At 43.6% G+C, this 124545-nt stretch overlaps 1 pseudogene; it reads right to left on the bottom strand.

Moving 5' to 3' along the window:
* Nucleotides 1-23604: 23604 nt before the first annotated feature.
* On the bottom strand, nucleotides 23605-121460 carry LOC140453228 (aldo-keto reductase family 1 member B1-like; annotated as a pseudogene).
* Nucleotides 121461-124545: the final 3085 nt, after the last annotated feature.

The following is a 124545-nucleotide window of genomic DNA, read 5'->3' as shown; positions in this document are numbered from 1 at the left end:
ACTGGAAGGACAAATTATTTCCAAAGGTTAGAGATTCTAGAACTAGGGGACATAATCTAAAAATTAGGCCCGGAATGTTCAGGAGAGATGCTAGGAAACATTTCTACACACAAGTGTGGTAGAGGTTTGGAATTCTCTTCCACAAGTGGATGCTGGATCAGTTGTTAATTTTAAATCTGAAATAGATAAATTATTGTTAAGCAAAAGTATTAGGGAATATGGGCCAAAGGCATATGGAGTTAGGCCATAGACCAGCCATGATCTCATCAAGGGGCTGAATGGTCTACTCCTGTTTCTATCTTCCTTGCTGTTTGTGGTATGTATAAATGATTTAGACTTGAATGTTGGAAGGTTGATCAATAAGTTTGTAAATGATCCATAAATTGGTTGGTGGTCACTGGTGAGGATGATGGCCCTGGATTGCAGTAGAAAATAGATGGGCTGATCAGTAACAAAAGGAATTCAATCCAGATAAGTGTGAGATGGTGCACTTGCACAGAACAATCAAGGGAAGGGTATACATGATAGGTGATAGGACCCTGTGAAGTACCAGGATCAGAGTGACCTTGGAATGCATGTCCTAGAGTTCCTTAAAATAGTGGGATAGGTGCATAAAATGGTTAAGAAAGCATATGGTATACTTGCCTTTATTAGCCTTTATTAAGGGCAGGGAGATGATATTGGAACTGTATAAACCATTGGTTATGCAACAGCTAGAGTACAGTGTGCAGTTCTGAATCCACATGATAGATGGTGATAGTGAGGATCTAAAATTGAATTTAGGCTGTTGTTAGAAGCAACAAATATGTAGATTTTTATTAACCACAAAATGGCTTTTCAATTTAAACTAGCACAACAAAATAGCTGAGAGTAATGATTTGACTCTGTGAATTTGTGCTGTTACTTTGCTGAATTACACTAAATACAATGGATTTTTCATAATATGAATTATAAGACAGTGATGTGGTATTTGAACTAACCTTGACCTAGCAAACATAGGGTAATTTTGTGCATATAACAATCTTTTTCCTAGGAAATATCACCGGATTATCCTGTTGTCAATCATGTTACCTTATTATATGTGATTGCTCTTTTCTTGTAATTAAGGCTGTACTATCTCTTAAAAAACATATAAAGAATGGGTAGTTTTCAAATGTAATTGCGCCATTTCTCCATGGAACACAGAAGCTTTTAATCTCCGTGTTGCTGGACAAATCTGTGCCAGGCTGCCTTAATGTATTAAACTGGTAACCTTGCTTTAAACAGACCGTACTCCTAGGGAATCTTTTGACCGATCTCGAACCAAGGCGCCCCTCTGGAGGAGTCCATATCTTCAATAGCACTGGAGAGGGTGCAGAGGAGACTTACCAGGATGTTCCTGGGCTGGAGAGTTTAGTTATGAAGAGCAGTTAGACAGATTGGTTGCTTTCCATGAAGCAGAGGAAGCTGAGGAAGGTGGTGGGATGTTGGGGGGGAGATATGACTGAAATGCATAAACTTATGACAGGCATTGACAGATAGGATTGACAGGAAGAGATTTTCCCCCTTGATAGTGGGACCAATAGTAGAAACCTTACAGTGTGGAAAGAGGTCTTTCAGCCAATCGGGTCTGCACTGACTCTCCAGAACATTCCAACCAGACCCAACCTAAACCCATAACCCACCTAGCCTGCACATCTTTGGCCTGACCAGGATGTATAGATTTATGGTGTGGTAGGTGGTTTAGAGGAATGTGAAGAAATCTTCTTCATCTAGAGGTTGATGAGAATCTGGAACTGAGGTAAAAACCCTCATAACACTCAATAAGTTGCACTTATGATGCTAGGTTTTCTGCTGCAACACCGCTACATTTAAACTAAGTAGCGGGGGGGAGGGGACAAGCTGGATGTTTAAAAAGGAAATTGAAGGGGTAGTTAGAACAAGAGAAGTCAAGAAAGACAACTGTATCAAGGAGGCAGAAAACTGGAAAAGGCATCATGCTGTAAAGTTGAGTGAAATAAGGGTTGAGGGGAAGGGTGAGAGCAGTAACAAATTAAAAATTCTATATATGAATGCACGAAGCATTAGACACAAGGTGGATGAGCTTGAGGCTCTTTTGGAAATTGGCAGATACGATATTGTGGGGATAACTGAGACGTGGCTTCATGGGGACAGGGCCTGGGAAATGAATATTCAAGGCTACACGTGTTATCGTAAGGATAGACTGACGGGCAGAGGGGGTGGGGTGGCCTTGTTGGTAAGGGAGGATATTCAGTCCCTTGCGCGGGCGGACCTAGAGTCAGGGGATGTAGAGTCAGTGTGGATAGAGCTTCGAAACACTAAGGGTAAAAAGACCCTCATGGGAGTCATCTACAGGCCCCCAAACAGTAGTCTGGATGTTGGAGGTAAGTTGAATCAGGAGCTGAAATTGGCTTGTCGCAAAGATGTTACTACAGTTGTTATGGGGGATTTTAACATGCAGGTAGACTGGGTGAATCAGGATGGTATCGGGCCTCAAGAAAGAGACTTTGTGGAGTGCCTCAGAGATGGATTTTTAGAGCAGCTGGTGCTGGAGCCGACCAGGGATAAGGCGATTCTGGATCTGGTATTGTGTAATGAACCAGGATTGGTCAGTGACCTCGAAGTGAAGGAGCCATTGGGAAGTAGTGACCATAATACAATAAGCTTCAATCTGCAATTTGAGAGGGAGTGGGTACAATCTGAAGTGACAATATTTCAGTTGAATAAAGGGAAATATGGAGCTATGAGGGAGCAACTGGCCAAAGTTCAATGGTTTAATACCTTAACAGGGAAGACCGTGGAGGAACAATGGCGGATATTTCTGTGTATAATGCAAAAGATGCAGGATCAGTTCATTCCTAAAAGGAAGAAAGATCCCAGGAGGAGACATGGGCGGCCGTGGCTGACAAGGGAAGTAAAGAAACATATAAGGTTAAAAGAGAAAAAGTATAACTTAGCGAAGATAAGCGGGAAAACGGAGGACTGGGAAGCTTTTAAAGAACAACAGAGGATTAGTAAGAAGGAAATACGCAGAGAAAAAATGAGGTACGAAGGTAAACTGGCCAAAAATATAAAGGAGGATAGTAAAAGCTTTTTTAGGTATGTCCAAGGCAAAAAAATGGTTAGGACAAAAATTGGGCCCTTGAAGACAGAAGCAAGGGAATATATTACTGGGAACGAAGAAATGGCAGAGGAATTAAATGGGTACTTCAGATCTGTGTTCACTGGGGAAGACACAAGCAATCTCCCTGAGGTAACAGTGGCTGAAGGACCTGAACTTAAGGGAATTTCTATTTGCCAGGATTTGGTGTTGGAGAGACTGTTAGGTCTGAAGGTTGATAAGTCTCCGGGACCTGATGGCCTGCATCCCAGGGTACTGAAGGAGGTGGCTCGGGAAATCGTGGATGCGCTGGTGATTATTTTCCAGAGTTCAATAGAATCGGGGTCGGTTCCTGAGGATTGGAGGGCGGCTAATGTTGTGCCACTTTTTAAGAAGGGTGGGCGGGAGAAAGCAGGAAATTATAGACCAGTTAGTCTGACCTCAGTGGTGGGAAAGATGCTGGAATCTATTATAAAGGATGAAATTACGGCACATCTGGATAATAGTAACAGGATAGGACAGAGTCAGCATGGATTTATGAAGGGGAAATCATGCTTGACTAATCTTCTTGAATTTTTTGAGGATGTAACTCGGAAGATGGACGAGGGAGATCGAGTGGATGTACTGTACCTGGACTTTCAGAAAGCTTTTGATAAAGTCCCACACAAGAGGTTAGTGAGTAAAATTAGGGCGCACGGGATTGGGGGCAAAGTACTAGATTGGATAGAGAATTGGTTGGCTAATAGGAAACAAAGGGTAGTGATTAACGGCTCCATTTCGAAATGGCAGGCAGTGACCAGTGGGGTACCGCAGGGATCCGTGCTGGGACCGCAGCTTTTTACAATATATGTAAATGATATAGAAGATGGTATCAGCAATAACATTAGCAAATTTGCTGATGACACAAAGCTAGGTGGTAGGGTGAAATGTGATGAGGATGTTAGGGGATTACAGGGTGACCTGGACAAGTTAGGTGAGTGGGCAGATGCATGGCAGATGCAGTTTAATGTGGATAAATGTCTGGTTATCCACTTTGGTGGCAAGAACAGGAAGGCAGATTACTACCTCAATGGTATCAAATTAGGTAAAGGGGCTGTTCAGAGAGATCTGGGTGTTCTTGTCCACCAGTCAATGAAGGCAAGCATGCAGGTACAGCAGGTCGTGAAGAAGGCTAATAGCATGCTGGCCTTCATAACAAGAGGGATTGAGTATAGAAGCAAAGAGGTGCTTCTGCAGCTGTACAGGGCCCTGGTGAGACCACACCTGGAGTACTGTGTACAGTTCTGGTCTCCAAATTTGAGGAAAGACATTCTGGCTATTGAGGGAGTGCAGCGTAGGTTCACGAGGTCAATTCCTGGAATGGCAGGATTGCCTTACACGGAAAGACTGAAGTAACTGGGCTTGTATACCCTTGAGTTTAGAAGACTGAGAGGGGATCTGATTGAAACGTATAGGATTATGAAAGGACTGGACACTCTGGCAGGAGGGAACATATTTCCGTTGATGGGGGAGTGCCGAACCAGAGGACACAACTTAAAAATACGGGGTAGACCATTTAGGACAGAGATGAGGAGAAACTACTTCACCCAGAGAGTGGTGGCTGTGTGGAATGCTCTGCCCCAGAGGGCAGTGGAGGCCCAGTCTCTGGATTCTTTTAAGAAAGAATTGGATAGAGCTCTTAAAGATAGTGGAGTCAAGGGGTATGGAGATAAGGCTGGAACAGGATACTAATTAGGAATGATCAGCCATGATCATATTGAATGGCGGTGCAGGCTCGAAGGGCAGAATGGCCTACTCCTGCATCTATTGTCTATTGTCTATTGTCTATTGTCTAAAACATGCAAAGCTATGGGCCAAGTGGTGAAAAACAGGATTGGAATATTTAGGTGGTTGTTTTTGACTTATAGAGTCATAGAGTCATAGAGATGTACAGCATGGAAACAGACCCTTCGGTCCAACCCGTCCATGCCAACCAGATATCCTACCCAATCTAGTCCTGCCTGCCAGCACCCGGCCAATATCTCTCCAAATCCTTCCTATTCATATACCCATCCAAATGCCTCTTAAATGTTGCAATTGTACCAGCCTCCACCACATCCTCTGGCAGCTCATTCCATACACGTACCACCCTCTGTGTGAAAAAGTTGCCCCTTAGGTCTCTTTTATATCTTTCCCCTCTCACCCTAAACCTATGTCCTCTAGTTCTGGATTCCCCAACCCAAGGGAAAAGATTTTACCTATTTATCCTATCCATGCCCCTCATAATTTTGTAAACCTCTATAAGGTCACCCCTCAGCATCCGACGCTGCAGGGTAAACAGCCCCAGCCTGTTCAGCCTTTCCCTGTAGCTCAGATCCTCCAACCCTGGCAACATCCTTGTAAATCTTTTCTGAACCCTTTCAAGTTTCACAGCATCTTTCCAATAGGAAGGAGACCAGAATTGCACACAATATTCCAACAGTGGCCTAACCAATGTGCTGTACATCCGCAACATGACCTCCCAACTCCTGTACTCAATACTCTGACCAATAAAGGAAAGCATATCAAACGGCTTCTTCACTATCCTATCTACCTGCAACTCCACTTTCAAGGACCTATGAACCTGCACTCCAAGGTCTCTTTGTCCAGCAGCAGTCCCTAGCACCTTGCCATTACGTGTATAAGTCCCGCTAAGATTTGCTTTCCCAAAATGCAGCACCCCGCATTTATCTGAATTTAACTCCATCTGCCACTTCTCAGCCTATTGGCCCATCTGGTCCAGATCCTGTTGTAATCTGAGGTAACCCTCTTCGCTGTCTACTACACCTCCAATTTTGGTGTCATCTGCAAACTTACTAACTGTACCTCTTATGCTCGCATCCAAATCAATTATGTAAATGACAAAAAGTAGAGGGCCCAGCAACGATCCTTGTGGCACTCCACTGGTCACAGACCTCCAGTTTGAAAAACAACCCTCCACCACCACCCTCTGTCTTCTACCTTTGAGCCAGTTCTGTATCCAAATGGCTAGTTCTCCCTGTATTCCATGAGATCTAACCTTGCTAATCAGTCACCCATGGGGAACATCGTCCAACACCTTACTGACGTCCATATGGATCACATCTACTACTCTGCCCTCATCAATCTTCTTTGTTACTTCATCAAAAAACTCAATCAAGTTTAAACATAGAACATAGAACATAGAACATAGAACAATACAGCACAGAACAGGCCCTTCGGCCCACGATGTTGTGCCGAACTTCTATCCTAGATTAAGCACCCATCCGTGTACCTATCCAAATGCCGCTTAAAGGTCGCCAATGATTCTGACTCTACCACTCCCACAGGCAGCGCATTCCATGCCCCCACCACTCTCTGGGTAAAGGACCCACCCCTGACATCTCCCCTATACCTTCCACCCTTCACCTTAAATTTATGTGCCCTTGTAACACTCGGGGAAAATGTTTCTGACTGTCTACTCTATCTATTCCCCTGATCATCTTATAAACCTCTATCAAGTCACCCCTCATCCTTCGCCGTTCCAACGAGAAAAGGCCGAGAACTCTCAACCTATCCTCGTACGACCTATTCCCCATTCCAGGCAACATCCTAGTAAATCTTCTCTGCACCCTCTCCAAAGCTTCCACATCTTTCCTAAAGTGAGGCGACCAGAACTGCACACAGTACTCCAAATGTGGCCTAACCAAAGTCCTGTACAGCTGCAACATCACTTCACGATTCTTGAATTCAATCCCTCTGCTAATGAACGATAATACACAATAGGCCTTCTTACAAACTCTATCCACCTGAGTGGCAACTTTCAAAGATCTATGTACACAGAGCCCAAGATCCCTCTGTTCGTCCACCTGACTAAGAACCCTACCATTAACCCTGTATTGTGAGACATAATTTCCCACGCACAAAGCCATGTTGACTATCCTGAATCAGTCCTGCAGACTTGATGGGCTAAAGGGCCTTACTCTGTGCTGCAGAGCCAAATGGCTGTTTTCTGTGCTGTACCAAGACCATATTTTATTTTCTTTATTTTGGAATGTGGACTAACATGGGCAAAGAACTGCTATAAACCAAAGGTTGTGGATGGAGACCTGTTGCACTTTTTAAACTAACTGGATCCCACTGGGAATTAACACTGTCGCATTATTTGAGCAATGGGGGGAGAAGGTATTTGAGACTGAAAAGCACTGTGCGCATGTGTTCAGTTTCATCAGAAGAAGATTATTGATTGGTTTTTCAATTAGGACCAGTTGTTGAGGGCGAGTCTTTTGCTTGACAATAACACTGATTGGCATATGGGCAGGTGGACAGAAATAACCAAGAACCAAAAGACAGCTAATCTCTCCCGCCATTTTATACATTACCTTTGATTATATTTCCTTATTCATATTCCATTTTTTATAGTTTGTGGCTTTGTTATGGATTTTGCTTGTGAGATTCTTTTCAGGAAGTCTTTGTTTTAAATATCCTCTTTTAAGTTACATTTTGGTGAAAATTTTATTTTTTCAACATCGTCATTTAAAATGTCATTCTTTGTTTTAACATCCCTTACTTCCTGACCATGTTTTGTATCATTATGCCTCTTTTATCATTCCATGAGTTGCATCATCAGCATGTCCCATGACTGAGTAACTCGATTTCCCCATTGTGTCTTGCAGTCAAAGATCATTTTTTTAAAAAAACTGTCCTCTACTCAGGAACTGAAGTCAATTTGTTCTTATTGCTGGTTTTAAAATTATATCTGCTCTTTGCTCCTGTACTAGTAGAACTGCTGTCGACTTTCAGAGTTCGCTACTGTACTGTATATGTAGATGTGCAAGAAATGTCTTTAAAAGCTCTCTGCAAGCAAGAGACCTGCTTTCTTTTCTAAAGATTTCCTTGCTTTGCTTTGCAAGTTAAATGCTGAAAATGTGTTGCTGGAAAAGCGCAGCAGATCAGGCAGCATCCAAGGAGCAGGAGAATCGACGTTTCGGGCATGAGCCCTTCTTCAGGAATGAGGAAAGTGTGCCAAGCAGGCTAAGGTAAAAGGTAGGGAGGAGGGACTTGGGGGAGGAGCGTTAGAAATATGATAGGTGGAAGGAGGTTAAGGTGAGGGTGATAGGCTGGAGTGGGGTGGGGGCGGAGAGGTCAGGAAGAAGATTGCAGGTTAGGAAGGTCGTGCTGAGTTCGAGGGTTGGGACTGAGACAAGGTGGGGGGAGGGGAAATGAGGAAACTGGAGAAATCGGAGTTCATCCCTTGTGGGTGGAGGGTTCCTAGGCGGAAGATGAGGCGCTCTTCCTCCAACCATCGTGTTGCTATGGTCTGGCGATGGAGGAGTCCAAGGGCCTGCATGTCCTTGGTGGAGTGGGAGGGGGATTTGAAGTGTTGAGCCACGGGCTGGTTGGTCCGGGTGTCTCCCCAATATAGAGGAGGCCGCATCGGATGCAGCGGATGCTGTAAATGATGTGTATGGAGGTGCAGGTGAATTTGTGGCACATATGAAAGGATCCCTTTGGGCCTTGGAGGGAGGTGTGGGCGCAAGTTTTGCATTTCTTGTGGTTGCAGGGGAAGGTGCCGGGGGTGGAGGTTGGGTTGGTGAGGGGTGTGGACCTGACAAGGGAGTCACGGAGGGAGTGGTCTTTTCAGAATGCTGTTAGGGGAGGGTAGGGAAATATATCCCTGGTAGCAAGTTAAATAGCTACAAATGCACAGTGCTGCACATATGCTTGCCTTCATTATTCAGACCACTTTGTACAGGAGGTGGGATGTCACGTTGTGGTTGTACAAGACATTGGTAAGGTCACTCTTGGAGTATTGTATACAGTTCAGCTTGCCCTGGAGGAAGAATATTATTAAATTGGAGAGGGTTCAAAAAAGATTTACAAAAATGTTGCCAGGACTGGAGGCTGTGAGTTATAAGGAGAGGCTGGTAGGCTGGGACATTTTATATTGAAATGTAGGATGTTGAGGGGTGACCTTATAAAATTATTAATGATAATTACTAAAGAAATTGTATCTCTTGTTAAGTGGAAGAGGGGGACTTATGTGACATTGAGGCGAGATGGTTCAGATGAGGCGATGGAGACTTACAGATCAGCTAGGAAGGATTTAAAGAGAGAGTTAAGAAGAGCAAAGGGAGGATACGAGCAGTCTTTAGCAAATGGAATAAAGGAGAACCCTAAAGGTATGTGAGGAATAAAAGGATGATTAGGGTAGGAATAGGGCCAGTCAAAGACAGAAGTGGGAAGTTGAGTGTGGACCCTGTGGAGATCGGAGAGGTGCTAAATGAACATTTCTCATCTGTGTTCACTCAGGAAAAGGAGAAATTTGTAGAGGAGAAGAATGAGGTATGAGATATTAGACTAGAAAAGATCGAGGTTAGTTACGCATATATGTTATCAATTCTAGATGGAGTGAAAGTAGACAAGTCCCCTGGGCCGGATGGGATTTATCTGAAGATTCTCTGGGAAGCTAAGGAGGAGATAAGCAGAGCCTTTGGCTTTGATATTTGAGTCGTCATTGTCTACAGGTTTGGTACCTGAGGACTGGAGGATTGCAAAAGTTGTGCCCTTGTTCAAGAAGGGCAGTAGAGATTACCCAAGTTATTATAGACCAGTGAGCCTAACTTCTGTTGTAGGAAAAGTTTTGGAAAGGATTATAAAAGATAGGATTTACAATCATCTAGCAAGCAACAATTTGATTTCAGATAGTCAACATGGTTTTGTCAAGGGCAGGTTGTGTCTCACAAACCTCATTGAGCTTTTTGAGAAGGTGACCAAGCATGTAGATGAGGGTAGGGCAGTTGACGAGGTATACATGGACTTCAGTAAAGCCTTAGATAAGGTTCCACATGGTAGGTTGATGGAGAAAATACAGAGGCATGGAATTGAGGGTGATTTAGCAGTTTGGATTAGAAACTGGATTTCTGAAAGAAGGCAGCGAGTGGTGGTTGATGGAAAATATTCAGCCTGGAGTCCGGTTACTAGTGGTTTGCCACAAGGATCTGTTTTGGGACCACTGCTGTTTGTCATTTTTATAAATGACTTAGACGCAGGCATAGGTGGATGGATGAGTAAATCTGCAGATGACACTAAAGTCAGTGGAGTAGTGGACAGTTTGGAAGAATGTTACAGGTTGTAGGGGGACTTGGATAAACTGCAGAATTGGGTTGAGAGGTGACAAATGGAGTTCAATGCAGCTAAATGTGAGGTGATGCACTTTGGGAAGAATAACAGGAAGGCAGAGTACTGGGTCAATGGAAAGATTGTTGGTAGTGTGGATGTGCAGAGGGATCTTGGAGTCCATGTGCATAGATCCCTGAAAGTTGCCACCCAGGTGGCTAGTGCTGTTAAGGAGGCATTTGGTGTGTTAGATTAGTAGATGGATTGAGTTCCGGAACCACAATATCATGCTGCAACTATACAAAACGCTAGTGCAGCCACACTTGGAATATTGTGTACAGTTCTGGTCGCCCCATTACAGGAAGGATGTGGAAGCATTGGAAAAGGTGCAGAGGAGATTTACCGAGATGTTGCCTGGTCTGGAGAAAAGATCATATGAGGAAAGGCTAAGGGACTTGGGTCTGTTCTCATTGGAAAGAAGAAGGCTAAGGGGGGATTTGATAGAGACATACAAGATGATCAGAGGATTAGATAGGGTAGACAGTGAAAGACTTTTTCCTAGGATGCTGACGTCAGCGTGTATGAGGGAGCATAACTACAAATTGAGGGGTGATAGATTTAAGACAGATGTCAGAGGCAGGTTCTTTACACAGAGAGTGGTAAGGGCGTGGAATGCCCTACCTTCTAATGTTTTCAACTCAGCCACATTAGGGAGATTTAAACAATCCTTAGATAAGCAGATGGATGATTTTGGGATAGTGTAGGGGGACAAGCTGAGAATAGTTCACAGGTCAGTGCAACATTGAGGGCTGACGGGCCTGTTCTGTGCTGTATTGTTCTATGTTCTATGTGAACAGCATAGGTCTTTTCCCTAGGGTGGGCAAATTCAAAATTAGAGGACATAGGTTTAAGGTGAGAGGAGAAAGATTTAAAAGGGACTTGAGGGGCAACATTTTCACACAGACAGTTGCTTGTAAGTGGAATGAACTGCCAGAGGAAGCGGTATATGCAGGTACAGTTACAATGTTTAAACGACTTTGGATAGTTTCACGAATAGGAAAGGTCTATAGGGATATGGGCCAAACACAGGCAAGTGAACTAGTTTACTTTGGGAAACTTGGTTGGCAGAGATGAGTTGAACCGAAGGGTCTGTTTCCCTACTGTATGACTCTATTTGCCATGAGCTGTTGCCTCTGATCTGTGACTACATGTCAGAGAAATTTACCCAATAAATTAGAGATCACAAAGCACAGTTTGAAGTGAAATTGACAAACAGTTTATTAGTACAGCGATACTACGGAAGAGAAATTGACTAAGCTGAAACAGTACAGACAGTCTGCCCAGGCAGTCAAGAATTTCTCTTCCCCGAGCTGAGGAAGGAAGCCAGTTTTTATAATAATCCTGTACAATGATGCTAGTTAGAAATGGGGAAAATACAATGTATTTGGAAATGGATAATCTAGTTACAATGATGCTAATCACACAACAGTTATCGAAGGAATGTCTTAATTCTCTACACAAAGCAGCATTCTGACAGTATCGATGGATCCAGAGCTTCCATTCGTCTTCGCACATAGGTGGTGAGGTGCTTCCATTGCCTTGTTCTGGGAGCAATGCTCTTGCTGGTGCCTCTCTGTCTGACCTGTCCTTTGCGTGGCTTTGGTATTACTGCGTTGTGAAACTGCCCTCGCAGCTTTGGGATAGCTGTGGTGCTCTGTCATTGTTAGTGGGAGCTTGAAGTGTATTCCCTTGTTTGCGAGTACTGTCCAGTTTCGCTTGTTAGCCTGCTTGGCCCCTACTGAGGTATTCTGAGTATTTTAGTACATTTTGGCCAATTTTGCTGTTGTGGGCTTATTACGGGTTGGCAGGGTGGCAGATCTTTTCTCACACTACAGGACTGAATAATCAATGTGGCAAAAGTGAGGACTGCAGATGCTGGAAACCAGAGTTTAGATCAGAGTGGTGCTGAAAAAAGCACAGCAGGTCAGGCAGCATCCGAGGAACAGGAAAATTGACGTTTTGGGCAAAAGCCCTTCATCAGGTTTCTCCAGTATTTTCCCTCCAGCCATAGCAACAACGTTTGCCTGTGTCTATCTGCATGTGGGTAGGGAATTAGGAAGGGGATAGACCTTAAGTTGGCTGAGTTATAATTTGATAGTTCAGTTTTCTTTTGCTTATGATTCAAACTGATCTACTGCAATAAATCAGTAGTTTCTTAAGTACAAAAACCTTGCCAATGTTTTCTATTAAGTTGAGTTCATCAATTAGGTAAAATATGGGACAACTTTGATGCAGATTGGCAAAGACCAAGGCTTTTGGGACCTACGAGTATGCATGACAGTCTGAATATTAATTGTATATTATGTATAATAAAACATTTACTTAACACCAAATGAATAAATGTAAAGAATTTAACAATGTAAACACTCAACATCTTTAACGAAATGAAACATTCCAATGTGCTTTACAGGACTGTTATCAAACAAAATGTGATGCCAAATCAGGAAGATGAGAATGGCTGTGAATTTCATGTCGGTAATGCAATTTCCAATGGTGCAGTGAAGATTGAGCACTCTGTTGTTGGTGAGCAATCTCCAATGGTGCAGTGGAGATTGAGCAATCTGTTGTTGGTGAGCAATTTCCAATGGTGCAGTGAAGATTGAGCACTCTGTTGTTGGTGAGCAATCTCCAATTGTGCAGTGAAGATTGAGCACTCTCTTGTTGGTGAGCAATTTCCAATGGTGCAGTGAAGATTGAGCACTCTGTTGTTGGTGAGCAATCTCCGATGGTGCAGTGAAGATTGAGCACTCTGTTGTTGGTGAGCAATTTCCAATGGTGCAGTGAAGATTGAGCACTCTGTTGTTGGTGAGCAATTTCCAATGGTGCAGTGGAGATTGAGCACTCTGTTGTTGGTGAGCAATTTCCAATTGTGCAGTGGAGATTGAGCACTCTCTTGTTGGTGAGCAATCTCCAATTGTGCAGTGAAGATTGAGCACTCTGTTGTTGGTGAGCAATCTCCAATGGTGCAGTGAAGATTGAGCACTCTGTTGTTGGTGAGCAATCTCCAATGGTGCAGTGGAGATTGAGCACTCTGTTGTTGGTGAGCAATCTCCAATGGTGCAGTGGAAATTGAGCACTCTGTTGTTGGTGAGCAATCTTCAATGGTGCAGTGGAGATTGAGCACTCCGTTGTTGGTGAGCAATCTCCAATGGTGCAGTGAAGATTGAGCACTCTGTTGTTGGTGAGCAATCTCCAATGGTGCAGTGAAGATTGAGCACTCTCTTGTTGGTGAGCAATCTCCAATGGTGCAGTGAAGATTGAGCACTCTGTTGTTGGTGAGCAATTTCCAATGGTGCAGTGAAGATTGAGCACTCTGTTGTTGGTGAGCAATTTCCAATGGTGCAGTGGAGATTGAGCACTCTGTTGTTGGTGAGCAATCTCCAATGGTGCAGTGGAGATTGAGCACTCTGTTGTTGGTGAGCAATCTCCAATGGTGCAGTGGAGATTGAGCACTCTGTTGTTGGTGAGCAATCTCCAATCGTGCAGTGGAGATTGAGCACTCTGTTGTTGGTGAGCAATCTCCAATGGTGCAGTGGAGATTGAGCACTCTGTTGTTGGTGAGCAATCTCCAATGGTGCAGTGGAGATTGAGCACTCTGTTGTTGGTGAGCAATCTCCAATGGTGCAGTGGAGATTGAGCACTCTGTTGTTGGTGAGCAATTTCCAATGGTGCAGTGAAGATTGAGCACTCTGTTGTTGGTGAGCAATCTCCAATGGTGCAGTGAAGATTGAGCACTCTGTTGTTGGTGAGCAATCTCCAATGGTGCAGTGAAGATTGAGCACTCTGTTGTTGGTGAGCAATCTCCAATGGTGCAGTGAAGATTGAGCACTCTGTTGTTGGTGAGCAATCTCCAATTGTGCAGTAAAGGTTGAGCACTCTCTTGTTGGTGAACAATTTCCAATGGTGCAGTGAAGATTGAGCACTCTGTTGTTGGTGAGCAATCTCCAATGGTGCAGTGAAGATTGAGCACTCCGTTGTTGGTGAGTAATTTCCAATGGTGCAGTGAAGATTGAGCACTCTCTTGTTGGTGAGCAATCTCCAATGGTGCAGTGAAGATTGAGCACTCTGTTATTGGTGAGCAATCTCCAATGGTGCAGTGAAGATTGAGCACTCTGTTGTTGGTGAGCAATCTCCAATGGTGCAGTGAAGATTGAGCACTCTGTTGTTGGTGAGCAATTTCCAATGATGCAGTGGAGATTGAGCACTCTCTTGTTGGTGAGCAATTTCCAATGGTGCAGTGAAGATTGAGCACTCTGTTGTTGGTGAGCAATCTCCAATGGTGCAGTGAAGATTGAGCACTCTCTTGTTGGTGAACAATTTCCAATGGTGCAGTGAAGATTGAGCACTCTGTTGTTGGTGAGCAATCTCCAATGGTGCAGTGAAGATTGAGCACTCCGTTGTTGGTGAGCAATTTCCAATGGTGCAGTGAAGATTGAGAGCTCTGTTGTTGGTGAGCAATCTCCAATGGTGCAGTGAAGATTGAGCACTCTGTTGTTGGTGAGCAATCTCCAATGGTGCAGTGAAGATTGAGCACTCTGTTGTTGGTGAGCAATCTCCAATGGTGCAGTGAAGATTGAGCACTCTGTTGTTGGTGAGCAATTTCCAATGATGCAGTGGAGATTGAGCACTCTGTTGTTGGTGAGCAATTTCCAATGGTGCAGTGAAGATTGAGCACTCTGTTGTTGGTGAGCAATCTCCAATGGTGCAGTGAAGATTGAGCACTCTGTTGTTGGTGAGCAATCTCCAATGGTGCAGTGAAGATTGAGCACTCTGTTGTTGGTGAGCAATCTCCAATGGTGCAGTGAAGATTGAGCACTCTGTTGTTGGTGAGCAATCTCCAATGGTGCAGTGAAGATTGAGCACTCTGTTGTTGGTGAGCAATCTCCAATGGTGCAGTGAAGATTGAGCACTCTCTTGTTGGTGAGCAATTTCCAATGATGCAGTGGAGATTGAGCACTCTCTTGTTGGTGAGCAATTTCCAATGGTGCAGTGAAGATTGAGCACTCTGTTGTTGGTGAGCAATCTCCAATGGTGCAGTGAAGATTGAGCACTCTGTTGTTGGTGAGCAATTTCCAATGGTGCAGTGAAGATTGAGCACTCTGTTGTTGGTGAGCAATCTCCAATGGTGCAGTGAAGATTGAGCACTCTGTTGTTGGTGAGCAATCTCCAATGGTGCAGTGAAGATTGAGCACTCTATTGTTGGTGAGTAATTTCCAATGGTGCAGTGAAGATTGAGCACTCTGTTGTTGGTGAGCAATTTCCAATGGTGCAGTGAAGATTGAGCACTCTGTTGTTGGTGAGCAATCTCCAATGGTGCAGTGAAGATTGAGCACTCTGTTGTTGGTGAGCAATCTCCAATGGTGCAGTGAAGATTGAGCACTCTGTTGTTGGTGAGCAATCTCCAATGGTGCAGTGGAGATTGAGCACTCTGTTGTTGGTGAGCAATCTCCAATGGTGCAGTGGAAATTGAGCACTCTGTTGTTGGTGAGCAATCTTCAATGGTGCAGTGGAGATTGAGCACTCCGTTGTTGGTGAGCAATCTCCAATGGTGCAGTGAAGATTGAGCACTCTGTTGTTGGTGAGCAATCTCCAATGGTGCAGTGAAGATTGAGCACTCTCTTGTTGGTGAGCAATCTCCAATGGTGCAGTGAAGATTGAACACTCTGTTGTTGGTGAGCAATTTCCAATGGTGCAGTGAAGATTGAGCACTCTGTTGTTGGTGAGCAATTTCCAATGGTGCAGTGGAGATTGAGCACTCTGTTGTTGGTGAGCAATCTCCAATGGTGCAGTGGAGATTGAGCACTCTGTTGTTGGTGAGCAATCTCCAATGGTGCAGTGGAGATTGAGCACACTGTTGTTGGTGAGCAATCTCCAATGGTGCAGTGGAGATTGAGCACTCTGTTGTTGGTGAGCAATCTCCAATGGTGCAGTGAAGATTGAGCACTCTGTTGTTGGTGAGCAATTTCCAATGGTGCAGTGAAGATTGAGCACTCTGTTGTTGGTGAGCAATCTCCAATGGTGCAGTGAAGATTGAGCACTCTGTTGTTGGTGAGCAATCTCCAATGGTGCAGTGAAGATTGAGCACTCTGTTGTTGGTGAGCAATCTCCAATGGTGCAGTGAAGATTGAGCACTCTGTTGTTGGTGAGCAATCTCCAATTGTGCAGTAAAGGTTGAGCACTCTCTTGTTGGTGAACAATTTCCAATGGTGCAGTGAAGATTGAGCACTCTGTTGTTGGTGAGCAATTTCCAATGGTGCAGTGAAGATTGAGCACTCCGTTGTTGGTGAGTAATTTCCAATGGTGCAGTGAAGATTGAGCACTCTCTTGTTGGTGAGCAATCTCCAATGGTGCAGTGAAGATTGAGCACTCTGTTGTTGGTGAGCAATCTCCAATGGTGCAGTGAAGATTGAGCACTCTGTTGTTGGTGAGCAATCTCCAATGGTGCAGTGAAGATTGAGCACTCTGTTGTTGGTGAGCAATTTCCAATGATGCAGCGGAGATTGAGCACTCTCTTGTTGGTGAGCAATTTCCAATGGTGCAGTGAAGATTGAGCACTCTGTTGTTGGTGAGCAATCTCCAATGGTGCAGTGAAGATTGAGCACTCTCTTGTTGGTGAACAATTTCCAATGGTGCAGTGAAGATTGAGCACTCTGTTGTTGGTGAGCAATCTCCAATGGTGCAGTGAAGATTGAGCACTCCGTTGTTGGTGAGCAATCTCCAATGGTGCAGTGAAGATTGAGCACTCTGTTGTTGGTGAGCAATCTCCAATGGTGCAGTGAAGATTGAGCACTCTGTTGTTGGTGAGCAATCTCCAATGGTGCAGTGAAGATTGAGCACTCTCTTGTTGGTGAGCAATTTCCAATGATGCAGTGGAGATTGAGCACTCTCTTGTTGTTGAGAAATTTCCAATGGTGCAGTGAAGATTGAGCACTCTGTTGTTGGTGAGCAATCTCCAATGGTGCAGTGAAGATTGAGCACTCTGTTGTTGGTGAGCAATCTCCAATGGTGCAGTGAAGAATGAGCACTCTGTTGTTGGTGAGCAATCTCCAATTGTGCAGTGGAGATTGAGCACTCTGTTGTTGGTGAGCAATTTCCAATGGTGCCGTGAAGATTGAGCACTCTGTTGTTGGTGAGCAATCTCCAATGGTGCAGTGAAGATTGAGCACTCTGTTGTTGGTGAGCAATCTCCAATGGTGCAGTGAAGATTGAGCACTCTCTTGTTGGTGAGTAATTTCCAATGGTGCAGTGAAGATTGAGCACTCTGTTGTTGGTGAGCAATTTCCAATGGTGCAGTGAAGATTGAGCACTCTCTTGTTGGTGAGTAATTTCCAATGGTGCAGTGAAGATTGAGCACTCTCTTGTTGGTGAGCAATCTCCAATGGTGCAGTGAAGATTGAGCACTCTGTTTTTGGTGAGCAATCTCCAATGGTGCAGTGAAGATTGAGCACTCTCTTGTTGGTGAGTAATTTCCAATGGTGCAGTGAAGATTGAGCACTCTGTTGTTGGTGAGCAATTTCCAATGGTGCAGTGAAGATTGAGCACTCTGTTGTTGGTGAGCAATCTCCAATGGTGCAGTGAAGATTGAGCACTCTGTTGTTGGTGAGCAATTTCCAATGGTGCAGTGAAGATTGAGCACTCTGTTGTTGGTGAGCAATCTCCAATGGTGCAGTGAAGATTGAGCACTCTGTTGTTGGTGAGCAATCTCCAATGGTGCAGTGAAGATTGAGCACTCTATTGTTGGTGAGTAATTTCCAATGGTGCAGTGAAGATTGAGCACTCTGTTGTTGGTGAGCAATTTCCAATGGTGCAGTGAAGATTGAGCACTCTGTTGTTGGTGAGCAATCTCCAATGGTGCAGTGAAGATTGAGCACTCTGTTGTTGGTGAGCAATCTCCAATGGTGCAGTGAAGATTGAGCACTCTGTTGTTGGTGAGCAATCTCCAATGGTGCAGTGGAGATTGAGCACTCTGTTGTTGGTGAGCAATCTCCAATGGTGCAGTGGAAATTGAGCACTCTGTTGTTGGTGAGCAATCTTCAATGGTGCAGTGGAGATTGAGCACTCCGTTGTTGGTGAGCAATCTCCAATGGTGCAGTGAAGATTGAGCACTCTGTTGTTGGTGAGCAATCTCCAATGGTGCAGTGAAGATTGAGCACTCTCTTGTTGGTGAGCAATCTCCAATGGTGCAGTGAAGATTGAACACTCTGTTGTTGGTGAGCAATTTCCAATGGTGCAGTGAAGATTGAGCACTCTGTTGTTGGTGAGCAATTTCCAATGGTGCAGTGGAGATTGAGCACTCTGTTGTTGGTGAGCAATCTCCAATGGTGCAGTGGAGATTGAGCACTCTGTTGTTGGTGAGCAATCTCCAATGGTGCAGTGGAGATTGAGCACACTGTTGTTGGTGAGCAATCTCCAATGGTGCAGTGGAGATTGAGCACTCTGTTGTTGGTGAGCAATCTCCAATGGTGCAGTGAAGATTGAGCACTCTGTTGTTGGTGAGCAATTTCCAATGGTGCAGTGAAGATTGAGCACTCTGTTGTTGGTGAGCAATCTCCAATGGTGCAGTGAAGATTGAGCACTCTGTTGTTGGTGAGCAATCTCCAATGGTGCAGTGAAGATTGAGCACTCTGTTGTTGGTGAGCAATCTCCAATGGTGCAGTGAAGATTGAGCACTCTGTTGTTGGTGAGCAATCTCCAATTGTGCAGTAAAGGTTGAGCACTCTCTTGTTGGTGAACAATTTCCAATGGTGCAGTGAAGATTGAGCACTCTGTTGTTGGTGAGCAATTTCCAATGGTGCAGTGAAGATTGAGCACTCCGTTGTTGGTGAGTAATTTCCAATGGTGCAGTGAAGATTGAGCACTCTCTTGTTGGTGAGCAATCTCCAATGGTGCAGTGAAGATTGAGCACTCTGTTGTTGGTGAGCAATCTCCAATGGTGCAGTGAAGATTGAGCACTCTGTTGTTGGTGAGCAATCTCCAATGGTGCAGTGAAGATTGAGCACTCTGTTGTTGGTGAGCAATTTCCAATGATGCAGCGGAGATTGAGCACTCTCTTGTTGGTGAGCAATTTCCAATGGTGCAGTGAAGATTGAGCACTCTGTTGTTGGTGAGCAATCTCCAATGGTGCAGTGAAGATTGAGCACTCTCTTGTTGGTGAACAATTTCCAATGGTGCAGTGAAGATTGAGCACTCTGTTGTTGGTGAGCAATCTCCAATGGTGCAGTGAAGATTGAGCACTCCGTTGTTGGTGAGCAATCTCCAATGGTGCAGTGAAGATTGAGCACTCTGTTGTTGGTGAGCAATCTCCAATGGTGCAGTGAAGATTGAGCACTCTGTTGTTGGTGAGCAATCTCCAATGGTGCAGTGAAGATTGAGCACTCTCTTGTTGGTGAGCAATTTCCAATGATGCAGTGGAGATTGAGCACTCTCTTGTTGTTGAGAAATTTCCAATGGTGCAGTGAAGATTGAGCACTCTGTTGTTGGTGAGCAATCTCCAATGGTGCAGTGAAGATTGAGCACTCTGTTGTTGGTGAGCAATCTCCAATGGTGCAGTGAAGAATGAGCACTCTGTTGTTGGTGAGCAATCTCCAATTGTGCAGTGGAGATTGAGCACTCTGTTGTTGGTGAGCAATTTCCAATGGTGCCGTGAAGATTGAGCACTCTGTTGTTGGTGAGCAATCTCCAATGGTGCAGTGAAGATTGAGCACTCTGTTGTTGGTGAGCAATCTCCAATGGTGCAGTGAAGATTGAGCACTCTCTTGTTGGTGAGTAATTTCCAATGGTGCAGTGAAGATTGAGCACTCTGTTGTTGGTGAGCAATTTCCAATGGTGCAGTGAAGATTGAGCACTCTCTTGTTGGTGAGTAATTTCCAATGGTGCAGTGAAGATTGAGCACTCTCTTGTTGGTGAGCAATCTCCAATGGTGCAGTGAAGATTGAGCACTCTGTTTTTGGTGAGCAATCTCCAATGGTGCAGTGAAGATTGAGCACTCTCTTGTTGGTGAGTAATTTCCAATGGTGCAGTGAAGATTGAGCACTCTGTTGTTGGTGAGCAATTTCCAATGGTGCAGTGAAGATTGAGCACTCTGTTGTTGGTGAGCAATCTCCAATGGTGCAGTGAAGATTGAGCACTCTGTTGTTGGTGAGTAATTTCCAATGGTGCAGTGAAGATTGAGCACTCTGTTGTTGGTGAGCAATCTCCAATGGTGCAGTGAAGATTGAGGACTCTCTTGTTGGTGAGCAATTTCCAATGGTGCAGTGAAGATTGAGCACTCTCTTGTTGGTGAGCAATTTCCAATGGTGCAGTGAAGAATGAGCACTCTGTTGTTGGTGAGCAATCTCCAATGGTGCAGTGAAGATTGAGCACTCTGTTGTTGGTGAGCAATCTCCAATGGTGCAGTGAAGATTGAGCACTCTCTTGTTGGTGAGTAATTTCCAATGGTGCAGTGAAGATTGAGCACTCTGTTGTTGGTGAGCAATTTCCAATGGTGCAGTGAAGATTGAGCACTCTGTTGTTGGTGAGCAATCTCCAATGGTGCAGTGAAGATTGAGCACTCTGTTGTTGGTGAGTAATTTCCAATGGTGCAGTGAAGATTGAGCACTCTCTTGTTGGTGAGCAATCTCCAATGGTGCAGTGAAGATTGAGCACTCTGTTTTTGGTGAGCAATTTCCAATGGTGCAGTGAAGATTGAGCACTCTGTTGTTGGTGAGCAATCTCCAATGGTGCAGTGAAGATTGAGCACTCTGTTGTTGGTGAGCAATCTCCAATGGTGCAGTGAAGATTGAGCACTCTGTTGTTGGTGAGCAATCTCCAATGGTGCAGTGAAGATTGAGCACTCTGTTGTTGGTGAGCAATCTCCAATGGTGCAGTGAAGATTGAGCACTCTGTTGTTGGTGAGCAATCTCCAATGGTGCAGTGAAGATTGAGCACTCTCTTGTTGGTGAGCAATTTCCAATGATGCAGTGGAGATTGAGCACTCTCTTGTTGGTGAGCAAGTTCCAATGGTGCAGTGAAGAATGAGCACTCTGTTGTTGGTGAGCAATCTCCAATGGTGCAGTGAAGATTGAGCACTCTGTTGTTGGTGAGCAATCTCCAATGGTGCAGTGAAGATTGAGCACTCTGTTGTTGGTGAGCAATCTCCAATGGTGCAGTGGAGATTGAGCACTCTGTTGTTGGTGAGCAATTTCCAATGGTGCAGTGAAGATTGAGCACTCTGTTGTTGGTGAGCAATCTCCAATGGTACAGTGAAGATTGAGCACTCTGTTGTTGGTGAGCAATCTCCAATGGTGCAGTGAAGATTGAGCACTCTCTTGTTGGTGAGTAATTTCCAATGGTGCAGTGAAGATTGAGCACTCTGTTGTTGGTGAGCAATTTCCAATGGTGCAGTGAAGATTGAGCACTCTGTTGTTGGTGAGCAATCTCCAATGGTGCAGTGAAGATTGAGCACTCTCTTGTTGGTGAGTAATTTCCAATGGTGCAGTGAAGATTGAGCACTCTGTTGTTGGTGAGCAATTTCCAATGGTGCAGTGAAGATTGAGCACTCTGTTGTTGGTGAGCAATCTCCAATGGTGCAGTGAAGATTGAGCACTCGGTTGTTTGTGAGTAATTTCCAATGGTGCAGTGAAGATTGAGCACTCTGTTGTTGGTGAGCAATCTCCAATGGTGCAGTGAAGATTGAGGACTTTCTTGTTGGTGAGCAATTTCCAATGGTGCAGTGAAGATTGAGCACTCTCTTGTTGGTGAGCAATTTCCAATGGTGCAGTGAAGAATGAGCACTCTGTTGTTGGTGAGCAATCTCCAATGGTGCAGTGAAGATTGAGCACTCTGTTGTTGGTGAGCAATCTCCAATGGTGCAGTGAAGATTGAGCACTCTCTTGTTGGTGAGTAATTTCCAATGGTGCAGTGAAGATTGAGCACTCTGTTGTTGGTGAGCAATTTCCAATGGTGCAGTGAAGATTGAGCACTCTGTTGTTGGTGAGCAATCTCCAATGGTGCAGTGAAGATTGAGCACTCTGTTGTTGGTGAGTAATTTCCAATGGTGCAGTGAAGATTGAGCACTCTCTTGTTGGTGAGCAATCTCCAATGGTGCAGTGAAGATTGAGCACTCTGTTTTTGGTGAGCAATTTCCAATGGTGCAGTGAAGATTGAGCACTCTGTTGTTGGTGAGCAATCTCCAATGGTGCAGTGAAGATTGAGCACTCTGTTGTTGGTGAGCAATCTCCAATGGTGCAGTGAAGATTGAGCACTCTGTTGTTGGTGAGCAATCTCCAATGGTGCAGTGAAGATTGAGCACTCTGTTGTTGGTGAGCAATCTCCAATGGTGCAGTGAAGATTGAGCACTCTGTTGTTGGTGAGCAATCTCCAATGGTGCAGTGAAGATTGAGCACTCTCTTGTTGGTGAGCAATTTCCAATGATGCAGTGGAGATTGAGCACTCTCTTGTTGGTGAGCAATTTCCAATGGTGCAGTGAAGAATGAGCACTCTGTTGTTGGTGAGCAATCTCCAATGGTGCAGTGAAGATTGAGCACTCTGTTGTTGGTGAGCAATCTCCAATGGTGCAGTGAAGATTGAGCACTCTGTTGTTGGTGAGCAATCTCCAATGGTGCAGTGGAGATTGAGCACTCTGTTGTTGGTGAGCAATTTCCAATGGTGCAGTGAAGATTGAGCACTCTGTTGTTGGTGAGCAATTTCCAATGGTACAGTGAAGATTGAGCACTCTGTTGTTGGTGAGCAATCTCCAATGGTGCAGTGAAGATTGAGCACTCTCTTGTTGGTGAGTAATTTCCAATGGTGCAGTGAAGATTGAGCACTCTGTTGTTGGTGAGCAATTTCCAATGGTGCAGTGAAGATTGAGCACTCTGTTGTTGGTGAGCAATCTCCAATGGTGCAGTGAAGATTGAGCACTCTGTTGTTGGTGAGTAATTTCCAATGGTGCAGTGAAGATTGAGCACTCTCTTGTTGGTGAGCAATCTCCAATGGTGCAGTGAAGATTGAGCACTCTGTTTTTGGTGAGCAATTTCCAATGGTGCAGTAGAGATTGAGCACTCTGTTGATGGTGAGCAGAGTTTCCCTTTGTACATTTCCAACATGCGTCAGAAGCCCCAGATGACATGCTTTTGTGATGTCACACAGGTCTATGAATTGATGTGAGGCCAGACTACCCATTTAAAGAACAAAGATCCAGACAATGAATCTGTGTATCACTTTACAAATAGAAGATGATGAGCTTCAACATGGTCAGAATCTTTTTGCAGAGTTGAAATGTCTAATACCAGGAGGCAAACTCTGACTTTGTATAAAAGGTAGTATTTGCGGGTGCTCAGGTCTCCATGGAATACTTGCAGTTTGACCAATCAGGGATCTTTAAATGGGTAAAACCGACGATCCTGTAACCTGGAGGAATCAAGTAAAATATAAGAATAAGTTATAGAAACATAGAAAAAATACACACAGTACAGGCCCTTTGGCACTCGATGTTGCGCTGATCCAAGCCCACCTAACCTACATTAGCCCACTATCCTCCATATGCCTATCCAATGCCCGTTTATATGCCCATAGAGGGAGAGTCCACCACTGCTACTGGCAGGGCATTCCGTGAACTCACGACTTGCTGAGTAAAGAATCTACCCCTAACATCTGTCCTATACCTACCACCCCTTAATTTAAAGCTATGCCCCCTCGTAATAGGTGACTCCATACGTGAAAAAAGGTTCTCATGGTCAACCCTATCTAAACCCCTAATCATCTTGTCCACCTCTATCAAGTCACCCCTAAACCTTCTTTTCTCCAATGAAAACAGCCCCAAGTGCCTCAGCCTTTCCTCATACAATCTTCCTACCATACCAGGCAACATCCTGGTAAACCTCCTCTGCACCCGTTCCAGTGCCTCCACATCCTTCCTATAGTATGGCGACCAAAACTGCACACAATACTCCAGATGCGGCCGCACCAGAGTCTTATACAACTGGAACATGACCTCAGGACTCCGGAACTCAATTCCTCTACCAATAAAAGCCAGTACACCAAATGCCTTGTTCACCGCACTATTTACCTGGGTGGCAACTTTCAGAGATCTGTGTACATGGACACCAAGATCCCTCGGCTCATCCACACTACCAAGTATCCGACCATTAGCCCAGTACCCCATCTTTTTGTTACTCATACCAAAGTGAATCACCACACACTTACCCACATTGAACTCCATTTGCCACCTTTCTGCCCAACTCTGCAGCTTATCTATATCCCGCTGTAACCTGACACATCCTTCCTCACTGTCAACAACTTCTCCGATTTTTGTATCATCCGCAAACTTGCTCACCCAACCTTCTAGCCCCTCCTCCAGGTCATTTATAAAAATGACAAACAGCAATGGTCCCAAAACAGATCCTTGTGGAACACCGCTAGTAACTGCACTCCAAGATGAATCTTTACCATCAACTACTACCCTCTGTCTTCTTCCAGCCAGCCAATTCCTAATCCAAACCTCCAACTCACCCTCAATGCCATACCTCCGTATTTTTTGCAGTAGCCTACCATGGGGAACCTTATCAAATGCCTTACTAAAATCCATATACACCACAATTTTATCTCATTTGCCAGAATTTATTTTTATATTAAGAGAAGGAAACTAATTCATATACCTTGTTGAGCAGAAATCCATCCAAACCCAGAGGAACATCATCTTGTCCCACTCTCCTGATCAGTCTCCAAACCTTTTTTAATCCCAACAGATATAATGTGACTCACCCTCACTCCTGTATCATTTAATAGTGCATTCAATCTAATCTAATTCCCTTGGTCACTACTGCAATCTTCCATATCCTCCCTAATTTAATCCCATTTTCCTGCTTACTCCCAATTTCTTTAATACTTTGCCCAGTCGAATACCATTTTCCCCATTGTTTTCCATAGTCTAATATCTCATTTAGTCCAATTTCAGTCTCCTGCTCACTCCCCTTACCATTTAAATTCCCAACCCATCTTATCCTACACTCTGCCCCCTATCTGCTTCACTCAGAGAAGGTAAATTCACCTGCCATCAACTTACACAGTTAACTGACAAACTCTCCAGTTCTTGTTTAATGTAAGCAGTGATTGAAGGTCCTCATCGTCATCTCAAAGTCAAAACTCTGCATCAAAAACAAGTCAAAGTCAAAATGGAACTTCACAGTCTCTGAGCCAGGAGACTGACTAATCCCCAGAAGATACCCCACATCTACACCAGCTGTAACAACTGCTGCCAGTGTCTTCTACCCTCTCCTGAAGACAAGGCTTTACATCAAAGCCCCATAGAAATAAACGAACATTTAGTGCCATTGATAACTGGAATGCCCCAAAGGAAAGCCCCTCAGCTCCTGACCTCATTACAGCCTTGGTCTAAATATGGACAAAACAGCTGAATTTTAGACATGAGATGAGAATGATAGCCTTTGGCATCCAGGCTGCATTTAACTGAGTGTGACATCAAAGAGCTCTCACAAAATTTGAGTCAATGAAAAACAGGGGGAAACTCTCCCCTGATAGAGCCATACATGATGCAAAGCTCATGGTTTTCAGAGGTTAATCAGCAGAGTATCAAAATATTACTGCAGGTGTTTCTCAAGATGATGTCCCAGCCCCAAACATCTTTAGCAGCTTCATCGATGATCAGGTGGTCATTAGAGGTCAGAAGTGGGGATGGTCACTGATAATTGCACAATGCTCAGAACTATTTGCAAATTTTCAGGTCCTGATGTTGCCTATGTCCATTGTAACAACACCTGAACAATCTGCAGGGCTCACAAGTGCTAAGCAATGACCAACTCCAACAAAAGAAAAACTGCTGAATCCCTCACTATCATTTTTAAACAAAAATTCTTGGAATGTGGATGGCTGTTGTTGCCCAGCACTTACTGGGAGAAAGTGAGGATTGCAGATGCTGGAGATCAGAGTCAAAAAGTGTGGTCAGTGTGGACTTGTTGGGCTGAAGGGCCTGTTTCCACACAGTAGGGAATCTAATCTAAAAGAATCTGAGGAGCAGGAGAGTTGATGTTTCCAGCGTAAGTTCTCCATCAGGATTTACAGCCCATTCTAAATGTCAGAGGTCAGTTACGGGTCAACTACATTGCTGCAATCTAGAATCACATGTAGGATAGACCATGTAAGCAAAGCAGATTTGCTTCTGTAAATATGGGTTTGAATGGCAAGTAAGAATTGTTACATGATCTCCAGGAGGAAAACTCTTTAATCCAGATTTTATCGAATTCAAATTAAACCATCTGCCACAGTGGGACTCAATTCCACATTCCCAGAACATTGGCTGTTCCTTCAGTGTCGCTGCATCAAAATCCTAGAATTCCCTCCTTAATAGTACTGGGGATAAATTTACTCTCTAAAACCTGCAAAGGTCACCTATAACCTTCTTGTGGGCAAACAGAGATGGCGTCCGCAAGTTTTGAGAAGATTTGAGAAGATGGTATCCTTCATTCGCCTGGACAGGGCCTAGGTTTAATGTCTCATCTGAAAGACAGACTGAGGGTAAAAGTAAGGATGGGTGGGGGACAGAAGATGACAGGGTCCAACCGATCTTGCTTAGGATAAAGATGACTGGAGTTTTCCAAAATCAAGCTTTGCTTCATTATTTTTGATGGCCAAAATTGTTCATTCCCCAGACACTAGGAACAATGATTTTGTCATATTTTAAAGTCAGAATCTATGGGCATAATAAAGATACAAATATACAAAATAGGAGAAGTTCAGGCCTTCAAGCCTGCTCCACCATTCAATAAAATAATGGCTGACCATTTTGTGTTGCAAATTCCACATTCCCATCTACCCAATAATCTTTAATTCTCTTCTGAACAAGAATTGATTCACCTCTGCTAAAAAAAATTCAATCACCCCTCCCCTCCCCTCCCCTCCCCCAACCTCAAAGTTCCAAAATCACAGAAAAGAGTTCTCATGTCTATCTTGAAAGGGCAATCCCCTCAATTTTAAAACAGTGCTTCCTGGACTCACCAACAAAAAAAAAATCATCCTTTTCACACCCACTTTGTTGAGACCATTCAGGATCTTATACACTTCAATCAAGACATCCCTCATTCTTCTAAAATCTACTGGAAAAAAAACTTCTTCTGTCCAATCTATCTTCGTAAGACAACCTACTCATTCCAGGAATTAGCATGAATTAGAATTAGGTTTTATTGTCATGTATGCTCAAGTACACAAATGCATGAGTACAGTGAAAAGTATACAAAGCTGCTATTCCTGGTGCTATCTTAGGTACAAAGATACCTAGGTACAAAATCTTAAGTTAAAAAATAAAAAAATTTAAAGAAATAAGTTAAAAAGTTCAACATTATTGTCCTTCTTAAACCAGAAGCCTGCAGATGGTCCAAACTGGGCTTTCCCCACGAATGAAGGGCTTTTGCCCGAAACGTCGATTTCGAAGCTCCTCGGATGCTGCCTGAACTGCTGTGCTCTTCTAGCACCACTAATCCAGAATCTGGTTTCTAGCATCTGCAGTCATTGTTTTTACCTCATTGACTTTTTCCCCACTCTTCCCCATGAAGGCACACTTTCACCCGCACTGGGCTAAATGCCCCCCACCCAGGACTAACTGGCTAATTTAGTGCAATTTACATGTGACAAAATTTTGAACTTTGCCCTGGAGATACAATAACTCTCATGTAGTACACAATTAGATAATGGACCTCAAAGTGTATTATCTACATTGTGTTTTGGTGCAAAAACATAACTTTCAGAAATGAAAACTGTGTTTGACAAATTTATCGGAATTCTTTGAGCATGTAACTACACAGGGTTAGCTAGGTTGGGTGGATGGCTGGTTTTGTGACAGTGTGACCTCAGTTAAGTTCCCACACTGAGATTATCATGAACTCAGAGGTGTGGTGACCCTTCGGTTAAACTCACCATTGCTGATTCTTTCTCATGAGAAAGCAGCTCTATGGTCCTCTGAAACAATGGTGATTTTACCTTTACTCCACAAGATAAAAACTCATAATGTTGGGGTTATAAGACCATAAGACATAGGAGCAGAAATTAGACTATTCAGCCCATTGAGTTTACTCCGTCATTCAATCATGAGGTTTCTCAACCTCATTCTCCCACTTTCTTCCCATAACCCTTGATCTCTTTGATACTCAAGAACCTATCTATCTCAGTCTTAAATATACTCAATGACCCGGCCTCCACAGCTTTCTGTGGCAGTGAATTCCATAGATTCACCATCTTCTGGCTGAAGAAGTTTTTCCTTAGCTCCGTTCTAAACGGTCTTGAGTCCTGATGAAGGGCTTTTGCCCGAAACGTTGATTTCGCTGCTCGTTGGATGCTGCCTGAACTGCTGTGCTCTTCCAGCACTACTAATCCAGTATTTGATTTTCAGCATCTGCAGTCATTGTTTTTACCTTGTTGAGTTTAATGTAGACAGAGGTATGGCTAGCTAAAAGGAAAGAGAGTCACAATAAATGGGAAACTTCCAGGATAGTAAACTGCAACCAGTGGAGTGTCACAGAGATCAATGCTGGGACCTCAAATTTTTATAATTTCTATTAAGGACTTAGCGAAGGGACAGACTTGCTGATATGAAGATGGAAAGGAAAGCAAGTTGTGAGAAGGATGTAAAGATTTTGCAAGGAGATTAGATACATAAGTAGCAAAAATTGGCAGATGAATGTAATGTCACCCAGTTTGGCAGTACAGTAGAATTAAACAGAATATCATTCAAATGGAGAAAGACTGCAGAATGCTGCAGTTCAGGATGATCAGGGGATTCATGTACATGAACCAAAGAAGATCAGCACAAAGGTACAGCTCGTAATTAGGAAGGTAAATGGATTATTGACTTTTATTGCAAGGGGATCAGAATATAAAAGGAGAGAAAGCGCAGGATAAATTCAACAGGTCTGGTAGCATCTGTTCAGAGAAAAACTGTGGTTAGTACTGCTGCCTCACAGCGCTAGAGACCCGGGTTCAATTCCCGCCTCAGGCAACTGACTGTGTGGAATTTGCATATTCTCCCGTGTCTGCATGGGTTTCCTCCGGGTGCTCCGGTTTCCTCCCACAGTCCAAAAATGTGCAAGTTAGGAGAATTGGCCATGCTAAATTGTCCGTAGTGTTAGGTGCAAGGGTAAATGTAGGGGAATGGATGCGCTTCAGTGGGTCGGTGTGGACTTGTTGGGCCGAAGGGCCTGTTTCCACACTGTAAGTAATCTAATCTAAAAACAGAATTAATGGTCCAAGCCCGCCAGTCCTGTATGAATTGAATGAATGGGGGAAGAGAGTGAGTGTGTGAGAAAGAGAGAGAGAGTCAGCTAGACTCTGATGAAGAGTCATGTCGACTTGAAACATTTGTTTGCTCTCTCTCCAAAGATAATGTCTGACCAACCGTGTTGGGTCATTGATTACATTCAAAGCTGGGTTATTTGGAGTTGAGGTATGAAAGACACAATCAGATCATGATGTTTTTATTTGGCAAAGCGTGATCGAGGGGCTGTTCCCATTTGCAATGATCTGTTCTTCAGTCCTTAATAAATAGAAAATGGTAACACTTTCTAAATCAAAACAAAGTTGAATTATAAAAATATTGCCTCTTTACTATTTGTGTTATCATCTGATAGGTCTAGGTTTCTTATCTCTAAGAGATTCCACACTTGTTTGCTCCATTCCCAGAGACCATTCCCCATCCAGAAATCCCAATCACCACAAAAGTTGTTGTTATTATTTATTCTCTCTCCCTGGGTGATCAGCTAGGCTACTCTTATTGACTGAGCAACTGAGTGACCAACTGGGCAGTCTGCAAGAAATGTTACCTCAGCATTCTCCTGGATCCTTGCAGGTGTCACACGCTTTGAAATAGTTGCTATGACATGAAAACGCAACAAGACCTAGGTATGACAAAGACAATTAATTCTGACTGTGAGACATTTGATGCACACAGAGAATGACTGTGTGAAAGAATTGATCCTAGGACTAGATTTGAATCTTGTTCAGTCATAGGGTGCTTCCTGGAGCACTGTGCATAAAAACAGAGAAAATTAAGTAAGTTTGGCCTACAGCTACAAAGAATGTGAAGAACTCCATGATGGCATGGACAGGTGAACAGACATATTGTATTATGGAGAACAAAGAACAAAGAAAATTTACAGCCCAGGAACAGGCCCTTCGGCCCTCCAAGCCTGAGCCGATCCAAATGTACTGTCTAAACCTGTTGCTCAATTCCTAAGCATCTGTATCCCTCTGCTCCCCACCTACTCATGCATCTGTCCAGACGCATCTCAAATGAATCTACCGTGCCTGCCTCTACCACCTCTGCTGGCAACATGTTCCAGACACCCACCACCCTCTGTGTGAAGTACTTGCCGCGTGTATCCCACTTAAACTTTTCACCTCTCACCTTGAACACGTGACCTCTTGTTATTGAATCCCTCACCCTAGGAAAAAGCTTATCTCTATCCACCCTATTCACACCCTTCATGATTTTGTAAACCTAAATCAGGTTCCCCCTCAATCTCCTTTTTTCTAATGAAAACAAACCTGACCTACTCAACCTCTCTTCATAGCTAGCACCTTCCATACCAGGCACCATCCTCGTAAAACTTCTCTGCACCCTCTCCAAAATGTCCACATCCTTTTGGTAATGTGGCGACCAGAACTGTACACAGTATTCTAAGTGCGGCTGAACCAATGTCTTGTACAATTTTAACATGACATGCCAGCTCTTATACTCAATACCCTGTCCAATGAAGGCAAGCAAACCATATGCCTTCTTGACTACTCTATCCACCCGTGCAACAACCTTCAGGGTTCAATGGACCTGAACTCCCAGAGCTCTTCCATTCATTGTATGATTCGCTCTAGAATCATATGGATCACCTCACATTTGTCTGGATTAAACTCCATCTGCCACTTTTCATGTATATGACATCAACAGCTCTTCCTTCATCTATCAACTTGGTCACTTCCTCAAAGAACTCTATTAAATTGGTAAGGCATAATCTTCCCCACACAAAACCATGTTGCCTATCACTGATAAGCCCATTCTTTTCTAAATATAAATAGATCCTATCCCTCAGTACCTTCTTCAGTAACTTACCCACCACTGACGTCAGGCTCACTGCTCTGTGGTTACCTGGAATATCCCTACTACCCTCCTTGTTCAGGGGGACAACATGAGCAACCTTCCAGTCCTCCGGTAACTCACCTTGTGTTTAAGGATGCCACAAAGATATTCCTCTCACCTCCTTCAGCAACCTGGGATAGATCCCATCCGGTCCTGGAGATTTGTCCACCTTAATAACCTCTAGCCTACCCAACACATCTTCCCTACTTATGTCAATGTAATCCAGACTAATCAAACTTCTATCTCTAATCTCAACATTCATCATGTTCCTCTCCTCAGTGAACACTGATGCAAAGTAATCATTCAGAATCTCACCCATTCTCTCAGGTTCGACACACAGCCTTCCTTCATTATCCTTTAGTGGACCAATCCTTTTTTTAGTTACCCGCTTGCTTCTCATATAAGAATAAAATGCTTTGGGATTCTCCTTAATTCTGCTCGCTAAAGCAATTTCATGACCCCTTTTAGCCCGCTTGATTCCTCGTTTAGGACTGGTCCTACTCTTCCGATATTCCTCCAGGGCCCATTCTGTTCTTAGCTGCCTGGACCTTATGTACGCTTCACTTTTCCTCTTGGCTAGTCATACGATTTCTCATGTCATTCACTGTTCACTAATCTTGCCTTTCCTATCCCTTGCCTTCAACGGGACATGCCTATCCTGCACTATCTTTGAAAACCTCCCACATCTCAAATGTGGACTTCCCTTCAAATAGCTGTGTCCAATCCATATTTCCCAGCTCCTGCCTAATTTTGATATAATTGGCCTTGGCTCAGTTTAGTACTCTTCCCTTAGGATCACTCTCATCTTTGTCTACAAGTATTCTACAACTTACAGGGTTAGGGTTAGAAGTGCCAGGTCATAGATTTTGAGACAGAAAAGAATGAAAATGAATGTCCAAAAGAAATGCACAAGTACAGTGGAGGGGCTAACTCCTGGAACAAAATGAGAATGTCCTGAAATGGGAGTACAGGATGGAGAAAAGTCATGGAAAGGCCAAGGCAATTTAGCTGTTGGACAGGGAGTACGAAAATAAAGTGGTGCTGAAGGCACTGTTAGAGGTTATTTACGTTATCATAGAAGAACACTGAAATCAGGGTGAGGAGAAATTGCTTTTCAGAAAAGGGATGTTTAAGGATGGAATATATTTACACATGGAGTACTTGACGCAGGAATTTTATTTAAACAAATGGGATAATTATTTGAGACACTAAATTCAAGCAAATAGTAGTTCAATGGGGATGATGCAGGTATTGGAATGAGTGAGATTAGTTTAGAATGGATAGACAGTGAAACAGTATCTGTTTCTCAGTCCATTGTTTGTGAATAAGCTTCGTATTAAAAATCTTACATCCATCGCACCTGGGCTGGGCTCTTCTTGTGTTTCTTCGCTATTTGTTTTAGCACTGGATCTTTGAGAAGGTCTTTTGGATCTGCGGGATCATTCAATCTGTAACAGGAAATTGTTCATAAATTTATCATTTTCCTCATAATTGGAACCTCCATACCCTGTAGATTGTTCTAAACTCCTAACTGATTATGTGGGACCAGATGTTACTTTTGCTTCCAGCATTATGGTGCTCACATCTCAAACACATAAAAAGGGCAGTACAGCAACTTGACAAATCTCTCTTCTTCAAAATTGAAGGGGGCTGAAAATGTGGTGTGGATAGAAGGTTGGAAGAGCAAATGGAACAAGATAGTAACTATGGAGAAAAGTTATGGAAAGGCGAAAATACTTTAGCTGTTGCAAATATGGGCGGGGTGTACAAAAATATAAAGGTACTGAGGCAAAGATGCTCCAGCCAAAGAGCCAAATGTCAGCAGAGAGTAGTCATAAATTAAGTATGAAATTTGCTGCAAGTGATAAGGAGACACTGCTTTTGGACTCCAATTTTGCGTTAGCATTTACAAGTAATATGTAATTTGATAAAGTCATATAGCATGGAAACAAACCCTTTGGTTCATGCTGACCAATTTCAAACAGGATAACTACTCAGTTAAAAGACTAAATACTATATTCTAATTTGATTGAATACATCATGTAAACTAATTAAAAGCAAACTTTTACAGGATAAAATGGAAAGTAATGTTCCGTAACCATAGCATATGGGATCTTCTGCCAACATTTTTTTTCCAGTGTCCACTTGCCTTGGTAAACACAACATAAGGCATGGTGGCACAGTGGTTAGCACTGCTGCCTCACAGCGCCAGAGACCCGGGTTCAATTCCTGCCTCAGGCAACTCACTGTAAAGTTGGCGCATCTCCCTGTGTCTGCGTGGGTTTCCTCCGGGTGCTCTGGTTTCCTCCCACAGTCCAAAAATGTGCAGGTTAGGTGAATTGGCCATGCTAAATTGCCCCTAGTGTTAGGTGTAGGGGAATGGGTCTGGGTGTATTGTGAGTCGGTGTGGACTTGTTGGGCCGAAGGGCCTGTTTCCCCACTGTAAGTAATCTAATCTAATTAAAACAGAACAATGTTATGATCCCAATTGATGTTATTACTGGACAAGTCAGATAATGGACTGAAATCTGGCTTGACAGATCAGACTTAGTTGTTTTTGGAAGTAGCAAGGTTGTCTTTCACTGAAACACTGCCTACAATGCTGCAAATTCAGATTTAATAACAAACAGAAATTTACATCGTGAAATAAGTGGAGATCAAATAGAAAAAAAACAGTTCAATTTATATATAACACAAATTTAAAGATTTCAAAACGCATAGTAAAATACAATACTCCTTTATAGCACTCACATCAGTTAGAATTTCCTGCTCCTTCACATCCAAAGGATTTAATTTAACTGTGGTTTCGATTCCCCGCTTTGAGAATCTAATAGTCTGTTCATGGAGACTTCATACAATTGAGCTTAGACTTTCTCAGCTGCAAATAACCCCACTGTGGTTTAACCAACTGCTTCAGGTCATGCCAATACATTACCGCCTCCATAATGAGCTTTTAGTTTCTGAAATGCAGTATTACCCATTTAGGTCAACATCTCTGGGCGCATGCAAACTTTGCCAACAGAACAGGCTGTTTCTAATCCAAGATGGTGGTAGATGATATGGTATCTACATTTTAATATGGTTAAATGGGGGATATGTGAAGCCACAAAGTTGCAGGCTGTGCTGGAGTAGAATACTGCTGCTGTTGTTGGCTCACAGCACCTCATGAATGCTCAGTCTTCAGTTGCTACACCTCTTCAAAGTCTGTCCCATTTAGCCTTGTGATATTGTCACACAATATGATGGAGAATATTCTCAAGGTGAAGGCAGGACTTCATCTTCAGAACTGTATGGGCGTCACTCTGACTGATATGGTCATGGACAGATACATCTGCAGCTGGCAGATTGGTAAGGATGAGATTATGTATGCTTTTCCATCTTATTGATTCCCTCAACACCTGCCACAGACCCAGACTAGCAGCTATATCCATTAGGGGACAATCAGTAGTGCTACTGCCATGATACTCCTGGCAGTTGATGTTGAAATCTCCCATCCAGACTACTTTTTTCACCATTGCCATTTTCAGTGGTACCTCCAAAACTTATATAACATGGAGGAGAACTGATTCATGAGCTGAGGGAGGACTGTACGTGGTCATCAGCAGATTTCCTTGCTCATGTTTAACCTGAAGCCAAGAGACTTCAAGATGTGCAGAGTGAATGGTGAGAACTCCCAAGGTAATTCCTTTCCTCTCACTATGCCTGTCTTGCTGGTGAGAGAAAACATAGAACATAGAACAATACAGCGCAGAACAGGCCTGTCAGACCTCGATGTTGCGCTGACCTGTGAACTATTCTCAGCTCGTCCCCCTACACTATTCCATCATCATCCATGTGCTTATCCAAGGATTGTTTAAATCTCCCTAATGTGGCTGAATTAACTACATTGGTAGGTAGGGCATTCCACGTCCTTACCACTCTCTGAGTAAAGATCCCACCTCTAAAATCTGTTTTAAATCTATTGCCCCTCAATTTGTAGCTATGTCCCCTCATACAAGCTGACATCATCAACATAGGAAAAAGACTTTCACTGTCTACCCTATCTAATCCTCTAATCATCTTGTATGTCTCTATCAAATCCCCTCTTATCCTTCTTCTTGCCAATGAGAACAAACCCAAGTCCCTCAGCCTTTTCTCATAAGACCTTCCCTCCAGACCAGGCAACATCCAGGTAAATCTCCTCTGCACCTTTTCCAATGCTTCCACATCCTTCCTGTAATGGGGCGACCAGACCTATACACAATATTCCAAGTGTGGCTGCACCAACGTTTTGTATAGTTGCAGCATGATATTGCAGCCCCAGAACACAATCCCTCTACCAATGAAACCTAACACACCGTATATCTTCTTAACAGCACTATCCACCTGGGTGGCAACTTTCAGGGATCTATGTACATGGACTCCAAGACCCCTCAGCACATCCACACTCCCAAGAATCTTTCCATTGACTCAGTACTCTGCCTTCCTGTTATTCTTCCCAAAGTGCTTCACCTCACATTTAGCTGCATCGAACTCCATTTACCACCTCTCAGCCCAATTCTGCAGTTTATCCAAGTCCCCCTGCAACCTGTAACATTCTTCAAAAATGTCCACTACTCCACCGACTTTAGTGTCATCTGCAAATTTACTAATCCATCCACCTATACCTGTGTCTAAGCCATTTATAAAAATGACAAACAGCGGTGGTCCCAAAACAGACCCTTGTGGCACACCACGAGTAACTGGACTCCAGGCTGAATATTTTCCATCAACCACCACTCGCTGTCTTCTTTCAGAAAGCCAGTTTCTAATCCAAACTGCTAAATCACCCTTAATCCCATCCCTCTCATTTTCTCCAACAGCCTACCATGTGGAACCTTATCGAAGGCTTTACTGAAGTTCATGTATACCTCGTCAACTGCCCTACCCTCATCTACATGCTTGGTCAACTCCTCAAAAAGCTCAATGAGGTTTGTGAGACATGACCTGCCCTTGACAAAACCATGTTGACTATCTGAAATCAAATTGTTGCTTGCTAGATGATTATAAATCTTATCTCTTATAATCCTTTCCAAAACCTTTCCTACAACAGAAGTAAGGCTCACTGGTTTATAATTACCTGGGTCATCTCTACTGCCCTTCTTGAACAAGGGCAGAACATTTGCAATCCTCCAGTCCTCTGGTACTAAACTATAGATAATAACAACTCAAATATCAAAGCCAAAGATTCTGCTATCTCCTCCCTAGCTTCCCAAAGAATCCTCGAATAAATCCCATCCGGCCCAGGGGACTTGTCTATTTTCACTCCTTCTCGAATTGATAACACCTCTTCGTAACCAACCTCGATCCTTTCTAGTCTAATATCTGGGGATATACGGGGATGGTGATGTCCTGGACATCATCTGGAAGTGCAATTCTGTAAATATGACAGTGGCCAAGCAATGGCCTGACATTCTGTGAGACAGCTGTCCCAGATGCATATGGGAAGGTCTTTGCAGGTTCCACAGTGCTGGTTCAGCCATTGTCCTTTCCAGTACAGAGGATAATTCTGGGTGTTCTGTCCAGTTTCATTTCTTTGCTGAGTATATCCAGTGATTTGTAGAAAAAGCTGGGAAGTATAGACCAGTCAGCCTAACAATTGTGGTAGGTAAGTTACTTGAGAAGAATCTGAGAGGTTAGATATCACAGAACATAGAACAATACAGCACAGAACAGCGCCCTTATATTGCGCCAACCTGTGAACTAATTGAAGCCCATCCCCCTACACTATCCCATCATCATCCATTTGCCTATCCAAGGATTGCTTAAATCTCCCTAATGTGGCTGAGTTAACTATATTGGCAGGCAAAGCATTCCATGCCCTTACCACTCTCTGAGTAAAGAACCTGCCTCTGACATCTGCCTTAAATCTATCACCCCTCAATTTGTAGCCATGCCCCCTCGAACAAGCTGACATCATCATCCTAGGAAAAAGACTTTCACTGTCTACCCTATCTAATCCTCTGATCATCTTGTATGTCTCTATCAAACCCCCTCTTAGCCTTCTTCTCTCAATGAGAACAGACACAAGTCTCTCAGCCTTTCCTCATAAGACCTTCCCTCCAGACCAGACAACATCCTGGAATACCTTCTCTGCACCTTTTTCAATACTTCCACATCCTTCCTGTAATGAGGCAACCAGAACTGTACACAACTTTCCAAGTGCAGCCGCACTAGCGTTTTGTAGAGTTGCAGCATGACATTATGGCTCCGGAACTTAATCCCTCTACCAACAAAACCTAACAAATTGTATGCCTTCTTAGTAGCACTATCAATCCGGGTGGCAACTTTCAGGGATCTATGTACATAGACTTTAAGATCCCTCTGCACATCCACGCTACCAAGAATCTTTCCATTGACCCAGTATTCTGCCTTCCCGTCATTCTTACCAAAGTGAATGGGTCTGGGTGGGTTACTCTTCAGAGGGTCGGTGTGGACTTGTTGGGCCGAAGGGACTGTTTTCACACTGTAGGTAATCTAATCTAACCATACCTGTGCCATAATGTGTAGACTGATTTTAATCTAAAAAATGAATTAACAGAATCTTACACTGATTCATGCATTTTTGAGCAAAGTACAATGTAACTCTGCAAGTACAAATTCACTCTACAAACGTATATGTGTATGTGTGCATGTGGGTTTTTGTGTGTGTGTGTGGGGGGGGGGTGGGGGGAGCTGTGAGTGATTTTGAGAGGTGCTTGCATGTGAGTGTAAAGGGGTCTAAGTCTGTGAGAGGGTGTATGTGTGAGTATGGGAGTGTTTGTGTCTGTAGGAGTGTGTGTGTGTGCGTGTATAGGAGTGTCTGTGTGCATGTAGGAGTGTCTGTGTGCGTGTATAGTGCAATGGTAGTCACCTGTAGTGTGACATGAACCCAAGGTCCTGGTTGATGCCCTCTCTATGGGTACCGAACTTAGCTATCAGCCTCTGCTTGGCCTGTTCGTTGCTGCTTGGCCCGAAGTCTGCCTTGGAGGATGGTCACCTGAAGGTCCGAGGTTGAATGTCCTGGACCGCTGAAGTGTTCCCCAACTGGGAGGGAACACACCTGACTGGGCACACATACACACACACACATACAAACACTCCTATGCACAGACACACAGACTCACACATGCACCCTCTCACAGACTTAGACCCCTTTACACTGACACACACACATATACACACTCTCTCTCACAGAAACTCACAAGGCCCCACCCCCCACCCCACACACACACACAACACACACACATACACAGACATACATAAACATTTGTGGGGTGAATTTGTACTTGCAGAGTTACATAGTACTTTGTTCAAAAACTGCACAATCCATGTTAATCTAATTTTTTAGATTGGAATCAGTCTAAACGTTATGGCACACACAGGGGGCTAACACCTTCAACATATTATCTGCGCTGACACTAATTGTTAAAGTTAACCTGAGAATGCAACTTTTTAAAAAAAAATTGCGATTTACATATGAAAGAAGTGAAACTAGCATGGTCATTCTAACAGATAAGAAACTTAACAAACAATCCAGGTCTTTTTCAATATATAATTTCAGTTAAATCACACTGTAAACGTTTGGTCTAAGTTCTGTATCTTATGTTCTTATACTCCACAACCACCTGATAAAGGAGCAGCACTCAAAAAGCTAATGCTTCCAATTAAACCTATTGGACTATAACCTGGTGTTGTGTGATTTTTAACTTTGTATACCCCAGTCCAACACTGGCATCTCCAAATAAATGCTAACACACAGTACACAGTACACAGTGGGAGACTGTGTATTGAGTCGGAAGAGATAGGAGAGGTCTTGAACAAGTACTTCTCTTCAGTATTTACGAACGAGAGGGACTGTATTGTTGAAGAGGAGAGTGTGAAACGGACTGATAAGCTAGAAGAGATATCTGTTAGGAAGGAAGATGTGTTGGACATTTTGAACAACTTGAGGATAGACAAGTCCCCCGGGCCTGACGGGATATATCCTAGGATTATGTGGGAAGCAAGAGAGGAAATTGCAGTACCGTTGGCAATGATCTTCTCGTCTTCACTGGCAACGGGGGTGGTACCAGGGGACTGGAGAGTAGCGAATGTTGTGCCCCTGTTCAAAAAAGGGAATAGGGATAACCCCGGGAATTACAGGCCAGTTAGTCTTACTTCTGTGGTAGGCAAAGTAATGGAAAGGGTACTGAGGGATAGGATTTACGAGTATCTGGAACGGCACTGCTTGATTAGGGACAGCCAGCACGGATTTGTGAAGGGTAGGTCTTGCCTTACAAGTCTTATTGAATTCTTCGAGGAGGTGACCAAGCATGTGGATGAGGGTAGAGCAGTGGATGTAGTGTACATGGATTTTAGTAAGGCATTTGATAAGGTTCCCCATGGTAGGCTTATGCGGAAAGTCAGGAGGCATGGGATAGAGGGAAATTTGGCCAATTGGATAGAAAACTGGCTAACCGGTCGAAGTCAGAGAGTGGTAGTAGATGGTAAATATTCAGCATGGAGTCCAGTTACAAGTGGAGTTCCGCAGGGATCAGTTCTGGGTCCTCTGCTGTTTGTAATTTTTATTAATGACTTAGATGAGGGAGTCGAAGGGTGGGTCAGTAAATTTGCAGATGATACAAAGATAGGTGGAGTTGTGGACAGTGAGGAGGGCTGTTGTCGGCTGCAGAGGGACTTAGATAGGATGCAGAGCTGGGCTGAGGAGTGGCAGATGGAGTTCAACCCTGCCAAGTGTGAAGTTGTCCATTTTGGAAGAACAAATAAGAATGCGGAATACAGGGTTAATGGTAGGGTTCTTGGTCAGGTGGAGGAACAGAGGGATCTTGGGGTCTATGTACATAGATCTTTGAAGGTTGCCACTCAGGTGGATAGAGTTTGTAAGAAGGCCTATGGAGTATTATCGTTCATTAGCAGAGGGATTGAATTCAAGAGTCGTGAGGTGATGTTGCAGCTGTACAGGACTTTGGTTAGGCCACATTTGGAGTACTGTGTGCAGTTCTGGTCGCCTCACTTTAGGAAAGATGTGGAAGCTTTGGAGAGGGTGCAGAGAAGATTTACCAGGATGTTGCCTGGAATGGAGAGTAGGTCGTACGAGGATAGGTTGAGAGTTCTCGGCCTTTTCTCGTTGGAACGGCGAAGGATGAGGGGTGACTTGATAGAGGTTTATAAGATGATCAGAGGAATAGATAGAGTAGACAGTCAGAAACTTTTTCCCCGGGTACAACCGAGTGTTACAAGGGGACATAAATTTAAGGTGAAGGGTGGAAGGTATAGGGGAGATGTCAGGGGTGGGTTCTTCACCCAGAGAGTGGTGGGGGCATGGAATGCGCTGCCCGTGGGAGTGGTACAGTCAGATTCATTGGCGACCTTTAAGCGGCATTTGGATAGGTACATGGATGGGTGCTTAATCTAGGATAGAAGTTCGGCACAACATCGTGGGCCGAAGGGCCTGTTCTGTGCTGTATTGTTCTATGTTCTATGTTCTATGTTCTTAACAATCCTATCACCCTGCGTGACAACTCTCAGGGATCTATGCACATGGACACAGATCTCCCTGCTCATTCTACACTATCAAGAATCTTACCATTAGCCCAGTACTTTTTATTCCTGTTACTCCTTCCAAATTGAATCACCTCACACTTTTCTGCATTAAACTCCATTTTCCACCTCTCAGCCCAGCTCTGCAGCTTATCTATGTCCCTTAGTAACCTGCAACATCCTTTCGCACTATCCACACTAAACTCCACTGACTTTAGTGTCATCCTCAAATTTTCTAACCCATCCTGTACGCCCTCATCCAGGTCATTTATAAAAATGACAAACAGCAGTGGCCCCAAAATAGACCACTAGTAACTGAACTCCAGGATGAACATTTCCCATCAACTACCACCCTCTGTCTTCTTTCAGCTAGCCAATTTCTGATACAAGCCAGTAAATCACCCTCAATTCCATGCCTCCGTATTTTCTGCAATAACTTACTGTGGGAAACCTTATCAAATGCTTTACTACAATCCATATACACCACATCAACCATTTTACCCTCATCTGCCTGTTTGGTCACCATCTCAAAGAACTCAATAAGGTTTGTGAGGCATGATCTACCCTTCACAAAACTGTGCTGACTGTCCCTAATCAAATTATTCCTTTCTTGATGATTATAATTCTTATCTCTTATAATCATTTCCAACACTTTACCCACAACCAAAATAAGGCTCACTGGTCTATAATTACCAGGATTGTCTCTACTCCCCTTCTTGAACAAGGGAACAACATTTGCTATCCTTCAGTCTTCTGGCTCTATTCCTGTCGACAATGACAACATAAAGGTCAAAGCCAAAGGTCTGCAATCTCCTCTCTAACTTCCCAGAGAATCCAAGGATAAATCTCATCCGGTTCAGTGGATTTAGCTATTTTCACGCTTTCTAAAATTGCTAACACGTCCTTCTTATGAACCTCAATCCTGTTTAGTCCAATAGCCTGTATCTCAGTATTCTCCTCGACAACATTGCCTTTTTCCAGTGTGAATGCTGACGGAAAATATTCATTAAGTGTTTCTCCAATCTCTTCAGACTCCATGCACAACTTCCCACTACAGTCCTTGACTGACCCTAATCTTACTCTAGTCATTTGTTTATTCCTGACATACCTATAGAAAGCTTTCGGGTTTTCCTTGATCCTAACTGCGAAAGACTTCTCATGTCCCCTCCTGGCACTTCTTAGCTGTTCCTTTTGGTCTTTCATGGCTAACTTGTAACTCTCAAGCGCCCTAACTGAGCCTTCATGCCTCATGCTAACATAAGTCTCCTTCCTCTTGACAAGAGATTCAACTTCTTTAGTAAACCACAGCTTCCTCGCTCAACCACTTCCTCCCTGCCTGACAGATACATACTTATCAAAGACACGCAGTAGCTGTTCCTTGAACAAGCTCCACATTTCAGTTATGCAATTATTCAAATGGAGAAAAGGTTTGTTGCAGAGGGATTCTGGTATCCTTGTGCATGAATTGCAGAAAACTGGTGTGCAGGTACAGTGGGTAATAAGGAAGGCAGATGTAATTTTACGAGAAGAATAGTGTATAAAAGGGGGTAAGTGTTGATGCAGCTGTACAAGGCATTAGTGAGACCGCACATATTATACTGCACAATTTTGGTCCCCTTACTGAGGGAGAATGTAGTTGCAGTAGAGGCAGCTCAGAAATTATTCACGAGATTGATTCCAAAGAGAGATTGAGTAGTTTAGACCTACACTCTCTACAGTTTAGAATAATAAGGGGAGATGTAATTGAGCTCTACAAGATGATCAGGAAACTGATGAAGATGTAAAGAGTATGCTTCCTCATGGAGGGCAATCTTGAACGAGAGTACATTGCTTTAAGATAAGGGGTAGCAGATTTAAAACAAAGATGAGGAAAAATTACTTCTTTCAACAAAGTCAGAGAGTTGTATAGCATGGAAATAGACCCTTCACTCCAACTTGTCCATGCCGACCAGATATCCTAAACTAGGATATCTGGTCGGCAGGGGACTAGCAGGGGGATGGGAACCGGAGGTGCAGTTGCAGTGCACAGGAGGATGAGAGTAGGAAGGACAGAGACAGGATTTCAAGGTCACAGGAATATGCTGGCAGACAGTGAAATGGTTTGAAGTGTGTCTACTTCAATGCCAGAAGTATCTGAAATAAGGTAGGTGAGCTTGCAGCATGGATAGATACGTGGGACTTCGATGTTGTAGCCATTTCTGAGACATGGATAGAGCAGGGTGAGGAATGGATGTTGCAGGTTCCAGGGTTTAGATCTTTCATTAAGAACAGGCAAAGCGGTAAAAGAGAGGGAGGTGTAGCCTGGTTAGTACCTCATCTACTGAGGTAGTATGGGCTGAGGTTAGAAACAGGAGGAGAGGCCACACTGCTTGGAGTTTTTTATAGGCCTCTGCAGAGTTCCAGGGGGGTGAAAGAGAGGATTAGCAAAATTATTCTGGGTAGGAGTGAAAGGAACAGGTCATCATGGGGAACTTTAACTTCCCAACATTGACTGGAAATGCTGTAACTCCAGTATGTTGGATGGATCAGTTTTTGTCCAATGTGTGCAGGAGGGTTTCCTGACACAGTATGTCAAAGGGCCGACAAGAGGGGAGGCCACACTGGATCTGGTGCTTGGTAATGAACCAGGCCAGGTGTTTGATTTAGTTGTTGATGAGCACTATGGAGAGAGTGACCATTATTCAGTTAGGTTTAGTTTAGCGATGGAAAGGGATAGGTACATGCTCCAAGTCAAGAGTTATCAATGGGACAAGAGCAATTATAATGTGATTAGGCAAGAATTAAGATGCATAGAATGGGGTAGCAAAATGCAGGGGATGCAGACAATGGAAATGTGGAGCTGTTTTAAGGAACAGATATTGCGTGTCCTGTCAGGCAGGGAGGAAGTGATAAGGTAAGGGAACTGTAGTTTATGAAAGAAATTGCATCTCTTATTAAGCGGAAGAAGGAGGCTTATGTGTTGATGAGGCAAGATGATTCAGATGAGGCGATGGAGAGTTACAGATCAGCTAGGAAGGATTTAAAGAGAGAGTTAAGAAGAGCAAAGAGAGGATACGAGCAGTTTTTAGCAAATGGAATAAAAGAGAACCCTAAAGATATGTGAGGAATAAAAGGATGATTAGGGTAGGAATAGGGACAATCAAAGACAGAAGTGGGAAGTTGAGTGTGGACCCTGTGGAGATTGGAGAGGTGCTAAACAAACATTTCTCATTGGTTTTCACTCAGGAAAAGGAGAATATTGTAGAGGAGAAGAATGAGGTACGAGATATTAGACTAGAAAGGATCAAGGTTAGTTATGCACAGGTGTTATCAATTTTAGAGGGAGTGAAAGCAGAAAAGTCCCCTGGGCCAGATGGGATTTATCCGAGGATTCTCTGGGAAGCTAGGGAGGAGATAGCAGAATCTTTGGCTTTGATATTTGAGTCGTCATTGTCTACAGGTTTGGTACCTGAGGACTGGAGGATTGTAAATGTTCTGCCCTTGTTCAAGAAGGGCATGTGAGATACCCAGGTAATTGTTGACCAGTGAGCCTTACTTCTGTTGTAGGAAAGGTTTTGGAAAGGATTATAAGAAATAAGATTTATAATCATCTAGCAAGCAACAATTTGATTTCAGATAGTCAACATGGTTTCGTCAAGGGCAGGTTGTGTCTCACAAACCTCATTGAGCTTTTTGAGAAGGTGACCAAGCATGTAGATGAGGGTAGGGCAATTGACGAGGTATACATGGACTTCAGTAAAGCCTTCGATAAGGTTCCACATGGTAGGCTGTTGGAGAAAATGCAGAGGCATGGACTTGAAGGTGAAATAGCAGTTTGGATTAGAAACTGGCTTTCTGAAAGAAGGCAGCGAGTGGTGGTTGATGGAAAATATTCAGCCTGGAGTCCAGTTACTAGTGGTTTGCCACAGGGATCTGTTTTGGGACCACCGCTGTTTGTTATTTTTATAAATGGCTTAGACGCAGGCATAGGTGGATGGATTAGTAAATCTGCAGATGACACTAAAGTCAGTGGAGTAGTGGACAGTTTGGGAGAATGTTACAGGTTGTAGGGGGACTTGGATAAACTGCAGAATTGGGTTGAGAGGTGACAAATGGAGTACGATGCAGCTAAATATGAGGTGATGCGATTTGGGAAGAATAACAGGAAGGCAGAGTACTGGGTCAATGGAAAGATTGTTGGTAGTGTGGACGTGCAGAGGGATCTTGGAGTCCATGTGCATAGATCCCTGAAGTTGCCACCCAGGTGGCTAGTGCTGTTAAGGAGGCATTTGGTGTGTTAGATTAGTAGATGGGTTGAGTTCCGGAACCACAATATCATGCTGCAACTATACAAAACGCTAGTGCAGCAACACTTGGAATATTGTGTACAGTTCTGGTCGCCCCATTACAGGAAGGATGTGGAAGCATTGGAAAAGGTGCAGAGGAGATTTACTGAGATGTTGCCTGGTCTGGAGAAAAGATCATATGAGGAAAGGCTAAGAGACTTGGGTCTGTTCTCATTGGAAAGAAGAAGGCTAAGGGGGGATTTGATAGAGACATACAAAATGATCAGAGGATTAGATAGGGTAGACAGTGAAAGACTTTTTCCTAAAGTCTTTGATGATATCAGCTTGTACAAGAAGCATAACTACAAATTGAGGGGTGATAGATTTAAGACAGATGTCAGAGGCAGGTTCTGTACGCAGAGAGTGGTAAGGGTGTGGAATGCCCTACCTGCCAATGTAGTCAATTCAGCCACATTAGGGAGGTTTAAACAATCCTTAGATAAGCACATGGATGATTTTTGGGATAGTGTAGGGGGACGAACTGTCGGCACAACATCGAGGACCGAAGGGCGTGTTCTGCGCTGTATTGTTCGATGTTCTAACCTAGTCTCATTTGCCAGCATTTGGTCCATATCCCTCTAAACCTTTCCTATTCATGTACCCATCCAGATGCCTTCTAAAATGTTGTAATTGTACCTACCTTCACCACCTTCCCTGGCAGCACGTTCTATATACCCACTATGCTCTGTGTGAAAATGTTGCCCCGTAAGTCCCTTTTAAATCTTTCCTTTCTCACCTTAAACCTATCCCCTCTACATTTAGACCCCCTACAGTGGATAAAAGACCTTGTCTACTTACCCTATCCGTACCCCTCATGATGTTATAATGAGGGGCACCACTCAGCCTCCGACATTCCAGGGAAAACAATGCCAGCCTATTCAGCCTCTCCCAAGAGTTGTGAATCTGTGGAATTTGCTACCACAGATCGAAGTATTTGGTGGGACATTGAGGAAATTTAAGGAGATAGACTGATTTTTAATTAGTAATGGGTTGAACAGTAAACCAAACTAGAAAAAACCTGAACTGGGAGAACTGGCTGTTCTTGTCAAACTAGGCTCTTCTGAGACCCCTCAGCACCTCTGTCCTTATGATCTCTCTTTTTAAACAATGTTTTTAAGGGTAACAGATTTTTTATCAAAGTAATCCTTGACGCAGTCGAAGATAGTCTTACCTTTGGTATCTGTCGGTAGATCCACAGCAAAATGTAGTTCTTGTATTTCATTTTTATTGATGAAACGTACGTGCCCCAAAGGTAAAGCTTGATTTTCGCATATAGTACTTTCATCAATTTATAAGGTGATTTCTTTCGATATCAAAAGGGAACATAATTTATCCTTAACATTTGAGGCGATTTCATCGATGCGCCTTCTCAAGGAATCATTGCTAAGAGGAATACGCTTAATAGTCATTGATGGTTCCTGATGTAGCACGGTTGATAATACTTCGGCAATAGCTGGAAGCACCAACAATTCACCCACGGAATGAGATTTATCACATTTTGCAATTAGCTTCGCTATTTTGTATGATGCCATACGGCCATCCACATTTGTGGCTCCCATCTTTGAAAAAACAGTGGAAATCGTTGGTCGCTGATTGAATTTATTCTTTTAATGTTTGAAAATATGCCAAATCTTTGTCCTTTTGGTCACTGTTTATTTTCTAAGTATTTAATAAGACGGGAAGGCTTCATGGCCTCATTGGAAAAACTTTGTTCATAGACCAAGCACAGTGGTAACTGCTTATTAGATGGAGATTGAATAAAGCCATATTGCAAATAGCCCATGCTATACTGCCTGCACCTTTTCATACTCGATGAGGCCATTTTTACCCTGCCGCTCAAATACCCTGATAGAATCACAGGTATTACCTTATCACAATAATTTTAAGACACTCAGACAAGTGGCAAAATTTGATTGGCTAATTAGCTATAATGTGCATTCATTCTGCCACCTGGTAGAACAGTTGAAAAGCTGTGTTTCATCTTCCTAGAAGCGACACGAGTTCGGTGATATTGATCTCAGCGGTAGAATCAGTGCCGACCGCGAATGAGTTCAAATGGTTTGCCATTCACAGAGAAGACTATCAATAATAGCACAGCAACCAATCAGAGCGCACACCTCCATGGGTGCAGGGAAAATAACAGACTTGTATTATGCGACTATCCATCTGCACACAGCAATGTCCTTCAAGGACACAGCAGTCTTTCAAGTGATTGGTAAGCTATCTACAAAGTATTTCAGTGCCCCCTTGCCACCCCCTTTGACTTCAACGCCCACCGAAGGAAGGCAAACGCCCCTCAAGGGGGTGCTTCCGCCCCCGTTGAGAAACACTGAATTAGAGCATGGATCAGTACTTGGAACTATGATGTTTTGGCTGTAACGGAGATGTGGGTTTCACAGAGGCAGGAATGGATGCTACGTGTTCCAGCGTTTAGAACACTTAAAAAGAACAGGGAGGGAGAAAAAAAGTTGGTGTAGCATTGCTAATTAGAGAATGCGTCACTGCTGCAGAAATGAAGATTGTCGAAGGTTTGTCCACTGAGTCAGTATGGGTGGAAGTTAGGAACAGCAAGGGAGCAGCCTCCTCATTCGGGTTTTCCACAGACACCCTATTATCAGGAGGGAGATCAAAGAACTCATAGCCTGGCAGATTTTGGAAAAATGCAGATGTAGCAGGGTTGTTGTTGTGGCTGACTTCAACTTTCCCAATATTGACTGGAACCTCCTTAGTGCAGATGGTTTGGATGGAGCCATTTTTGTCAGGTGTGTTCAGGAGGGTTTCCTTACTCAGTATGTAGACAGGCTGATGAGGGGAGAGGTCACTTTGGATATGGTGCACAGCAATGAGCCAGGAGAGGTGTCAGATCTCGCGGTGACAGTGACCGCAACTGCCTCACATTTACCATAGCCTTGGAGAGGGAAAGGAGCAGTTACCGAGGGAAGATATTTAATTGGGGAAAAGGAAATTATTACGCTATCAGACAGGAGTTGGGAAATACAGATATGGAGCAATTGTTCCACAGAAAGGGCACAACAGACATGTGGAAACAGTTTAAGAAGCAGTTGTTGTAAGTGATGTATAAATTTGTTCCTCTGAGACAAGTAGGAAGGGGTAAGATTAAGGAGCCTTGGATGATGAGAGCAGAGGAGCTTCTCATCAAAACGAAGAAGGCAGCTTACATAAGGTGGAGGAAGCAAGGATCTAGCACAGCTTTAGAGGATTACAGGCTTGCTAGAAAGGAGCTCAGCAATGGACTGAGGAGAGCCAGGAGGGGGCATGAAAAAGGCTTGGCAGGATGGATTAGGAAGAACCCAAAGACATTTTACTCGTATGTGAGGAATAAGAGAATGATCAGGGAGAAGGTAGGACCAATCAGGGAGAGCAGAGGGAATTTGTGTGTGGAGTCTGAGCAGATAGGGGAAGCCCTAAATTTGTTTTTTGCTGTGGTTTTCACTGAGGAAAGGGACCTTGTTGTGAATGAGAACTTTGAGGAGCTGGGATACAGTCTTGAACAGATCCAGACTGATGAAGTTGATGTGCAGAAAATTTTGGCAAACATTAAGATTGATAAGTCCCCAGAGCCAGACCAGGTTTATCCTAGGTTGCTTCAGGAAGTGAGAAAGGAGGTTGCTAAGCCGCTGGTGCAAATCTTTGCCTCCTCACTCTCCACGGGATTCGTACTGGAGGATTGGCAGGAGGCGAATGTTGTTCTTCTTTTCAAGAAAGGTAATAGGGAAATCCCTGGCAATTGCAGACCAGTCAGTCTTACATCTGTGGTCAGCAAGATTTTGGAAAGATTTCTAAGGGATAGGATTTATCACTATTTGAAAAAGCATAGTGTGATTAAAAGCAGTCAGCATGGCTTTGTGAGGGGCAGGTCATGCCTCACAAATCTTGCTGAGTTCTTTGAGTAGGTGACAAGACAGGTTGAGGAAGGTCAAGCAGTGCATGTGGTGTATATGGACTTCAGCAAGGCATTTGATAAGGTTCCCCATGGTAGGCTCATTCATAAAGTCAGGAAGTAGGGGATACAGGGAGATTTGACTGTCTGGATTCAGAATTGCTTGGCTGACAGAAGGCAGAGAGTTGTAGGTGGAAAGTATTCTGCCTTGAGGTCAGTGTTGAGTGGGGTCCTGCAGGGCTCTTTTCTTGGGCCTCTGCTCTTTGTAGTTTTTATAAATGACTTGGATAAGGTGGTTTGAGGTGTGGGTTAGTAAATTTGCCAATGACACAAAGGTTGGAGGTGCCGTTGATAATATTGAGGGCTATTGCAGGCTGCAGCGTGACATCGACAGGATGCAGAGCTGGGCTAAGAGATGGCAGATGGAGTTCAACCTGGATAACTGTGAAGTGATGCATTTTGGAAGATCGAACTCAAATGCTGAATATAGGATTAAAGACAGGGTTCTTGGCAGAGTGGAGGAACAGCAGGATCTTGGTATTCAAGTGCATAGATTCCTTAAAGTTGCAACCCAAGTGGATAGGCATATTGTGTTTTGGCTTTCATTAACAGGGAGATCGTGTTGAAGAGCAGTGAGGTTTTACTGCAGCTCTACAAAACCCTGGTGAGACCACACTTGCAATATTGTGCCCAGTTCTGGTCGCCCTATTATAGGAAAGATATGGAGGCTTTGGAGATGGTGCAAAGAAGGTTTACCAGGAAGCTGCCTGGACTGGAGGGCTTGTCTTACAAAAAGTGGTTAAGCTAGGACTCTTCTCTCTGGAGAGGAGGAAGAGAGATGACCTGATCGAGGTGTACAAGGTAACGAGAGGCATGGATAGAGTCAATAGCCAGAGACTTTTCCCCAGGGCAGGATTGACTGGCATGAGGGATCATAGTTTTAAGGTGTTAGAAGGAAGGTAAAGAGGAGATAGGTTCTTTACGCAAAGAGTTGTGAATGCTTGGACTGCGTTTCCAGTGGTGGTGGTGCAAACAGAGTCATTAGGGACATTTAAGCCACTGCTGGACATGTACATGGACAGCAGTGAATTGAGGGGTACATAGGTTGGGTTGTTTTGTTTTAGATTAGGATTGATCTTTGGCATAACATCGTGCTGAAGGGACTGTTCTGTGCTGTACTTTTCTTTGTTCTACGTTCATCGATTCCTGTGGAGTACCATTAGTTACAGATCTCTAGTCAGAGTACACATCTAATCTTAAAATCTAAAACTGTGGGTAAGGGAGGAGTAGACATTTAAGGGTTGAATTTTTTTTCTTTCAGGCCAAACGAAAATTTAAAGAAGTTCTCCTGGTGCTGTAATTACTTAATACATAGAACAAAGAAAATTTATAGCCCAGGAATAGGCCCTTCAGCCCTCCAAGCCTGAGCTTATCCAAATGTACTGTCTAATCCTGTTGGTCAATTCCTAAGCATCTGTATCCCTCTGCTCCCCATCTACTCATGCATTAGTCCAGATGCATCTTAAATGAATCTAACGTGCCTGCCTCTACCACCTCTGCGTTCCAGATACCCACCACCCTCTGTGTGAAGTACTTGCTACAGTGTATCCCCCTTAAACTTTCCACCTCTCCCCTTGAAAGCATGACTCCTTGTTATGGAATCCTTCACCCTGGGAAAAAGCTTGTCTCTATCCACCCTGTCTATACCCTTCATGATTTTGTAAACCTCAATCAGGTCCCCCCTCAATCTCCTTTTTTTCTAATGAAAACAAACCTATCCTACTCAACCTCTCTTCATAGCTCGCACCTTCCATACCAGGCAACATCCTTGTAAACCTTCTCTGCACCCACTCCAAAGTGTCCAAAGTGTGGCGACCAGAACTGTACACAGTATTCTAAATGCGGCCGAACCAATGTCTTGTACAATGTTAACATGACTTGCCAGCTCTTATACTCAATACCCCGTCCAATGAAGGCAAGCCTTCATTGCTTTCTTGACCACTCTATCCACCTGTGCAGCAACCTTCAGGGTACAATGCACCTGCACTCCCAGATCTCTCTGCTCATCAACTTTTCCCAAGGCTCCTCCGTTCATTGTATAATTCGCTCTAGAATTAGACTTGCCGAAATGCATCACCTCACATTTGTCTGGATTGAAATCCATCTGCCACTTTTCTGCCCAACTCTCCAGTCTATCTATATCCTCCTGTATTCTTTAACAGTCCCTTATGCTTTCTGCTACTCCACAAATCTTCGTGTCACCTGCAAATTTGCTGATCATACCAGATCATTTATGTGTATCACAAACAACAGTGGCTCCAACACTGACCCCTGCGGAACAGCACCGGTCACCTTTCTCCATTTCGAGAAACTCCCTTCAACTACTACTCTGTCTCCTGTTGCTCAACCAGTTCTTTATCCACCGAGCTATAACACCATGCACACCATGTGACTTCACTTTCTCCATTAGTCTACCACGGGGAAACTTACCAAACGTCTTACGAAAGTCCATGTATATGACATCAACAGCCCTTCCTTCATCTATCAACTTGGTCACTTCCTCGAAGAACTTATTAAGTAGGTAAGGCACGATCTCCCCCGCATGAAACCATGTTGCCTATCACTGATAAGCACATTCTTTTCTAAATATAAATAGATCCTATCCCTCAGTACCTTCTCCAGCAACTTTCTCACCGCCGACGTCAGGCTCACTAGTCTGTAGTTACCCAGAATATCCCTACTACCCTTCTTGTACAGGGGCACAACATGAGCAACCTTCCAGTCCTCTGGCACCTCACCTGTATTTAAGGATGCCACAAAGGTATCTGACAGGGTCCCAGCTATTTCCTCTCTTGCCTCCCTCAGCAACCTGGGATAGATCCCATCCAATCCTGGGGATTTGTCCACCTTAATAACCTCTAGTCTACCCAACAAGTCTTCCCTACTTATGTCAACGTGATCCAGACTAATCAAATTTCTATCTCTAATCTCGATTTGGAGATACTGGTGTTGGACTGGGGTGTACAAAGTTAAAAATAACACAACACCAGGTTATAGTCCAACAGGTTTAATTGGAAGCACACTAGCTTTCGGAGCGATGCTCCTTCATCAGGTGATTGTGGAGGGCTCGATCGTAACAGAATTTATAGCAAAAATTTACAGTGTGATGTAACTGAAATTACACATTGAAAAATTGATTGTCTGTTAAGCCTTTCATCTGTTAGAATTCGGAATATAGTTTCACTTCTTTCATGTGTAAATCACAAAACCTTTTTTTTTTAAAAGTTGCATTCTTGGGTTAGCTGTTAACAATGGTGATAGCTAGACAATATGTTGAAGGTGTTGGCCCCCTGTGTTTTCTGTCTATGCCATGATGTTATGATTGATTCTAATCTAAAAAGTGAGATAACGGAGTTTTACATAAATTCATGCAGTTTTTGAGCTCAGAGTTCTACATGAATGCATACAGTTTTTGAGCAAAGTACAATGTCACCCTGCAAGTACAAATACACCCCACAAAATATATGTGTGTGCATGTGGGTCTTTGTCTGTCTGTGTGTGTGTGTCTGTCTGGGTTGGGGGTTGTGAATGTGAGAAAGTGTGTGTGTAGTGAGTGCAGAGTGTCTTAAGTCTGTGAGGGGGTGCATGTGTGAGTGTGTGTGTCTGTAAGGGTGTGTGTGGGTGTCTGTGTGCACGTTTGTGTGTATGTGTGTCCGTGTGTACAGGAGTGCCTCTGTGTGTGTGAGAGTGTATGTGTAGGAGTATCTGTGTGTGTGTATAGTGCAATGGTGGTCACCTGTAATGTGACATGAACCCAAGGTCCCAGTTGAGGACCTCCCTATGGGTACCGAACTTAGCTATCAGTCTCTGCTCGGCCACTTTTCTCTGCTGCCTGTCCTGAAGTCCACCTTGGAGGATGGTCACCCGAAGGTCCGAGGCTGAATATCCTGGACCACTGAAGTGTTCCCCAACTGGGAGGGAACCCTTCTGTCTGTTGATTGTTGTGCGGTGCCCATTCATCCATTGTCGTAGCCTTTGCTCGGTTTCCCCAATGTACCATGCCTCAGGGCATCCTTGCCTGCAACGTACAAGATAGACAAGGTTGGCTGAGTCATATGAGTGACTTTATTCCTGATGAAGGGCTTTTGCCTGAAACGTCGATTTCGAAGCTACTTGGATGCTGCCTGAACTGCTGTACTTTTCCAGCACCACTAATCCAGAATCTGGTTTCCAGCATCTGTAGTCATTGTTTTTACCTCGTTGATTTTAACCCTACTGCGAATCCTCTTGCAAGGATGCCTGCCTTGAAGAAGTTTTCCTCCTCTCTCTACAAGAATCTCAGGGAGTCCCTCTCCCACTGCAACTCCCAGCTCATTTCCTCTGCCCTGAAGCTCTTCAACCATGTTGTGAAACAAGCTCACTACCACAGCCACATTCGCTTCCTCAGTGCCTGCCTCTGTAACCAACTCATCCCACACGGACTCCGGACCACCTTTAAACCAGCAGAGTTCGGACGCGAACAGGACAAACAGTACAGACTACAGATTCAAAAATACCAGCAACAGTTCTCCTTCAAGATCCTCCGCTCCACGCTTGCAGCAATGCGCCGGCCCCTAACCTCTCTCCAATCAGCCCTGCCTCAGCTGAAAGCCACACTCTCTCAGAATTGCAAAGGACTGCTTTATTCCTGATGAAGGGCTTTTGCCCGAAACGTCGATTTCGAAGCTACTTGGATGCTGCCTGAACTACTGTGCTCTTCCAGCACCACTAATCCTGAGTCACATGAGTACCTGCCATGTACAAGGTGGGAGGTGTCCCCATGCATAATAGTGGTATCTATGTTCACAATCTGACACGTCTTGCAGCGTCTACCGTGACAGAGTTGAATGGAGTTGTCCTGAGAGCTGGGCAGCTTGCTACAAACAACGATCGGTTTGAGGTTTGGTGGTTGTTTAAAGGCAAGTAGTGGAGGTGTGGGGAAATCTTGGTGAGGTGCTCATCCTCATTGATAATGTGTTGCAGGTCACGAAGAACAAGGCGTGGGAAATATTGAACAACGAAGGGTACCCTGTCTGTCTCCTGAGGAGGTAATTACGGTTCCTTGCTGTGGCACATCGGAACTGGCGGTCGATGAGTTGAGCATCATACCCCGCTCTTGTGAGGGCATCCTTGAGTACTTCCAGGTGTCCGTCAGGTCTTTCCAGGTCCTTCCAGTCATATAGACGGGTTAGCTCCAGGAAAGGTGAGAGAGGTTGGCACCTAGGAGTCTTTTGTGGATATACCTATTTCAAACAGGTATGCTGTTTTGGAAAATGTAGGGGGTGATGGATTCTCAGGGGAACATAGCACGAACAGCCAAGTTTCTGGTATTGAGACGGGCTCTAATGCAACGAGGGGTACATTGGCTTCCAAGAGATCAATTGTGTTAGGGGATTCTGTAGTCAGAGGTACAGACAGACGTTTCTGTGGCCAGCAGAGAAAAAGCAGAATGGTGTGTTGTTTCCCTGGTGCCAGGATCAAGGATATCTCAGAGAGGGTGCAGAATGTTCTCACGGGGGAGAGGGGCCAGCAGGAGGTCATTGTCCACATTGGAACCAATGACATTGGAAGGGAAAAGGTTGAGATTCTGTAGGGAGATTACAGACAGTTAGGCAGAAATTTAAAAAGGAAGTCCTCAAGGGTAGTAATATCTGGATTACTCCGAGTGCTACAAGCTAATGAGGGCAGGAAGAGGAGGATAGAGCAGATGAATGTATGGCTGAGGAGCTGGTGTATGGGAGAAGGATTCACATTTTTGGATCATTGGAATCTCTTTTGGGGTAGAAGTGACCTGTACAAGAAGAACAGATTGCACCGAAATTGGAAGGGGACTAATATACTGACAGGGAAATTTGCTAGAACTGTTTGGGAGGATTTAAACTAGTAAGGTTGGGGGGGGGGGGGGGGGGAGGTGGGACCGACAGAGATAGTGAGATAGACCTGAGATGGTACAGCTGAGAACAGAAGTGAGTCAAACAGTCAGGGCAGGCAAGGACAAGGTAGGACTAAGAAACTAAATGGCATTTATTTCAATGCAAGGGGCCTAACAGGGAAGGCAGGTGAACTCAGGGCATGGTTAGGAACATGGGACTGGGACATCATAGCAATTACGGAAACATGGCTCAGGGATGGGCAGAATTGGCAGCTTAATGTTCCAAGATACAAATGCTACAGGAAGGACGGAAAGGGAGGCAAAGGGGGGAAGGGGGTGGGGTGGGGGGGGGGGGGGGGGGGGGGAGGTGGCATTTTTCATAAGGGATAGCATTACACCTGTGCTGAGGGAGGATATTCCTGGAAATACATCCAGGGAAGCTATTTGGGTGGAACTGAGAAATAAGAAAGGGATGATCACCTTATTGGGATTTTATTATAGACCCCCAATAGTCAGAGGGAAATTGAGAAACAAACTTGTAAGGAGATCCCAGCTATCTGTAAGAATAATAGGGTAGTTATGGTAGGGGATTTTAACTTTCCAAACATCGACTGGGTCTGCCATAGTGTTAAAGGTTTAGAGATGGAGAGGAATTTCTTAAATGTGTACAAGACAATTTTCTGACTCAGTATGTGGATGTACCTACTAGACAAGGTGCAAAACCTGACCTACTCTTGGGAAATAAGGCAGGACAAGTGACTGAGGTGTCAGTAGGGAAGCACTTCGGGGCCAGTGACCATAATTCTATTTGTTTTAAAATAGTGATGGAAAAGGATAGACCAGATCTAAAAGTTGAAGTCCTAAACTGGAAAAAGGCAAATTTTGACAGTATTAGGCAAGAACTTTCGAAAGCTGATTGGAGGCAGATGTTCACAGGTAAAGGGATGGATGGAAAATGGGAATCCTTCAGAACTGAGATAATGAGAATCCAGAGAAAGTATATTCCTGTCGGGGCAAAAGGGAAGGCTGGTAGGTATAGGGAATGCTGGATAACTAAAGAAATTGAGTGTTTGGTTAAGAAAAAGGAAGCATATGTCAGGTACAGACAGGATAGATCAAGTGAATCCTTAGAAGAGTATAAAGGAAGTAGGAGTATACTTAAGAGGGAAATCAGGAGGGCAAAAAGGGGACATGAGATAGCTTTGGCAAATAGAATTAAGCAGAATCCAAAGGGTTTTTACAAATATATTAAGGACAAAAGGGTAACTAGGGAGAGAATAGGGCCCCTCAAAGATCAGCAAGGCGGCATTTGTGTGGAGCCACAGAAAATGGGGGAGATACTAAATGAATATTTTGCATCAGTATTTACTGTGGAAAAGGATATGGAAGATATAGACCATAGGGAAATATATAGTGACATCTTGCAAAATGTCCAGATTACAGAGGAGAAAGTGCTGGATGTCTTGAAACGGTTAAAAGTGGATAAATCCCCAGGACTTGATCAGGTGTACCTGAGAACTCTGTGGGAAGCTAGAGAAGTGATTGCTGGGCCTCTTGCTGAGATATTTGTATCATCGATAGTCACAGGTGAGTTTCCGGAAGACTGGAGTTTGGCAAACGTGGTGCCACTGTTTAAGAAGGGCGGTAAAGACAAGCCAGGGAACTATAGACCGGTGAGCCTGACCTCAGTGGTGGGCAAGTTGTTGGAGGGAATCCTGAGGGACAGGATGTACATGTACTTGTAAAGGCAAGGACTGATTCAGGATAGTCAACATGGCTTTGTGCGTGGGAAATCATGTCTCACAAACTTGATTGAGTTTTTTGAAGAAGTAACAAAGAGGATTGATGAGGGCAGAGCAGTAGATGTGATCTATATGGACTTCAGTAAGGCATTCGACAAGGATCCCCATGGGAGACTGATTAGCAAGGTTAGATCTCATGGAATACAGGGGGAACTAGCCATTTGGATACAGAACTGACTCAAAGGGAGAAGATAGAGGGTGGTGGTGGAGGGTTGTTTTTCAGAGTGGAGGCCTGTGACTAGTGGAGTGCCATAAGGATCAGTGCTGGGTCCTCTATTTTTTGTCATTTACATGTCATTAAATGATTTGGATGCGAGCATAAGAGGTACAGTTAGTAAGTTTGCAGATGACACCAAAATTGGAGGTGTATTTGACAGCGAAGAGGGTTACCTCAGATTACAACAGGATCTGGACCAGATGGGCCAATGGGCTGAGAAGTGGCAGATGGAGTTTAATTCAGATAAATGCGAGGTGCTGCATTTTGGGAAAGCAAATCTTAGTAGGACTTATACACTTAATGTTAAGGTCCTAGGGAGTGTTGTTGAACAAAGAGACCTTGGAGTGCAGGTTCATAGCTCCTTGAAAGTGGAGTCGCAGGTAAATAGGATAGTGAAGAAGGCGTTTGGTCTGCCTTCCTTTATTGGTCAGAGTACTGAATACAGGGGTTGGGAGGTCATGTTGTGGCTGTACAGGACATCGGTTAGGCCACTGTTGGAATATTGCGTGCAATTCTGGTCTCCTTCCTGTCGGAAAGATGTTGCGAAACTTGAAAGGGTTCAGAAAAGATTTACAAAGATGTTGCCAGGGCTGGAGGATCTGGGGCTGTTTTCCCTGGAGCATCGGAGGCTGAGCGGTGACCTTATAGAGGTTTAAAAAATTATGAGGGGCATGGATAGGATAAATAGACAAAGTCTTTTCCCTTGGGTTGGGGAGTCCAGAAGTAGAGGGCATAGGTTTAGGGTGAGAGGGGAAAGATATAAAAGAGACCTAAGGGGCAACTTTTTCACATAGAGGGTGATACGTTTATGGAATGAGTTGCCAGAGGAGGTGGTGGAGGCTGGTACAATTGCAATATTTAAGAGGCATTTGGATGGGTATATGAATAGGAAGGGTTTGGAGGGATACGGGCCTGGTGCTGGCAGGTGGGACTAGATTGGGTTGGGATATCTGGTCGGCATGGACGGATTGGATCGAAGGGTCTGTTTCTATGTTGTACATCTCTATGACTCTATGACAAGCATTTGGAGTGTTCCTCCTTTGTCAGGACAGCTGAAGGACATCCTCATAAGAACAGGATACGATGCCCTGTTCATTGATTGCCACAGTAAGAAACCATCATGACCTCTTCAGGAGTCAGGTTCGGGATACGACCCTTAGGGTACCCTTCATTGTCCAGCAGCCCCCAGTGTGGTATTGTGGGCAACATTTCACATTGCATGATGGGAGAAAAATTGGTCAGTTCTCGAGTTATAATTCAGTAAGTTAAAGGACAAAGGAAACAGCTTTCAGGACCAGGTGAACATAAACAAATTCCATAAGATTAGATTACTTACAGTGTGGAAACAGGCCCTTCGGCCTAACAAGTCCACACCGACCCTCCAAACAGCAACCCACCCTGACCCATTCCTCTACATTAACCCCATCACCTAACAGTACAAGTAACTTAGCATGGCCAATTCACCTAACCTGCACATTTTTGGACTGTGGGAGGAAACCGGAGAAAACCCACGCAGACACAGGGAGAATGTGCAAACTCCACACAGACAGGCGGCAGAGGCTGGAATTGAACCTGGGACCCTGGCGCTGTAAGGCACCAGTGCTAACCACTGAGCAACCGTGCTACCCCAGACTTTATAATTTTGATAAAACATATGACATTTTATAAATTCCTACTTTGGAAACAGAACCAGTCTGACTCAAGGTTGGAATATAGACAAACTCTAACCTCACACCTTTAATGTGTTGTCTGAGCTGAGATGTCACTTTATTTTTAAAAAAAATCTTAAGTTATCTTGAGAATGTGACTTGAAGGAAGTTCTGGGATTTTCATATTAATGAATCGAAACCTGCAACCCATTCTAAGTGATTAAAGACTTAATAGCAATTTGTTTAATACATCGCATCAGTTGCATGACACTTTGATCTTTTACAATAAATTCTGCCTCATTAGCTACCTGATGACTGAGCAGTGTTCTGAAAGCTCGTACTTCCAAATAAACTTGAGTTATAACCTGGTGTTGTGTGATTTCTAACTTTATCTACCCCAGTCCAACACCGGCACCTTCACATCATTAATAAACACAGATACAACATACAGACAGTTCTCGGAGAAAGTGCGTTTTGGCAGTACAATTTGGCTATAATGTCGCTGAAGAACTAGGAAATGATATTTGAAGAATACTTACCTCCGTTGGCAATAGCATAATTCTACTGGGAATTGGTTTGCGCACTTTGTTCTGTGCACTCACTGACATGCGCACCAAAATCTCAACTCCGTTCTATGCATGCGCTGATGTCCACACATGCACAACATCAGTCCTAGTCTTCATGCCGTTCTGCGCAAGCACCAATGTCAGCAAATAACAGAGCAGCTTTCTGTGAGAAGCACTGTACTGAGAGCAGTTTTCTTACTTTTTTATATGTACTGCGTTTACTTTTGTTTTGTTGATAAATATGATTTCAATCTTCTTTCAGGTTGTGCGAAACTTTATGTTAGACCTTTGGGTGACTTTTGAGCGATCCTGAGTGACATTTTTTGCTAGTCTGCCCCGAACTCCACTTTTCCCATAAGGCCCCGTTATTTCTATTAAAGTGTTTTTCTATTAAGTGAGGTTTCGCTGGAACGCAACTGCAGCATTATAGGAGAACTACCTGCAGTCATTAATTATTTTAGTTTGGTCAGCACATCTAAGTATACATTGGCCTCTTTGCCTCTAATAAGCTCCACCCCATCTCTTGATGGCATTAGACAGACTTCTGGTTCTCTGAGATATTGAATTATAGGTATCTTTATTAACTAACTTAGCAGCTATATCTACTAAACCACATTCTCATTCAATCATAACTCCTTGTGTTTACTACAATGCATTTTCATTCATTCATAAAACTGCATTTTTGTACTGCATTTTACTATTTCAAGATAGACTAAATTAAAACATCCTTCCAAACTCATAATTTCTTCACAGCTTCAACCCTTACCAGATTTATTTATATCAGAAGCTACCTCTGAATATGTATCAAAGACTACTAATCTATTCAGAAACAATACCCTGACCACTACAGTGTCTCCAAAACCCATTCAAAACTATGGAAACATTATAATAATATTAATCAGCTCTAACCAACAGTCTCTCAAGACCTGAATCATAGAGTCCGTACAGTGTGGAAACAGGTTATTTGGCCCAAGTTCACACTGACCCTCCAAAGAGTAATCCACACAGATCCATTCCCCTACTACTCTACCTTTCCCCTGACTAATGCACCTAGTCTTCACATCCCTGAACACTGCGGCAATTTAGCATGATGAATTCACCTAACCTGAATGTCTTTGGACTGTGGTAGGAAAGTGGAGCACCCGAAAGAAACCCACGCAGATACAGGGAGAATGTGCAAACTCTACACAAACAGTTGCCTGAGGCTGGAATCAAACCCTGATCCTTGGTGCTGAGAGACAGCAGTGCTAACTACTGAGCCACCGTGTCACCCTAATAGACAATAGACAATAGGTGCAGGTGTAGGCCATTCTGCCCTTCAAGTCTGCACCACCATTCAATATGATCATGGCTGATCATCCTCAATCAGTATCCTGTTCCTGCCTTATCTCCATAACCCTTGATTCCACTATCCTTGAGAGCTCTATCCAACTCTTTCTTAAAAGAATCCAGAGACTGGTCCTCCACTGTCCTCTGGGGCAGAGCATTCCACACAGCCACCACTTTCTGGGTGAAGAAGTTTCTCCTCATCTCTATCCTAAATGGTCTACCCGTATTTTTAAGCTGTGTCCTCTGGTTCGGCACTCACCCATCAGCAGAAACATGTTTCCTGCCTCCAGAGTGACCAATCCTTTAATAATCTTATATGTCTCAATCAGATCCCCCTCTCAGTCTTCTAAACTCAAGGGTATACAAGCCCAGTCGCTCCAGTCTTTCAGCGTAAGGTAGTCTCGCCATTCCGGGAATTGACCTCGTGAACCTACACTGCACTCCCTCAATAGTCAGAATGTATTTCCTCAAATTTGGAGACCAAAACTGCACACAGTACTCCAGATGTGGTCTCACCAGAGCCCTGAACATCTGCAGAAGAACCACTTTGCTTCTATACTCAATCCCTCTTGTTATGAAGGCCAGCATGCTATTAGCCTTCTTCACTACCTGCTGTACCTGGATGCTTACCTTCATTGAGTGGTGTACAAGAACACCCAGATCTCTCTGTACTGCCCCTTTACCTAAATTGATTCCATTTAGGTAGGAATCTGCCTTCCTGTTCTTGCCACCAAAGTGGATAACAATACATTTATCCATATTAAACTGCATCTGTCATGCATCTGCCCACTCACCTAACTTGTCCAGGTCACCTGTAATCTCCTAACATCCTCCTCACATTTTACCCTATCACCCAGCTCAGTATCATCAGCAAATTTGCTAATGTTATTGCTAATACCATCTTCTATTTCATTAACATATATTGTAAAAAGCTGCTGTCCCAGCACTGATCCCTGCGGTACCCCTCTGGTCACTGCATGCCATTCTGAAATGGAGCCGTTTATCACTACTCTTTGTTTCCTATCAGCCAACCCACTTTCAATCCAAGTTAGTACTTTGCCTCCAATACCATGCGCCCTAATTTTGCTCACTAACCTCCTATGTGAGACTTTATCAAAAGCTTTCTGAAAGTCCAGGTATACTACATCTACTGGATCTCCCTCGTTCATCTTCAGAGTTACAGCCTCAAAAAAAGATTAGTCAAGCATGATTTCCCCTTCATAAATCCATGCTGACTCTGACCTATCCTGTTACTATCATCTAGTTGTGTCTAATTTCATCCTTTATAATAGACTCCAGCATCTTTCCCACCACTGAGGTCAGACTACCTGGTCTATAATATCCTGTTTTCTCTCTCCCACCTTTCTTAAAAAGTGGTATAACATTAGTCACCCTCCAATCCGTAGGAACTGATCCCGAATCTATCGAACTCTGGAAAATAATCACCAACGCATCCACGATTTCTCGAGCCATCTCCTTCAGTACCCTGGGATGTAGACCAACAGGCCCCGGGGACTTATCAACCTTCAGACCTAACAGTCTCTCCAACACCAATCCCTGGCAAATATAAATTCCCTTAAGTTCAGGTCCTTCAGCCACTGTTACCTCAGGGTGATTGCTTGTGTCTTCCCCAGTGAACACAGATCTGAAGTACCAATTCAATTCTTCTGCCATGTCTTTGTTCCGTAATATATTCCCCTGTTTCTGTCTTCAAGGGCCCAATTTTAGTCTTAACCATTTTTTGCCTTTCACACACCGAAAAAAGCTTTTAATATCCTCCTTTATATTTTTGGCCAGTTTACCTTTGTACCTCATTTTTTCTCTGCATATTTCCTTCTTAGTAATCCTCTGTTGTTCTTTAAAAGCTTCCCAGTCCTCTGTTTACCCATTTATCTTTGCTATGTTATACCTTTTCTCTTTTAACTTTATATGTTTCTTAACTACCCTCATCAGCCACGGCCACCCATGCCTCCTCCTAGGATCTTTCTTCCTTTTTGGAATGAACTGATCCTGCAACCTTTGCATTATACACAGAAATATCCACCATTGCTCCTCCACTGTCATCCCTGCTAAGATATTGCACCATTGAACTTTGGCCAGCTCCTCCCTCATAGCGCCATAGTTCCCTTTAGTGAACAGAAATATTGTCACTTCTGATTGTACCCTCTCCCTCTCAAATTGCAGATTGAAGCTTATTGTATTATGGTCACTACTTCCCAATGGCTCCTTCACTTCGAGGTCCCTGACGAATTCTGGTTCGTTGCACAATACCAGATCCAGAATTGCCTTCTCCCTGGTAGGCTCCAGCACCAGCTGTTCTAAGAATCCATCTCGGAGGCACTCCACAAAATTTTTTTCTTGAGGTCCAATACCATCCTGATTCTCCCAGTCTACCTACATGTTGAAATCCCCCATAACAACTGTAGTAACATCTTTGCGACAGGCCAATTTCAGCTCCTGATTCAACTTACATCCGACATCCAGACTACTGTTTGGGGGCCTGTAGATAACTCCCAAGGGGGTCTTTTTACCCTTAGAATTTCTCAGCTCTATCCATACTGACTTTACATCCCCTGATTCTAGGCCCCACCGCACAAGGGACTGAATATCATCCCTTACCAACATGGCCACCCTACCCCCTCTGCCCGTCAGTCTGTCCTTATGATAGCATGTGTAGCCTTGAATATTCATTTCCCAGGCCCTGTCCACTTGAAGCCACGTCTCAGTTATCCCCACAATATCGTATCTGCCAATTTCCAAAAGAGCCTCAAGCTCATCCATCTTATTTCTAATGCTTCGTGCATTCGTGTATAGTATTTTTAATTTGTTACTGCCCTCACCCGTCCCATCAACTGCAATTTCACTCAACCTGACAGCATGATCCCTTTCTGAGTTTTCTGCCTCATTGATACAGTTGTCTTTCTTGACTTCTCTTGTTCTTTCCCTTCAATTTCCTTCTTAAACATTCAGTTTGTCCCCTGATTACAGAATATTAGCTTCCCAACTAGTATTACTTGTTAAGTACATTAAACAGGGCTACTAAATTTACTATCAAAACAGCACTTCTGTGAAATTGCACGAACGAATGAAACTCACAACGGCAAATAGTAAACAAAACGTCATGGCACACCTGTGTGCCATCAGTTTAATTTCTTTAATAGTTTTATTTAATACATGTCTAATTTTTAACTTATTTAGAGCAAAAGGTCTAGTATTTTTACTAACTTAAAAGACACAGGGACTAATACCGCTTAATTACGCAAGCTCAGACTGAACAAACGCTCTAATCCTATCAGGAGCAACAGCCACCATTTAAGAAATGTTCAAACCATCTCCTGTTTCCCAGCACAGAAGTCATCCAAACCTTTGTATATACAACAGATGAATCAATGTAACAATATAGTGATAGAATTTTAATTTCTATAAGAATTATGTATAAATAGGCTACATAATGCTGTATTTCAGGACTCCTTCACCACCTCAAACTGTGCTACTGCGGTTGCTGAATGATGAGACTATTTTCGCCAATCACTGATTTTGGTTGTTATTTGAATATGATTCCACACCTTTTATGTTAAATGCTGTTCTATTCTCATATTACTCTTTGGCAATATTTCCTTTGGCAATTTGTCCTCTCAGTTTTGTGTTTTCTGGTTCTTAATTGAAGAATTCACCTGAGATCTATCATTCCTCTCTTCCATTTCATTAAATCCACTCTCCATACCTCATCATCATCCACAGAGCCTTAGTTACAATTCCTCTACTTTCTTTCCTTTTGGAACATGCTACCCCTGTACCTGAATCAACTTCTCCATTAAAGATCGCCAATTGCTGGGAGTTTTCTATAGGCCTCCGAATAGTCCCAGAGATGTAGAGGAAAGGATAGCAAAGATGATTCTCGATAGGAGTGAGAGAGGCAGGGTAGTTGTCATGGGGAGCTTCAACTATCCAAATATTGACTGGGATCACTACAGTATGAGTACTACAGATGGGTCAGTTTTTTTTAGATTAGATTAGATTACTTACAGTGTGGAAACAGGGCCTTTGGCCCAACAAGTCCACACTGACCCGCCGAAGCGCAACCCACCCATACCCCTACATATACCCCTTACCTAACACTATGGGCAATTTAGCATGGCCAATTCACCTGACCTGCACATCTTTGGACTGTGGGAGGAAACCGGAGCACCCGGAGGAAACCCACGCAGACACGGGGAGAATGTGCAAACTCCACACAGTCAGTCGCCTGAGGCAGGAATTGAACCCGGGTCTCTGGCGCTGTGAGGCAGCAGTGCTAACCACTGTGCCACCGTGCCGTTTTTGTCCAGTGTGTGCAGGAGGGCTTTCTGACACAGTATGTAGACAGACCAACAAGGGGCGAAGCCACTTTATATTTAGTGCTGGGTAACGAACCTGGCCAGGTGTTAGATTTGGAAGTAGGTGAGCACTTTGGAGACAGCGATCACAATTCTGTCAGGTTTACTTTAGTGATGGAAAGGGATAGGTGTACTCCACCGAGCAAGAGTTACAGCTGGGGGAAGGGAAATTACAATGCAATTAGGAAAGATTTAGGAAGCGTAGATTGGGGGAGGAAACTGCAGGGGATGAGCACATTAAAAATGTGGAGCTTATTCAAGGAAAAGCTCCTGTGTGTCCTAGATAAGTATGTCCCTGTCAGGCAGGGAGGAAGATTTAGAACGCGTGAGCCGTGGTTTACTAAGGAAGTGGAATCCCTGGTCAAGAAAAAGAAGAAGGCTTATGTTAGGACAAAATCTGAAAACTCAGTTAAGGCGCTTGAGGGTTACAAGGTAGCCAGGAAAGACCTAAAAAGAGGGCTCAGAAGAGCCAGGAGGGGACATGAGAAGTTGTTGGTGGATAGGATCAGGGTTAATCCTAAGGCTTTCCATAGGTATGACAGGAATAAAAGAATGACGAGAGTTAAATTAGGGCCAATCAAGGATGGTAGTGGGAAGTTGTGTGTGGAGTCAGAGGAGATAGGGCAAGCACTAAATAAATAATTTTCGACAGTGTTCACTATAGAAAATGAAAATGTTGGTGAGGAAGATACAGAGATACTTTCATCTAGACTAGAAGAGATTGAGGTTCACAAGGAAGAGGTATTGGAATTATTACAGAATGTGAAGATAGACAAGTCCCCTGGACCAGATGGGATCTATCCTAGGATCCTCTGGGAAGCAAGGGAAGAGATTGCCGAGCCTTTGGCATTGATCGTCAAATCATCATTGTCTACAGGAATAGTGCTTGAGGACTGGAGGATAGTAAATGTGGTTCCCTTGTTCAAAAAGGGTAGTAGAAACAACCCTGGTAATTATAGACCAGTGAGTCTCACTTCAGTTGTTGGTAAAATGTTGGAAAAGGTTATAAGAGATAGGATTTACAACCATCTAGAAAAGAGTAATCTGATCAGGGACAGTCAGCGCGGTTTTGTGAAGGCTAGGTCGTGCCTAACAAATCTTATTGAGTTTTTTAACAAAGTGACCAAACAGGTAGATGAGAGTAAACTGGTTGATGTGGTGTATATTGATTTCAGCAAAGCGTTCAATAAGGTTCCCCACAGTGGGCTATTACACAAAATGCGGATGAATGGGATTGTGGGAGACATAGCAGTTTGGATCAGTAATTGGCTTGCTGAAAGAAAACAAAGGGTTGTAGTTGATGGAACATGTTCATCTTGGTATCCAGTTACTAGCGGCGTACCGCAAAGGTCGGTGTTGGGTCCACTGCTGTTCATCATTTTTATAAATGACTTGGATGAGGATTTAGAAGGGTGGGTTACTAAATTTGCAGATGACATTAAGATTGGTGGAGTTGTGGATAGTGATGAAGGATGTAGTAGGTTGCAGAGAGACATAGATAGGATGCAAAGCTGGTCTGAGAGCTGGCAAATGGAGTTTAATGTGGAAAAGTGTGAGGTGATACACTTTGGCCAGAGTAATCGGAATGCAAAGTACTGGGCTAATGATAGGATTCTTGGGAGTGCAGATGAGCAGAGAGATCTCGGTGTCCATGTACACAGATCCCTGAAAGTTGCCACCCAGATTGACAGGGTTGTTAAGAAGGCATACAGTGTTTTGGCCTTTATTAATAGAGGGATTGAGTTCCGGAACCAGGTTATGCTGCAGCTGTACAAAACTCTGGTGCGGCCACACTTGGAATATTGTGTACAGTTCTGGTCACCGCATTATAAGGACGATGTGGAAGCTTTGGAGAGGGTGCAGAGGAGATTTACTAGGATGTTGCCTTGTATGGAAGGAATGTCTTACAGGAAAGGCTAAGGGCCTTGAGGGTGTTCTCATTAGAGAGAAGAAGGTTGAGAGGTGACTTAATAGAGACATACAAGATAATCAGAGGGTTAGATAGGGTGGACAGGGAGAGCCTTTTTCCAAGTATGGGGACTGAAAACATGAGGGGACACAACTTTAAAGTGAGGGGAGATAGGTAGAAGACAGATGTCAGAGGTAGTTTCTTTACTCAAAGAGTAGTAAGGGTATGGAATGCGCTGCCTGCAATGGTAGTAGATTCGCCAAGTTTAAGTGCATTTAAGTCATCATTGGACAGGCATATGGACGTACATGGAATAGTGTAGGTGGGATGGGCTTCAGATTAGTATGACAGGGTGGCACAACATTGAGGGCCGAAGGGCCTGTACTGTGCTGTAATGTTCTATATTCTATTGTCACATTACTCTAAATTAAGTCCATTTCCATTTCAGAAGTTCAACTTTAGATTGCTTTTTGCTGTTCTCTTCAAGTTTGACCATATAGATAATGGAATTTAAATTCATTTATTTAAATCAGGAATTGAAAGCTAGTCTCAGGGTGTCCATGAAATTAGAAAACAATCCATCTCGATTACTAATGTTCTTTAGGGAGGGAAAACTGCTGTCTTTACTTCGTCTGTTCTGCAAGTGACTCCAGACTCTCAGCAATGTGGCAAAAGCGAGGACTGAAGATGCTGGAGATTAGAGTCTAGATTAGAGTGGTGCTGGTGAAGGGCTTTTGCCCAAAATGTCGATTTTCCTGCTCCTTGGATGCTGCCTGACCTGCTGTGCTTTTCCAGCACCACTCTAATCTAAACTCTCAGCAATGTGGTTGACTCTTAAGTGCCCTCTAAAACAGCCCAGTGAGACACACAGTTCAACAGCAACGAGGGATGAACAATTGCTGGCCTTACCAGTAGCATCCAAATCACACGAAAGAATTAAGAAAAAAAGAGAAAAACAAGCATACAAAGAGTTCAGAAAGTAGAGAAAGAGAAAAGAGAAGTAGGTGAGTAGTATTATTTGTGTTAGAAAGATAAGATGTCAAGGAGTTAAAGGTGCAATCCCTTTGATTAGAGCTGAGTAGTAAAATAGATATGAACATCCTGTTACTCTGCAAGCAGTGAATGAGAGGGGAACAAATCTATACGGAAATCAAAGAGATGCTCAAGGACTATAGTCCTTAATTACAAAATTATCATTCAAAAAGACAGACTAAATGGTAAAAGTTGGGTGAAGGAATTCTTGAAATGCATTCAAGAGAAGTCCCTTGTTCTACATTCTCAGTCCAATAAGGACTGAGGCACTGCTGGATGTGATGTTGGGGAATGAGGTGGATCATGTGTCTGTGCCAGAACATTGGGAAAGAGTAATGTTCCATTCCAATAGAGAACATAAATATCTGATTCACTGCCAGAGTTATACGAGCTACTGACAGGAGTCTTTTCAACTGGGAAATATTATAATTGGAAACACCAATCGATTTCACCAGTCCTTCATCCACCAAACTTTCCATAGCCTGTTGGTAAAAAGAAAAGAATTAAACCGTATCAAAATATACACCATAACCATGGAATAAGAAATGTGTATTGTGTTTAGCATGAAGGTGCTGCACACTTTACCTTATCCAATAGAAAAGGAAACATGTGCTTTACTCTATTTATGACTTACTGGTGTAGGTTGATGGAAATAAAGCCTCACTAATCCCAGGGTTGTCACTGAAGTTAAAGCTTTTACAATAATTGCACAAAATTCCCCAAATTACTGGATTTTTAGACAAAGGTTGCTAGAGAACACAAGCCAGTGCTGAGGTGAACCTTAACACCAGGTTTCCCTACTTAACAAGAATCACTTTTTAGTTAAACACTTACTTAGACTCTAGCTACAGGTAACCAGTTATAAATGGTCAGAATGAAATATTGTAAGTTAAAACTATAATACATTATGTATTCTCCCCTAAACACAAACACACACGGTGACATTTAAAAATAAGCTAGTAATGAAAGAAAATTGAAAGGCAGTTCATTTATAGATTGCTGAGGTGATCCTTCTGATTATTACGCCAGTCAGAAGTTGCCCTTCAGTAATCTTTCTTTGGATGCTTCTACTTGTTTGCAAGAGACACAAGGTGGCTGTTTGTGGATTTCACCAGTTTCCTCATTTCCCCTCCCCACCTTATCCTAGTTCCAACCTTCCACCTCGGCACCGCCCTCGTGACCTGTCCATCTTCCTTCCCACCTATCCGCTTCATCCTCCTCTCCAACCTATCACCATTCACCCCATCTACATTTACCTATTGCACTCTCAGCTACATTCCCCCCAGCCCCACTCCCTCCCATTTGTTTCTCCACCTCCTCAGCTCACAGCCTCATTCTTGATGGACGGCTTTTGCCTAAAATGTTGATTCTCCTGCTCCTCAGATGCTGTCTGCCCTACTGTGCTTTTCCAGCACCACACTCTTGACTCTGATCTCCAGTCCTCAGTCTCTCCTATAAATGTTTCTGGCTTACTACACTGCAACTAAACAAAAGGAGGACTTTTCTTTTCAGGTTTAGAATGAATTTTTACTGTAAAGAATAGAGATAGGTTCTGCGCAGGTGAAGATCAAAATATTTCCCTCTATCTTGTTCCAGTCTCAAACTGATCAGTTACCCGAGAATCAATCACAGCTGTTGGCAGGCAAAAGGATTTTATCAATGATAGCTAGATAGTCCATAGAACTACTTCTTATTGCCACACAGCTCCACCTGTGCACAAAATCCCTTGTCTTGGTTGTATGCAATCCCTTCAATTACTGCTTGTTCAAACAGCTGTCTACGCAATGCTTGCTGTAAGTTTTGTTTTATTTCACCCATGGCATTTGAGCATTGCTGGGTGGGATGTATTACCAGCATTTATTACCAATCCTAGTTGCCTTAGAGAAGGTGAACTTCTTGAACCACTGCAGTCCATTTGTTGTAGGTCGACCCATAATGCCCCTAGGGAGAGAGCTACAGGACTTTGACCCAGTGACACTGAAGGAATGGTGATATATTTGTAAGTTAGGATGGCGAGTGGCTTGGAGAGGAATGTGCAGGTGGTGGTGTTCCCATCTATTTGCTGCCCTTGCCCTTCTACATGGGAGAAGCTGAGAATTTGGAGGAACCTTGGTGAGTCATTGCAGTGCATTTTGTAGGTGGTACACACTGATGCCATGTTCATCAGTGGTAGAGGGAGTGAATGTTGAAGGTGGTAGGTGGGTGCCATTCAAGTAAACTGTTTGCCCTGGATGGTTTCAAGCTTCTTGAATATATTTGAAGGTGCATTCATCCAGGCTGGCAGGGAGTATTCCATCACAATCCTGACAGATAATTTTGAACGATGGATAGGCTTTGGGGAATCAGGAAGCAAGTTACTCACTACAGGGATTCATAGCCACTGACCTGCACTTCTGTTTATGTTTGAACCAAGGTTGCAATGATTTCAGGAACTGAGTGGCCCTAGCAAAACCCAAACTGAGCATAAACAAGTGATGCATGATGGCACTGTTGGATTTATGTATTGTGGGTACAAAACATACTGGGCAACTTTCCACATTGTTGGGTAGATGTCAGAGTTGTGACTGTACTACAATCTTTTTGCAACAATCTTCAGCCTTCTCTTTTGCAACATATTGAGCACTTCCATCATTGAAGATGGGGATATTCAAAGAATTGGCCAAACAAGGGATGTTTCCTGAAGCTTTAAAAAATCTAAACTTCTAACAGATATGAAAGCACAATGTTAAAAATCACACAATACCAGATTATAGTCCAACAAGTTTATTTGGAGGCACTAGCTTTCAAAGCATTGCTTCTTCATCAGGAATATAAGCTGGTGTTGAGATTTTTAACTTTATCCACCCAGTCCAACACTAGCTCCTCCAAATTAAAGCACAATGGTTTACTTTGACAAGTCATAAAACACTCTAAACAATAAAAATCTTCAGAGCTGCTAAAGTAGTTCTCAGAAATTATCACCATTACAAGTTCATTATTAAATTCAGACACACAAAATTCATATGTCAAACTTAAAATAATTTATGTTAAAAACAGTAATGTTTTCTATCACAATAAGGACTTTGCAGGATCAATTGTGATGAATTTATTGTTGTCATTACCAATGCCTAGGTTAATACCAAGTGGATTCTGGATCAGTGGTGCTGGAAGAGCACAGCAGTTCAGGCAGCATCTGAGGAGCAGTAAAATCGATGTTTCGGGCAAAAGCCCTTCATCAGGAATAAAGGCAGAGAACCTGAAGGGTGGAGAGATAAGCTAGAGGAGGGTGGGGGTGGGGAGAAAGTAGCATGGAGTACAATAGGTGAGTGGGGAGGGTATGAAGGTGATAGGTCAGGGAGGAGGGTGGAGTGGATAGGTGGAAAAGAAGATAGGCAGGTAGGACAAGTCATGGGGACAGTGCTGAGCTGGAAGTTTGGAACTAGGGTGTTTTTACCTAATACCAAGTGGTCTGTCTAGTTTAATTACTTTTTTGAGATTTTTTTATGTGGTTGATACAACTGTTTGTTAGCTATGAAGGCCAGAACATAATTGCAACCAATTAGCATTCTAGCTGGAAAGCTTTGTTTTCTTCTACTGATTTAAAGTTTATTTCCCTGAACACTTTGGTTTAAAGTGGACATTGACAAAAATGCTAGGATACTCACTGACAAAGGTCCAACTGTGGAACAAGGGGCAAAGACACAAATTAATCCTGCAGCACCAAGGGTACTTACTTGATAAAGAATGGTTTAATTCTTACATACTTTGCATTCCTGTGATTTTTCCAAGCCAGTATAAATATCTGGAATTAAGAGTTTAAAGATGACCGTGAATCCCCATTGTCGATTGTTGGAAAGACTCAATTGGTTCACTAATGTCCCTTAGGGAAGGAAACTGCCATCCTCATCTGGTTTGCCTACATGTGATTCCAGACCCACAGCAATGTGCGTGTCTCTGAACTGCCCTCTGGACTATTAGGGATGGGCAACAAATGCTGCCTAGCCAATGATGTCCTCATCCCATGAATGAACAAAGGGGAAAAAAAATGAGCTAAAAAGAGTGAGTTGCCTATTGCACTAAATCCACCAATGTAGTACTTATTTTTGACAATGTATGTTGAAAGATTCTGTATAAATACTGAAAGAGATATGCTGGCTGCCAGAAATATTTTTTAAAAATTCCCACAGCCTGACAGATCAGATGACACTATAATTCAGTTAGGACACTTCGGTTAACAAAAAAATGACTCAGAATTGGAAAATGAATTTTATCTCCAAAAAATCAAAGACGCAGCTATGGGTCAGAAATTGCCCAGGATATGCATATATAATAGAGTGGGAAGAGAGCTGTTTTCAAATGCACCTTAGGATCCTTATGTGGTACTACAGATATTTGGACTTTCAAAAATAGAATTGGAAGAACTCAACAATATCACAATTTCTTCATTATATTTAAAAGACACAGCACACAGAAAAGTGTGTATTTCCTAAATGTTACAGTATTTAAACTGGCACAAGAGAACAGGCTCAAGTTAGCAACAAAAGCTTCTGTTTTCCCAAAATAATTGGCATACATTCTAAATACAAAAGGACCATCACCCTACACCCATGGACTGGTGAATATATTTCTACCTCCTGTTCATAAGCACAAAGCTAGAAGTTTCAATTGTAATTACTACAATTTTTTATTGAATTAAAGAGAAGGATACACAAGATGATCTATCAGATGTATCAAGTGTAATATTTTGACAGAACTAGCCAATCTAAATGGAGGACAGATGTGCACTTCTAAGACTCTGTACATCAAATATAATGATGGATATCCAATCCCTCTACATCTCCATCCGCAATGACCATGGCCTCCAAGCCCTCCGTTTTTTCCTCTACAGACGTCCCCAACAGTACCCTTCAACCGACACTCTCATTCGTTTGGCCGAACTGGTCCTCACCCTTAACAATTTCTCCTTTGAATCCTCCCACTTCCTCCAGACCAAAGGGGTAGCCATGGGCACATGTATGGGCCCCAGCTATGCCTGTCTCTTTGTTGGCTACGTAGAGCAGTTGATCTTCCGTAATTACACCGGCACGACTCCCCACCTCTTCCTCTGCTACATTGATGACTGCAATGGTGCCACCTCGTGCTCCCGCAAGGAGGTTGAGCAATTCATCAACTTCACCAACACATTCCACCCTGACCTTAAATTTACCTGGACCATCTCTGACACCTCCCTCCCTTCCTGGACCTCTCCATCTCCATTAATGACGACCGACTTGACACTGACATTTTTACAAACCCACCGACTCCCACAGCTACCTGGATTACACCTCTTCCCACCCTACCTCTTGCAAAAATGCCATCCCGTATTCCCAATTCCTCCGCCTCCTCCATATCTGCTCCCAGGAGGACCAGTTCCACCACAGAACACACCAGATGGCCTCCTTCTTTAGAGACCGCAATTTCCCTTCCCACGTGGTTAAAGATGCCCTCCAATGCATCCCCTCTACATCCCGCACCTCCGCCCTCAGACCCCACCCCTCCAACCGTAACAAGGACAGAACGCCCCTGGTGCTCACCTTCCACCCTACCAACCTTCGCATAAACCAAATCATCCGCCGACATTTCCGCCACCTCCAAACAGACCCCACTACCAGGGATATATTTCCCTCTCCACCCCTTTCCGCCTTCCGCAAAGACCGTTCCCTCCGTGACTACCTGGTCAGGTCCACGCCCCCCTACAACCCACCATCCAATCCTGGCACTTTCCCCTTCCACCGCAGGAACTGTAAAACCTGTGCCCACACCTCCTCCCTCACCTCTATCCAAGGTCCTAAAGGAGCCTTCCACATCCATCAAAGTTTTACTTGCACATCCACTAATATCCGTTGCTCCCGATGCGGTCTCCTCTACATTGGGGAGACTGGGCGCCTCCTAGCAGAGCGCTTTAGGGAACATCTCCGGGACACCCGCACCAATCAACCAAACCGCCCCGTGGCCCAACATTTCAACTCCCCCTCCCACTCTGCCGAGGACATGGAGGTCCTGGGCCTCCTTCACCGCCGCTCCCTCACCACCAGACGCCTGGAGGAAGAACGCCTCATCTTCCGCCTCGGGACACTTCAACCCCAGGGCACCAATGTGGACTTCAACAGTTTCCTCATTTCCCCTTCCCCCACCTCACCCTAGTTCTAAACTTCCAGCTCAGTAACTGTCCCCATGGCTAGTCCGGACTTGTCCTACCTGCCTATCTCCTTTTCCACCTATCCACTCCACCTTCTCCTCTCTGACCTATCACCTTCATCCCCTCCCCCACTCACCCATTGTACTCTATGCTACTTTCTCCCCACCCCCACCCTCCTCTAGCTTATCTCTCCACGCTTCAGGCTCACTGCCTTTATTCCTGATGAAGGGCTTTTGCCCGAAACGTCGATTTCGAAGCTACTTGGATGCTACCTGAACTGCTGTGCTCTTCCAGCACCACTAATCCAGAATCTGGTTTCCAGCATCTGCAGTCATTGTTTTTACCACATTTTGAAAGGCGTTGACAAAATAGACAAATACACTGAGATTCAGAAAATAAAAAGAGTTAAGAACTGGACAATAAAAAGACAAGGAAAGAATGTTAAAACATTAAAAGTTGAATATTTTAGAAATGGATCAGTGAAAATAGCAAGAAACAGGATAATTATCAACTTGTACACAATGATCATAATATGTTAGGTGTAATTTCAACAATTTATAGAACTTTTAAACTAATAATTAAAAGGGTTCTTTGATAAAGCAACTAATGCTGTAGATAAAGAGGAACCAGCATATGTATTCACACAGATTTCCAAAAGGCATTTGATAAGATGCCACATCAGTAAGAGTCACATGATCAGGAAGAGAACACATCCAAAGTGAGACAGCCAGAGGTAATTTGAAGTCCAGGATTAAGGGCGCAAAAAAAGTGATATCATAGGTAAAACCGTAAGTTCATTGATGGTGATAGCTACTAATTTGACTATTATAGATTAGTTTCAAACTGAAGGTAAATACGGGAAATATTTACAGGCTACAAGCTAAAAGAACGGTACAAGTTAAAAAAAATTAAGAACAAATTAATAAAATAGAAATGCCTGGTCAGGCAATGTGTTGTAACTGCATAATGTGGGAGGTGTGGATCCCACTGTCGTTCATAGTGGACACATCTATAGTAATTGTTTGTTGTAGCCTGTGTTACGACACGGGGTGAACTCCTCTGCTAATTTAAACCCGACACACAGATGCTCACCTCACGCCATAATCTGTTGAATTTCAAGTGGCAAAGAACTATCCCAGATTTCACTAGTTAAAGTAAAAATTAACAATTTTATACATTAAGTCCAACAGAGAATATTAAAACCACAACTATTTATAACTCCTTTCTCTTAAACCTATCTTTTCCCTCCCACTCTACAATACTGGTCTGATTTTTTAAAAATCCAATTAAGATTTACAAATAAAAAACATGTCTCAAAACCAGCCAGTTGTCAATTCTCCTTTGTAGATTTTCCTCTGCAGATTTTCCTGTATTTTCCTATCTTTTCCTTGGTCTTCTGCTGCACAACTTTTCTGACGGACAGGTAGCTTTTCAGCAGATAATGCTGACAGACACTTAGCCATTGAGCTTGTCTAACAGATTTGAGATTCTTGCTCCCTGTGTGGATGAGAGTAGGTGCTGCAGGGAGGGTAAGCCAATTGATCATAGTCCTGTGGTACAGGGAGCTATTCAAGAAGGAGAGAAGAGAAATATGGTTGTAATCAGAATAGTATAGTGTGACAATGCTGCTCTTTTAACAAGATTAGATTGTCCTTGGTGTTCTTTTTAAACCAAAGGGATCATAAATGCATAGAATTTGACATATCTGGTTTGTATAGGTTTTATGGCCAATTTGATTACAGCTAACAGACACTGCCTCAGGGCAAAAGGCTTTCAAGTTTAAAAAATAACACTTGTACAATGAAAGGGGACTGGCCTGTTCTCCCAGCTCAGCTTTTCTCTGGTTTGATTTGGTTTTAGTAAGCAATCGGTTTTTTGAGGCTGCGAGTCAAAGAAACAGCTGTATGCTGATCCTCTCTCTCTCTTGCTCTCTGACATCTCTCCTGTAAGAATATGTGTCTGATTTTACCATTTTTGCCAAGGGGGTATTTATGGGAATAGTACAAGCATTTGGAATAGCATCATTAAGTTGCGATAGAGTCGACTGGGTTTTCAGATAAATTATGTTATTCCATATGCAGTTCCCTTTTGTTAGTGTATAGAGTCATAGAGTCATAGAGATGTATAGCATGAAAACAGACCCTTCGGTCCAACCCGTCCATGCCGACCAGATATCCCAACCCAATCTAGTCCCACCTGCCAGCACCTGGCTCATATCCCTCCAAACCCTTCCTATTCATATACCCATCCAAATGCCTCTTAAATATGGCAATTGTATCAGCTTCCACCACATCCTCTGGCAGCTCATTCCATACACGTACCACCCTCTGCGTGAAAAAGTTGCCCCTTAGGTCTCTTTTATATCTTTCCCCTCTCACCCTAAACCTATGCCTCTAGTTCTGGATTCCCCGATCCCAGGGAAAAGACTTTGTCTATTTATCCTATCCATGCCCCTCATAATTTTGTAAGCCTCTATAAGGTCACCCCTCGGCCTCCGATGCTCCAGGGAAAACAGCCCCAGCCTGTTCAGCCTCTCCTAATAGCTCAGATCCTCCAACCCTGGCAACATCCTTGTAAATTCTTTCTGAACCCTTTCAAGTTTCACAACATGTTTCTGATAGGAAGGAGACTAGAATTGCATGCAATATTCCAACAATGGCCTAACCAATGTTCTGTACAGTCGCAACATGACTTCCCAACTCCTGTACCCAATACTCTGACCAATAAAGGAAAGCATACCAAATGCCTTCTTCACTATCCTATCTACCTGTGGCTCCACTTTCAAGGAGCTATGAACCTGCACTCCAAGGTCTCTTTGTTCAGCAACACTCCCTAGGACCTTACCATAAGTCCTGCTAAGATTTGTTTTGTTAAACCCGAGTGGTTGGGGCACCTGCATCACTCCTGGAATATCCACCTTATAACTGCTTAAAGCAACTACAAAATTATGGTCTGGGCTACTTTCTTGAAATGTTTTGAGGGGTCTGGCCTGGTCCATAAAAATAGTCAAGGGAACAAACACTGTTCTATGTGGCCAGGATTGAGAGTCCTGAAGGCAGTGTTGCCTATCTGGTGTCTAAATTCAGGATATCTCATCTGGGCTGCAGAGGAACCTGGAGCAGGTGGGGAAAGATCCACTTGTCATGGCCCACATAAGTACCAATGATATAGTAGAAAGAGGAAATTGGTTCTGCTTAGGAAATATGAGCAGTTGGGGGCTAAATTATTTTTTAAAAAGTAGAGCTAAAGAGATAATAATCTCCAGATTATGACTTGAAACACAAGCTAATTGGCACAGGGTCAACAAGATTAATAGTGCAACCCTGTAGCTCAAAGATGGGGCTGGGATGAAGGGGTTTGAATTCGTGACATTGGCACCAGTACTGAAGGAGGAGGAAGCTGTTCCAATGAAATGGCTTCCTCTTGAATCGTGCTGGCACCAGAGTCTTGGTGAATTGCTTCACTCTTTCTGTAGCTGGGGCTTTAAACTAAATAGTTGGGGGAGGGGTGGGGGGGGTTCAGTTGCATGGAAAGTAATGGAAGGCTTTAAAGGCAGGGAGGGCTCGGTAGAGGCTGTTAATATTTCTAGAGTAAGTAATAGGATTAGGGTTCTGGGTGTTATTTAGTTAGCACTATTGCCTCACAGCACCCAGGTTCAATTCCAGCCTCAGGTGACTGTCTGTGTAGAGTTTGCACATTCTCCCCATGCCTGCATGGGCTTCCTCCGGGTGTTCCGGTTTCCTCCAACAGTCCAAATATATGCCGGTTAGTGGATCGGCCATGCTAAATTGCCCATAGTGTTCAGTGTTGAACAGGCTAGGTGGATCGGCCATGAGAAATGCAGGGCTATAGGGATAGGGTGGGATGCTGTTCGAAGGGTCAGTGCAGACTTGATGTGCTGGAAAAGCCAGCTTCCACTTTGTAGGGATTCTATGAATAGGTCAGAGAGTATGGAAAGGGTCAGGAATCTAACTTCAAGCACAGCACATAAGGGGACAACTATGAAAATAGGGCAGTCAATGCATGATTATGGATGTTGCACTTAAAAGCACACAGTATATAAAACAATGCAAATGAGTTTGTAGCATGGATTAAAATTGGCAGGAAATAACATTGTGGGTATCACTGATGTGGGTGCCAGGGGATCAAGGCTGGGAATTAAATATCCAAGGATACATGTCCTATTGCAGGGATAGACAGATGGGCAGAGGCTGTGCGGTTGCCTTGTTAGTGAGAAATGAAATTAAATTGATAGCAAGTATGATGTAGAGTTGGAAGATGTAGAAAGATAGATTTGAGGAACTGCAAAGGGAAAAAAGACTTATGGGAGTTGTGTACAAGCAAGTAGCAATAGTCAGGATGTGGGAAGGAAAATAAATCAGCAGGTAAAAAAGACATGCAAGAAAGGCACTATTACAATAATCATGGGGGTCTTCAATATGAAGTTGGACTTGGAAAATCAGATTGGTTGCAGATCTCAAGGAAAAGGATTTATGCAAGAGTTTGTTTTGAAGAAGTAGAACCCATTAGGGAATTTTTGAATTGGTGATGAGTGACAAGGCTGACTTCTTTAAGTAGCTTAAGGTGCAGGAACCCCCTAGAGGGCAGTGATCACATTATGATAGAATTCACGCTGCAGTTTGAGGGGAAGACAACTGAATCAGATGCAACACGATTACAGTTGAGTAAAGGTAACTACAAAGATACAAGGGTGAAGTTGCAGAGTAGATTGCAAGGGAAACCTAATGGGGAGATGGTGGAACAGCAAGTAGCAGAAATTTTTAGGTGTAATTCGGGAGATACAGCAGAAATTTATCCTCGGAAAAAGACATATTCGAAGGAAAGGATTGTACAACCATGGCTGACAAAAAAAGTCAGGGACAGCACAAAAGCAAAAGAAAAAGCATATAATGTAGTGAAAACTAGTGGGAGGCCAGAGAATTGGGAAGCATTTAAAAATCTGAGGATAATTCAAAAAGCATTAAGTGGAGAGAAAATAAAATACAAGAGCAAATAAGCTAGGAATACAAAAGGCGGCTGCTAAAGGTTTTTTTAAAGGAAAGGTAAGAGCAGAGTAGCCATTGGGTTACTGGAAAGTAAGGCTGGAGAAATAGAGATGGTAACTCTGATTTCTCTCCAGAGATTCTGCTAGACCTGCTGAGTTTTTACAGCTATTTCTGTTTTTGTCCCTGGAAGAGCAGTGCTCCTCAGGGCACAAAGAAATGCAGAGAAACTGAGTAGGTACTTTGCATCAGATTTCACAGTGGAAGACACCAGCAGCATACCAGAACTTCAAGAGAGTCGGGTGGAAGGAGTGTGTGTAGCGGTCATCACTTTGGAGAAGGTCCTGGGGTGGCTCAAAGATCTGAAGTTAGATAAATTGTGTGGGCTGGATGGACTACATCCAAGAGTTCTGAAGGAGATAGTGGAGATTTGAGGGCACTGGTAGTGATCTTTCAGGAATCACTGGAGTCAGGGAGGGTCCCAGAGAACTAGAAAATGGTTAATGGTTAATATCCAAGGATATTTAAGAAAGGAGGGAGGTAAATGATAGGAACTTTTAGGCCAGTTAGCTTAACCTTGGTTATTGGTAAAATTTCAGAGTCCAATATTAAGGATGAGACTCTGGAGTACTTGGAAATGCGTGATAAAATATGGCTGAATTAGCTTGGTTTCATCAAAGGGAGGTCATAACAAATCTGTTGGAATATTTTGAGGAAGTAATGAGCAAGTCAGGCAAAGGAGAGGCAGTAAACGTGATCTATTTGGATTTCCAGAAGGCCTTTGATAAAGTTTCACACAGGAGGCTGCTAAATAAGAACACATGTTGTTATGACAAGGCACTTGCATGGATAAAGAACATAAGAAACAGAAGTAGCAGTAAGCCGTCTGGCCCCTCGAGCCTGCTCTGCCATTCAACATGATCATGGCTGATCTTTTCATGGACTCAGCTCCATTTACCCTCCTGCTCACCACAACACTTAATTCCTTTATTTTCAAAAATCTATCTTTGCCTTAAAAACATTCACTGGGCACAGAATTCCACAGATTCACAACCCTTTAGAGGATGAAGTGTCTTCTCACCTCAGTACTAAATCTGCTCCCCCTTATTTTGAGGTTATGCTGTCTAGTTCTAGTTTCACCCACCACTGGAAATAACCACCTTGCTTCTATCTTATTTATCCCTTCATAGTTTAGTGTTTCTAGAAGAGCTCCCATAATTCCTCTAAATTCCAATAAGTAAAGCTCCAATCTACTCAATCTTTCTTCTTAAACCAATCCTCTCAACTCTGGAATCAACCATTGAAACTCCTCTGCACCACTTCCATTGCCAGTACATCCTCTCTGAAATAAAAGGAGACCAAAACTGTACACAGTACTCCAGGTGTGGCCTCACCAGTACCCCACATAGCTGCAGCATAACCTCCCTATTTTAAAACCATGTCCTTCTAGCAACTGAGGACAATATTCCATTTGCCTTCTTAACTATCTGCTGCACCTGCAAACTAACGTTTTGTGATTCATGTACAAGGATTCAGGACCCTCTACACAGCAGCATGCTGCAATTTTTCACCATTGAAATAATAGTTCATTTTGCTGTTATTTCTGCCAAAATGAATGACCTCACATTTACCAACATTGTACTTCATCCATCATACCCCTGCTCCCTCACTTAACCTACCTATATCCCTCTGCAGGCTTTGTGTCTTCTGAAAACTTTGCTTTACCACTCATCTTAATGTCATCTGTGAACTTTGATGAACGACACTTGGTCCTCAACTCCAAATCATGTTGCAAATTGTAAACCACTGAGGTTCCAACACTGATCCTTGACGCACAGTAGTAACCGCTGATCGCCAACCAGAAAAACACCCATTTATCCCCACTGTTTGTTTTCTGTTAGTTAACCAATCTTTTATCTATGCTAATACTTTACTTGTAATGCCATTCACCTTTATCTAATGCAGCAGCTGTATGTTACCTTGTTGAAAGCCTTCTGGAAATCCAAATAAACCATGTCCACCTGCTCCCCATTGTCCACAGCACTTATCCTCAAAAAATTCCAGCATTTTAGTTAAACATAACCAGTCTTTCATGAACCCATGCTGCATCTGCCTAATGGGAAAATTTCTATCCAGATGTCTTGCTATTTCTTACTTGATAGATTCATGCATTTTTCTCCACTTCAGAAGTTAAGCTAATAGGCCTATAGCTACCTGCCTTTTGTCTGCCTCCTTTTTTTTTTAAGAACAGTTGCGTCACATTTGCGGTTTCCCAATCTGCTAGAACCACCCCAGAGTCCAGCAAATTTTGGTAAATTACAAGTGCATTTGCTATTTCCCCCACCATCTCTCTTAGTACACTGGGATGCAGTCCATCAGGGCCAGGAGACTTGTCTACCTTTAACCCCATTAGCTCGCCCAACATTACCCTTTTAGTGAAAATTGTTTCTAGGTCCTCACCTGCCATAGCCTCCTTGTCATCAATTACTGGCATGTAGTTTGTGTCTTCCATTGTGAAGACCGTCACAAAATACCTGTTCAACGCCTCATTTCTTGATTTCCCCTTTATCATCCTCTAAAAGATGAATTTTTACCTCAAACACTCTTTTTCATTTTATATATTTGTAACAATTTTTGCTATGTTTTTATATTCTGCGCTAGTTTACTTTCAATCTATCTTATCTTTCTTTATAGATTTTCTCGTGGCTTTCTGTTGACCTATAAAGATTTCTCAATAATCTGGTTTCCCACTATACTTTGTCACTTCACATGCATTAGCTTTTACTTTGATACCCCCTTTATTTCTTTAGATATCCATGGCTGATTCTCCCTTTTCCTACAGTCCTTCCTTTTCAATGGCATATACTTTTGCTGAGTGAAAAATCTCCTTGAAAGTCATCCACCATCCTCAATTGCCCCACTATATAGTCTTTGCTCCAGTCTATCTTAGCCAACATCTCCCTTATCCCATTGTAGTCTCCTTTAAGCACCCTCCATCTGTACTTTAGATTCAACATACTGCAATCGTTCCTTCCAAGAAGATTCCTAACACTGGAGATCATTAATTATTCCAGCCTCATTACACAGGACCAGATATAGGATAGCTTGCTCCCTTGTAGGTCCCATTACATACTGTTTGAGGAAACTACCATGGATACATTCTACGAACCCTTCTCAATGGCTGCCTTGACCAACTTGGTTTGACAAATCAATATCTAGACTTGAATCCCCATGATAATTGCTTACCATTTTTGCTTGCATCAGTTATTTCCTTGTTTGGTGCCTGCCCCACCATGATGGTATTATTGGTGGTGTACAGACTACGCATACAAGTGCTTTTTCCCTTGACTATTTCTAATTTTCTCCCACATTGATTGAACCTATTTCTCCATAGAACCCATATCATCTCTCACTACCACTGTGATGTCCTCCTTAAATATCAGAGCTACACGACCGCCTTTTCCTTGTCTTTCCAAATAGTCTAATACTCTTGGATACTTACCTCCCAGTCATGATCACTCTGCAATCATGTCTCTGTAATAGCCACTAAATCATACCATTTATGATGATTTCCACTGTCAACTTATCTACCATGCTTTTAATACTACGAGCATTCAGACAAAGTCCCCTTATGCTAGTTTTTATACCTTTTATTTGAATCTTAATATCTCCACCAGAAGAACCTTGGCTTTCAAACATTCTTTATCTTTCACTACCTGGTTTCCATTCTTCTTAGTGCGACACTGTTCTGCTGCTTCTTGCTTTTTATTTAATGTCTTGATTCTCTTTTTCCTTATACTCCTGCTAATTCAGAGCCTCCCCTGAGGTTCCCACCCCCCTGCGAAACTTGTAGAGGTTTGACTGACAGAAGGTAGAGAGTAGGGAGAAAGGGGTCCTTTTCAGTATGGCAGCCGGTGAGTAGGGTAATTCTACAGGGGTCCGTGTTGGGACCACAACTATTCACATTATACATTAACAATCTGGACAAAGGAATGGAGAGCATTGCTGCTAAGTTTGCAAATGACACAAAGACAGATGGAGGGACAGGCAGTGTTGAGGAAGCAGGAAGGTTGCAGAAGGTCTTGGACAGGCTAGGAGATTGGGCAAAGAAGTGGCTGATGGAATACAATGTGGGAAAGTGTGAGGTTATTCTCTGTAAGAAGAATAGAGGCATAGTTAATGCCCTGAACAGAGAAAGGCTTTCGAAATCTGAACCACAAGAATCATAGTGCATGATTGGCTTTGGATTTAGTTGGCTGTTAGATAGGCAAATGTGACATTAGCATTCATTTCAAGAGGACTAAAAAAAGAGCAGAAATGTACCACTGAAGCTGTAGAAGGTTTTTGTCAGACTGTATTTGAAATACTGAAAGCAGTTCTGGGTCTTGCGTCCAAGGATGGATGTGCTGGTGTTGGAGACGTTTCAGAAAGAGGTTTATGTGAATGAACCAGTGATGAAGAGAACAAAGAACAAAGAAGAACAACAAAGAAAATTTACAGCCCAGGAACAGGCCCTTCGGCCCCTCCAAGCCTGAGCCGGTCCAAATGGGCGGCACGGTGGCACAGTGGTTAGCACTGCTGCCTCACAGCGCCAGAGACCCGGGTTCAATTCCCGCCTCAGGCGACTGACTGTGTGGAGTTTGCACATTCTCCCCGTGTCTGCGTGGGCTTCCTCCGGGTGCTCCGGTTTCCTCCCACAGTCCAAAGATGTGCAGGTCAGGTGAATTGGCCATGCTAAATTGCCCGTAGTATTAGGTAAGGGGTAGATGTAGAGGTATGGGTGGGTTGCGCTTCGGCAGGGCGGTGTGGACTTGTTGGGCCGAAGGGCCTGTTTCCACACTGTAAGTAATCTAATCTAATCTAATCAAATCCACCGTCTAAACCTATCGCCCAAATCCTAAGCATCTGTGTCCCTCTGCTCCCCACTTACTCCTTCATCTGTCCAGACACACCTTAAATGAATCTACTGTGCCTGCCTCTACTACCTCTGCTGGCAACACGTTCCAGGCACTTACCACCCTGTGTAATGCACTTGCCGCGTATGTCCTCCTTAAACATTTCATCTCTCACCTTGAATACATGACCTCTCATTATTGAATCCTTCACTTTGGGGAAAAAAAACTTATCTCTATTTACACTGTATATACCCTTCATGATTTTGTGGACCTCATACAGATCCCCCCTCAATCTCCTTTTTTGCATTGAAAACAATCCTAACGTACTCAACTCTCTTCATAGCTAGCACCTTCCATACCAGGCAACATCCTCGTAAACCTTATCTGCACCCTCTCCAAAGCATTCACACATTTTGGTAATGTGGCGACCAGAACTGTACACAATATTCTAAATGCGGCCGAACCAAAGTTTGTACAACCTGTCAGCTCTTATACTCGATACCCCATCCAATGAAGGCAAGCATACCATATGCCTCTTACCATTCTACTCATCTGTGCAGCCACCTTCAGGGTACAATGGATCTGAACTCCCAGATCTCTGTGCCCATCAATTTTTCCCAAGGTTCTTCTGTTTACAGTAAAGTTCGGTCTAGAATTACACTTCCTAAAATGCATCACCTCACATTTGCCTGGATTGAACTCCATCTGCCACTTCTCCGCCCAACTCTCCAGTCTATCTATATTCTCCTGTATTCTTTGACAGTCCCCTATGCTTTTTGCTACTCCACCAATCTTCGTGTCATCTGCAAACTTATTGATCAGACCAACGATGCCATCTTCCAGATCATTGATGTATATTACAAACAACAGTGACCCCAGCACTGATCCCTGTGAAACACCGCTGGTCACCTTTCTCCATTTTGAGAAACTCCCTTTTACTACTACTTTGTGTCCTGTCGCTTAATCTGTTCTTTATCCACCTAGCTATAATACCCTGCACACCATGTAACTTCAGTTTCCCCATTAGTTTACCATGGGGAACCTTATCAAGCAACTTACCAAAGTCCATGTATATGACATGTACAGCCCTTCCTTCATCTATCAACTTGGTCACTTCCTCGAAGAACTCTGTTAAGTTGGTAAGGCACGACCTCCCCCGTACAAAACCATGTTGCCTATCACTGATAAGACCATTCTTTTCTAAATATAAATAGATTCCATCCCTCAGTACTTCTCCAGCAACTTTCCCACCATTGACATTGGGCTCACTGGTCTGTAGTTACCTGGAATATCCCCACTATCCTTCTTGAACAGGGGAACAACAGGGGAATATCCCTACTATCCTTCTTGAACAGGGGAACAATTGCGATTAGCAATCCTCCAGTCATGTGGCACTTCACCTGTGTTTAAGGATGCTACAAAGATATCTGTCAGGGCCCTAGCTATTTCCTGTCTCGCCTTCCTCAGCCACCTGGGATAGATCCCATCCGGTCCTGGGAATTTGTCCACCTTAATATCCTTTAGCCTACCCAACACATCCTCCCTCCTTATGTCAACATGATCCAGAGTAAACAAATTTGTATCTCTAATCTCAGCATTCATCACCACCCATTCCTCAGTGAACTCTGATGCAAATGAGCATTGAGGACTCTGGATCTGTACTCGTTGGAGTTAAGAAGGATGAGGGGGATCTGATTGTAACTTAGTGAATACTGAGAGGCCTGGATGAAGTGGATGTTTAGAAGATTGAGAAGTTTTCACTAGTAGGAGACGCTAGGATCTGAGGGCTCAGCCTCAGGGTGAAGGCATGACCCATTAGAACATAGATGGAGGAGGATAAGGGGTCCAAAACTGTTCACAGCAGTCCAGCTGTGGATCCAGCATCCATTCAGGTAGTAGGTATTAACTTACAGTTCAAGAGCACTCTTATATTAAATTTAGACTTTAAGTATCACATATACTCAAGTACAGGAGTACAGTGAACTGTACAATGTTGCCACACACAGCACCATCTTAGATACAAGTACCTAAGTATAAAATCTTAAGAACAAGGTAGAAAGAAATAAAGTTGAAGTTAAACATTATAGACTTTCCAAGTATTAAGTAGAAAAATAAAAATAAAAGCCACAAGTTTAATCATTACAGTCTTTCTAAGGTGCTTAGCTCTGCACACTTCAATCTCCTTCACTTTGGCACACTCTCCCTGCACAGATCATTCCAGGTGACTGGTTTTGGGACCACCACTGCCATGTCGTCAGAAGCAGCACTCCAGGCTGACCATACCTCGGCCAAAGCAACTGCTGATCCCATCAATCAACCAGGAATACCGATTTGTGCCTACCGCATTGCCGCAGCTGACCAATGCCAACCACAGAAACCACCCTTTCTGCTCCCTGCAGAGGGTGCCCTGCCATTGTCACCATTTTGAAAGCCTGTGCCGATGTCACTGCCTCAAGTTCTGCGCCAGGCCCACCAACAAAGCCCTGGATTAGTGGTGCTGGAAGAGCACAGCAGTTCAGGCAGCATCCAACGAGCAGCGAAATCGACGTTTCGGGCAAAAGCCCTTCATCAGGAATAAAGGCAGTGAGCCTGAAGCGTGGAGAGATAAGCTAGAGGAGGGTGGGGGTGGGGAGAGAGTAGCATAGAGTACAATGGGTGAGTGGGGGAGGAGATGAAGGTGATAGGTCAAGGAGGAGAGGGTGGAGTGGATAGGTGGAAAAGAAGATAGGCAGGTCGGACAAGTCCGGACAAGTCAAGGAGACAGTGCTGAGCTGGAAGTTTGAAACTAGGATGAGGTGGGGGAAGGGGAAATGAGGAAGCTGTTGAAGTCCACATTGATGCGCTGGGGTTGAAGTGTTCCGAGGCGGAAGATGAGGCGTTCTTCCTCCAGGCGTCTGGTGGTGAGGGAGCGGCGGTGAAGGAGGCCCAGGACCTCCATGTCCTCAGCAGAGTGGGAGGGGGAGTTGAAATGTTGGGCCACGGGGCGGTTTGGTTGATTGGTGCGGGTGTCTCGGAGATGTTCCCTAAAGCGCTCTGCTAGGAGGCGCCCAGTCTCCACAATGTAGAGGAGACCACATCAGGAGCAACGGATACAATAAATGATATTAGTGGATGTGCAGGTGAAACTTTGATGGATGTGGAAGGCTCCTTTAGGGCCTTGCATAGAGGTGAGGGAGGAGGTGTGGGCACAGGTTTTACAGTTCCTGCGGTGGCAGGGGAAAGTGCCAGAATGGGAGGGTGGGTCGTAGGGAGGTGTGGACCTGACCAGGTAGTCACGGAGGGAACGGTCTTTGCGGAAGGCAGAAAGGGGTGGAGAGGGAAATATATCCTTGGTGGTGGGGTCTTTTTGGAGGTGGCGGAAATGTCGGCGGTTGATTTGGTTTATGCGAAGGTTTGTAGGGTGGAAGGTGAGCACCAGGGGTGTTCTGTCCTTGTTATGGTTGGAGGGGTGGGATCTGAGGGCAGAGGTGTGGGATTTGGACGAGATGCGTTGGAGGGCATCTTTAACCACGTGGGAAGGGAAATTGCGGTCTCTAAAGAAGGAGGTCATCTGATGTGTTCTATGGTGGAACTGGTCCTCCTGGGAGCAGATACGGCGGAGGCGGAGAAATTGGGAATACGGGATGGCATTTTTGCAAGAGATAGGGTGGGAAGAGGTGTAATCCAGGTAGCTATGGGAGTCGGTGGGTTTGTAAAAAATGTCAGTGTCAAGTCGGTTGTCACTAATGGAGATGGAGAGGTCCAGGAAGGGGAGGGAGGTGTCAGAGATGGTCCAGGTAAATTTAAGGTCAGGGTGGAATATGTTGGTGAAGTTGATGAATTGCTCAACCTCCTCGCGGGAGCACGGGGTGGCGCCAATGCAGTCATCAATGTAGCGGAGGAAGAGGTAGGGAGTGGTGCCGGTGTAATTACGGAAGATCAACTGTTCTACATAGCCAACAAAGAGACAGGCATAGCTGGGGCCCATACATGTGCCCATGGCTACGCCTTTGGTCTGGAGGAAGTGGGAGGATTCAAAGGAGAAATTGTTAAGGGTGAGGACCAGTTCGGCCAAACGAATGAGAGTGACGGTGGAAAGGTACTGTTGGGGACGTCTGGAGAGGAAAAAACGGAGGGCTTGGAGGCCCTGGTCATGGCAGACGGAGATGTAGAGGGATTGGATATCCATGGTGAAGATGAGGCGTTGGGGGCCGGGGAAACGGAAGTCTTGGAGGAGGTGGAGGGCGTGGGTGGTGTCTCGAACGTATGTGGGGAGTTCCTGGACTGGGGGGATAGGACAGTGTCAAGATAGGTAGAGATAAGTTCAGTGGGGCAGGAGCATGCTGAAACAATGGGTCGGCCAGGGTGGTCAGGCTTGTGGATCTTGGGAAGGAGGTAGAACCGGGCAGTGCGGGGTTCCCGGACTATGAGGTTGGAAGCTGTGGGTGGGAGATCTCCTGAGGTGATGAGATTCTGTATGGTCTGGGAGATGATGGTTTGGTGATGGGGGGGTGGGGTCATGGTCGAGGGAGCAGTAGGAAGAGGTGTCCTCGAGTTGGCGTTTGGCTTCAGCGGTGTAGAGGTCAGTGCGCCAGACTACCACTGCGCCCCCTTTATCTGCTGGCTTAATGGTGAGGTTGGGATTAGAGCAGAGGGTTTGGAGGGCTGCGCATTGTGAGGGTGAGAGGTTGGAGTGGGGGAGGGGGGGTCGACAGGTTGAGGTGGTTAATGTCCCAGCGGCAGTTGGAAATGAAGAGGTCGAGGGCAGGTAATAGGCCAGCGCGGGGTGTCCAGGTGGATGCAGTGTGTTGGAGGTGGGCGAAGGGGTCCTCGGAAGTTGGGCGGGAGTCCTGATTGTGAAAGTAAGCTCGGAGGCGGAGGCGACGGAAGAATTGTTTGATGTCACGTTGTGTATTAAATTCATTGATGCGTGGACGGAGGGGGATGAAGGTGAGTCCTTTGCTGGGGAGTAGAGGGATGCAGAAGCTTAGGAATTAGCCGACAGGTTTAGACAGTACATTTGGATCGGCTCAGGCTTGGAGGGGCTGAAGGGCCTGTTCCTGGGCTGTAAATTTTCTTTGTTTTCTTTGTTCTAACTCCTCTAGATCTGTTAGAAAGGACACTTGTCCAATCCAACCTCATTTCAACTTCAGACTGTCTATACTTTTCAAGTGGGTTTCTTGTATATAAATTGTACGGGCATTAAGATGGTTTAAATAATGTTAAACTTGACTGCGTTTAATTGGATTGTTCAGGACTTTGCAATCAGGCCGGCAAATTTAATGTCCCCACGTACCAAAGGTGATGAAGCATTAAACTCTGTCATATGTAATAATCACTCGTAAAATCTCAAATGTGCAATAATCGATAAACAAATGTAAACCTTGTAAAAGTGAGGAACGTGCCACCCACCCTCCCCCCATCCCCATCAGAACAAAACAAACTCCACCCCACCCCCTCATAGCAGTATCCTCCCAAATGGAAAACCTGCCTGCCCACCAACCTCTCCCCCTCCCTGCAGAAGCCCCCTCTAGATAGCTGCGTATGTACTATATTTAGTTAAACAATTGAACTCTATATTCTTTGGTACCAATAGAGCAACCTTTCGACAAAATAAAGTCTTGAGTAAGAAAATGTGCTTCTTGGCGAATGAAGTCAAATATAAGAAGGGTGGGTCAATAAATTTGCAGATGATACGAAGATAGGTGGAGTTGTGGACAGTGAGGAGGGCTGTTGTCGGCTGCAGAGGGACTTAGATATGATGCAGAGCTGGGCTGAGGAGTGGCAGATGGAGTTCAACCCTGCCAAGTGTGAGGTTGTCCATTTTGGAAGAACAAATAAGAATGCGGAATAGAGGGTTAATGGTAGGGTTCTTAGTCAGGTGGAGGAACAGAGGGATCTTGGGGTCTATGTACATAGATCTTTGAAGGTTGCCACTCAGGTGGATAGAGTTTGTAAGAAGGCCTATGGAGTATTATCGTTCATTAGCGGAGGGATTGAATTCAAGAGTCGTGAAGTGATGTTGCAGCTGGACAGGACTTTGGTTAGGCCACAGTTGGAGTACTGTGTGCAGTTCTGGTCGCCTCACTTTAGGAAAGATGTGGAAGCTTTGGAGAGGGTGCAGAGGAGATTTACCAGGATGTTGCCTGGAATGGAGAGTAGGTCGTACGAGGATAGGTTGAGAGTTCTCGGCCTTTTCTCGTTGGAACGGCGAAGGATGAGGGGTGACTTGATAGAGGTTTATAAGATGATCAGAGGAATAGATAGAGTAGACAGTCAGAAACTTTTTCCCCGGGTACAACAGAGTGTTACAAGGGGACATAAATTTAAGGTGAAGGATGGAAGGTATAGGGGAGATGTCAGGGGTGGGTTCTTTACCCAGAGAGTGGTGGGGGCATGGAATGCGCTGCCCGTGGGAGTGGTAGAGTCAGGATCATTGGTGACCTTTAAGCGGCATTTGGATAGGTACATGGATGGGTGCTTAATCTAGGTTAGAAGTTCGGCACAACATCGTGGGCCGAAGGGCCTGTTCTGTGCTGTATTGTTCTATGTTCTATGTTCTATGTTCTATAAGAAGAATACCAAATCCGAATCTGTAAACACAGCATACCATCCATCTTCATCTCCATCTCCACAAACGGAAATATGTGGTTTGTCCATGGCAGCACAAAGCTAATAGCTAGTCGGCCTAGTTAGGACCAACCATCAATCTGACACTGGAGCCACAATCTTTTTAAGGCTTTTATTCACGAAGTCCATAGCCCGTCCCGGGTCATCAAACCTCGGAGTTAGGCTGCTTAGCAAGATGATATTGCTGGATAATGAAGGCCAAATGTAAGATGGAGACATGAGGGTAGCTCCTTCCTTACCCTGGGAAAAGCTGCATGCCACTTAGCCACAATTGGGGTGAAACCCGGAAAAATGTATACTCTCTTTCCATGATATACAACAGGAGATACATCTCCAGCACGGTGTAGAGCTTGATTTCTCATTTGAAACTAGTTCACCCTGACGACCATTGGGCGAGATAACCCTGCCTTCTTTCGGTTTAGCACACAGCGTGCGATCATGCCTATCCAACATGGGTTCAGTTTCAAGTCTGAGCAAGTCCGGTAAAAGCTGGGCCATGGATTCTATGGGGCAACGACCCTCCAATCCCTTGGGTAAACCCACAAGTCAAATATTATTCCACCTGGAGCGGGCTTCCAAGTCTTCACATTTCTTTGTCCGAGACTCAACCATAGCAGATAACACAGTAACATTAACTTGGAGGCCAGCTATCTGGTTATTATGCTCATTAGCCGAACATTCCAGGTCTAAAATAGGCCTGCATTGTGAAGAAACGTTTCCCTCCAATGGCTTCAAAGCAGTTGTTACCTTTTTTTAAACTGTCTCTGAAGTTAGATTCAAACTTGGGAATGATTTCTGCCTGCACATCGGGCATCACGCTCTGTAGTGTGTCTTCATTAGTATCCGGCTTCTGCAGATACTTGGACCCAGGCGAATGGCACAGCCTAGCATGACTGGATTTGGCTGACTCAATTTTTGTTCAAGAAGTCGCCATTTGAAAGGATACAGGTAAAAATGGGTCGTGTTTAGAAACAATAGCCAAACAGAGTGTAGAGGATGTGTAATGCCCAAATTTAAGAAACCAAAATTTATAAATTTACTACATTCCCAAGGAGCGACCCAAGCTACGCCCTGCATCATCTGTGCCTCCGGTCACAAGATCTTGGTGGAAATCCCATCTCCTGCAGTGAAGCTTGGAGAAGCTTCTCCCTCACCCAAAGATGTCCGCTGACCTGCCAGGAGATTTTCTTTTTCCTGCTGTTCTTCCTCGCTCTCTCTGGGTCTTCCCTTTTCTCTCGACCCACCCCCGGTTCTGTGAGGCGGATCGAGTGGGCCGGAAGAGGTGGGCTCTAGCCAGGGGCAGTTGGCACTGGCGTTCCTGATGCTGTTTTACCCTCTGCCCTCCAGGTCCCATAAGATCAGAATTAACCTGGTGCAGTGTCTTCTATCCATGAGCAACTCTGCCTGTGCTATCCCTGTAGTTGCAGGAGAGATGGTCCTATAATCAAACAGGAACTGGGACAGTTTGGTATCGAGTGAAGCTGGGAGCTGTCTCTTTAAGTTTGCCTTCACAGTTTGGACCATTCTTTGTGCCAGACCATCGGATGATGGATGGTATAGCGATGTCCTTGTGTCGAATTCCATTACACTTCAGGAGATACTCAAATTCCCTGCTAAAAAATGATGGCCCATTATCTGTGACCAACAATTCAGGGGGTCTGGAAAAAGATGCTTGCAAATTTTCAATCATCATCCCCATGGCTGATGAATGTATCCTTTACATGTCCAATCACTTTGAGTGGTCATCCACAGGTTGAAGAACATTGAGCCAATGAAAGGATCTGCCCAGGTGATGTGTAACCGAGTCCAGGGTTCACCTGCTCATTCCCACGAATGGGAGGGGTAGCTGCTGGTGGTAATTTCTGTACTTGCTAGCACCCTGGGCACTGCCCCACCAATGTGACTATGTCTGCATCCAATCCCGGCTACTAGACATAATCTCTCAGAAACATCTTCACTTTGGAAATCCCTGGATGACCCTGGTGGAGTTCAGCCAGTGTCTGGCAGCGACCTTTACTCAGGACAATCATTCTTGCTACCCTTAATAATATGCCCCCCTCAACAGTGATCTGGTCTGTCTGGGTGTAAAAATGTTTCAATTCTGGTTGTGACAGTCTTTTGGTTTCCCTCATTACCATCAGCTGTTTCAGTTTTCCCAGGACTGGATTGTTCTGCATCCAAAGTCTAAGATTGTCAGCCATGAATGTGCAGAAAATTTAATATCATCGCATACTTACCCACTGGGGATACCACCAAAGGTGTGTCTGCCAGAAGGAGGTAGCCCAATGTATCCTCATTCGCTACTCAGACTCCTCAACAGTGTTTTAACTTGTAATTATAAACACTGAGTATTAGAGGAGGCTTGGGGTCATAACATTCCTTATCAATGTCCACACATTCTTGAAAAGGTTTAGTACCTGTTGCCTCAGGGAATGTTAGGCTCCTAATAACAGAAAAGGCTGTGGCTCCACAGGCTCTCAGGAGAATTACCCATGACTTTTTGTTTGCCACAATGTCACTTGCCTGTAAAACATAATGCATTCTTTCCACACACTGGGCCAAATCCTTGACAGAGGATCGACCGAGCCAAGCTTCCTAAACAAAGGCATGATGTAAGAAATGCTTACCCCACTCAAAGACAACTGATTTGAATGGGTTTCTCCAGGATTGTGCTTTATTCTCATCGCCACTGAAATAGCTCCCATCACCAAGTCATCCATTGTTACACATGGAGAATACTTGATTTTAGCACTTCCTCTTCAGAGTCAGGTACCAGAGTGTCAGTATCTCCAAATCTCCTCTTTATCTATCCTGGCGAATATATTGTATATGCCAGAAGTTGAAGGTGGTCCCTAAGTTCCCTTTTTTTTAAAGTTGCATTCTCGGGTTAGCTGTTAACAATGGTGATAGCTAGACAATATGTTGAAGGTGTTAGCCCCTGTGTTCTCTGTCTATGACTTGATGTTTAGATTGATTCTAAGCTAAAAAGTGAGATACCAGAGCTTTACATAAATTCATGCAGTTTTTGAGCTCAGAGTTCTACATGAATGTATGCAGTTTTTGAGCAAAGTGCAATGTAACTCTGCAAGTACAAATTCACCATTGTTAACAGCTAATCCGAGAATGCAATTTAAAAAAAAAAGGGTTTTGTGATTTACACATGAAAGAAGTGAAACTATCACTTTATTCTAACAGATGAAAGGTTTAACAGACAATCAATTTTTCAATGTATAATTTCAGTTACATCACACTGCAAATTTTTGCTATAAATTCTGTGTTACGATCGAGCCCTCCACAATCACCTGATGAAGGAGCGTCGCTCCGAAACCGAGTGTGTGCTTCCAATTAAACCTGTTGGACTATAACCTGGTGTTGTGTGATTTTTAACTTTGTACACCCCAGTCCAACACCGGCATCTCCAAATCAGACCATTTTTATAAGACATGGCAGTCCTACTTGAGTTACTTGGAAACAGATTTGTCAGTTGTCTTAACTAAGGCGTTTGGTTAACCAGGATGGTTAGATTTGTCAAACCTGGAGGGGGTCTCCTGAGTTAATACGGATATATATACAATGCTATTTGGGAGCTTTGCGCCAAGCATAGCTGTTCTGTATTCTGGTTTTTTTTGTTTTTTTACTTTTCTTTCTTTTTTTGGTGCTGCTTTGCACAGTGTTAGGGTTTGTTTTTTATTACAGGGTAGGCTAATAGTTAGGAGACAGTAGCTGTATTGTAATTTGTGTTTTTTTTATTAGACCGATATTTGTTATTGATTGTATTTTTCAATAATTTTATATGTTTGTAAAGTTAAAAAAATTTGCAAATAAATATATTTACAAAAAAAAGTAAAAACGCTGATATAAATTTTATGAAGTTTTAAAATGTGGTTCTTTAAAAGCAACCGGATTCATTCTTCAGTTTACCTTTGAGCTTCCTGTCCAACAGCAAACAAAGTTATTCCTGTTCAGATGCCCATTTCAATGGTACAGAAAAAAAAGGAGAGGTGGTGGCACAATGTCTGAGACGTGATTTGAACCCTACCATGATATATGGTGAAAATTTGAATTTAATAAAATTTGGAATTATGAACGATAGTCTAAGAATGAACACATAACTGGTGTCCAATTGCTATAAAATTCCATCTAGTTCACTAATATCTTTTAGGGAAGGAAATCTGTCGTACTTACCTCACCTGATTACAGGTGACTATAGATCCACAACTGGGCTCTTAACTGCTCTCCAAAATGGCCTACAAAACCAAATAGCTCAAGTGTAAGGTAAAGATTTATGGTCAACAATTCAGTAAAAATACTCTTATTTCTCAAGGCATTTGAATAGGTGACACAAAGGATATGATTGAAAATAAAATCTCATGATGTCGGAAGTAGCATAATGGTATGGATAGAATATTGATTGGCTAACTGAAAGCAGAGAATAGGTGTAAATAGCTTTTTTTTAATCAGGTTGACAAGCTAAAACGAATGGTGCAGCACAGGGACCAGTGTTGATACCTCAACTGCAGTTTACGTAACTGATTTAGATGAAAGGATTGTGCTGCAAAAGGGGGTTAAGAGATAAATGGGAGGAGGGTGGGGCTGGGGGAAAGGTAGCTGGGAACGTTATAGGTAGATGAAGGTGGGCGGTGATTGAGATAGATTGGAGTGGGGAATGGAGTGGATAGGTAGGAAGGAAGGAAGACGGACAGGTAGCACAGTTCAAATGGGTGGATCTGAGTTGGAGGATTGGATCTGGGATGGGGAGGGGTGGAGGGGAAATAAGGAGATTGGTGAAATCGACATTGATCCATTGTGGTTGGAGGTTCCCAAGGTGGAAGATGAGGCATTCTTCCTCCAGGTGTCAGGTGGCTAGAATTTGGTGGCGGAGGTGGCCCAGGACTTCCATGTCCTTCACAGAGTGGAGGGGGAGGGGAGGTTGAAGTGTTCAGCCACAGAGCGGTGAGGTTGTTTAGTGCATGTGTCCCAGAGACGTTCCCTGAAATATTCTCTAAGTTGGTGTCCTATCTCCCCAATGTAGAGGAGACCACATCGAGAGCAATGCACACAGTAGATAACGTGTGTGGAGGTACAGGTAAATCTTGGTTGGATATGGAAGGATTGCTTGTGGCTTTGGATAGAGGTGGGGGAGGGGGTGTGTGCGCGCAGGTTTTACACCTCTTGTTTAAGGAATTCATAGATAGCTTAGGTATACAGCATAGAATCATAGAGATGTACAGCACAGAAACAGACCCTTTGGTCCAACCCGTCCATGCCGACCAGATATCCCAACCCAATCTAGTCCCACCTGCCAGCACCCAGCCCGTATCCCTCCAAACCCTTCCTATTCATATACCCATCCAAATGCCTCTTAAATGTTGCAATTATACCAGCCCTCCACCACTTCCATACACGCATCACCCTCTGTATGAAAAAGTTGCCCCTTAAGTCTCTTTTATATCTTTCCCCTCTCACCCTAAACCTATGCCCTCTAGTTTTGGACTCCCTCACCCCCAGGGAAAAGACCTTGTCTATTTATCCTATCCATGCCACTCATGATTTTATAAATCTCTATAAGGTCACCCCTCAGCCTCCGACGCTCCAGGGAAAACAGCCCCAGCCTGTTCAGCCTCTCCCAATAGCTCAAATCTTCCAACACTAGCAACATCCTTGTAAATCTTCTATGAACCCTTTCAAGTTTCACAACATCTTTCCAATAGGAAGGAGACCAGAATTGCATGCAATATTCCAACAGTGGTCTAACTAATGTCCTGTATAGCAGCAATATGACCTCCCAACTCCTGTACTCAATATTCTGACCAGTAAAAGAAAGCATACCAAACGCTGCCTTCACTATCCTATCTACCTGCGACTCCACTTTCAATCTGCACTCCAAGGTCTCTTTGTTCAGCAACACTCCCTAGCACCTTACCATTAAGTGTATAAGTCCTGCTGAGATGTGCTTTCCCAAAATGCAGCACCTCGCATTTATCTGAATTAAACTCCATCTGCCACTTCTCAGCCCATTGGCCCATCTGGTCCAGATCCTGTTGTAATCTGAGGTAACCCTCTTCACTGTCCACTACACCTCCAATTTTGGTGTCATCTGCAAACTTACTAACTGTGCTTTTTATGCTCGCATCCAAATCATTTATGTAAATGACAAAAAGTAGAGGACCCAGCACCGATCCTTGTGGCACTCCACTGGTCACAGGCCTCCTGTCTGAAAAACAACCCTCCACCACCACCCTCTGTCTTCTCCCTTTGAGCCACTTCTGTATCCAAATGGCTAGTTCTCCCTGTATTCCATGAGATCTAGCCTTGCTAATTAGTCTCCCATGGAGAACCTTGTCGAACGCCTCACTGAAGTCCATATAGATCATATCTACCGTTCTGCCCTCATCAAACCTCTTTGTTACTTCTTCAAAAAATCAGGTGCATAATGACCCAAATCCCAGGGATCTTTAGAAAGGCAGCATCGGACTCTGAAGACCATGTTGAGTTCGTACTGTCAGGATTACCCGAATGATTGAGAAAAAGTTACCCCATTCGTACTGTTTGCCATTAGAGATGCCTCAAACAAATCTACTCAGTTTACTCCCTTTGAATTAATACTCTGACAAAAGGTGAGAGGGTCTTTGAAGTTAATTAAAGAGAAATTGACAGGACCATTTGGATTATGTGTCTGAGGTAAGGGAGAGATTAAATTTGGTTGGTGAATTAGTTAAATAGCAGCTGAAGAGGGCACAACATAGAATGAAGCAGATGGCAGATAATAACTCTGAAATTCAGATATTTCCCGTGGAGATGACATATTTGTATTGTTACTAGTGGTAAGAGGTCCCTTCAAAGCCAGGTTTAGTGGTGCTTATCAAATTGAGAAACAGTTGAGTCAGGTAAACTCTCCGGTAAAGATGCCAGATAGAAAAAGAATGCATCAAGTATGTCATGTGAATATGCTGAAACCCTATTATAATAATGAGAAGGAACTAGGGAAACAGGTGTTAGATATTGTCCTGTATGGAAAGTAATATGACAATTGTGTAATTAAGTAATGGAGTAATACATAGAATCATGTGACAGATCAACACCAGATGAGCAAAGGCTGAAAATAATGGTAGCACAATGATGGGTTAGTGAAATCACATGATAAATGAGCAAATATTAAAGACAATGGTGGCATAATGTGATAGGTTAAGTGTAAAGTAGAAGACCATTGTGGCAGACAATGATTAGAAAGACAATACAAGCTAATAGGATTGGTTATGCTAATGACACCAGATAAGCTCGGCAACAAAAAGTATAAAAAGTAGCGAGCCCCAAGAATCGGGGGAGGGGCAATTGGGAAGCCATTTTCTGATTGTCACAGGTTTTGTTGCAAATAAAAGTTTTACTTCTTGAGGAATTCTCTACGTCTTCTGGTGATTATCCCGGAGCATCAGGTACGAACTCTCCACAACAAATTCACCTGCAGAATGAGGTATCAAATCCAGATGTTGTAGAGTCTGATGTGCCTCAAAATATGTTAAACAATGAGGAAGTCCTTGAGGAGTGGGATAGGTTAGTAAACTGTCTCAGGAATAAAGAACACAATTGAAAGGTTTGTTGCAGCAGTATGAGGATATAAGCAGGAATAAGATGGGGAGGACTAATGCTATTGTGCAGGAGGTAGAAGTAGGGAATGCTACTCTGATAAAACAACACCGTACAGGCTTAGTCCTTTCAAAGCCACACCAGTTCAGAAGGAATTGGATGAAGGGCTTTTGCCCAATGAAGATATCATCGAACCAAGTCTGAGTGAGTGGAGTTCGCTGATCGTCTTAGGTCCCAAACTTGACAGGGCTCAATGATTTTGCATGGACAATTGGAAGGTCAATGCCATAACAAAATTGGATTCATACCCAATACCAAGATTGGAGGACTGTATACAGAAAGTTGGACTTACTGCATGGTTATTGGCAGGTACCTTTATCAGAGAAAGCAAAATAAATTTGTGTTTGTAACCCCAAAGGGGCTTATCAATTTAAAGTGATGCCCTTGGAATGAAAAAGGCACTCGCCACATTCCAAAGACTCATGAACAGAGTTGTGGCTGGGTTAACAAACTGTGCAGTCTATCTGGATGATGTAGTGATCTTTAGTGAGTCCTGGAAAGATCACGTGATACAGTTGGCAGAGCTCTTTAAGCGACTATGAGAAGCAAAACTGGCAATAAACTTAAGAAAAGAGAATTCGCAAAAGCAGAGGTGATATTCTTGAGACATAACATCGGTCATGGAAGGTTGACCCCAAGGAATGTAACGATGAAGGCCATCATGGAAATTCCATGACCAATCTCGAAGAAAGAGGTGCTTCGATTTTTGGGACTAAGCGGATTCAACCGGAAGGAGAGAGAATGTGGTGCTGGAAAAGCACAGCAGGTCAGGCAGCAAACGAGGAGCAAAAGAGTTGACATTTTGGGCAAAAGCCCTTCATCAGGAATGAGGTTGTGAGCTGAGGGAGTGGTAAGATAAATGGGATGGGGTTGGGGCTGAGGGAAGGTAGCTGAGAGTACGATAGGTAGATGAAGGTGGGGGTAATGTTCAGAGAGGAGGGTGGAGTGGATAGGTGAGAAGGAAGATTGACAGGTAGGACAGGCCATGAGGGCAGTGCCGAGTTGGAAGGCTGGATCTGGGATAAGGTGAGGGGAGGGGAAATGAGGAAACTGGTGAAATTCATATTGATGCCATAGGGTTGGAGGGTCCCGAGGCAGAAGATAAGGTGCTCTTCCTCCAGGTGTCGGGTGGTTAGGGAGTGGCGATGGAGGAGGCCCAAGACCTGCATATCTTTGACAGAGTGGGAGGGGGAGTTGAAAAGTTTGGCCATGGGGTGGTGGGGTTGGTTGGTGTGGGTGTCCTGGAGATGTTCCCTTAAGCACTCTGCAAGTAAGTGTCCTGTCTCTCCAGTGTAGAGGAGACCGCATCGGGAGCAATAGATACAGCAAATGATATATGTGGATGTGCAGGTGAAATTTTGATGAATGTGGAAGGCTCCTTTGGGGCCTTGGACAGAGGTGATGGGGGGAAGTATGGGCGTAGGTTTTGCAATTCCTGTGGTGGCAAGGAAAGGTGCCGGGAGGGAAGGGTGGGTGGGTGGGAGGGACCCGATGAGAGAATCATGGATGGAATGGTCTTTATGGAGAGTGGTTAAGGGTGGGGAGTGAAATATATCTGTGGTGGTGGAGTCCATTTGTAGGTGGCGGAAATATAGTGGGATGGAAGGTGAGGACCTGGGGTTTTCTGGCCTTATTGCGGTTGGAGGGGTGGGGTTTGAGGGTAGAGGTGCGGGAAGTGGATGAGCCGTGTTTGAGGGCATCGTCAACCATGTGGGAGGTGAAATTGCGGTCCTTAAAGAAAGAGGCCATCTGGGGTGTTCTGTAGTGGAACGGGTCCTCCTGGGAGTCAATGCGGGGAGGCGGAGGAATTGGGAATAGGGCATAGCACTTTGCCGATCCAAATCCACTGTCGAAACCTGTCGCCCAATTCCAAAGGATCTGTATCTCTCTGCTCCCCACCTACTCATACATCTGTCCAGACATACCTTAAAAGAATATACCGTGCCTACCTCTACTACCTCTGCTGGCAACGCGTTCCAGGCACCTCTGTGTAAAGCACTTTCCACGTATATCCCCCTTAAACTTTTCACCTCTCAACTTGAACGTGTGACTCTTTGTTATTGAATCCCTCATCCTGGAAAAAAACTTATCTCTATCCACCCTCCTATACCTTCATGATCTTGTAGACCTCAAACAGGTTCCCCCCTCAATCTCCCTTTTTTCTAATGAAAACAATCTTAATGTACTCAACCTCTCTTCATAGCTAGCACTTTCTATACCAGGCAACATCCTTGTAAACCTCTGCACCCTCTCCAAAGCATCTACATCCTTTTGGTAATGTGGTGACCAGAAATGTACACCATATTCTAAATGCGGCCGAACCAAAGTCTTGCAGAATTTTAACATAACCTGCCAGCTCTTATACTCAATACCCATCCGATGAAGGCCAACATACCATATGCCTTCTTGACCACTACATTTCTGTGCAGCCACTTTCAAGGTACAATGGACCTGTACTCCCAGATGTCTCTGCTCATCAACTTTTCCCAAGGCTCTTCCGTTTACAGTATAGTTCACTCTAGAATTAGACCTTCCAAAATGCATCACCTCATGTTTGCCCAGATTGAACTCCATGTGCCACTTCTCTGCCAGAGTCTCCAGTCTATCTGTATTCTCCTGGATCCTTTGACAGTCCCTTATGCTTTCTACTACTCCACCAAACTTCATGTCATCTGCAAACTTACTGGTCAGACCACTAATGCCCTCTTCCAGATCATTTAGGTATATCACAAACAACAGTGGCCCCAGCACTGATCCCTGTGGAACATCATTGGTCACCTTTCTCCATTTCGAGAAACTCCCTTCAACTACTATTCTGTCTCCTGTTGCTCAACCAGTTCTTTATCCACCTAGCTAGAACACCCTGCACACCTTGTGATTTACCAAGTTTACCATGGGAAATCTTATCAAACGCCTTACTAAAATCCATGTATATGACATCTACAGCTCTTCCTTCATCTATCAACTTGGTCACTTTCTCAAAGAACTCTATTAAGTTGGTAAGGCATGATCTCGCCCGCACAAAGCCATGTTGCCCATCACTGATAAGCCCATTCTCTTCCAAATATAAATAGATCCTATCCCTCAGTATCTTTTCCAGCAACGTTCCCACCACTGACATCAGGCTCACTGTAGTTACCTGGAATATCCCTACTATCCTTCTTGAACAGGGGGACAACTTTAGCAACCCTCTAGTCATGTGGCACCTCACCTGTATTTAAGGATGCTACAAAGATATCTGTCATGGCCCCAGCTATTTCCTCTCTTTCCTCCCTCAGCAACCTGGGATAGATCCCATCCAGTCCTGGGAATTTGTCCACCTTAATATCCTCTAGCCTACCCAACATATCCTCCCTCCTTATGTCAACATGATCCAGAGTAAACGAACTTCTTTCTCTAATCTCAATATTCACCATGTTCCTCTCCTCAGTGAACACTGAGTAATCATTGATAATCTCACCCATTTTCTCAGGTTCGCTACAACCTTCGTTCCTTATCCTTTACTGGACCAACCCTTTCTCTAGTTACCCTCTAGCCTCTTATGTATGAATAAAAGGCCTTTGGATTCTCCTTAAGTCTGCTCACTAAAAAGTTATTTCATGACCCCTTTTAGCCCACTTGATTCCTCGCAGGTGGGGCTAGATTGGGTTGGACCGAAGTGTCTGTTTCCATGCTGTACATCTCTATGACTCTATGGTCCTACTCTACCAACATTCCTCCAAAGCATGTTCTGTTTTTAGCTGCCTGGACCTTATGTATGTTTCCCTTTTCCTCTTGCCTTTCTCTTGCACAATTTCTCCTGTCATCCACAGTTCACAAATCTTGCCTTTCCTATCCCCTTGCTTTCAAATGGACATGCCTATCTTGCACTATCTTCAACCTATCTTTGAAAACCTCCCACATATTAAATGTGGACTTCCCTTCAAATAACTGCCCCCAATTCATATTTCCCAGCTCCTGCCGAATTTTGATATAATTGACCTTGGCCCAATTTCATACTCTTCCCTTAGGACTACTCTCACCTTTGTCTATGAGTATTCTAAAACTTACAGAATTGTGGTCACTATTCCCAAAGAAATTCCCCACTGCAACTTTTACCACCTGACCTGGCTCATTCCCCACCACCAGGTCCAATATGGCCCCTTCCCTGGTTGGACTATTGATACACTCCTCTGGAAAACCTTCCTGGATGCTCCTTACAAATTCTGCCCCGCACAGACTTCTGACACTTGAGTGCATCCCAGTCAATGTTGGGAAAATTAAAATCTCTCATTACCACCACCCTGTTGCCATAAGTGGGAGGCTTTTAAAGAGAGGTTGCTTAGAGTGGAGGACAGATATGTCCCTGTGAAAATGAGGGATAGAAATGGCAAGGTTAAGGAACCATGGGTGACAGGTGAAATTGGAAGACTAATTAAGAGGAAAAAGGAAGCACACTTAAGGTCGAAGTGACTGAAAACAGACAAAGCTTTGGTTCTTCTTTCCCAATATTCTTCCAATCTGAAACGAGGAATTAAGAGGTTCACGAAACATCTTTTTAAATAAAAAGAGTTAAGGAAAATCGCAAAATCTTTTAGTCAGGTATAAGGTGCAAGAGGGTAACTGGAGAAAGGGTTGGCCCACTCGAAGATAAAGGAGGAAAGTTATGTGTGGAGTCAAAGAAAATGAGTGACATTCTTATTGAGTAGTTTGCATTGGTATTCACAGAGGAACATGTTGGATGTTGAGGTTAGGGATGAATGTTTGATTACTCTGGGTCAAGTCAGCACAAGGAGGAAGGAAGTGTTGGGTATTCTAAAAGGCATTAAGGTGGACAAGTCCCCAAGTCCAGAAGGGATCTATCCCATGTTATGAGGGAAGCAAGACAGGAAATGGCAGGGGCCTTAACAGATATCTTTGCAGCATCCTTGAACTCTGGTAGATGGTCCTGGAGGACAGGAAAATTGCTAATGTTCTCCCCTTGTTTACAGAGGGTAGCAGGGATAGGATTAGATTAGATTAGATTACATAGTGTGGAAACAGGCCCTTCGGCTCAAGTCCACACTGACTCACCGAAGCGCAACCCACTCAGACCTATTCCCCTACATTTACCCCTTCAACTCACACTATGGGCAATTTAGCATGGCCAATTCACTCAACCTGCACATTTTTGGACTGTGGGAGGAAACCGGAGCACCTGTAGGAAACCCACGTAGACACGGGGAGAATGTGCAAACTCCACACAATCAATCAGTCGCCTGAGACGGGAATTGAATCCAGGTCTCTGGCGCTGTGAGGTGGCAGTGCTAATCACTGTGCAACCATGACGCCCACTATTCCCATTTGGAAGAAAATAGGCTTATCAGTGATAGGCAACATGGTTTTGTGCAGGAATGGTCATGCCTTACCATAGAGTCACAGAGATGTACGGCACGGAAACAGATTCTTCGGTCCAACCCATCAATGCCAACTAGATATCCCAACCCAACCTAGTCCCACCTGACAGCACCTGGTTCATATCCCTCCAAACCCTTCCTATTCATTTACCCATCCAACTACTTTTTTAAATGTTGCAACTGTACCAGCCTCCATGACTTCTTCTGGCATCTCATTCCATACATTTTCACGTGTGAAAATGTTGCCCGTTAGATCTCTATTAGATCTTTCACCTCTGACCCTAAACCTACACCCTCTAGTTCTGGGCTCCCCCATCCCAGGGAAAAGACTTTGTCTATTCATCCTATCCATGCCCCTCAATTTTGTAAACCTCTATAAGGTCACCCCTCAGCCTCACTCTATAACTCAAATCCTCCAATCCTGGCAACATCCTTGTAAATTCTTTCTGAACCCTTTCAAGTTTCACAACATCTTTCCGATAGGAAGGAGACCAAAATTGAATGCAATATTCCAATAGTGGTCTAACTAATGTCCTGTACAGTCGCAACATAACCTTCCAACTCCTGTACTCAATATTCTGACCAATAAAGGAAAGCATACCAAACGCCTTCTTCACTATCCTTCTACCTATGACTCCACTTTCAAGGAGCTATGAACTTACACTCTAAGGTCTCTTTGTTCAGCAACACTCCCCAGGACTTTACCATTAACTGTGTAGGTCCTACTAAGATTTGCTTTCCCAAAATGCAGCACCTCACATTTATCTGAATTAAACTCCATTTGCCACTTTTCAGCTCATTGGCCCATCTGATCAAGATCCTGTTGTAATCTGAGGTAACCCTCTTCGCTGTCCACTACACCTCCAATTTTGGTGTCATGTGCAAACTTACTAACTGTACCTCTTATGCTCGCATCCAAATCATTTATATAAAATGACAAAAAGTAGAGTATCCAGCACCGATCCTTGTGGCACTCCACTGGTCACAGGCCTCCATTCTGAAAAACAACCTTCCACCCCCACCCTCTTCTTCTACCTTTGAGTCAGTTCTGTATCCAAATGGCTAGTTCCCCTGTTTTCCGTGAGATCTAACCTTGCTAATCAGTCTCTCATGGGGAACCTTGTCGAACGCTTTACTGCAGTCCTTATAGATCACATCTACCGTTCTGCCGTCATCAATCCTCTTTGTTACTTCTGCAAAAAACTCAATCAAGTATATGAGACATGATTTCCCACGCACAAAGCCATGTTGACTATCCCGAATCAGTCCTTGCCTTTCCAAATACATGTATATCCTGTCCCTCGGGATTCCCTCCAACAACTTGCCCACCACTAATGTCAGGCTCATTGGTCTATAAGCTCCCCGGCTTGTCCTTACCACCCTTCTTAAACAGTGGCACCACGTTAGCCAACCTCCAGTCATCCGGCATCTCATCTGTGACTATCGTCATAAATATCTCAGCAAGTGTCCCAATCACTTCTCTAGCTTCCCATAGAGTTCTAGGGTGCACCTGATCAGGTCCTGGGGATTTATCCACCTTTATGCATTTCAAGACACCAGCACTTCCTCCTCTGCAATCTGGACAATTTTCACGATGCTACCATCTATTTCCCTATAGTCTATATCTTCCATATCCTTTTCCACAGTAAATACTGATGCAAAATACCTGTTTAGTATCTCCCCCATCTCCTGCAGCTCCATACAAAGGCCACCTTCCTGATCTTTGAGGGGCCCTATTCTCTCCCAAGTTATCCTTTTGTTCTTAATGTATTTGTAAAAACCTTTTGGATTCTCCTTAACTTTATTTGCCAAAGCTATATCATGTCCCCTTTTTGTCTGCCTGATTTTGTTCTTAAGTATACTCCTACTTCCTTTATACTCATCTAAGGATTCACTCGATCTATCCTGTCTATACCTGATATATGCTTTCTTCTTTTTCTTAACCAACCCTCAATTTCTTTAGTCATCCAGCATTCCCTATACCTACCAGCCTTTCCTTTCATCCTGACAGGAATATACTTTCTCTGGATTCTCGTTATCTCATTTCTGAAGGCTTCCCATTTTCCAGCCATCCCTTTACCCGCGAACATCTGTGTCCAATCAGCTTTTGAAAGTTCTTGCCTAATACTGTCAAAATTGGCCTTTCTCCAATTTAGAACTTTAACTTTTAGATCTGGTCTATCCTTTTCCATCACTATTTTAACATCAGTAAAATTATGGTCACTGGCCCCAATGTGCTCCCCCACTGACACCTCGGTCACCTGCCCTGCCTTATTTCCCAAGAGTAGATCAAGTTTTGCATCTTCTCTAGTAGGAACATCCACACACTGAATCAGAAAATTTTCTTGTACACACTTAAAAAATTCCTCTCCATCTAAACCCTTAACACTATGGAAGTTCCAATCTATGTTTGGAAAGTTAAAATCCCTTACCATAACCACCCCATTATTCTTACTGATAACTGAGATCTCCTTACAAGTTTGTTTCTCAATTTCCCTCTGACTATTAGGAGTTCTATAATATAATCCCAATAAGGTGATCATCCCCTTCTTATTTCTCAATTCCACCCAAATAACTTCCCTGGATGTATGTCTGGGAATATCCTGAGTACAGTTGTAATGTCATTCCTTATCAAAAACACCACTCCCCCTCTTCTCTTGCCTCCCTTTCTATCCTTCCTGTGGCATTTATATCCTGGAACATTAAGTTGCCAGTCCTGTCTATCCCTGAACCAAGTTTCTGTAATTGCTATGATATTCCAGTCCCGTGTTCCTAACCATGCCCTCAGTTCATCTGCCTTTCCTGTTAGAACCCTTGCATTGAAATAAATGCAGTTTAATTTATTAGTCCTACCTTGTACCTGACTGTTTGACTCAGTTCTGTTCTCAGCTGTACCCGTCTCAGATCGATCTCTTTTCTCACTATCTTCCTCGGTTCCCCCTCCACTTACTAGTTTAAATCCTCCCAAGCAGTTCTAACAAATCTCCCTGCCAGTATATTAGTCCCTTTCCAATTTAGGTGCAGTCCATCCTTCTTATACAGCTCACATCTACCCCAAAAGAGATTCCAATGATCCAAAAATGTGAATCCTTCTCCCATACACCAGCTCCTCAGCCATGCATTCATCTCGTCTAGCCTCCTCTTCCTGCCTCACTAGCTTGTAACACCGGGAGTAATCCAGATATTACTACTCTCAGGGACCTCCTTTTTAGATTCCTACCTAACTCTCTGTAATCTCCCTTCAGAATCGCAACCTTTTCCCGTCCTCTGTCGTTGATTCCAATGTGGACAATTCTGCACCCTCTCTGAGACATCCTTGATCCTGGCACCAGTGAAGCAATACACCATTCTGATTTTTCGCTGCTGGCCACAGAAACTTCTGTCTGTACCTCTGACTACAGAATCCCCTAACACAATTGACCTCTTGGAACCCGACGTACTCCTCATTGCATTAGAGCCAGTCAAAATACCAGAAACTTGACTGTTCGTGCGATGTTCCCCTGTGAATCGATCACCCCCTACATTTTCCAAAACAGCATACTTGTTTGAAATGGGGATAGCCACAGAAGACTCTTTCACTGGCTGCTGACCTCTCTTACCTTTCCTGGAGTTAACCCATCTATGTGACTTTATCTGAGACTTCTCCCCCTTCCTATAACTGCCATCCATCACATACCGTTGCTGTTGCAAATTCCTCATTGCGTCTAACTAGGTCCCCAACCAATCCATTCTATCTGGTAGGATTCACAACCAACAGCATTTATTGTAGAAATATCCACAGTAACCCATAAACTGTCCTTAAACCCCCACATCTGACAAGAGCATGTCACTCTACTAAAGACCATTTTTGCTTCTTCACATCTACAGACCCATAAAATAACAAGATAAGATTTATAATCATCTAGCAAGCAACAATTTGATTTCAGATAGTCAACATGGTTTCGTCAAGGGCAGGTCATGTCTCACAAACCTCATTGAGCTTTTTGAGAAGGTGACCAAGCATGTAGATGAGGGTAGGGCATTTGATGAGGTATACATGGTCTTCAGTAAAGCCTTCGATAAGGTTCCACATGGTAGGCTGTTGGAGAAAATGCAGAGGCATGGAATTGAGGGTGATTTAGTACTTTGGATTAGAAACTGGCTTTCTGAAAGAAGGCAGTGAGTGGTGGTTCATGGAAAATATTCAGCCTGGAGTCCGGTAACTAGTGGTGTGCCACAAGGATCTGTTTTGGGACCACCGCTGTTTGTCATTTTTATACTTAGGCACAGGCATAGGTGGATGAATTAGTAAATTTGCAGATGACACTAAAGTTGGTGGAGTAGTGGTCAGTTTGGAAAAATGTTACAGGTTGCAGAAGACTTGGATAAATTGCAGAATTGGGCTGAGAGGTGACAAATGGAGTTTGATGCAGCTAAATGAGAGGTGATGCACTATGGGAAGAATCACAGGAAGACAGAATACTGGGTCAATGGAAAGATTCTTGGTAGTGTGGATGTGCAGAGGGATCTTGGAGTCCATGTACATAGATCCCTGAAAGTTGCCACCCAGGTAGATAGTGCTGTTAGGAAGGCATACGGTGTGTTAGGTTTCATTGGTAGAGGGATTGTGTTCTGGGGCTGCAATATCATGCTGCAACTATACAAAACATTGGTGCAGCCACACTTGGAATATTGTGTATAGGTCTGGTCACCCCATTACAGAAAACATATGGACACATTGGAAAAGGTGCAGAGGTGATTTACCAGGATGTTGCCTGGTCTGGAGGGAAGGTCTTATGAGGAAAGGCTTAGAGACTTGGGTCTGTTCTCATTGGAAAAAAGGTGGCTAAGAGGGGATTTGATAGAGACATACAAGATGGTCAGAGGATTAGATAGGGTAGACAGTGAAAGTCTTTTTCCTAGGATGATGACGTCAGCTTGTACGAGGGGACATAACTATAAATTGAGGAGTGATAGATTTAAGACAGACGTCAGAGGCAGGTTCTCTACAGAGAGCTAATGTAGTTAACTCAGCCACATTAGGGAGATTTAAACAATCCTTGGACAAGCACATGGATGATGATGGGATAGTGTAGGGGGACAAGCTGAGAATAGTTCACAGGTCGGCGCAACATCGAGGACTGAAGGGCCTGTTCGGCGTGGTATTGTTCTATGTCCTATGTTCTAAGCCTTATTCCTCAACAAAACACTGCTCCAGGTTAAATGAATAGTTATGACTTATATTTTAAGTTTAATCAGGAGACATATCTCAAAAAACATAATCAAGAAAGAACCCACTCTACTCACTACTGCAGAGTTTCTGTAGGCCACACTTAAAACTATTCACCTATCTGTTTCCGTGCTGTGACTTCACCCAATCAGTTCCACCAAGATCAGTTGTGAATTTCACTTTCTGTTAATTTCCCCAGATGCATTCCGATGTCCAGCAATACATGAATTCAAACAGCAAAGGCAGTAAATGTGCGTGTTCACTGTGGTGTCAGTTTCTTTCTCTCCTGCACAGACCTTACCATGTGCTTCCTTTGTCTGTACCTCTCCCTTTTTAAAACTGCTGTTGTTTTGACTTCTTTTTTCAAAGTTCCAAAACAACGCAACAGCAAATGAAACAGTAATTGCTGGTCCTGGATTTCAAGGAAATCACCTCCAACACCTAAAATACCTCAAAAAAGGAGCAGCTGTTACAGCCAGAATTTTTTCCCATCCTCCAAAGCTGCTCTTGAATCTGTTGGTACATGTGTTTAAGCTTTTGTATCTTTTACCCGATGGAAGAGATTGTAACTGAGGTGGGATGGTCTTTGGTTATGTTGGCTGCCTTCCCAAGGAGCGTTTGGATGGGAGACTGACTTGTATGATGGATTGGGCTCTGTTCACAACACTATGTAGTTTCTTACTGTCTTGGGTGGAGGAGTTGCCCTACCAAGCTGTGATGTACCTGGATAGAATGCTTTCTATGGTGCATCGATTAAAGCTGGTAAGAGACTTCATGGACATGCCAAATTTCCTTATTCATCAAGGGAGGTAGAGGTGCTGTTGTGCTTTCTTGACCATCACATCAACATTGGTAGACGAGGGTCTAGATTAGAGTGGTGCTGGAAAAACACAGCAGGTCAGGCAGCATCCAAGGAGCAGGAAAATTAACGTTTCGGGCAAAAGCCCTTCATCAGGAATGTTGGTGGACAAGGACACACAGTGATTGTCACTCCTAGGAACTGAACGCTTGCGACTGGCTCCAGCTCAGCGCCATTGAAATTGATAGGGGCGTGCCCTCCATCTTCCTGAAGTCAACGACCAGCTCTTTTGTTTGCTGACATTGAGAGAAAAATTGTTATCTTTACATCACACAACCAACCACTCCATCTCTTTTCTGTATTCTGTCTCATCATGTTTGAGAATTGGCATACAAGATCATCAGCAAACTTGTACATGGAGTTAGGACAAAATTTGACCACACAGTCAGATATGTGCAGGGAATATAGTAAGGGGCTGAGTAAATAGCCTTGCGGGGCACTGGTGTTAAGCATTGTCATGGAGGAGGTAGTGTTGCCTATTCTCACTGATTGCAATCTGTTGAAGGATACAATTGCAGAGGGTGGAGCAGAGCCCTGGGTCTCAGTTTGAAGATTAGTTTGATTGGAATTATTATTTACCAACTTAATAGATTTCTTTGAGGAAATTACAATGTTGTTTGATGAGGGATGTCATATACATGGACTTCAGTAAGGTGTTTGATAAGGCTCCCCATCGTGGGCTAATGGAGAAAGTGAAATTGTATGGAATCTAGGGTGTATGAGCTAGATAGATAGAGAACTGGCTAGACAGCTGGAAACAGAGAGTAATAGTGGAAGGGAGTTTCTAAAAATAGGGAACTGTGACCAGTGGTGTTCCACAGGGATCTGTGTTGGGACCTCTGATGTTTGTGATATACATAAATAATACAGGCCTTTTTGGTCCTTGATGGTTCCACAAGTGGTGCAACAATCGGAAGCCTGTCTAACCAACACTATTCCATTTTCATCTATATGTTCATCCAATAACCATTTAAATGCTCTTAAAGTTGCAAAGTCTACAGATCCTTAGAAAATAGGTCACATGTTTAGATAGAGGATCTGGATTGATGCAAAATTGGAGGGCTGAAGGCCTGTTTCTGTGCTGTAATTTTCTTTGTTCTTGACCTGACGTGCCAAAAGCATTATCTCTACAAACCCTGTTGACAGGGACCATTGAACTGCCTTCTCAGTCTTTCCCTCTCCCCTAATACCCATTTTTGTGTTTCTGTATGCCTGTGTAAGGTTGAGTTGTATAAGGGGGGTTAGAATATTAACTAGGAGGATATGTTGACTGTTCATCATTAGAACCAATGTATTCAGAATAAATAGTAACTTTTGTTAAGTACAGAATCCTGGCCAGACTTTCTGCAGATGTGAGTCTAATAAACAAGTATTTTAGGGAATTGTGTGTATTTTAAAAAATCTTTCGTGATCCAGGAATACCAGGGCTTGATTTCCAGCATATCTCTGCAATGAGGCAGGACAAAAAGAAAGTCATGCTGCAGTTACAGAGGGTACTGGTGAGATCACATCTGGAGTACTGTGAACTGTATTGGTTACTTTATTTAAGGAAGGATGTAAATATGTTGAAGTATTTTCAGAGAAGCTTTATCAGGCTAATATCAGAAATAGGCAGATGTCTTACGAGAAAGGGTGGACAGGCTAGGTTTGTACCCACAGGGGTAAAGAAGAGTAAGAGGTAAATGAAAACTGAAATTGTTGGAAAAATTCATGTTAGGCAGCACCTGTGGAGAGAAATCAGAGTTCGCATTTCAGGTCCAGTGATCCTTCTACAGAACCACTGGTAACTTGAGTAAGAATCATAGAATCCTGACAGTGTGGAAACAGGCCCTTTAGCCCAACAAGTCCACACGAACCCTCCGATGAGTAATCCACCCAGACCCATTTCTCTACCCTATTATCCTATACTTACCTTTGCATAGTGCACCCAACCCCATATCTCCGAACACTATGGGCAATTTAGCTTGGCCAATTCAATCAATCTGCACATCTTTGGATTGATTAAGAGGTAACTTAATTAATACATATATAATTCTGAGGGGTCTTGACAGGATAGATGTGGAGAGGATTTTTCCTCTTATGAAAGAATATAGAACTAGGGGTCACTGTTCAAAAATCAGGTATCAGTCATTTGAAAGAGAAGAGATGAATGTTCTTTTTCTGAGGACTGAATGGCTTTGAACTCTCTTTCTGAAAAGATGGTAGAAGCAGAATCTTTGAATACTTTTAAGGCAGAGGTACATTGATTCTTGTTCAGCTGGGGGTATTGGGGGTAAAAGGTAATTAGGAGTAACTGAGAATGCACATTCGAGGTTACAATCAGATCAGCTACCATCTTATTGAATAGCAGAGCAGGTTCAAGGAGTTAAAAGTCTGCTTCTGATTTGGATGTTCATATATCACCCTGCCAGCAACACCCATATCCCATGGAAGGATTTTAAAAAAGTGACCTGAAGCACTACTATCAGTTTGCACTACAAAAAATGTAATGTTATTGTTACCATTAGTAGGTCAATGCCAATTTAATTGGAAGCGTTCACTCAGTCATGAGTGCATCATGAGAAGTCCCACTCACTATGTTCGTAATACTGGGGAAATAACATCTGAGATGTTATTATCGTTTTATCGTTTCTGCAGATGACAATCAAGTGATGTCCATATTTACTTACTTTACTAACTATGAAGAGATTTTCTCTTGTCATAACTCCTTCATCAATCTTCTTTTTCACAGCAGCTCCTACCTCTGCCTCATTCATGTAGGAATAAGCTCCATCAATGTGCCGGTATCCAGAATCAATTGCGACATGGATTTAGTAAAGGGAGGTCATGCCTGACAAACCTGTTGGAATTTTTTGAAGAGGTAACAAGTAGGTTAGACCAGGGAAACCCAGTGGATGTGGTCTATCTAGACTTTCAAAAGGCCTTTGATAAGGTGCCACACGGGAGGCTGCTGAGCAAGGTGAGGGCCCATGGTGTTCGAGGTGAGCTGCTGGGATGGATTAAGGATTTGCTGTCTAACAGAAGGCAGAGAGTTGGGATAAAAGGTTCTTTTTCAGAATGGCAGCCGGTGACGAGCGGTGTCCCGCAGTGTTCGGTGCTGGGGCCACAGCTGTTTGCATTATACATTAATGATTTGGATGAGGGAACCGGGGGCATTCTAGCGAAGTTTGCCGATGATACGAAGTTAGGTGGACAGGCAGGTAGTACTGAGGAAGTGGGGAGGCTACAGAAGGATCTAGACAGGTTGGGAGAGTGGTCCAGGAAATGGCTGATGGAATTTAACGTGAGCAAGTGCGAGGTCTTGCACTTTGGCAAAAAGAATAAAAGCATGGACTACTTTCTAAATGGTGAGAAAATTAATAAAGCCAAAGCACAAAGGGATCTGGGAGTGCTAGTCGAGGATTCTCTAAAGGTCAACATGCAGGTTGAGTCTGTGATTAAGAAAGCGAATGCAATGTTATCTCTTATCTCAAGAGGGTTGGAATATAAAAGCAGAGATGTACTACTAAGACTTTATAAAGCTCTGGTTAGGCCCCATTTGGAGTACTGTGTCCAGTTTTGGTCCCCACACCTCAGGAAGGACATACTGGCACTGGAACGTGTCCAGCGGAGATTCACACGGATGATCCCTGGAATGACAGGTCTAGCATATGAGGAACGGCTGAGGATACTGGGATTGTATTCGTTGGAGTTTAGAAGATTAAGGGGAGACTTAATAGAGACGTACAAAATAATACATGGCTTGGAAAAGGTGGATGCTAGGAAATTGTTTCTGTTAGGCGAGGAGACTAGGACCCGTGGACACAGCCTTAGAATTAGAGGGGGTCATTTCAGAACAGAAATGCGGAGACATTTCTTCAGCCAGAGAGTGGTGGGCCTGTGGAATTCATTGCCACGGAGTGCAGTGGAAGCCGGGATGCTAAATGTCTTCAAGGCCGAGATTGATAGATTCTTGTTGTCTTGAGGAATTAAGGGCTACGGGGAGAACGCTGGTAAGTGGAGCTGAAATGCGCATCAGCCATGATTGAATGGCGGAGTGGACTCGATGGGCCGAATGGCCTTACTTCACTCCTATGTCTTATGGTCTTATGGACTGAAATAGCCTTACCCACAACTCCAGGCTCCGACTGTATAAAAACAAATATTCTGAATTCAGCAGATGCAGCACAAAACAAGTAAAAATATGACATATCAAGAATTCATCACATTGTGCGGTAAAAGTGCTGAAAATTGCATTTAATAATGGGGCACGGTTGCTGGTGGGGACTTTAGCAACTGGGGATGGGGACAGAGGGTGAACACTGATTCCAGACCCCTAACCATTACATCCTCACTCACAAAACAAACCGCTGCGTGTATCAGAAAATTAAGGTAGGCTAATCAATTCTTAATGTAAACAGGAAAATATGGTATTTGTTGGAATAAAGAGGATTGAGGTGACATTACTGAAACAATCAAGGGTCTCTGGGCACTTGACAGGGTGGGTGCAGAAGTAATGTGCCCTTGTGGGAGAGTCTAGGCTTAGAAGCACTAATTACAGAATAAGGGGTCACATATTTAAGACAGATGAGGAAGGTTTCCTTTTTCAGAGGGCAATGAATTAGTGGAATTATTTACTGCAGAAGGCCATCAAGGCTGGGTTTTTAGGGTTGAGAAAGACAGATCTTATCCAGGAAAGGAATCAAAGATTATAGAAAAACGTAGGCAAGTGGAGTTGAAAATGATCAAATCAGCCATGATCTCACTGAATGGCACAGTACCACAAGGGGTTGAATGGCTATTCACCTACTATCATCATATGGTTTCATATTCATTTATTGCTCATTTCATACCATGTGGACACCAACACATGAATCACTAATGAGGAACAAGCCCATGTACAGCACCGTGCAGAGGAAAGGTCCCTGCACAGACTGTTGGAAAGAGGAAATCTTCCTTGACAATGTCTCCATCAAATACTCCCAGGATGTAGAGGCAATAGGGTAGTGGTGATGGGAGATTTTAATTTTCCCAACATTGACTGGGATTACACGTAGTGTCAAAGGTCTGGATGAAGTAGAATTTGTACGAAGCGTCCAGGAGAGAGTTTTCTGGAGCAGTATGTCAATAGCCCGATGAGGGAAGGGGCCATATTGGACCTGGTACTGGGGAACGAGCTGGGACAGGCAGCAGAAGTTGCGGTGGGGGATTTCTTTGGGAATAGTGACCACAATTCTGTAAGTTTTAGAATACTCGCGGATAAAGAAGAGAGTGGTCCTAAGGGAAAAATATTCAACTGGGCCAAGGCCAATTATGTCAAAATTTGGTTCGGAGCTGGGAAATGTGGATTGGACACAGCTATTTGAAGGGAAGTCCACATTTGCGATGTGGGAGGCTTTCAAAGATAGGTTAACGGTAGTGCAGGATAGGCATGTTCTGTTGAAGGCAAAGGATAGGAAGGGCAAGATTCATGAACCCTGGATGACAGGAGAAATTGTACAATGAGCCAAGAGGAAAAGGGAAGCGTACATAATGTCTCGGCAGCTAAGAACAGAACGGGCCCTGGAGGAATACTGGAAGAGTAGGATAAGTCTTAAACAAGGAATCAAGCAGGCTAAAAGGGGTCATGAAGTAGCTTTAGCAAGCAGAATTAAGGAAAATCCCAAAGCATTTTATTCTTATATAAGAAGCAATCAGGTATCTAGAGAAAGGATTGGTCCACAAAGTTAATGAAGGCTGTGTGCCGAACCTGAGAGATTCTGAATGATTACTTTGTATCATTGTTCACTGAGGAGAGGAACATGATGTATCTTGAGATTAGAGATAGAAGTTTGATTAGTCTGGATCACATTGGCATAAGTCAGGAAGATGCGTTGGGTATGCTAGAGGTTATTAAAGTGGACAAATCCCCAGGACCAGATGGGATCTACCCCAGGTTGCTATGGGAGGCGAGAGAGAAAATTGCTGGGGCCCTGACAGATATCTTTGTGGCATCCTTAAACACAGGTGAGGTGCCGGAGGACTGGAAGGTTGCTCATGTTGTCCCCCTGAACAAGAAGGGTAATAGGGATATTTTGGGTAACTACAGACCAGTGAGCCTGACGTCGGTGGTGGGGAAGTTGCTGGAGAGGGTACTGAGAGATAAGCTCATTCTTTTCTAAATATAAATAAATCCTATCAGTGATAGGCAACATGTTTTTGTGCGGGGGAGCTCATGCCTTGACCCTGGGAAAAAGCTTGTCTCTATCCATCCTGTCTATACCCTTAACTGAGCTCTTCAAGAAAGTGACCAAGTTGTTAGATGAAGGAAGGGCTGTTGATATCCTATACATGGACTTTAATAAGGCATTTGATAAGGTTCCCCATTGTAGACTAATGGAGAAAGTGAAGTCACATGATGTGCAGGGTGTTCTAGCTAGATGGACAAAGAACTGGTTGAGCAACAGGAGACAGAGAGTAGTAGTTGAAGGGAGTTTCTCAAAATGGAGAAAGGTGACCAGTTGTGTTCCACAGGGCTCAGTACTGGGGCCACTGTTGTTTGTAATATACATAAATGATCTAGAAGAGGGCACTGTTGGTATGATCAGCATGTTTGCAGATGACACAAAGATTGGTGGAGTAGCAGAAAGCATAAGGGACTGTCAGAGAATACAGGAGGATATAGATAAACTGGAGAGTTGGGCAGAAAAGTGGCAGATGGATTTCAATCCAGACAAATGTGAGGTGATGCATTTAGGCAAGACTAATTCTAGAGCGAATGGAAGAGCCTTGGGAAAAGTTGATGGACAGAGAGATCCGGAAATGCAGGTCCATTGTACCCTGAAAGTTGCTGCATAGGTGGATAGAGTTGTCAAGAAGGCATATAGTGTGCTTGCCTTCATTGGATGGGGTATTGAGTATAAGAGCTGGCAAGTCATATTAAAATTGTACAAGACATTGGTTCAGCAGCATTTAGAATACTGTGTACAGTTCAAAAGGATGTGGACGCTTTGGAGAGGATGCAGAGAAGGTTTACGAGGATGTTGCCTGGTATGGAAGGTGCGAGCTATGAAGAAAGGTTGAGTAGGTTAGGTTTATTTTCACTAGAAAAAAGGAGATTGAGGGGGGACCTGACTATGGGTTACAAAATCATGAAAGGTATAGACAGGGTGGATAGAGACAAGCTTTTTCCCAGGGTGAAGGATTCAATAACGAGAGGTCATGCTTTCAAGGTGAGAGGTGGAAAGTTTAAAGGGGATACACGTGGCAAGTACTTGACACAGAGGGTGGTGTGCGTTTGGAACGCATTGCCAGCAGAGGTGGTAGAGGCAGGCACGGGAGATTCATTTAAGATGCGTCTGGACAGATGCATGAGTAGGTGGGGAGCAGAGGGATACAGATGCTTAGGAAATGGGCGACAGGTTGAGACAGTACATTTGGATTGGCTCAGGCTTGGAGGGCTGAAGGGCCTGTTCCTGGGCTGTAAATTTTCTTTGTTCTTAGGACAAGAACAGCATGCAATAGACAAAGAATAATACTGTCTAGACTCTTAAACTCAAAAAACAAGAGTGGGGATTTAGGGACGATGAGAAAATTGACCATAGCACCATCATACAGACAGCCAATCAAGAGTGGGGAAAAGAGAAATGTAGTTGTACTTGGGGGATAGAGGGTGATATGAGAAGCAACTGAGGAGGATTTTGGGAGAAGTCAGCTTGCTCACCATAACTTAGAAGGAGTTCACGAAGGTGTCAAAGAATACTGAAGTCCCAAACATTACATTACTGACGGGTTTCTCTCCCTCACACCATCCTCCTTGAACCAAAATAAAACAAAAAAGGATGCTGTTCAAAAATTTGTGGTAGCTTGGAAACAGAGGAGCCTTAATAGTGCTTCAGCAGTGAGACTGAAATGCTGCTGTCGATGTCAAAGTGTGGGTCTTTGGGGAGAATTGGACTTCACTGAGGAGGATGAGCAGTATTAAGTTACTGCAAAGTATTTTGTTTTAATCAAATAGTTACTTGAAGAGGGTAGTAATGGCAGTTAGTGCGAGTGAGACTCTAGGTTGGCGTGTTGCTTCCCTGGTGCCAATGCCAAGGAGGTCTCTGAGCAGGTACAGGGTATTTTGAAAAGGGAGGATTAGCAGTCAGAGGCTATGGTTCATATTATCACTAATGACCATAGACCGGATGAGAGATAAGTAAAGGGAATTTAGGGAGTTAGGTAGAAAGCTGAAAAGCAGAACTTATAGGGTTGTATTCTAATTCCCTGTTCACTTGCTAGTGAGGCCACAAATAGGAAGATAACACAGTTGAATGTATGGCTAAAGAGCTGGCAGAGGAAGGAGAAATTCAGATATCTTAATCATTGGGATCTCTTCTCGTACAGAATCTTGTACAAGGAGGACAGGTTGTACCTAAACTGGAGGGATAACAATATCCTGGAAGGGAGATTTGCCAATGCCACTCAGGAGAGTTTTAACTAGTACGGCAGGGAGTGGGAACCACTACAGTAGATCAGAATGTGGAGTAGTTGAGAAGAAGGTAAAAGTTAAGTCAAGGAAATCGAAAAGGAAGAACAGGTAAGACCAGGCTAATGAACACGGCAGTACCAACAGTCTGAAGTGTATTTATTTTAAATAAAGGATTAATACAGGCAAAGCAGATGGGCTCACAGCCTAGATTAGTACATAAAATTCCAAAGTAGTAGCCACAACAGAAACGTGGTGAGAGAAGGGCAGGACTGACAGCCCAATGTTGCAGTATTTAAATGTTTTGGGCATAAACCCCAGAAGGGTTTAAAAGTAGTCTGGCAAGGGTGGAGACCCTAAGCAATAGTGTGGAAAAACAAGAGAAGGTTGAGGCTAGTACAGAAGTTAAAGACAGCAAGTTAAATACACAAGGCAGGCAACTGCATGGCAGGAATGAGAAAGACTGATGAAATAAACTGCATTTATTTCAATGCAAGAGGCCTGTCAAGTATGGCAGATGAACACAGAGCATGGATGTGAACATGGGACTGCGATATCATAGATATTAGAGAACATGGCAGAGGAAGGAACAGCTCAATGTTCCAGGGTATAGATGATCTGGGAAGGATAGAAGGGAAGGCAAGAGATGTGACAAAATGGTGTTTTATTTAGGGAAAACATCATGGTAGAACTTAGAGAGAGAATATTCTTGGAGGATAGTCCAGTGAAGCTATATGGGTGGAACTGATAAATAAGGTGATCCATTTTATGGACTGTATTGTCGGCCCTCCAATAGTCAGCAGGAAATTGAGAACAAATATGTAGTGAGATCACAGATAGATGTAAGAACAAGTGTTGTAATAGTAGGGGATTTTAACTTTCCAAACATAGATTGGGACTGTTAAGGGCTTGGATGGGAGAGTTTTGTAAAGTGTGTCCAGGAAAGATTTCTCAATTAACATATAGGTGACCCTACTAGAGAAAGGGCAAAATCCAACCTTGGGAAATAAGGCGAGACAAGTGACTGAGGTGTCAGTGGGGGAGCATTTTGGGTTCAGTGACCATAATTCTAATAATTTTAAAATAATTATGGAAAAGGATAGGCCTGGTTCACAAGTTAAAATTTAACTTGGGGAATAGCCAATTTTGACAGTATCAGACAGGAACTTTCAAAAGTGAGATAACCAGAGTTCAGGGAGAGCGTGTTTCAGCTAATGTGAAGGGCAAGGTTGGTAGGAGGAGGGAACATTAGATGATTAGAGATATTGAGGCTCTGGTCAAGAAACAGAAGGAGGCACATGTCAGGTACAGACAGCTGAGATCAAGTGAATCCCTTTTGGAGTGTAGGGGCAGTAGGAGTACACATAAGAAGGAAACCAAGAAGACAAAAAGATGGAGTGAAGGATAATCCAAGGAGACTCCAGAGTATATTAAGGGCAAAAGAATAACTAGGGAGAGAATAAGGCCTCTTAAAGATCACCAAGGAACCACAGGAGATGGACAAGATCCTAGACTAATATTTCATGTCAGCATTTACAGTGGAGAAAGATATGGAAGCTAGGAAACTTGGGGAAGTGAACAGTGATGTCTTGAAAACAGTCCACATTACAGAACAGGTGGTGTTGGAGGTCTTAAAATGCATAAAGATAGATAAATCCCCAGAACCTGACCAAGTACATCCCAGGACACAAAGAAGCTAGAGAGGAAATTGTGGGGCCCCTAGCAGAGTTATTTGTATCACTGATAGCCATGGGTAAGATGCTGGAATACTGAAGGGCAGCTAATGTTGTGCCAATATTTAAGATAGGCTGTAAGGAAAAAACAAGGAATGCCAGACCGGTAAGCCTAACATCAGTGGCAGGATAGCTATTGGCTGGGATTCCAAGAGACAGGATCTACATGTATTTGGAAAGGCAAAGACTGATTAGGAACAGTCAGCATGGCTTTGTGTGTGGGAAATTGTGTCTCACTAATTTGATTTAGTTTTTGAAGAGGTGACCAAGAAAATAGATGAGGGCAGAGCAGTAGATATTGTCGACATGGACTTTAGCAAGGCTTTTGACAAGGTATCACACAGTAGACCGGTTGGTAAGGTTAGATCACATGGGAAGAGCGAGCCAAGTAGATACAAAATTGCTTTGATGATAGGAGACAAAGGGTGCTGGTAGAGGGTTGTTTTTTCCAGACTGGAGGCCTGTGACCAACTGTGTGCAGCATCCACTGTCGTTTGCCATTTATTTTAAACTGATTTGGATGAGAATATAGGAGGCATGGTTAGCAACTTAGTGGATAGGTGTTATAGCAGACAGTGAAGGTTATTTAAGAGGACAATGGGATCGTGATCAACTGGGCCAGAGGGCCAATGAATGGCAGGTGGAGTTTAATTAAAATGTGTTGCAGTTTAGTAAAACAAACCAAGGCATGACTTACACAGTTAATGGAAGGGCCCTGAAGTATGTTGTCAAACATAGAAACGTAGGGGTGCAGGTACATATCTGCTTGAAAGTGGCGTCATACAAGGTGGTGAAGGCGGCCTTTGGCACATTTGCCTTCATCGGTCAGAAGATTGAGTATAGGAGTTTGGACATCTTTTACAGCTGTATACAACATTGAGGGGGCCATATTTGGCATACTATGTACAATTCTGGCTGCCCTGCTATAGGCAGGATGTTATTCAACTGGAAAGGGTGTAAGAAAGATTTACAAGGATGTTACCGAAGACTAGAGGCTTTGGGTTTTGCAGACAGGCTGGATAGACTAGGACTTTTTCCCTCTGGCGTGTGGGAGATTGAGTGGTGACCTTATAGAGATTTATAAAATCATGAGGGGCATAGAGATAAGTAAACAGCCAAGGTCTTTTTCTCAGGCTAGGGGAATCCAAAAGTGTCAGCATAGGTTTAAGGTGAGAGGGGAAGAGATCTAAAAGGACCTGAGGGACAATTTTTTCACACAGAGATGGTGTGTGTATGGAACAAGCTGCCAGAGGGAGTGATAGATGCAGATACAATTACAAGATTTAAAAGACTTTTGGACAGGGTACATGAATAGAAACGCCTTAGAGGGATATGGGTCAAATACAGGCAAATGGGACTAATTCACTTTCGAAAACCTGGTTGGCAGGGATGAATTGGACTCAAAGGCCTGTTTCCTTGCTGTATACTCTATGACACTGTCTGTCTTCTGTAAAGGGATCAAAACCGTACACAATATTCCAGGTGGGGTCTCACCAATGTCTTTGTTTTGCTGTAGCAAAATATTCTTACTTTCATACTCTATTCATTTAGCAACAAATGCCAAAATTCTATTTGCTTTCCTTATTATCTACTATACCTGTGATTCATACGAGGACACCATAATTCCTATACACCAAAGTACTCTGAGCCATAGCTAGTTTTCCAATAGCGCTTCATGGTCTTGGTTAGATTCTTAATTCCAGATATCAATCAGAATTCAAATTCCACCATCTACCATAGCAGGATTCGAATCGGAGACCCCCAGCTGAGTTTCTGAATAAATAGTCTACGATAATATCATGAGGAAGCCATCGGCTTCACAAAATGCTGATGTTTTGTGTTCTTTTGAGACTTTGAGTCATTGAAGGCTACATGCAACTCTGGACGCTATAATACAAATATTGTTTCATTTTAGCATGGAGTATACATTAAGGTTATGGTGTTGCTATTTTGTGGCAGTACAAGAGTAAAGGCAATTATGCATTTCTTTACTTTAACACTCCGATACAGAGCTGATTTTGTTTTAGAAGTGCTAAGTAAAATAATGATGTTTATTTATCTGGTGTTCTGTCTAGTTTATTCTTAACCAATCATATTGTCAAACTGAAATCCTCCCATCACTCCACAAAGCTGCAAGACATGAAGATCAGCCAAATGGTTGACAGTGAGGAAGGAGGTCTTGGGCTACAGGATGATCTAAACAGATTGGTCAGATCAATATCAGATGGAATTTCACTCTGATAAATGTGAGGTGACACATTTTGGAAGAAGTAATAATAAGGGTTATGTCAATGAATGGCAGGACATTAGGAAGTTCAGAGGACAGATGGATCTTGGGGTGTTTATCCATAGATCCTTGAAGGTAGCAGTATACGTTAACAGGTTAGTTAAGGCTGCATTTGGGACACTTGCCCTTATCACTCGAGGCATAGATTAAGAGGAGAGAGGTTACATTGGAGCTGTACAAAACTTTGGTTAGATCACAGCTGGAGTGCTGTATGTAGTTCTAGTCACTGCACAATAGGAAGGATATGATTGCATTGCAGGGGGTGCAAAAGAGATTCACCAGGATGTTGCCTGGGATGAAACAGTTTATCTATGAAGAGAGGCTGGAGAAACTCGGGTTATTTTCTTCAGTGCACAGAAGGTTGAGAGGGTACCTGATAGGAGTGTATATGACTTTGGGAAGCATTGACAGGGTGGATAGAAAGCAGCTGTTTCCCTTAGTTGCAGGGTCAGTAACAAGGGGCACACTTTCAAACTGAAAGGCAGGAGGTTTAGAGGAGATTTCAGGAAAAAAAACTTCACCCAGAGGGTGGTGGAAATCTGAAATGCACTCCTTGGCAGGTTAGTGGAGGCAGGTAACCTCTCAAAATGTTAGTAGTACCTGAATGAGTATCTGACATGTCATAACATTCAAGGCTATGGCACTACTGCTGGAAAGTGGGACCAATATAGTTTTCAGTCATAGAAGAGTCTAGGACCAGAGGGCATAGTCTCAGGTGTCAATTTAAGATAAGGTTTTGAGATGAGGAATTTCTTCTCTGAGTTGTGAACCTTGGAACCCAATGCCACAGAGAGCTATTGGGGATAGAGTTCCTGTGTATATTTAAGGTGGAGATAGTTAAATTCTTGATCAGTAGGTAAATAAGGCTGATGGGGAAAGAGCAGAAAATGGGCATGAGGAATGGTGAAACAGCCATGATCTTACTGATCACTGTCAAATATCTAAATGACTATCCCTGTTCCTATTTCTTACGGTCTTATTTAACATAGTCTTGGTGGTCCAGAGCTGATGGGCTGAATGGCATCTTCTGTCCTGTGAGATGTTATGAGCTGCACTTTCAGTTCTGGCTGTGGAATCCCAACAATTTTCCATGTTCCAAAGGAGGCAAAGTGGGAAAAAGTTTGGGAAGCAGTGGCATGAAAGTAAGTGATGTATTAGGGGTGTAAAAGCTGGCTTTTGTAACTATTTGGTTACATTGAACATTGAAGTAATTGTTCTACCCAGGATCAGTTGTTGGAAACCTACTTTCTGGAACAAATGTAAAACTCCTACATTGTTGGGACACTAATCTATTGCAACACTCAGAAAACATTGACATTTTTTGTACAAACAGCAACAGGGCAGTCACTTTGACTGCGAATTTACATTGCTACCTTGTTGCCTGACCCATTACCTTGACCCTGTGTACTATCACACATAACTATAAGATCAACATTGCAAGTTCAGCCAAGGACGTTCCACAGGGCTGAGGAGTGCAAAACTGCACGAAAAGCCTACAAATTCTTAAAGGGGGTGGGTGAGCAGCCAGAAGTCGTGGTAAACATTGGTACCAATGACATAGCTATGGAAAGGGATGAGGATCTGAAAAGTGAATATAAAGAGTTAGGTTGAAAGCTAAAAGATAGCTCCAGTTGAGTAGTAATTTCTGGATTGCTATTAGTGCCACGGGCTAGTGAGGCCAGGAACAGAGAGTGAGTGCGGCTGAACACGTGGTGCAGACCTGGTGTAGGAGGGACGGCTTCAGATCTGTGGATCATTGGGAAACCGTCTGGGGAAGGTAGAACCAACACAAGGAGGACAGGTTGCACCTGAACTGGAAGGGCACCAATATCCTGGGCAGGTGGTTTGCTAGATCTCGTCAGGAAGGTTTAAACTAGTTTGGCAGGGGGATGGGAACCGGAGCTACAAATCAGAAGATGGGGTAGCTGGTGAACAAGCAGATACTACATGCAGGGAGCCTGTGAGGAAGGATAGACAGTTGGTAGGGCAAAACTGCAGTCAATATGATGGGTTGAAGTATGTCTATTTTAATGCAAGAAGTGTCAGGATTAAGGGTGATGAACTTAGAGCATGGATCAGTACTTGGAGCTACAATGTTAAAACCATTACAGAGACTTGGATATCACTGGGACAGGAATGGTGGTTGGATATTCCGGGGTCTAGACGTTTCAAAAGGAATAGGGAGAGAGGTGGGGGAGTGGCACTGCTAATCAGGGATAGTATCACAGCTGCAGAAAAGGTCATCAAGGAGGGTTTGTCTACTGAGTGAGTACGGGTGGAAGTCAGAAACAGGAAAGTAGCAGTCACTTTATTGAGAGTTTTCTATAGACACCTCAATACCAACAGAGACACAGGAGCAGATTGGGAGGCAGATTTTGGAAAAGTGCAGAAGTATGGGTGTTGTCATGGGTGACTTCAA

This window comes from Chiloscyllium punctatum, chromosome 26 (assembly GCF_047496795.1).
Source record: "Chiloscyllium punctatum isolate Juve2018m chromosome 26, sChiPun1.3, whole genome shotgun sequence".
Classification (NCBI taxonomy): Eukaryota; Metazoa; Chordata; class Chondrichthyes; order Orectolobiformes; family Hemiscylliidae; genus Chiloscyllium; species Chiloscyllium punctatum.
This window is presented reverse-complemented; position numbering and strand designations above follow the sequence as displayed.